This window comes from Diceros bicornis, chromosome 5, assembly GCF_020826845.1.
Source record: "Diceros bicornis minor isolate mBicDic1 chromosome 5, mDicBic1.mat.cur, whole genome shotgun sequence".
NCBI lineage: Eukaryota > Metazoa > Chordata > Mammalia > Perissodactyla > Rhinocerotidae > Diceros > Diceros bicornis.
The window spans coordinates 70,965,310-71,106,132 of NC_080744.1; the positions used below are offsets into that span (position 1 = coordinate 70,965,310).

General features: G+C 49.6%; 2 protein-coding genes across 5 annotated transcripts in view; one reads left to right on the top strand and one right to left on the bottom strand.

Annotated features, from left to right (window-relative positions):
* Positions 1-4,985: 4,985 nt before the first annotated feature.
* TBC1D2B (TBC1 domain family member 2B) lies at positions 4,986-96,039 on the top strand. Of its 3 annotated transcripts, XM_058542197.1 has the most exons (14): positions 5,295-5,342; positions 5,675-5,741; positions 25,937-26,090; positions 35,522-35,687; positions 56,339-56,502; positions 59,981-60,213; positions 60,927-61,322; positions 66,094-66,204; positions 67,228-67,421; positions 70,333-70,827; positions 79,252-79,369; positions 86,551-86,736; positions 88,408-88,529; positions 92,604-96,039. In XM_058542197.1, the coding sequence occupies exons 3-14, from the start codon at positions 25,955-25,957 to the stop codon at positions 92,797-92,799; spliced, it is 2,517 nt and encodes an 838-aa protein (XP_058398180.1). In that variant the 5' UTR covers positions 5,295-5,342; positions 5,675-5,741; positions 25,937-25,954; the 3' UTR covers positions 92,800-96,039. The 3 variants fall into 3 exon arrangements, with proteins under 3 accessions (XP_058398178.1, XP_058398179.1, XP_058398180.1); XM_058542195.1 differs by lacking the exon at positions 5,675-5,741 and having other exon boundaries at positions 4,986-5,342; XM_058542196.1 differs by lacking the exons at positions 5,675-5,741; positions 92,604-96,039 and adding an exon at positions 89,421-90,731 and having other exon boundaries at positions 4,986-5,342.
* Positions 96,040-98,617: 2,578 nt separating this feature from the next.
* ADAMTS7 (ADAM metallopeptidase with thrombospondin type 1 motif 7) overlaps positions 98,618-140,823 on the bottom strand; it is a 46,533-nt gene continuing 4,327 nt past the window's right edge. Inside the window, exons 2-24 of one of the 2 annotated variants that reach the window (XM_058542192.1) lie at positions 136,550-136,905; positions 134,345-134,510; positions 133,057-133,253; positions 127,481-127,564; positions 127,005-127,129; positions 126,018-126,167; positions 124,536-124,679; positions 115,893-116,037; positions 115,254-115,346; positions 114,710-114,855; positions 113,140-113,309; positions 112,701-112,834; positions 111,609-111,729; positions 110,128-110,372; positions 109,719-109,860; positions 107,136-107,262; positions 106,446-106,659; positions 104,715-106,118; positions 103,645-103,797; positions 103,011-103,184; positions 102,773-102,919; positions 101,566-101,728; positions 98,618-99,078 (exon numbers count right to left, since the gene is read on the bottom strand). In XM_058542192.1, the coding sequence (XP_058398175.1) occupies positions 98,921-99,078; positions 101,566-101,728; positions 102,773-102,919; positions 103,011-103,184; positions 103,645-103,797; positions 104,715-106,118; positions 106,446-106,659; positions 107,136-107,262; positions 109,719-109,860; positions 110,128-110,372; positions 111,609-111,729; positions 112,701-112,834; positions 113,140-113,309; positions 114,710-114,855; positions 115,254-115,346; positions 115,893-116,037; positions 124,536-124,679; positions 126,018-126,167; positions 127,005-127,129; positions 127,481-127,564; positions 133,057-133,253; positions 134,345-134,510; positions 136,550-136,905 (4,958 nt within the window). In that variant the 3' untranslated portion in view covers positions 98,618-98,920. The remainder of the gene's footprint in view (positions 99,079-101,565; positions 101,729-102,772; positions 102,920-103,010; positions 103,185-103,644; positions 103,798-104,714; positions 106,119-106,445; positions 106,660-107,135; positions 107,263-109,718; positions 109,861-110,127; positions 110,373-111,608; positions 111,730-112,700; positions 112,835-113,139; positions 113,310-114,709; positions 114,856-115,253; positions 115,347-115,892; positions 116,038-124,535; positions 124,680-126,017; positions 126,168-127,004; positions 127,130-127,480; positions 127,565-133,056; positions 133,254-134,344; positions 134,511-136,549; positions 136,906-140,823) is intronic. The other variant, XM_058542193.1, reaches the window with a different exon arrangement.

The following is a 140,823-nucleotide window of genomic DNA, read 5'->3' on the forward strand; positions in this document are numbered from 1 at the left end:
GGGCCAGGCCCAGGCCTTTTCTGAGTTTTAGCATCATCTAACACCAGGCTGAGGCAAAGAGCAGGGGCTGGGGGTGTTTGTTGAATGAATTTTGGTGAATGCTGTTTGTTGAATGGCAGTCCTCAGCTACCATACCAAGGTCTTACTGTGTGTCAGGGACTTTGCCAAGCGCTCTGCATTTATTATCTCATTTAAGCCTCACAACAGCACTAGGAGGTAAATGCTATTATTATGCCCCATTCTACAGATGAGGAAACTGAGGCATGGGGAGGCTGGGTGATCCACCCAACGTCTTACAGCCCCCCTCTTATTTTGGAACCCTCCCCTTGCCCCCAGCAGCCCAGTCCATTCCTCCCACTGATGCCCTATCAGGGCAGGAGGCGTGGTGCAGGGCTGTGTAGAAGCTCAGCTCGTGCACAGCCCTCTCCCTGGTGGTGGTGGAGGTCTCCCCATGGGAGCTGTTCACTTGGGTCAATGCAGCCTCTGCTCTGAAGACGGTCTTGCTCTCCCTGCTCCCTCTCCAGCCCTCCAGTGCTCAGCGCATTCACAGCACCAGCACTCCAACCTCACCCCATGACCTCCAGTCCCCTCCCCATCCAGGCCAACTTCCTCCAGATGTGCTCTGGGTTTAGCAAGGCCCTGCCAGGATTGCACTGTGTCTCCTACCCCCAAATAACGGCACCATCTCTGCCTGTACTCGGTCTCGGGGACAGAAGGCCTCCATTTGTGCCATTTATGTGTGGGTGGTGGTGGTTAGGGCAGTTTCTCCAGCAGGGCCCAGGGAAGATGCAAATATGTGACCCCAAAGTGGTAGTGCTCGCACTAACCACAGTGGGCGGCCAAGCCTGTAGGATGGAAGAGATCCCTGAGGGAAGGGATAGGTCAGTTTGGATGGCCGGAAAAATCGAGAGGCCTTTGAGCACGGAGGCTCAAAAGAGCAGAGCCTCCAGTGGTCTGGGGAGCTGTAGGAAGAGTGACCACAGGCCCTCACAGCTGTGCCTCATGCCACTGATACATTTCAGAGCAGGCAGGGGCAGGGCCCTTGGAGATTGCCCAGCCATCCATTCCCTTATTGGACAGGTGGGAAACTGCAGTCCAGAGAGGGCACAGACACCCCTAAGGACACACAGCGTATCAGGTGAGAAGGTCTATTTTCCTCTCTGGGCTCCCTGCGGGACTGCGAGCTCCTCCTGTGGCAGGTCAGTTTCTTGGCCAGCTCTGTCTCCTTGGGGTCTGAGAGACTCAGAGGGCAGTGTGTGGCTGGGTGCTTCTTAAGAGGCCTCTCATCAAGTCCCTTTCTGGGGAAACTGGCCTAGGATGAGTCACTGGCTCTGCGTTCCCCCTGGGGTTTGCCCAGAGACTGACCATGTGGGAGCAAGTTCACTGCCCAAATTTCCCCTTTTCCGTAAACAGCAGCCACTTCCTCCTGGACTGGCCACTTCCTTCTGGTCACTGAGGGGGCAGGGGCTCACATGGGCATGCAGGGCAGACCCTCTGGCACCAAGCACACCCATTTTAGACACAGGGGAGGTACATACTCTGTGTAAAGCTGGCCCCCTGACCACAGGACTGTGACATTTAATCTAAGAGACCTTAGGAACTGCAAAATGTCAACAAGTCATTTAAGAAGTGTTCCAAGGAATTAGGAGCCACCAGAGGCAGCCCCAGAATTTCCATGTAGCAGGGCCTTGAGGGGAATGATCTGGTTAGAGAAGGGGGGAAACTGAAGCTGCATTTGTTTACCATTTTACATCAACTATAAAAATTATCCAAATTGAAGATGGGAGAGGTGCTAAGAGAGACGAGCTGAAGTCCCGTCCTCTAGCCCCCTTCAGCTCATGGGGATGAGAGGCGATTCGACGCAAGGTTTGCTCATGAAATAACCAGCATCCCAGAGTGGCCCTGAGAGACGTGGCAGGGCAGGGGGACCTGGGAGAGGTCTGGAGGGCCGAGAGGGTTTCGGGATTGGTCCTGGAGGCCCGACAGAGCCCTGGAAGGCTTGGGCCACTTCTACTGGGCTCAGCCTGCCGGCCAGGTGGGCAGAGACTCAAGGCCTCCAGGGCCCCTGCTGAGGTGCTGCTGCCGGCTTTGAGGCCTCTGTGCTCTGCCCCTCTAGCTGGGGTCTCAGGGTTTGTGGCTGAGCAGCCTCCTCAGAGGGCCACATTCTGGTCCAGGCCAGAGCCAGGCAAGGGCCAGGCCAGTTTATCCCTTAGATCCTAGGCCCAGTGCTTGGGCCCACCAGCTTTCAAAGGGCCTATGAAATGTTTGTAGCCTAAGAAAAATATATTGACTCCAAAACCTGAGAAAAAGAGTAAAATCAAAATTAATAAACATTTAATTGAATGTCTGGAAAGTGTAACATTATGTCAACTTCGCAGTAATCATAAAAATGTCATTCCCTTTAAAAACAATTTGTAGTTCGGGTTTTTCTTACTCAGCCAGGATTCCTGCATAGACACGATGATTGCCAGGAGGTTGTAGCCAATTGTAAATTAAAATGAATTCCTCATAGTCAGATAATATCAAGAGCATAATTATAGAAATTCCTTCAAACACTTTTAGAAAATTACATATATGTTTACTATGGGATGTGGGCAATTTTAATGTTTGATGTGATGTGGAGTGTGGCCTGCAAAAGGAAGAGGGCAAAGGCGTGCAAGCATGTTAAAATGGCCCCACTCCTCTGCCGTGGGTGACCGGGGAGGCAGTGGAGGCTCAAGGACAGGAGGGTCAGGCTTGAGGCCCAGCTTGCCCGCTGAGAAGCACAGACATCGGCTGCAGGAGGGACTGTAGATGTTTCCTGTCCAGTACCACCTGCCATGCCCCGGTCAGCCAGCCCAGACTCTTGCCCCAGGGAGGAGGCTCACTCCCTCTGCCTGTGAAGGATGACTTCCTCACGTCTAGCAGATATCTGCCTCCACACAGTACCCTACGAGGCTTAGTTCACTTCTCCAGGACTACAGGGCACGGCCACCCACACTTTCTCACAACTCACTGATAGAGCAGAGGACAGAGATGGGCTGTTCCCTGCCCCTACCCTGCAGCGTCCCAGTACTATAGCTGTACAGACCCAGTTCTCCCAGCTCTTCCCCTTTCCATAGGATTCGCAGTCACACCCCACCCAGGCTGCTGCCCCACAAGCCAATTAGTCACAGCCCCTCTTACCCGTAGGGTGAGGCTCAAATTGAATTCCATTCCCTCACTGCGCACAGCGGCCCACCCCACTCCTACAGTGCATTCTCTGGCCTCCCACATGTGGGGCCTGGTCTGACTGCTAGATCTCCCTTTTTGGAAGCTTCTGAGGAGGGCATCAGTGTTAACTGTACAAGAATAACAATAATAATAATAGCTGATGCGTATTGAGTGCTTACCATATGCTAGGCACTGTGCTAAGCACTTTCACATGCATTTCTCATGTAACCCTTACAAGAACAATGGTATGAGGTAGCCACTTGTATTATCCCCATTTTATAGATGAAGAGACTGAGGCTCAGAGAGGTTAAATATCTTGCCCAAGGTCATACCTCTGGTTAGTGGCAGAGCTGGGAGACAAATCTCATGAGTCTGGCTCCAGAGGCCAGCTCTTAATACTGCGCAGTATCATGCTCAAAGAGAACTGAAGGGCATTAAGGTGGAGGCACACTTGATGGGCCCCTTGACGAACACCTTGGTTCACCCTTGATGAACACCTGGAAGCTAACACGGCTGGCTGGTGGGGTGAGGCCCCGGGACCTCACCCTTCCTACCTGTCTGGTTCCAGGCAGACAGTCTAATTTGGTGTCCCTGTCCATCTCAGAAAGCCTGATTTCTACCTGTGTCTATTAGTGTGTCTTGTAAAAACATGCAAAACGAAGAAGGTGAGATATTTGTCTTGATCTAGCCCTTTCACAAAGGTAGGTATAACCACCATTTTGCCTTTGCGAGCTTTTGTACTTGCTGTCACCTCTGCCTGGAATGTTTCCCCCCTCGGATCTTTGCAGGCTTGTTCCCTCACATCATCCAGGTCTCTGCTCCAGGCAACCTCCTCAGAGGGGCTTCCTGTACTTGTGGAACAGCTTGCCACTCCTGCCCTCTATCACCCCGTCCTCTTACTTTATTGTGAAACAATAGTAATTGACTCTTGAAGTAATTGTGAGAGTTCAAATGAATTAATTTATAAAGCACTGGCAAGTAATAAGTGCTATTTAAGTGGTAATCCTTATTTAAATCTCATCACAGCATTCATATAACAGTATATATTTATCTGCTTGTGTGTGTGTGTGTGTGGGTGGGTGGGTGGGTGGGTGGGTGGGTGTTATCTCTCTCTCACTAGAATATCATCTCCATGAGGAAGGGAAATGATTGGCTCGTTCACTGCTGTATCCTTCAGGGTCTGGAACTGTACCTGACACACAGAAGGCGCTCAATAAACATTTGTTGAATTCAGTGAAGGAACTGAAGAGATGGGAAATACTTACACTTTCATTCATGCATTCTGCAAATATTTACTGAGCACCCACTCCGCGCAGGGCAATAGGCTCTCTCATTTTCGTATTAGCCCGTGATTTTCGCAGGGCAGAGATTTAAAAATAAAGTTTTGTATTGAGGTATAATTTACATACAATGAAATGCAGTTTTAAGGGGACACTCTGATGGATTTTGAGAAATGCACACTCCCGTGTAACCCACACTCCTGTAAAGAAATAGAACAATGTTTCACCCTGGCAGCGCAGGGTTCTGAGCCTCATGTTACACGAAGGCAATGAGGCGCAGGGGCAACCCGCCCAGACCTCACCTCTGAGACGCTTGGGAACCGGGAGCTGGGGCTGGAGATGGGGCTAGGGCGGGGGCTCCCGGGGGCGGGCGGGGGCGGGACTACACGTCCCAGGCTGCTTTGCGCGCCCGCAGGCCGTGCGGAGCGGCGGGGCTGTGGGAGGGGGCGCAGCGCCGGCGGCGGCGAGGAGGCGCGAGGGCCCGGGCAGTGGCGGTTGGCGCGCTGGCTAGCGATGCCGGGGCCCGGGGCCCGGGCGGAGGAGGGCAGCGGCGGTGAGGGCGCGGCCCCGGGGGCCGCGGCGGAGCCTGGGGCGGGGCCCGGGCGGGAGCCAGCGCGGCTGTGCGGCTACCTGCAGAAGCTGTCCGGCAAGGGCCCGCTGCGCGGCTACCGCAGCCGCTGGTTCGTGTTCGACGCGCGACGCTGCTACCTCTACTACTTCAAGAGCCCGCAGGACGCGATACCCCTCGGCCACCTGGACATCGCGGACGCCTGCTTCAGCTACCAGGGCCCCGACGAAGCGGCGGAGCCCGGCGCCGAGCCGCCAGCTCACTTCCAGGTGCACAGCGCGGGAGCCGTCACGGTGCTCAAGGTGGGAACGCGCGCGCCCCGAAGCCCGGCACCCGGACCCGCAGAACCCGCTCATACGCCCTTTAGCCCGCTCCTTTTCTTAGCCTCCGGAGCCGCCCCCGACCCCAGCCAGCCTAGCTATGCCCATCGGACTTTCTCCCTGCAGCCTCCTTTCCGTAGTCTGCCTTCCTTTCCCCGCTTCTTCCCCAGACACTGTCCCTGTGCCCCCAACTCATGCCCTAAGGACCTAGGCTTAGGCCAGAGGGCTGCTCAGTCCCGTCTCCCTTCCTCAGACACTTTGACCCATTATCTCCCTCAGCCTACCCTCAGGCCCCACTCTTGTGTCGCCCCCAGCCCCCATCCTGTCGATGTCCTGTGCATCCCTCCGAGGCATCCGTGACTGTAGGCTTCGTGACTTTGAGTAAGTTATTTAACCTCTCTGTTTCAGCTGCCGCCTCTGTAAAATGGGGATACCAGTAGTATCTATCTTGTAAGAGTGTTGGGATTAAATGAACTATACTCTAAACTGCTCGGTAAATGTTATTGCATTCAGTGCTATGGACAGAGAGTCAGAGATGGCAGAGCCCTTAGAGATAATCCACTGCAGTCTCCTCCAGAGTAGGCAGGGTCTCTCCAGCTAAGGTCACACAGCCAGTAAGTGGCAGAGCCTGTTTTCTTGCTCCTTATTTTGGCTGGGAGAGGTGGGAAAGGATTGCCTCAGCCATTTCTGCCTTGCTCATTCGAGGTTCCTTAATCTTTTCGCAGAGAGACACAGTGTGGGAGATAAAGTATAGAGGCAGGGGGCTAGAGTCAGAAGTCCTGGTCCTGGTGCTGAGAGGCCTCCCCTGTCTTTGGGAGTTCCTAGAGGGTTAGGCCCCTTCACCTCCTGGTGACTCTCCTGCTTTGAGCACCTGGAGATCTGGGCCCTGTCCCCGAGCTGGTCACATCTCTCCCAGCCTTGCTCCCTGCCTGGTTCCTGTGAGCCTCCACCCTCGCTCGTCTTTCTTGCTTCCCTTCCGTATTGCAAGCTGGGCTTTCTCCAGAGCAGCAGGGCTGGGCTGGGATGTGTGAATGCTCTCTGCAAAGCTGGCCAAGTGGAGAGCAAAGTGGGCTGTGCCTAGCGCTCTGGCCTTGTGAGCACAGGACTATTCCCTGGGACCTCCGGAGCTGGCAGCAGCTGGAGCTGCTCCCTGGGGTCGTTCTTAGAGCTTTGTCAACTCAGCTGTTTCCATTTCCCGCAGATTCTGATTCCCATGTTCTTTCAGGCTCCTCCATCCCGTCTCTAAGTGGGCACAGAAAGCCTGTTACTCCAGAGGAAGCCAAGCAGGGTTGCAGTTCAACTCGAGCTTACTTAGAAAGCGTTTATATAAACTCAGGAATGCCTCCAGCGAGTACACAGGGACTTTTGCCAGAGGCAGAGGCTTGTCCTCACTCTATACATGGACTGTTCCTGTGTCAGATGAATTTCCTGTGAAATTGTTTGTTAAAAAAGAAAATAGAGCATCCTGTTTCAGATTTTCTCAGGTGACTTTGGAGCCCTGTATATTTAATTAAAAAACATTAAATAATGGAGGTATCTGCGTAAGTGGGGCTACAAGGTGCAGTGTCAGGAGTGTAGCTTTAGAGTTGGGTGGACTTGAACTTACAGCCTGAGTCTGCCACTCACATGTGTTGAGCAAGTTACACCACCTCTCTGTCCCAGTTTCCTCTTTGGTCTAGTGGGAATCTTACCTTCCTCATTAGGTGGTTGTGAGAATTCTGGAAAACGTTATGGAAAATGGCTGGCACTGAGTCGGCATTAAATAGCAGCCATATGAAACCACAAGCAGTGTCTTTGGCCAAATATGTGGTATATTCCTATAAGGGAGTATTATGCAGCAGTAAACACGAAGGGATGAGAGCTGTAGGTGTCAATGTGGATGACTTTCATGAACATAAAATTGAGCAAGAAAAATAAAGTTACAGAATGAGTACATACAGAATGATACCATTTAGGTAAAGATTAAGAAGATCACGTAAATGTACATGCTGTGTGGTGAGTGGGAGAGCTGCGTGGGGTGATGAGCCCTTGATTCAGGATGGTGGTTCCTGCCGATGGGAATAGAGGAGAATGTGAATGGGGATGGGTGCCCAGGGGCTTCCACTGTCCTTGCAGTGTTTTAGTTCTAGGACCAGGTGATAGGTACACCAGTGTTGTTATATTATTCTATCCATCTTTTTATATGTTCAGAGTATTTCTTTAAAGAAAAAAGGAAATCCATTTTCATATGGGTTACTGATTCTGCAGGAATATTTGAATTAGTCACAGAATAAGACAGAATGCCTGAGGCCAAGGGTCTGCTTTATAGAAACAATGGAAATAGAACCACAGGCAAGGCTTTCCAAAAGAAAGGAGCAGTCAGGATGTAGGGTTTCATAGTAGGGGTACGTTTTAAGAAGGATGCATTTTAGTGTACGGTGATTCCTTTTGAGCTTTGAGAGTAAAAATTTTATGGTGGTAAGCGTGGAAATTAGTGATTTATTTTCCTTTTCACCTTTCAGATCCAAGAACTGATTCCCATAAGCTTTATTGCTTCACTTAAGGGCTGCTCAGCCATAGGGGACACCCTGATTTCCGAGGGGGATTCTAGGCTAGTGAGGATTAAGCCCTGCTCAAACTTCAGCTAGTTGTATGTAATTTTACAGATACTATTTCTTTTGACAGATGAGTTAAAGAGAAAAGAAAAGAAAAATCAGCAATTTACTTATTGTATTATCATATGTTTCTTGTTTTAAAGTGTCTCTCTGCCTTCTTGGGAGAAGCTGTGGTTTTATTGGGCTTTTCCAAAGCGTTTTACTGCTTGAGTCTTAATGAAAGCTGATACTGGAATTTCTTGGTAAACTTCTCTATTCCTAAAGTCGGATCTGGCCCAGTGCCTTATTTTACAGTTGAGGGAATGGAGGCCAGAGAGGGGATGTGATTTGCCTGAGATCATGATGCTCGACTCAGATCCTCTTTGATAGTAGAGACTCCGGGAACAGTGAGTGTCCAAAACACTGTGTGTCTAATTGTGTTATATGTGCTAACAAGTCTACCTTTTTTGACTTTGGATAGCAACGGTTTTGGTTTAGATAAGATGTAGCAGTTTTTCCTTTACTGCATTTGATTTCTGTCCTTTTCACAGAAAAGTGGGTAACAAAGCACTAGGAACATTTTACTGATCAATTCTTTTTTTTTTTTTTTGTGAGGAAGATCAGCCCTGAGCTAACATCCATGCCAATCCTCCTCTTTTTGCCGAGCAAGGCTGGCCCTGGGCTAATATCCGTGCCCATCTTCCTCCACTTTATATTGGACGCCACCACAGCATGGCCTGACAAGCAGTGCATCGGTGCGCGCCCAGGTTAGGATCCTTCAGCGGAGCTCTCACTCTTAACCCCTACGCCACGGGACCAGCCCCCTTTACTGACCAATTCTTTACCAGGCTGTACAGTACCTGTTACTACAGATTTGCAAACTGCTCCAACGGGCAGGCAGAAGCTGATGCTTGGTGTGTGTGTGTGGGGGGGGGTATGGGTGTGGGTGTGGATGTGGGTGTGGGTGCTGGAGGCTTTTACTGAGCTTCGCTGGGATCTGAGAAACGGGAGACAGTTCTGGAGTGAGCTGGCACTTTGGGAAGGAGAGCATGTGACTGACTAGGGATAGAGCTTGAACAACCCTGCTCTGCCAGATCTCTGCAGTCTCTGGAGCAAGGAGCATCATCAGACTATGAGCAGATGAACCCCGCTCCCTCTGTTGCCTTTCTTGGAGGGATTTGGTGCTCAAGTGGACAAGCATGTTGGTTTCCGAGTCACACGTAACTGAACAGTCATGCATCCCTATTCTTAACCCACTTTTGTGGGAAGGATGCACATTCTCTGGTGTTGAAACTGCTCTCAGCTTAATGACAAACATTTGTTAGCTTGGGTAATCATAGTGTGTTCAGTACAAAATAGATGTGGTGAACCAGTCTTCTTGGCTAAATGGTTCTGCTAAGCCGTCCTGCCCCGGGGCATCTGCTTAGGTATCTTAAGTATTGTTTAAATCTTTTATTGAGACTTAACTTTTCAAGGGTTTGTCATAGCTTTCCAATCAGTAAGTTCTTTAAAGGCTGGTACAGTATCATATCAGTAGTTTTCCATCTTCCACTGCCTGTCACATAATCCTCATTATAGCATAGTTTCACTCTATTTCCTGCTCAGGAGGCCCCCTGAGGACTACTGTTTGTATTCTCACCTCCCAGAACAGTGCCTGCGCAAAGTAGGCGCCTGGGTAGACATTTGTTGAATGGATGAGTAGAAGGTGGTCACCCAGTAAGCGTTGGTTTTGGTGTAAGCTCGGACCCTTTAGAAGTGATCAGCCAGAATTCTCAAATGTATTAAATGACATTTTCACCTCATGTCATGGAGGCTGCTGCCATTTAGTGAATGCCCACTCAATAAAACAGGCATCAGGAATCCAAAGGAGGGACGACCCGCCCAGGTAACAGTCACTCCTGTATTTTCAGGTCTCTTGTGTTTCATGCCCACAGTCTGGACTCTGTTATAGCAGTGGGTAAACGTTTGTGTAAAGGGCCATATAGTAAATATTTTAGGTCTTGTGACCATACCATTGCTGTAACTACGCTGCTGTTGTAGTACAGAAACAACCATAGAACGAGTGTAGCTGTGTCCCCATAGTTTTTATTTATGGACTCTGAAATTTGAATTTCATGTAATTTTCACTTTGAAAAATTGTTCTTTTGACTTTTTTCCAACCATTTAAAACTGTAAAAACCATTCTTGGCTTGTAGGTGTATAAAAATAGACAATGGGCTGGATATGGCCCCTGGGCTGTAGTTCACTGCCTCTCGTGTGTTAGGAAGGCCTGGGGTGCTTCTCATTCATTCGTTCACCCACTCATTCTGTGTGCCTAGGCACTGGGGATATAGACTGAACAAGATGAACACAGTGTCTGTCCTTGTGGACCTTTCTGTATAGCAGGGAGACAGACATCAATACAAATAAAACAAACAGCACCCAGTGCTGTGAAGTTTGAAAGGAAAGAGGTGTGATGCAAATATAATAGGGAGTCCTAATCTAGTTTGGAACAGGGGAGGGCTAGGAAAGACCTCAGGAAGTGACGTTTGAGCTGAGATATAAAAGGTGAGTTGGTGTTGACTAGAGGAATGGAGAAGGGAATAGTGTTCTAGGGAGAAGAGATGGCAGGAGCAGAGGCCCTTGGGTGGGAGGATTGGTTGTGTGTGGGACTCAAGGAGCGCCAGCTGGCAGCTGGTGTAAAGGAGGCATAGCCTGTGGAAGGGGAGGCCCTTGGGACCAGAGCTGTAGGAATCAGTGAAGATTTTTAAGCAAGGGTTGTCAAATAGTTTTTTTTTTTCTTTCTTTCTTTTAAACTGATGGTTGGGTCATGTCCAGTATTTTCAACTAACTATGTTGGAGGATTATCTTGTCTCTGTATTAAGGGATGAAGTATTTATGTTACGCACTGGCAAACAGGTTTGTTTGAAAGTAGATAAATGCAAAGTTGAAGATACCGCAGTCCATTGCTTCTTAAGCACCGTTGTTCCTGAGTGGGGGATGCTGTGGGCTTCTGTGGCTTGTGTGGCTGTGGCCTGCCTCGCCTGAGTGGGCTGCCTTTCCTGAATCATTCCTAATGGCCACCTTCATTGAACTCTCTTGTGTTCCGCTTGCTTTGCTCTTAAGGACATTGCCAGTTTCCTTCCCCTTTGGAGATGACTGTTTCTTGAGAAATGGAAGGAGGGATCAAATGCATTCGTGGGAGAGCTGTGAACACCAGGTCCCACCTCACTGAGGCTTCTGAGGGGTGGACAGGTCTCCTTGTCCAGGTCCCTGTACCCATCAGCCACTGGGTTACAGCCTTCCCGTCTCTGGTTAGAACAAAATACAGACAATAACCTTCCTCTAAAGAAAGAAAAGAACCCGTTATTGTAGAAATGACTCTCAGAGTGAGGGAGGGGAAGGGGTTTTGATTAGGAATTTTCAGTTTCAGAAAATTTAAATTTAAAAAAATTTTTTAAAAGTTTAAAATTTCAGATTTATGTAATAGTGCCTATTTTTGTAATAGAGTGGATGTTTGCCTGCATCCTGTCAGATAGCCCAGTCCTCAGCCGGATTTTGTTTGCTTTCACATAGTGAATGCAGTGTGAAATGGTGAATTAGGAAGTAGTGATGCTTCTAACTAGCCTTCTGCTAAATACTCTACCTGGAAAATCAGTGAAGTAAACATGCTGTGCATTTGTACGTGGAAGCGCCTCTCAGGGACAAGAGGTTAAGATGGTCCCTGGGGAGGCTGCAGGTTTCGTGATTGCCCAGTAAACGGTAGCTCACCAGGCAGCACAGGAAACCCCGAATTGACAGAGATTGAGCCATGCTGAAATGGGTCTAGTCCTGTTCTGGTTTGGGAGCATGTGATGCTGTCCTACTAGAGCAGAAGCCCCCCTGAGGGCAGAGATTTGTCTGTGGTTCACCCTTGCGTCCTTCACGCTTAGAGGAGTGTCAGGCACATATTAGATGCTCAGTGTATACTGATTGACCAAATGAATGCTTTGGGCCGTCATGTCCTCTTGGGAGGTGTGTGTGATGCACTCTTGTTGCATGGTCAGAGGGAGATTTGCAGTGTCCGTTTATTCATTCAGCAAACATTTTTGAGCATCTGCCATGTTGTAAGCTTTATGCTTTTTCTGCAGATACAGCAGTGAAATTTTTCCATTCAGTTAGGAACCTACAGTGTTAAGACTTTAAAAACAGATTAGCACCTGATAGCTTTGAAAAAAACTTTGGAGAGAAACCATATTTGTCTGTAGTGTTCAGCATTGGGAGTAGATATCAAATGTCTGCGAGTTTTTTGATTCTGAGGGAGGTCTGGCATCTTTCCATAGTAAATGAAGAGGAGGGGGAGTTCTGTATGTAAGGTACTGATTTGGATATGGCCCAGAGCCAGAAATCTGTGGTTTGTATAACAGTTTCTTTGGGCGTTGCAGAGTTGGAGAGATCTGCATGACTGATGCTCGGGAAGCACTCGCTCCTTGGAGAAGATGGGCTGGGGAGTTGGTAACGTTTTGGTATAATTGTGTAGCTGCTCAAAGATTTAGTTCCTCTTGAGTCTGCAAGATGTGTTCCCAATCAGATGGGAATCAGCATCTTTTAATGAGTTTGCATGCTTGGCTATTTGCTTAACTTTTTCAGATCGATTGTGTAGGAGAACTGGGATCTGGTGGAGAAGGGGGAGAGTCAGGAGCTGAGATCCTTTAGGCTTCTCTTCTGCCCCTTTCCAGGGCTAGCCCTGTTGAAAAGAGCAGACTTTCCTTGAGCAGTCTGCCCCTCGGGCGAGAGCTTGTCTGAGTGTTGGTTGGCAGGCCTGGTGGTAGACTGGAGGTGGGCAGGCCAGTGTTATCAGAGATGTTGATCTTGGATTATAGGAATTATTTCTAGGCAGAAGCCCAGTTTTCATTTCCCTTTCCAGCTCTCTGGTGTCCAGGGGAGGCTGTGCTCGCAGGGAAGGTGGCCCAACTTTCGAAATGTGATTTAGCTGGCCAGCCGTTCACCTAATAGACTTTGTTTAGCAAGGGCCTGATGAGCATCTAGCTGGAGTCAAGCATTGCTCTGGCCTCAGGGAGCTGGTCCTGTCCTGTTCTGGGGTGTGATCAGGGCATTGTCATTAAGTGGCTCTGTGAGCTAGAGGCACTCATTTGGTGTTTTTGCTCCAAGGGTCATTATCCCTGAGTCAGAACTGAAGAGGCCCTCAGAAATCAGCCTGCTCTGCCCCCTGTATGACACAGTGAAGAAACTGAGTCCCACAGCTAGGTAGTGGCAGCTCTGGCACTAAAACCTTCCCCAGGGGCCGGCCCGGTGGCGCAAGTGGTTAAGTGCGCGCGCTCCGCTGCGGCGGCCCGGGGTTCGTCGGTTCGGATCCCAGGCACGCACCAACGCACTGCTTGGCAAGCCATGCTGTGGTGGCGTCCCATATAAAGTAGAGTAGGATGGGCACAGATGTTAGCCCAGGGCCAGTCTTCCTCAGCAAAAAAAGAGGAAGATTGGCAGATGTTAGCGCAGGGCTGATCTCCTCACACACACACACACAAAAAACCTTCCCCAGACACATGATGATATTTTACTGTTTTAAACCCAACAGTTTAAATATTTGGATATTTGCTTCATATTTGCATCCTAATCCATCAGCAGGACATTAGGCTTATTCTGTTTTTAGTTGTTATTTACAGATACTGAAATTGTACATTTCCCTATTTTGTGCTGTGGCATAGATTTAAGACGTTTAGTCATGAAGATTGGAAATTAACAGTATAGATGATAAACTTCCAGTGGGGTTGACTTGATAATAGACATTAGTGGTGTTTCCCTGGCAGGAACTAGGCCTGCACATCCCTGCTCAGGAGCCTTCTCTTGGAGGTGTGCACCAGGGGGAAACAGACCTTGGTAGCTGGGTGTGTTTTCTCTTGCTGCTCTCTAAGCCGTGCCCTGTAGCCTCAGAAGTGAACCAGGTTTTTAGGCTTTACAGTTTATGCAGCTCCCTCATATATGCTATCCCAGAGGTAACATGCTGATAAGGCTTTCTTTCATTTCTGTTGTTTAAAGGGATGCATCTCCTTCAGAATTGTGATTCTCAAACTTAGTGCCACGAGAAGCCTCCTGGGATCCCATTAAAATGCAGATTGTGGGGTTCCACCCCTGGAGAGTCTGATTCGATTGGTAAGCCAGGGTAGACCTCAGAGATCTGCATTTTTATGCGTCATCCCAACCCTTCTGCTGCAGACCTCTGTGGCCCTCTCTTTGAGAAGCGCTATTCTCCTCCAGGTCATGAGTGACTGTTCTCTTTGGCTCTGAAGTACAGACTGGCCCTATTGATGGTTTTCTAAGTGGACTAGAAATAACTAAACCACGTGGGTGGAGACCAGTGAAGTGTTGAGCCTTTTATCCTTGGGTTTTTATGTGCATATCTTTTTTTTTTTTTTGTGAGGAAGACAGCCCTGAACTAACATCCATGCTAATCCTCCTCTTTTTGCTGAGGAAGACCGGCTCTGAGCTAACATCTATTGCCAGTCTTCCTCCTTTTGTTTTTTTCCCTCAAAGCCCCAGTAGACAGTTGTATGTCATAGTTGCACATCCTTCTAGTTGCTGTATGTGGGACTCGGCCTCAGCATGGCCGGAGAAGTGGTGCGTTGGTGTGCGCCCAGGATCCGAACCCGGGCTGCCAGTAGCGGAGCGCGTGCACTTAACTGCCAAGCCACCGGGCCGGCCCTGTGCATATCTTTTTTGCATTCTGAGTTTCTGTGCTCCAGAGCAATGATTTGGGGGCCTGTTACCCCCACCCCCAATTCCCCCATGGCCCTCAGGTTCCTGTCTCTCGTGTGGATTGCTTATTCACTGGCACACCCCACGTGCAGGGACCCTCCAGGGGCGTTCAGAAGGAGGGTCCGGAGGGCAGTCGTGTTTGCTTGGCGTCCTTAGGGTGTTTCTGGGAGAGTGAGTTTTAGTGATTGCCACCACCAAATAACTGGTAAGCACTTTTAGGGCCCCCAACTTTTCACCTGGAGAGGAGTGAATAACAGAATGGTGTAGAAGAACCATCTGACACTTTCCTGAGATGTCAGCTCTACCATAAAATACGATTAGAAATCAGCATGCTTCCCAACACTCCTGTGAATTCACTGAAAGGCTAGGCAGATTTCTGGTCCCAGCCTCCCCTGCCCTCCACATGTCTGATGGGTGGAGCCTGGGAGTCTGCCCCTCCCAAACCCCACTTCCTAAAACGTCATATTAAGTCATTCATTCCTGTGTCCTACTTTTAAGTTAAAAACATCAAGCCAGAACAACGCAGTTTTGCATGGATGGAAACAATCACAGGCAGAGGTGGCACGGGGCTGTCCAACAGGCTTCTGGCTGTGGCTACGGAGTTTTTATTTATCCTGAGCTCATAAAACCCTGGCTCTCTCTTATTGTGCAATGGCAGAGCTGATAGGCAGCCTTAGGAATGTAGGCCTGTGGTCACTTGGAGGCCACGTGCTCCCTTTCTCTCTGAAACAGAAATCCTTTTGACATTCCACATTTCCTGCAGGGAAGAGCAGGCCAGAGAGTGGCCTTGTCCTTGTCTTGGTGGAATCTCTGATGCAGCCCAGCCCATGAAATCCCTCGCGCCACTTGTTTTGCGAACATGTGCTTGCTTGTCTTTGTTCTGTCTGTAGGCTCTCTTCTTTAAGTCCATTGCCCTCGTTGTTAATCTCTGTTAAATCATTAGAGCTGAAAAAGGTATCAGCTGAAGATGGGTTTAAGAAATGGCTTTTCTCTCAAGGTATTTGGTTTTTAAAAGAGGATGCTTGAGTATTGGAGAAGGCAAAACTCCTCAGACTCCCACATCCCAGAGTGGATGAGAAGTGGGGCACCTTCCCAGGGAGAGGCTGCCCACCTCCCACTCAGACTGTCCAGGGAAGATGGTTGTGGGGTCTAGGTTCTTGCTCAGCCTTTGAAAAGGATTTAGATTGGAATTCATGTAATTATTTTAATAAGATATGTGAAAATGCTGATTTTAAGATAGCGGTATAAAAAGATAAAAAAATAAGGGTGTATTGTGTTCGCTAGAGGAATGGCGGTTCGTGCAGAAGCATTTCATTTTCCAAGGAGCCAGGAGATTGGTATCATTTCCGTTCTCAGCGTCTGCCACTGGGCTGAAACAGAAGATTTCAAAGCCTTTCCAGGGAAAAATCACATTTTTTTTTCATTGGTACTGGGCCGGACCCCTTGAGATTGTCTCCAGGCTCATGATTTTCAAAAGGAAATTTGGTTCTTAAAGTTATTTATCAGGTTTGGGGCTGTGGTCCGTTTTTCATCTGAGTTTTGTTTTGTGTTATCAGGCTGCTTACAGTATTCTTGATCTTTTTATTGCTTATGAAGAATTACCTTAGACACATCTGGGAAATCCAAATATCCTACTTCAGATTTAAGAAACAAACATTCCTTCATTGTGAGCAGCCATTGCATCCTTTTAAGACATATGAGTGAGTCAAACTATCCATCCAGTTTAAACTGCTTTCTATGGGGTGTGCAAACTTAACCCATCTGTATGTGTATTCTCCTTTCTGTGGCTCCGTCGTGACCGTGGTTATGCTATTCTTCTGGCTTAGAAGCGAGGTAGGCCCTGACTGTTTGGGAGAGGCCCAGAGTTTGCACCCTAGGTGGGTGACTGAAGTGCTGTGTCATCACATTACATAGCACAGCACATCACATAGCATGATTGGTTCTGTAAGGGACGTCAGATGGCCTCATAGATGGGATGTTTGAGCTGGGTCTCAAGGAGTGAGTAGGGTTTTGCAGGTGGGTGTTAGTGCAGTAGGAGCAGGGGTTGTGGAAGCTGAACTGGCTTCTGTGTGCCTCTTCTGTGGAAGAAAGGCTATAGTCCTGTGGAGTGTGGGGCACTGTGTGCCAGATGACCATCCAAGTTGCTTGGCACTTGGAAGCCATCAGGGAGTTTTTAGCATGGGCTATATACGGCTTCATTAACTAGGTATAAGTAGAGGGTTTGGAGAGGAGAGACTGAGGACAGCAAGAGCAGTTAAGATGCTGTTGCGGAGACTCAAGGTAGATAAACCAGGAGAGTGTCAGGGAACATGAATCTGAGGTTCTTTGGACCTGGAGACCTGGTGATTCTTTTATGCTGGAGAACAGTTTCTCTCTTCTCCATATTTGTTTATACATGGTGTTGTTATTGTTCACTGCAGTCTATTTTTAAGAAAGATCCTTAGAGTAGAATTGTGGCTAAGAGCGTCCAGTGGAAGCACTTTATAGACTGATGGTCATGCTCTCTCTGACACCCAGTGAAGCTGTGCCCACCACCCCTGTTTGATGTCCAGAGGACCTTCTGCACTGACGGGCTGGGGCAGGCGGGTGGAGGATCAGCTTCTTCTTTTTTTTTTTTTTGTGAGGAAGATCATCTCTGAGCTAACATCCATGCTAATCCTCCTCTTTTTGCTGAGGCAGACCAGCTCTGAGCTAACATCTATTGCTAATCCTCCTCCTTTTCTTTCCCCAAAGCCCCAGTAGATAGTTGTACGTCATAGCTGCACATCCTTCTAGTTGCTGTATGTGGGACGAGGCCTCAGCATGGCTGGAGAAGCGGTGCGTCGGTGCGTGCCCGGGATCCGAACCCAGGCCGCCAGTAGCGGAGCGCGCGCACTTAACCGCTAAGCCACGGGGCGGGCCCGGAGGATCAGCTTCTGGTGTGGGAGTTGTCTTTGCCCAGGAAGCCAACACATTTACAGGGTTTTAAATTGAACTTTGTGGTTGGTTGGAGTCATCAACATTTCAGTATTCGAGACAAACCGTAGAGGAACTTCTGATTCCTGCTGAAATGCTGAGAGGATGGATTTTGTCTTGGACACACACTTCTCGTTCTTCTCCTTGATAGCAAAGAACACAGACCCAGGTTTGAATTTTGACTGTGCCAATTGGCTGTGAGATCTTAGACGATGTCGATAATATGGATGGTTGATACCTAATGAGTAGTTACTGTGTGCCAAGCACTGTTCTGAGCTTAACGTGCATTAACTTATTTAATCCTCGTAACAACACTATGAAGTAGGTTCCTGTTATTCTTCACAGTTTACCAGTGAAGAATCTGAGGCTGGGCAAGTTAAGGAACTTGCCTACCAGAGCTAGCAAATGGCAGAGCTGGGATTTGAACCTAGACAGTTAGGCTCCAGAGTCCATGGGCAAGTAGGTAATGTTATCTTGTGAGATTGTTGGGAGCTTTAAATGATAGTGTGTATGAAGCGTTTACTGCAATGTCTGGCACATAATAATTGTTTACTTAATGGCATCTAATATTACTAATATGCAGATATACATTATGGAAGAGTCTATATCATTCCAGTTTTGTAAAGAAAATTGGTATGTGTATTTATGGATAGAGGAGTATTTGAGAGGATGTACAACGAAGAGTTGATTGAGGTTATTACTGGCAATGTGTTTATATTCATTTTATTTTCTTCTTTGTTTTTCTGTGTTCTCAATTTTCCACAGCAAATGTGAGTTGTTGTTATTATTTGAGATAAAAGTCCAAAATATGTTTTTATTTTTTTTAAATAAAGATGAATAGGAGCTCCCCCGGCAAACAGGAGTTGCCTGAGTGCTGGCAGAGCGAGGTGCCTCTGCACAGCTGTGGTGGCCTGAAGCTCCACACCGTGCTCAGTGACTTGGAAGTTGTTGGGTATTTTTTCTCAGTTTGTTGTTTGTCTTTTAATTTTGTTTGTGGTGTTTTTGAACACACAGACATTTTCTCTACTGTCTTTCTTTTGGGCTTAGAAAGGCCTTTCCAGTCCAAGAGAATAGAAATGTTAACAGCAGTGGTTTCTTCTGTGTTGCTGGGGAGAAGAATCAACCCTGTTAAAATCTATGCCTCTCTGCCACTACTCAGGCTGGAGCTGGCTCCCTAGAGTTGCCCCTGTGAGAAGCAGCTCTGTGGCTTACAGTTTGAAGGTCTGCCCTTCTAGCTTTCAATTTGGGGCTCAGTTTTGAAAGAGCAATTGGTTTTCCTTGTCCACAGCATCATGGTGCACATGGCGTTCATCGTGGCTGCTGATTGTGCTTCAGTGTTAGCTGTGCCAGAGATCTCTGCTGAAACCTTCCATGTGAATTTCTGCTGTGCCCCATGGCTGCCTTTTAAGTGAGACCATCCATTGCATACCTTTAAAATTCGGTAGAAATCTAATGCAACTGTTGTTACAAGATGCAGAAAGAGATGGAAATTTAATTTTAATTGCATAGGCATTCTTCTAGTAATTTAAATGGTTTTTATTTTACATTCAAATCTTGAATCAAATTTGAATTTATTTTCTTTTGTATTATGACCTAGGATTTTAAGAAACAAACATTCCTTCATTATGAGCAGCCATTGCATCCTTTTAAGACATATGAGTGAGTCAAACTATCCATCCAGTTTAAATTGCTTTCTATGAGGTGTGCAAACTTAACCCATCTGTATGTGTATTCTCCTTTCTGTGGCTCCATTGTGACCATTGGTTATGCTATTCTTCTGGCTTATAAACATGGGAGGCCCATGGGAGGCCCATTATGACCTAGGTTTTATACCTAGGTCTTAATTCATAATGCAATCTTTAGCCAGTTTTCCTAATGACATTGTTTAATAATGAATACTTTTCCCACTGATTTTATTTGAAATGCTACATTTGATATCTACTTAGCTCCGTATTTTGATTCTCTGGCAGTACAGTGCTGGTTTAATTATTGTGGCTTTATAATATGCTTACCTATTTGGTAGGTCAAAGCCCCACGCCTTATTTATTTTCTCGCAATTCTCCAAGGTTAAACTTTAGATGAATATTATAATCTCTTTGCTGTGCTTTGAAGAATTCATTTTAGAATTTTGACTGGATTTTTAAATAGTTTCTATAATGCAAAAGGATTTCTTAAGTGTGTACCTAGGCATTTTATTTTTTGGTTGTAATTGTAAATGTGTTTCTGACTGTCTGTTGCTGGCGTAAAGGAAATCACTTGCTCCCTGGGAGTGTCTCAGAGGCAAGAATTGACCAGGTCTCATCCAGTTCTGTACCCCTAGTGTTGACTGCTGCACTTGGCCTAAGTTAGGCTCTTAATAAATATTTGCTTAGTGAATGAACAAACTTTTTTTTTTTTTTTGGCGAGGAAGATTAGCCCTGAGCTAACATCCGTTGCCAATCCTCCTCTCTTTGCTGAGGAAGATTGGCCCTGAGCTAGCATCTGTGCCCATCTTCCTCTGTTTTATGTCGGACGCTGCCACAGCATGGCTTGATGAGCGGTGCATAGGTCTGTGCCCGGGATCCGAACCTGCAAACCCTGGGCTGCCAAAGCGGAGTGCACAAACTCAACCACTGTGCCACCGGACTGGTCCCATGAACAAACGTTTTTATGTAGGTGATATTTTTCTCTTTTCCTTCTTTTTGAATTACATTAGATAGATTCCCAGAATGGAGTTGTGGGTCAAATGAGATGAGCATTATTACAGCTTCTAAAATGTGCTGAGTTTTGATAAATTGAGATTCTTGACCAAAGGGCTGGAGACCCAGGGAATAAAAGAGCTCGGATCAGTTGGTTATGTAGTGAGAATGTAGTTAGGGGATGAGTCCTGACCCACTCTGTATGCTGCTGGATTGCTACTCCAGCCCCTCTCCCCCAAAAATGCACTCCCCTGCCGAGAGTGGGCCCTAATAAATGTGTTGAAGTGAATTAACTTGTGATTTATTGTGGGACTTTTCTGAGCACCCAGGAGAGAGCTGGGCTTGGAGGGGGAAAGTCTCTGGAGTCTAAGAGAAGGGACAGGTGGCTGGGGTCTGTCTCCCCGAGAGTGGGCTTCTGGGGTTTGAGTTACTGGAGAGGACAGAGGGAGCCGAGGCATGGGGACAGAAGCTTGTGGGGGCAGCTGGGGCATCACAAGGTTCTTCTCGGCCAGCTGTCAAGGACTGAATTCCGCCTCAGGCCGGGTGAGGGATGGCCTGGTTTCCATTCTCTGAACTGGCACCTCATGTCGTGGCACCTAAGTGCAGCAGATGTCTATCATTCAGGACTGTGCCCCCCAGTCCTCGTCTGTCCCTGACCCCCCAGGACCTTCATGCAGCTGCGTAGGGGACAAACAAAATGGCTTTTCAAAATGTTTGGCTTGGTGCCATATTTGAACTGGGGTTTTAGCAGTTTTGAGGCAGTAGCAGTAGCTGAACATAAGGAGAGAATGAGTCAGACATTCGAGTGCTTAATTGTGTTCAAGGCCCTGTGCTAGGCAGCTTGGACCATATTGCGGCCAGAGGGTCTGGCCTGTGTCTTCAAGGACCTTAGACTAGTGAGGAACACAGAGGGTGTACCCCCACCCCCATGGGATGTTGGCCTGGGCTACATGGTGCTGTGAGTGGAGAGAATATGCAGGCTCAGGTCAGGGAAACTTCCTCTGGAGGTACCATTTGCATTGGGCTTTGAAGGATGAGTAGGAGTTGGAGAGATGGGTGTTATGGGAGACTCGGAATATGGCCCCAGTGAGCCTTCAGGCAGCAGATGCTGACACCTGGCCTCCTGCTGGATGCTTGCCTGGCATCAGCTCTCACTCTGCTGAGCTGTGGAGCTTTGTCTCGTCTCTGCTCCTTCCAGCATGATTGGAATGTCTGTCTGGCTCTCCAGAATTTGGGATTAAAGCATTTAAATGGTCGTTTGAGGGTAGGGTGGGGCAGATACTGATTCTCTCCCAGTCATGCTCCTCAGCCATCTGGCCCGTGAGTGCTGGGCAATATGGTGTGGTGGCGATAAGCTTCAGCACTGATGACTCTTTGTCACCAGCTGAGCTGTAGCTGCATGGACAGAACTCCTGGTCATAGACTTGTGAGGTGCTATCTGAAGCCGGATCATTTGAGGGTCCTGCTTGCCCCACACTGGGAGGGGGTAATAAAGAGACTGAAACTGTGAGCCATCAGCAAGACCAGCCAGACCCATTCTTTTGGGCCAGAAGAATGTGGGCATCTCTGGGGGCATTAACAGAGCATGGGTGGTCGGAGATATGGAGGTGCCTAGTTAAAGAAGAAAGTTATTTTGAGTCATGAAGTCCTGTGGAAGGGGAATAATGTTGGCTGCCCCACACCCCTAAGAACCCCATGCCCTTGGCCTGCGTTTTAATCTCCCAACCATTTCCTACCCCGATGGGTTCCCCACTAACCTTGGCTCTCAAAATGGAATTTATTTGCCATTGTGATCTAGACCAGCACTGTTCAATACAAATATGATATAAGCCGTAATTTCTACTTTAAATTTTTCAAATACCCACATTAAACAGGTGAAATTAATTTTAATAAGACTATTTTATTTAACCCAATGTATCCAAAATATTTCATCATGTGGCACTAGCCACACTTCACGTGCTCAATAGCCACGTGTGTCTAGTGGCTACTGTGTTGTTGGACAGGGCAGATCCAGACTAACTTTACGTGTCGAACTGACTGGGGTGAAGAGACTAGTTTGTGATTCTACGTCTAGTTGGGACTGAGCGAGGCCAAATCTCAGTTCAGACTCTGTTAAAAAGATACCACTTGGAAAACTCAGGCTTTCTGGATTCCAGCTGACTTTACTGTGTTTTACTTTGAGTCCTGCCTTGTCTTATAACCTGTGTGCGTTTCTGCCATTGGGTTCAGCCCCCTGGGAGAAGGGACTTTTGGGGCTTTTCGGCCTCCCCGATGATGGCACATGCCCCAGAGCCATGTGCAGACAGCCCACAGCAGCCTTTGTCAAGCCACTTGAGGACTGAAGTCAGATTCTTTTAGTGATTTCTAGATTTTTTACAAAGAAACGAGCCCCAGTTAATCATTGTCTCAAGGTAGTTTTGCCTTATTGACCAGATTTCTGTAACATGAATAATATGTTGAATGTTGAAAGCATGTGATCTAAAAGGTTTTTTTGCCCCAGGAATTTAGTGAGAGATGATTAAGAGGTTACTAATTGTTCCTCAGTTAGATTTAATACCCAGAGATTTAAAGGGGAAAAGATTTTTTCTGTAACCCAAACACACTTCCCTCTAAGCTGGGGGTCGCGAGACTGCGGGCGCACTGTGAACTGTGTGAAAGGAGGGAGGGGGTCTCGGTGGGCTTTAGGCTGGGATTTTGGCTGTGGTTGTGTCTTCCAGTCCCTTCCTTTCCCGGCCACTTCCCTCTTCCTTCCTCCTGGAATGCTGGCTTCTCTTTGCCCTGCCCCAGGGCCCAGCCCAGCCCCCACCATCCACCCTGCCACCTACCTACTGCTTAGACTCCAGGCTGTGCTCCATGAGTCTCTCAAGGGCTCACCCCTTCTGGGCCTGAGCTAATCTCCTCCCCTACCTGAACTCTGCTTCCCCTTTTCAACGCAGTGACATTGTCTAATCATGTCATTGCCCTGCTAAGAATCCAGGAAGGCTCATGAGTCTCTTCGGGCCTGGTCCCTGCCTATCTGAGGCTCACCTCCCTCCGATCCCCCCAGCCTCCCCTCGCCCCTGCTCTCTTGCCTCTGGACCTTCACACATACTCTTCTCTCTGCCTGGAACTTCTTTTGGCCTTGTTTTTGTAGCTAATGCCTGCTTGCCCTTTAAGACCAAGCTCCTGTGTCACCTCCTGATTATTTGTTCATTTGTTTCTTCGCTTATTTATTCAACAAAAACCTGTGTGTCTGGCACTGAGCTAGGTGCTAGAAAACGGAGACATCTTGGAGTCTATTTTTATTGGAGAAGACAGACATTAAGCCAGTCCTGTGTACCTTTTGAATCTGCAGGTGGCAGGTTTCCTAAACTTTGGGTATCTTGGCCCTTGCCCATCTCCCCTGCTGGGCTAGATGTCTTTCATCAGGGCTCTCCAGTCACGCCAGCCCCACCTCACCCTCTCTGACCTCTGTCATAGCACTTAACACACTCGAAACTTCTGGTTTGTTTTCCTATGTTTCTGACTAGGCCAAGCCCCAATTCCAGGTCCCTGATAGATAAATGTCAATAGTAACTGCTGGTTGGGGCCCGGCCCGGTGGCGCAAGCGGTTAAGTGCGCGCGCTCCGCTGCGGTGGCCCGGGGTTCGCCGGTTCAGATCCCGGGCGTGCACCGACGCACTGCTTGGCAAGCCATGCTGTGGCGGCGTCCCATATAAAGTGGAGGAAGATGGGCATGGATGTTAGCCCAGGGCCAGTCTTCCTCAGCAAAAAAAAAAAAGGATTGGCAGATGTTAGCACAGGGCTGCTCTCCTCACAAAAAAAAAAATCAGTAAGTACTGGTTGAATGAATGGATGAAATGATAGCTCGGCTGATAGTTGAAAGAATTTTCTGTAAAATACCCAGCGATCCTGTAGTGGATGGTTTTCCTTACCTGGGGCTATGTGGGCAAGTGTCACTAAAAAGTCTCCAGGTTGTAACCAGAGCACCCAAAGGTTGTCCTTTGCTTATGGACAGTAGCAGTTTGGTCTCTAGGCCTGTCACTTGCTGTCAGGCTTGCAGAGCAGTTTTCCAGACTGCCTCTGACCCTGGGAACCGCTGTGTCCAATGTCTGCACAGACATGTGTACACACAGCTGCAGGATGCCAGTGTTGATGAGGTTCCCATAATCGTGCCATGGCATCCTTCTCCTTGGGACTCCTTTGTTGGGGCAGCTGGACACCTATGACCCACACCTACCATCTGGTTTGTTTATAGCTAGGTTCATTGTTTTGGGTTCCCTCTGCGTCTTGGTTGATTTTTTTTTTCTTTTTTTATGTACATATAGTGAAATTCACTTTCTGTGGCATGCAGTTCTATGAGTTTGGACAAATGCATAGAATCAAGTGTCTGCCACCACAGTCACGATGCAGAACAGTTTCATCACCCAGAAGTTCTCCTGTGCTGTCCCTTTGTAGTCAGCTGCTCCCCTCACCCCCAAGCCCTGGCAACCACAGATTTGTTTTCTGTCCTTGTAATTTTGCCTTTTCAGAATGTCACATAAATGGAATCATACAGTATGTAGCCTTTTGGGTCTGGCTTATTTCACATGTTCTTTCTTTATAGTATGCATTTAATATTCATCCATTTTGTGCAAATCAGTGGTTGCTCCCTTTTTTATTGCTGAATAGTATTGCATTGTGTGGATGTGCCACAGTTTATTTATGTGTTCACCAGATGAAGGACATTTAGCTTGTTTTCAGTTTTTGGTGATTATGAATAAAGCCTTTGAACATTTGCATACAGGTTTTTGTGTGAATATATGATTTTATTCCTCTTGGGCACATCAAATACCTAGCAGTAGGGTTGCCAGGTCACTTTGTCAGTGTGTGTTTACCTTTATAAGGAACTGTCAAACTCTTTTCCACAGAGACTGCACCATTGTACATTCTCACCAGTGATGTATGAAGGTTCCAGTTGCTCTGTACCCTCTCTAGCACTTGGTATTGTCAATTTAAAAAATTTTAGCCATACAGTAGATGTGCCATGTATAATCATATGCTGTATAACAACATTTCTGACAACGATGGACCACATATATGACAGTGGTCCCATAAGATTGGTACCATAGAGCCTAGGTGTGTAGTAGGTTATACCATCTAGGTTTCTGTAAGTACTCTGTGATGTTTGCACAATGACGACACCACCTAATGATGCATTTCTCACCATGTAGACCCATCATTAAGCGACGCGTGACTCTAGTTTTTAATCTGCTGTTTTCTTTGTACGTTCTCCCAGATGCTGACAGAGTTTAAATACCATTATTTGATGTGATTTGGCAAGGACATCATCCATACCTATGTGAGATTTGATTTCATAAAATGGGATTTCTAGGTGCTCAGAGTGAAAGGGCAGCAGGAATATCAAGCCTTCCTAAAACCTTTGAGGAAAATGTTATATTGTATCATTCTGTAATTTTAGAATTTAAGAAGAATTGCTCTTTGCTAGACCAACTTGTTGTGAGCAGAAGCTACTAATCTTGAGGCTGAAATTTCTTTGACCTGTTCTCCTTAACTCTCTCTTTCATCTGGCGAGGTGTAGTCTGTCCACACAAAACATAATTTTTTAAGTTCTTCATCTTGCTAGTGGCCATAACACTTTCCCCCCTTCCTCTTTCTAGGCTCCTAATCGTCAACTCATGACTTACTGGTTACAGGAGCTTCAGCAGAAGAGATGGGAGTATTGCAACAGTCTTGACATGGTAAAATGGGACAGCAGGACCTCCCCAACTCCTGGGGATTTTTCTAAGGGTCTCGTAGCCAGAGATAACACAGGTAAGTCAGAAGTGGACGGGACCCGTGTCAATTCTTTGTGTAAGGCCATTTGACACAGCAAGTCAACTTAGCAGGGAAATTCAGAATGAACATAATGATGATGATCCTTTATGAATGGGCAGCATTCCACAGGTACTGAGTGCTTCCATGTACATGAATCATGTTCAAGCCACTGACAACCTTGGGAGTCAGGCAAGGCCAGTGCCAAGCACCCTGAAGAGATGATACAGCTGAGGTCAGCAGGTGGTGAGTTGTGGTGGTGTAACTCCCATCCTGACTCCAGGGCCAGCCTGCTCTACCCTGCCTAGAAGTGAAATGCGCATGCCTACACATTGATGCTGGGCTGGGTTGCTGGAGTTTACAGATGTGTGTCTATACGGGGAAGGCATTCTCAAAGCACTCCACTTGTGATTCTGTGTTTCTTAGGAAAACTTTAACTGTCAAACACTGATTCCATTTTATTCTGGATTTGTGGCATTTGTGGATTTCCTTGCCAGTTGCAGTGTAGAGATAATGTGGTTTTATATTTGAATATCAAAAATTAAAACCCCATGATCTTCTCATGACTGGTTGTGTTAAGCAAAGAACAGGGCAACAGTCATTTGCTGACCATCCTTCCCCTGACAAAGATTATGGCGATGGGGCTGTTTTTGTGGCCTCTTGTCTTCATACAGAGAAAAGAGCAGGCCCCCAAAAAAGCAGGCCCTTGAGCCCTGCAGTAAGGCATGAAAAGGCCAGGCCATTACACTAGCATTTTTTAGGGATCAAAGGAGTGCACATTGAAATTTAAGCCAGTAAGGACTAACACTTGAAAGAGATGTGGTCTGCACTTCAGAAGGCCTATGGGCCGCCCCGCGCTCAGTAGACCACAGGCTACATTCAAGTTCCCTATAAACCAAGAGTGGTGTTGGCACATGAAACCGACTTGTTTCAGAAACAGATGCCTTCTTGGACTTTTAATCGCCTCTTTTCCTGCCAACCTTGTTTTTACCAATCCCAGTCTTTTTCAGCAGGTTAGCCCTCTGGTCAGTGAGAAATTACTATATGCACTTCATACCTGTGGATATGTTGTCCTGTGAGAGTTCTCAAGTCATTGCCGTGGATGTCTTAACTCTCTATACCAAGACCTGAGGTGATGCCTTCATTTTCAAGAAGCCTCTATGTTTAGTTCACAATTCTACTCATTGTTGACTGAGTTTGTTTTTAAAGCCACTCTTACGGGGTTTTTGATCAAAAGAAGCTCTCTAACTCAGTATTGAAGTCATTTGGAACATTTGGAAACCCTGTAGGGGAACTGACAGTATTCATGATGGTAGCTAATGCCTTTGGCACAGAAGACACTCAATTTGCCTCAGTTCCTTTACTCTGAGAACACAAAGTGCATCTCTCTGACAGAGACTCAGGTGTTAAACTGAAAGGAGGGGCAAAGAAGTAGCCCCCAGCCCTGTTATCTATAAAATATATCTTTCCTTCTTTTAAGCCCAAATGCTGTGGCTAAGGAGCCAGAAACAACACCTCATGCCCTTATGTGGTTCTCTTCATTTGGTTTTGGGACTCTAAGTGTGGGAATTTAGAGTCTGACATTTACTCCCCTCTCAGAGTTTCTAGTCAACCAGAGCGTGAAGAAAAAATGAGGTAAGTGTGAGAAGGAAGGTACAGGGTACCAAGGGCCCATGAATGGGTCCAGCACAGCTTTGGGTGATTGGGGGCCCTCTCCAAGGAAGTGGTATCTAAGCTGAGACCTAAGGGATAACGAGGAGTTAGCCTGAGAGGAGTTTCAGGTGAGAGAGCTGGAGCGTGATGCCTTCAAGGAGCTGACAGAAGGCCAGTGTGGCGGTCGGTAGAAATCAGTGTCCGGGAGTGAGCCGAGCGTGGAGGCACAGTCAGGGCCGGAATGGAGAGAGCCTTGACATGTGGGTTTGGGATTCTGGACTTTATCCTAAGAGCAGTGGAGTGCCTTTGAAGATTTTATGTGTAGAAATGACTGTAATTTTAGACTTCTGACGATTTTTAGATAGCTTTTAAGAACAAATAATGAAACTTAGGACCACTGGACGATTTGCAAGACTAATTATTCAGGAAGTCAAAAAGTCTAAAGGAGGAAGTCAAGAAGAATAGGCTATATTTTAGCCCCTTGTGTTTTATCATCAGAGGTACAAGTTGATTAAAAGATAAAATGTGTTATGGTATGTGACGGTGCTCTGTGATGGTTCTGAAGCCATGTTTGTAGTTATCTACTCAGCTTAGCCTAACTATGCTAACTCTAGCTAGAATTGAAGACTGATGTTTTTATCACTCTGATTTGCATTAAAAAATAAAACTCTTCCTACTATTCTCTCCTCGTTACCCAATTGTTTGGAACATCTTTATTTGTTGTCTAATGGGTGTCACCCATCAGTACCCTCCTAGCACCTAAAGTCAATATGGGGAAAGATACGGGAATTAACATTTTCCATTGATAGGCAGTATATATCTCAGAAGGCAGCTCAGTCTGGTGGAAGAAGCGCTGAGGGGCTGGGTTCGAGTCTTGGCTCTGATATTTACTATTTGTCAGACTCTGAGTAAGTCATCTTCCCTGTAGTACAAGGGTAGCAAACTATGGCGTGTGGAAAAGAAGTTTTACTGGAATAAAGCATCACCCATTCATTTGTGTATTGTCTGTGGCTGCTTTTGCACAATAGTGGTAGAGTTAAATAGTTGTAACAGAGACCATATGGTCCACAAACCTAAAATATCTGCTACTATCTGGCCCTTTAAGAAAAAGTTTGCTAACCCCTGCTCTGGTGTCTTGGGCATCTGTCTTTTTTTTTTTTTTTTTTAAACGATGTCATCTTTTTTTTAATTATTTATTTATTTATTTATTCCTCCAAAGCCCCAGTAGATAGTTGTACATCATAGTTTCACATCCTTCTAGTTGCTGTACGTGGGACACGGCCTCAGCATGGCTGGAGAAGCGGTGCGACGGTGCGCGCCTGTGGTCCGAACCCAGGCTGCCAGCAGTGGAGCGCACGCACTTAACCGTCAAGCCACGGGGCCGGCCCGGCATCTGTCTTTTTGAGCTTCAGTTTCCTCATCTATAAAATGGAGATTGCTCATTCAGTCTTTCACTCCAGGCATTCTTGTAGTCTAGGCATTGTGCCAGGTGCCTGGAATATAAAGACAAATAAGTCACAGTTCATGTTCCTGAGGAGTGTGTGGTGTAGTGAGGGACCCAGACAGGTAAAGAGACCTCTACAGTGCAGTCTGATAAGCACAGGGCCAGAGGTGAGCACAGGAAACTTACCTGCACTTGGGGTGTTGGAGCACAGGGTTTTGGTGGTGTTTGAGAAGGCTTCTTGGACTTGGAAACAGCTGAGCTGAGTCCTGAGGGTCAACTAAGAGCTGGCAGGGCAAGGAAAGCCTGGAGGCGCTAGAGACCCAGTGCCTGGCTCCAAGGTAGAACGGGTGGGCAGGAGTGACAAAGTGAAAGCTGGATAGATGATCAGGGACCAGACCTGGAAGGGCTTTATAAGATAAGCGAAGGCAAGGTGAGTGATAGGGTCAGATGTGCATTTTGAGACAATTAACCATGACCAAATGGTAGAGAACGCATTTGTTGGCAGAACAAGATGGAGGAAGACCTGTTAGAAGGCTGTTGTGGTGGTCCAGGCTGGAAGTCATGGTAGCCTTGACTAGGATTGTAGCAGAGAGGATGAGAAGAAATGGGCAAGTTGGGAGATTTATGGTGAAGAACTGAGGCTTCAGAGATGGCATTAGATTTGAGGGAAAGAGAAGGCAGAGAGTACTGTCCAGGCCCCAGGCCCAGGCAGTTGTCTGGATGGGATTGGAGTACTCACAACGACCTTGTCCACCCCCCTCATAGTTCTGTTATGAGGATGAGATGGCATACTGCATTGTTAAGTGTAGATATATATATGATATAATTTTGAATTGGTTAGGATTATGTTCAGCTGCAATTAACAGGAAATCTGACTAATAGGGACTTACAAACAGGTATTTATTTGTCTCATGATAGGCAGTTCATGGCTGGCAAAACTACTCACCAGTGCCACTGAGGGACCCATTCTGTTCTCCATACTTAGTGTGTTAGCTTTCCTACTCATGCTAGCTGCCCCTGGGGGTGGCACCTATATCAAAAAGGAGAACGCTTTCCCAGAATACCTCGGCTTATGCTTCACTAGCTAAAACTGTGTCACTTGGCCATCCCTAGCTGGAAAGGAGTTTGGGGAGGCAAGTGTTTAGTTGAGCATATGGCCACCATCAAAATCAGAGTCTGTAAGGAAGGAAGATCTGGAATGAGTATTGGATAGATAGCTGGCACAGTCACGTAGTTGCTGACATTGAATTTGTCTTCTAGAGTTCATGTCTTCAGAGTAAGAGTCTATTACCTGTGTGCTTGGAATTTGCAGCTTTATATTAATTAATCAAGTATTAGAAAGTGGGATGACTTTGTCGTCTGTTTATCTGCTCTGTCTGCCGTCCATTCTGCAGCCTGGCTTCTGAAAGTATGCCATGCCTCAGACACCACTCTGCATCATCTTCTGTGTTAGGATAGATCAAGACTTGCTTTCTACTCAAAGGAATAGTTTGCAAAGATAAGATGAAGTGTCCACAGACCTTCACAGCTGTTGAGAATGAGGTAGCCAGAGCCTAAGGAGGCGTCCATAAATAGCTCATAGCCTCGTTTCAGGATATATGTCCAGCACATTCTGTTTACTTCATTTCCCTCATAAACTAATAAGCAACCAAGCCAGGGATAACAAGACTTTGTGTTTTTTTAAGACTTCTTGAAAGTTCAGGAGTACAGAAGCAGTCATGATCACAGGAGGCCAGCGTGCCTAAGTACCTGTTTGAGTACAGATGGTATTTCTTACAGAAAATGGTCTTGTGAGGTCGGTTTGAGGGCTGACCACACATTTCCGCCTCTGAAGCAGCTGCATCACACGGTGTAACTGCTCTGTAGGAGCAGGGGGAGGGGAAGGGAAGTGGCGGCTCACTTGGGTCCCCCCGCAGTTTGTGCTCTCTGTGCAGTGCTGGAACTGGCAGAAGGAAAACCATAGGGTGGAAGGCAGACTCGGCCTTGGCAAAGCCACAGGAGTTCCACGTAATCATTTATTGTTACGATCCTGGAAAGTGATCAAAGAAGCTGTGCTTTTATGTGATCCCATTTGTAAAATACTGCAGAATGCCATGTGTTGTTTTAAAGTACAAGTCACGGTAATTGCCAGCATTGTATCTGAGAGGCAGCATGATCTAGTAGAGAAAGCTTAGGAGACCTTGGGCACACTATTTCCCCATCTGTGAACAAGATGCTGTATGAGGGTCCTTCTGGCTTGAAGGTTCTGTGATTCCTAAAGTCGGTGTGACAAGGAGCGTGAGTATGAGAGGGAGGGCGGAAGGAGATGATGAGCAGGGTTAGATTCCAGCGATATCTGGGAGGAACCTCCTGGAGAAGATCTGAGAGGAGACTGTCCAGAACAGGCTGGGGTTTGGTGCCAGTGCAGACATGCTGAGCCTGGCTCTGGGTGGGATCTGGTGCAGGTGAACGCAAGGGGTTGATGTTGCTGTGGAGGAGGTGGGGGGAACTGAGCCTGATCTTGGGAGAGCAGAGAGGTGTGATGGGAAGAGAGGGAAGCCATGGAGTTGGGTGCGTACCTCCTACCCCTAATTCAGGGGGTCTCTCAGAGTTGGCAGGAGAGAGGGAAGTCAGGAGGGACGATGATTAAAATACTGCAGGGGCCTCTCCTGCCTCCTGCTCGATTTCCTCCACTTGCGGACGGCCCTTCCTGCTGTACTGTGTTAGTGGATTTCCATTTTTTATTTATTCATTTATCCACTTATTGAATCCTTCATATTAAGTCCCTCCTCTATGCTTGGTGTTGGGTATGCAGCTGTTAGGAAATCAGACTGGGGTCCGTTTCTCACAAGATGTATGTCCTTGGTGGGGGATGGGAGAGAGCAGATGGACAAGTAACTAACTAGACACATGTGCTGGCCTGCCCTGGGGCCTCTCAGAACCGGGTGGCTTGCCACCTCTCCTTTTTGGTGCTTAGATGCACACTATGCCCTCACTTGGAAGATATCTCTACTGCTCCTGACCGCTGCTCACGATCTGGATTAAAATTCGCTTTGATAAAGAAAAGAAAGCTTTTTCAGATTAACCACACTCTGTCTTCCTCCAGCTCCCTCCCACTGGTGACTTCCAGGCTCGCTTTCACAGTGGTCTTGGACATGCGTGGGAACAGCCTTCTCCCAGTGCCCTTTTGTCCTTCCTCGCACGACACTGGTCCTGGGTTTGGTTTCCTGGGAATTCTCTGCAGCACTCAGCTCTGCTCTCTGCAGAGGGCCTGGGCCTGACTGAGGCAGCACGAGAGGAGGGGGAAGATGCACCAAGGCTGGCAGATGTGAGACGAGCCTCCCGTGTGGGTCCTGTCTGTTAGAACGCCGTCCAGGGGGAAGAGCCCGTGGAGCTCTGGGAAGCTGAGACTGGCCCCAGGCCACGCTGGAACTGAGAGGCTGCACTGGAATCATGACCTAGGAAATATAAAACTTCTAGTCTAAGACTCACTCAGAGTTGTTGTTTAGGCTGAAAATGTTTAAAAAAAACAGAGAAGGTCTAAACACCAGAATCCTTCCCGACTTTCTCTCCCCACTGAAGCTGCAAGATAAAGTACATGTTTGTGATCCAGTCCATCCTCTTGAAGACCTCAAGGAAATATTGCCGTGTCCTAGTTTGCATCCTTCTTGAGGCAGTTCCCTGAATGCTAATGTTAGGACATGTATTGAGGAGAAGCCAGCAGCTCCGCTTTTAATTAAGTAAATCTCACGTGGTCTCTTAAAAACCAAAAACCAGACAAAAATAACAATAATATCCAAAACTGGGAAATAGCTTCTTTTTCGCGTCACAGGATTACTTTTAGAAATGGTCTGTTTCGCCACCATCCTCCCTGGCCTCCAGTCCCTTTTCTCTACCCCACCCCCAGGGCCTCAAGTTCCTCAGGAAGCGTTTCCCGTGTGGGCCGAGGGTGCTGCAAGGTCTGGGGTTTTGTTGGTTGTAGGCACTGCCTTTGCCACACAAGAGCACTTGACAGTCTGCGCCCGCAGAGGGGCTGCTCCTCACCTTCCCGCCAGCCGCGCAGGAAGGAGAGGCCGGCCTCAGCTCCTTACAGTGCCTGTATTCGTTTCCTGGCTTGGCTTAGGATTGTAGCGCTTTGCCTCTGAGGGTCTGCGAAAGCCCAGCCGTTGGGAAGCTGTGTGTCAGTTTTCTCTTTCTCTGAATAAAGGAGGTCAAGCCTCCTCCTCGCCCATTGACTGAGGCACGCACTCCAAATGTGGGGTGCCACCTCTGACAGGTACAGTCACTGCACCTGCTTGTGATGTTTGTCTACCACAGGAGCAGGTGACTGCGTTTAGCCCTGGCTCTGGGCTTTCGTGTGCTGACAAATAACCTAGGTAGAGGACCTATTAGTGATATTTGAACTTTTTTTTTGTTTATTGGAGCTCCTTTTACAAATGAAATCTTAAGGGGAACTCCAGTATATAAAAGAGGAACTGCTGTGGTTGAATCTGAGGGTGAGACCCCTTCTTCCTCTCCCTCTAATAGTCCCCAGGCATCTCCTGGAACCCTAAGGCTCAGAGGAAGGGTGTGGATACCAGGGACTCGATGCGTCCTGCGATGTTCTAAGGTCACAAGGCTCCCAGCTGCAGAGCTGGGGCTTCTTGCCCCAAGGGGCCAGCCCCCTTTCCGGGACCCCAGGGCTGCCTCACTAGCTTGTACCTTGACGTTTTACTATTTTGTCTCTCTTAGATGTGATCTAAGAGCAACAGCTCTGTCTCATCGTTGTTGTACCCTTAGCACCTAGTGCTTAGTACATGAGAGTTGTTTGAACCAAGAATTGAGAATCTGTGGTGGTTCGCAACTTTTGGCCTTCTTGGCTCAAGCTTGTAATCCATTACCAAGCCCATAATTATTCTGTCTCCCGAACACCCTCTTGCTTTTCCTACTAAGAACCCTACTGTAAGCCAGGTGTTGACTCTCCTGGCCAGAGCCAGATTCTCGTGGTAGATACACAGCAGTCACTTCTTCATGTCGCACTCAGGATGCTTTTCTGGTGTGTTCTCAGAGCCCTTCTCACACTGACCATGGTCAGGCAGTTAGTGACCTGCCTGCCAAGTGCAAGCCCATCGTAAGGTGTTCTCCTTTGAGACATTGATTCCCAAGGGCCCCTGTGGCCCAGGATGCCCTGTGCTGTGCTTCTTCCACCAGCTCTCAGTGACCTTCCCACAGACCTGTCCTAGGTGACTCAGGTCGTGTGCTTGTCTGATTAGCAAGTAATTTTTTCTTGGATATCGGTATTCAGCAGTTCCATTCTGATTTTATTTTCACAGAAAGAGTGATGCTTGATATTGCCAATGTAGAGGTGCTTTAATAAAGGGAAGTGTAGATCAAATTGATTATTGTGAAGCAATGTTAAATTCTGTTTGCAAACATGCCCTATTCTCAGAGGGATTTATATCATTTGGAAGAATACAGAGTATTTGTAGTTGGATACATTTTTGTCAAAACTTTAAAAAAGTAAGTTTTTTATGGGAAATTTTAAACATATGCAAAGAGAGAAGAACATAATATCACCCCCATGTTTATTAGGTAGTTTCAACAATTATTTCATGACCCATCTTGTTTCAGTGATACCCCTCCCTACTTTATTTTATTTTGAAGCAAATGACATGTTATTTGAAGCAAATATTATTTATTTGTTAAATAACAAAATATTTCTATTTGAAGCAAATCCTGGGCATCATATCATTTCAACCTTAAATATTTCAAAAACTTACATTTTAAAGATATTATAGTCTGAAATTTGGTTATGCTTTAGCATTGGTACATTTGCCTGTGAATTTACTGAACTACTATTCTGTGATATGCAAACTTATTTTTTCAGTGTCACTATTTGCACTAATTAGCAAATATGTATATATTTGTATGCCCCCCACTTTCTTAGAGAAAAGGAGGTGTAGTGTAATCTGATCTGCAGTTTGCTTTTTTTTTTACCTAACAGTTTATCCTGGAAATTGTTCCATATCAGTACCGGTGAGTGGACCTTGATCACAGCTTTATGCCAGGTCTCTCGATCTACGGGACAGTGGAGGAGAGCCCTAGCCTCTCCTTTCCCTGGACCGCCGCTGTTAACACTTGGTGGTTTGAAGCATATCACAACCTTCTTTTGAGAAACATGGATCTGCTTTAGATGAAAGTGGTTGCAGAACACTGAAGCCACCTACAGATTATATTCTTTTGTAGTACACATTAAAAATATGCTGTAATATATATAGTATAGATTTTTATATAGTATGTCAAGTCTGTTTTATGTGAGACATCAAGTTCTGTGTGGAAGCTTTGAGTAACTGACGTTTGTTTGCCTTTCTTTCAGATTTAATTTACCCACAACCAAATGCTTCTGCAGAAAAAGCCAGAAATGTCCTAGCAGTGGAAACTGTCCCTGGAGAGCTGGTGGGAGAACAAGCTGCAAGTCAGCCAGCCCCAGGGCATCCAAATTCCATTAATTTCTCTTTGAAACAGTGGGGCACTGAGCTCAAGTGAGTCTTTGGAAAGCAGAAACTGAAAATGGATTATTTCTGATAATATATGTTATAGTTTTATATATGAAATTATAAAACTGCCTTACAGTGGTTAAGGTCTTTTGTTGCTTGCAGGGTGCTTTCACATACTTCAGTGGTTTTTTTTAGCTTGTATAGAGTACCTGTTATGTGCCTGATACTTTGCCAGACACTTGCACGCTCATGGTTTAATTTAATTGCTCCACTCTGTGAGGTAGGTCATATGGTTGACATTTTACAGAAACAGAAGCTGGCTCAGGAAGAGTCCTTGTCTAAGGTCACAAGGCTCCAAGGCTGCAGAGCTGAGGCTTCTTGCCCCAAGGGGCCAGCCCCCTTTCCAGGACCCCAGGGCTGCCTCAGGTGCTTTGCTCTGCATTTCTGTCCTCTGGTTGTGCATGGGCTCATGAGAGGTGGGTTTGTTTTTGTTTTTGTTTTTAAGAAATGCTTTATTGAGATGTAATTCACATACCATACAGTTCACCCGTTTAAAATGTACAGTTCAGTGGTTGTTAGTATATACACCGAGTTGGACAACCATCACCACAATCAATTTTAGAAGAAACCCCAGTACCTGTTAGCAATTGCTTCCCATTTCCCCTGAACTCCCACCTCTCCAGCCCTCTGCAACCGCTAATCTACTTTCTGTCTCTATGGATTTGCCTGTTCTGGACATTTCATATAAATGGCGTCATACAATATGAGACCTTTTTGTGTCTGGCTTCTTTGACTTAGCATAATGTTTTCAAGGTTCTTCCGTGTTGCAGCATGTATCAATGCTTCATTTCTTTTTATTGCTGAATAACACTCCATGGTATGGGTATACCACATTTTGTTTATCCATTCTTCCGTGGATGGACATTTAGGCTGTTTCTACTTTTTGGCTATTATGAATAATGCTGCTATGAACACTCATGTACAAGTTTTTTGTGTGAACATATGTTTTCATTTCTTTTGGGTATGTACCTAGGAGTGGAATTGCTGGCTCATATAGTAACTCTGTGTTTAACCTTTTGAGGAGCTACTTAACTGTTTTTCAGAAGGCTGCACCATTTTACATTCTCACCAGCAGTGTATGAAGGTTACATTTCCTCCACATCCTTTCCAACGCTTATTATCTGACTTTTTGATCCTTGCCATCCTAGTGGGTGTGAAATGGTATCTTGTGGTTTTGATTTGCATTTCCCTAATGACTAATGATGTTGAGCAACTTTTCTTGTGCTTATTGGCCATTTGTATATTTTCTTTGGAGAGACATCTATTTAGATCCTTTGTCTATTTTTTAATTGCATTGTCTTTTTTTTTAAAGACTATTTTTTTAGAGCCATTTTCAGTTTACAATAAAATTGAGATGAGGGTACAGAGATTTCCCGTATACCCCCTGCCCCACACATGCATATCATCCCCCCCCATTATCAACATCATTCTTCAGAATGGTACATTTTTTTTTACCAAGGATGAATCTACACTGACACATCATTATCACCCAAAGTGCATGGTTTACCTTAGGGTTCACTCTTGGTGTTGTACATTCTGTGGGTTTGGACAAACATATAATGACATATATCTATCATTATTATATCATACAGAGTATTTTCATTGCCCTAAAAATCCTCTGTGCTCTGCCTGTTTATCTCATTCCCATCCCTACCTCTGGCAACCACTGATCGTTTTAGTTATTGTTGAGGAAGACTAGCTCTGAGCTAACATCCATTGCCAATCTTCCTCTTTTTGCTGAGGAAGATTGGCCCTGGGCTAATATCCGTGTCCATCTTTCTCAGCTTTATATGTGGGATGCGTGCCACAGCATGGCTTGACAAGCGGTGTGCAGGTCCTCACCTGGGATCTGAACTCCCGAACCCTGGGCCACCAAAGCAGAGCACGTGAACTTAACCACTAGGCTACTGGGCCGGCCCCTCAAGGGGCCACTGATCTTTTATTGCCTCCATAGTTCTGCCTTTTCCAAAATTCCATATAGTTGGAATCATACAGTATATAACCTTCTCAGATTGGTTTCTTTCACTTAGTAATATGCATTTAAGTTTCCTCCATCTTTTTTTTTCTCCATATCTTTTCATGGCTTAATAGCTAATTTTTTTTAGTGTTGAATAATTTTTTATGCCTGAATGTACCACAGTTTATTTATCCATGCACCTATTGAAGGATATCTTGATTGCTTCCAAGTTTTGGCAATTATGAATAAAACTGCTATAAACATCTGTGTGCAGGTTTTATGTGGACATAAGTTTTCACCTCCTTTGGGTAAATACTAAGGAGCATGATTGCTGGATCATATGGTAAGAGTATGTTTAGTTTTGTAAGAAATCACCAAACTGTCTTCGCACCAGCAGTGAATGAGAATTCCTGCTGCTCTACATCCTCACCAGCATTTCATGTTGTCAGTCTTCCAGATTTTGGCCATTCTAATAGGTGTGGAGTGGTATCTCATTGTGGTTTTAATTTGCATTTCCCTGATGACATACAATGTGAAGCTTTTTTTTTTTTTTTTTGTGAGGAAGATCAGCCCTGAGCTAATATCCGTGCCAATCCTCCTCTTTTTGCTGAGGAAGACTGGCCCTGAGCTAACATCCGCACCGATCTTCCTCCACTTTATGTGGGATGCCGCCACAGCATGGCCTGATGAGTGACATGGTGCGTCAGTGCGCGCCCAGGATCCGAACCTGGGCCGCCAGGAGCAGAATGTGTGCACTTAACCGCTATGCCACGGCCCGTGAAGCATTTTTCATATTATTATTTGCCATTTCTATATCTTCTTTGGTGAGGTGTCTGTTACGGTTTTTGGCCATGTTTTAATTGTGTTGTTTGTTTTCTTATTACTGAGTTTTAAGAGTTTTTTGTATATTTTGTATAACAGTCCTTTATTACGTGTGTCTTTTGCAGATATTTTTTCCCAGTCTATGGCTTGTTGTCTAGTCTCTTGATTTGTCTTTTGCAGAGCAAAAATTTTTAATTTTAAGGAAGTCCAGCTTACCAGTTACTTTTTCATAGAGCATGTCTTTGGTATTGTATTTAAAAAGGCATCACGATACCCAAGTCATGTAGGTTTTCTCCTATTTTATCTTCTAGGATATTTATAGTTTTGCATTTTACGTTTAGGTCTATGATCCATTTTTTGTGAAGGGTGTAAGGTCTGTGTCTAGATTCATTTTTCTGCACGTGGATGTCCAGTTGTTCCAGCACCATTTGTTGAAACAACTCTCTTTGCTCCATTGTATTGCCTTTGCTCCTTTGTCAGAAATCAGTTGAGTATATTTATGTGGGTCTATTTCTGAGCTCTCTATTCTGTTTCATTTATATATTTGTCTCTTCTTTTCACCAATACCACACTGTCTTGATTACTGTAGCTGTATAGAAAGTCTTGAAGTTGGGTAATGTCAGTCCTGCAACTTTGTTCTCCTTGAGTATTATGTTGGCTATTTGGGGTCTTTTGCCTCTGCATATAAACTTAACATCATTGTGTTGATATTCACAAAATAACTTGCTGGGATTTTGATTGAGATTGCATTGAATCTGTAGATCAAGTTGGGAAGAACTAACATCCTGACAATATTGAGTCTTCCTATCCATGAATGTGGACTATCTCGCCATTTTTTTTTTTTTTTTTTTTTTGTGAGGGAGATCAGCCCTGAGCTAACATCCGTGCTAATCCTCCTCTTTTTGCTGAGGAAGACCGGCTCTGAGCTAACATCTATTGCTAGTCCTCCTCCTTTTTTTCCTTCCCCAAAGCCCCAGTAGATAGTTGTATGTCATAGTTGCATATCCTTCTAGTTGCTGTTTGTGGGATGCAGCCTCAGCATGGCCGGAGAAGCAGTGCGTCAGTGCACGCCTGGGATCCGAACCCGGCCGCCAGTAGCGGAGCGCGCACTTAACCGCTAAGCCACCGGGCCGGCCCACTATCTCTCCATTTATTTCATTCTTTTTTGATTTTTTTCATTGGAGTTTTGTAGTTTTCCTCATATAGATCTTATGTTTTTTGTTAGATTTATACTTAAGTATTTCATTTTCTTGGGTGCTAATGTAAACGATATTGTTTTTAGTTTCAAATTCCACTTGTTTATTGTTAGTATATAGGAAAACAATTGACTTTTGTATATTAACCTTGTATCCTGCAATCTTGCTATAATTGCTTATTAGTTCCAGGAGTTTTTTGGTCAATTCTTTCAGATTTTCTACGTAGATGATCATGTCATCTGCAAACAAAGAAGTTTTACATCTTTCTTCCTAATCTGTATACCTTTAATTTCCTTTTCTTGTCTTACTGCAATCATCAATGACTTCCAGTATGTTGTTGAAAAGGAGTGATGAGGAGCCGGCCTGGTGGCGTAGCGGTTAGGTGCACGCGCTCTGCTTCGGTGGCTCGGGGTTTGCAGGTTCAGATCCTGGGCGCGCACTGACACACCGCTTGTCAAGCCATGCTGTGGCTGCATCCCATATAAATTAGAGGAAGATGGGCATGGATATTCCTCAGCAAAAAGAGGAGGATTGGCATCGGATGTTAGCTCAGGGCTAATCTTCCTCACAAAAAAAAAAAAAAAGAAAAGGAGTGGTAAGAGGGGGCATCCTTGCCTTGTACCTAATCTTAGTGGGAAAGCTTTGAGTTTCTTATCATTAAGTTTGATGTTAGCTGTAGGTTTTTGTAGACAGTCTTTATCAAGTTGAGAAAGTTCCCTCTAGTGCTAGTTTATTGAGCCTTTTTATCATGAATGGATGTTGGATTTTGTGAGATGCTTTTTGTGCATCTACTGATATGATTATGTGAGTTTTCTTTTTTAGTCTGTTTATGTGATGGATTACATTAATTGATTTTTGAATGTTGAATGAGTCTTGCATATCTGAGATAAATCCCACTTGATTGTGGAGTGTAATTCTTTTTATACATTGTTGGATTTGATTTTCTAATATTTTTTGAGGATTTTTGCATCTATGTTCATGAGACATTGGTCTGTAGTTTTCTTGTAATGTCTTTGTCTGGTTTGGCATTAGGGGAATGCTGGCCTCATAGGAAGGAAGTGTGCCCTCTGCTTCTCTCTGCTGAAAGATATTATAGAGAATTAGTATAATTTCTTCCTTAAATGTTTGATGGACTTCACCAGTGAACCCATCTGGGTCTGGTGCTTTCTGTTTTGGAAGGTTATTCAGTTTCTTTAATAGACATAGATTTGTTCAGATCATCTATTTCTTTTTGTGTGAGTTTTGGCAGATTGTGTCCTTCAAGGAATTGGTCCATTTCATCAAGGTTATCAAATTTGTGAGCATAAAGTTGTTGTAGTATTCTTTAATTATCCTTTTAATTTCCATGGACTCTGTAATGATATCCCCTCTTTCATTTCTTATATTAGTAATTTGTGTCCTCTCCTTTTTGTTTCCCTTAGCCTGGCTAGAGGCTTGTGAAACTGATTGATCTTTTCAAAGAACCAGCTTTTGGTTTTATTGATTTTCTCTGTTGATTTCTTGTTTTCAATTTCATTGAGTTCTGCTCTAATTCTCATTTCTTCTCTTCTGCTTACTTTGGGTTTAATTTGCTCCACTTTTTTTAGTTTCCTGAGGTGGAAACTTAGATTATTGATTTTAGGTCTTTCTTATTTTCTAATATATATATTCAGTGCTATAAATTTTCCTCTAAGCACTGCTTTTGCTGCATCCTACAAATTTTGATATTTTCATTTAGTTCAAAATATTTTTTAATTTCTCTTGGGATTTCTTCTGTGACCCATGTGTTATTTAGAACTGTGTTGTTTAATCTCCACATATTTTGGGATTATCAATTTATCTTTCTGTTACTGATTTGTTATTGTGGTCTGAAAGCAGAGATTGTATGATTTCTATTCTTTTAAATTTGTTGAGGTATGTCTTATGGCCCAGTATGTGGTCTATCTTGGTGAATGTTCCATGTGAGCTTGAGAAAAATGTGTATTCTGCTGTTGTTGGATGAGGTAATTTATAGATGCCGATTATATCAAGATGATTGATGGTGTTGTTGAGTTCAACTACATCCTTACTGATTTTCTGCCTGCTGGATTTGTCCATTTCTGAAAGAAGGGTGTTGAAGTCCCCAACTATGATATGGAGTCATGTCTTTCTCCTTGCACTTCTATCAGTTTTTGCCTCACATAGTTTGATGCTCTGTAGTTAGGTGCATACATGAAGAATTATTATGTCTTCTTGGAGAATTGACACATTTATCATTATGTAATGCCCTACTTTATCCCTGATAACATCTTTTACTTTGAAATCTGCTCTGTGTAAAATTAATATAACTCGCCTGCTTTCATCTGATTAGTGTTGGCATGGTATATGTTTCTCCATTTACTTTTTTTTTTTTTTTTTTTTTTTAGTGAGGAAGATTAGCCCTGAGCTAACATCTGTTGCCAATCCTCCTCTTTTTGCTGAGGAAGATTGGCCCTGGGCTAACATCGGTGCCCATCTTCCTCTACTTGATGTGTGGGGCACCTGCCACAGCATGGCTTGATAAGCGGTGTGTAGGTCTGTGCCTAGGATCTGAACCTGTGAACCCCAGGCTGCCGAAGCGGAGTGCATGAACTTAACCACTACGCCACTGGGCTGACCCCAGTATTTCTCCATTTACTTTTAATCTATATGTGTCTTTATATTTAAAGTGGGTTTCTTGTAGACAACATATAGTTGGGTCATTTTTTTATCTACTCTGACAATCTCTGTCTTTTAATTGCTGCGTTTAGACCATTGACATTCAAAGTGATTATTTATATAGTTGGATTAATATCTGCCATATTCATTACTGTTTTCTATGTGTTGCCCATATTATTTGTTCCTATTTTTGTCTTCCACTCTTTTTCTGCCTTTTGTGATTTTAATTGAGCATTTATATGATTCCATTTTCTCTCCTTTCTTAGCATATCAATTATACTTTGCTTTTTGTAGTGGTTGCCCTAGAGTTTGCAGTATACATTTACAACTAATCCACGTCCACTTTCAAATAACACTATACCACTTCACAGGTAATGCGAGTACCTTATAACAGCAAAATAATCCTGATTCCTTCCTCCCCTTCCTTGTATCATTGCTGTCATTCATTTTACTTATACATAAGGCATACATAAGCATATATATACATAATATGTATACATAGCATACGTAGTTAAATACATTGTTGGTATTATTATTTTGAACAGACTGTTAATTTTGTTTTGAACAAACTGTTAACAAACAAAAATAAAGGTTTTTATTTTACTTTCACTTATTCCGTCTGATGCTTCTCCTTCCTTTATGTCAGATCTGAGTTTCTGACCTGTATTATTTTCCTTCTCTCTGAAGAACTTAACATTTCTTGGAAGGCAGGTCTACTAGCAACCAATTCCCTCAATTTTTGTTTGCCTGAGAAAAGTCTTTATTTCTCCTTTATTTCTCCTTAATTAGCCTTTGAAGGCTAATTTTGAAGGGTACAGAATTCTAGGTTGGTAGGTTTTTCTCTCACACTTTAAATATTTCACTCCACTCTCTTGCTTGCATGGTTTCTGAGAAGTCGTATGTAATTCTGATCTTTGTTCCTCTATAGATAAGGTGTATTTTTTTCCTCTGATTACTTTCAGGAGTTTTGTCTTTATCTTTGATTTTCTGTAACTTGAAAATGGTATGCTGAGGTATAGTTTTGGGGCATTTATCTTGTTTGGTGTTCTCAGCTTCCTGAAATTGTGTTTGGTATCTGACATTAATTTGGGGAAAGGATTTCTGTCATTGTTTCAAGTATTTCTTCTGTTCCTTTCTCTCTTCTCCTTCTGGTATTTCCATTACACATATCTTATACCTTTTGCAGTTGTACCACAGTCCTTGGTTATTCTGTTCTGTTTTTTTTTTTTTCCCCCAGTCTTGCTTCTCTTTGCGTTTTGGTTTCTGAGGATTCTATTGATCTGTCCTCTAGCTCAGAGATTCTTTCCTCAGCTGTATCCATTCTACTAAAAAGCCCATCAAAGGCGTTCTTCATTTCTGTTGCAGTTTTTTTTTTGTTTCCAGCACTTCTTTTTGGTTCTTTCTTATGATTTCCATCTCTGCTTACATGGTCCATCTGTGTTGTATGCTGTCTACCTTATCAATTAGAGCCCTTAGAATATTAATCATAGTTGTTTTAAATTCCTGGTCTGATAATTCCAGCATCCCTGCCATGTCTGGTTCTGATGCTTGCTTTGTCTCTTCAAACTGTGCTTTTTGCCTTTTGGTGTGCCTTGTAATTTTTTTTTTATTGAGGTCACATTAGTTCATAACATTATATAAATTTCAGGTGTACATCATTATATTTTGATTTCTGTATAGACTGCATTGTGTTCACCGATAATCTAGTTGCCATTCGTGTAATTTTTTCTTGATAGCTGGACATGATGTACTAGGTAAGAGGGACTGCTGTAAATAGGCCTTTAGTGATGTGGTGGTGAGGTGTGGGGGAGGGGAAGTGGTCTATAGTCCTGTGATTGCCTCTCAGTCTTTCAGTGAGCCTGTCCCTCTGGACTCTGAACTTCACAAGTGTTTCTCACAGGATGGCTAGAGGGGGCTGGAGTTGGGTATTTCCCCTCCCCCAGGTCATTAGGCTCTGATAATGCCCCAGCAGGTTAGGCTCTGGTTAACTAGTTTCCCCTGAAGGCAGGTCTTTTTAAGAACAGCATGCTCTGGAGTATTTAAACATGGTTCCTTTTCCCCTCTCCCTGCCAGAAGCGTGGGGAGATTTTTCTCTGATATGTACTATGGGACCGGTGGAGCTCCTGGGGGTAAATCTCACTATGTTGTGGGAGCCCCTCATGCCTGGGTCCCCTGGAGTTTTTAGCTCAGTTGTCTGCACTCAGCCTCCAGCAGCTTGTCAATTACAGTAGTTTTTCTTGCCCAGCCCTGGTTCCACTAGTGTGTCTCTGCTCCAGGAAGGTGCGTCTCCCCATGTTTGCCTGTCTCTCTCCAATCTTGGGGCAGCGATTTGCCCTGTGTCTTCCCTTCTCTTATGGATCCAAGGAGAGTTGTTTACTTTTCAGTCTGTTCAGCTTTTTACTTGTAGTTAGTACAGAGGGGCTCCTTAGATGCAGAACTGGAAATGGTGCATGTTGTCTTGTTATTATTGAGTTGTAGGAGTTCTTTGAGTGTGGAGGTGTTTTTACTATTCTTTGAAGCAATCCACTTGGTGGCCGCAGAACCTTAGTTAGGAGCCTCAGCTTAGATTAGATGATGAGCATTAGTAGGAAGGCTGTAGTGGCCATGCATTGTGGGACTTGGAAACCTCTTTGCTCTCCTGTATGGCCCAGTGCAGTGGTCAGTATGCAGTTGGCCAGCTGAGCTCCAGAGGTGGTCCCCTGGGTTTTCAGGGTGGGAGTAGGGTGGCCATAGAAACTACCACACATACAGGGACACGCTGTTTCAGAAAGTGGCCTCTTTCTCTTTTGTACTTTTATGGTTGAATTCAGATTAACAAAGAAATCAATTCTCTGTGTTGTCAGTTCTTAAGATGAGGCCTAGGTTTATACTGAAACTGAATAGGATGTGGCAGTGCTACCCAGACCTCAGGGTAGCCCTCGTGAGGGAGATTCCTCATGAGGAATCCTACAGCACTGGGTTGGGCCCTGGCTGCCCCCCTCCCGGCTTGTTGCAGCAATCCCACTCTCCTGGTCCTGCTCACTCCCATCCATCCATGTTCTGCTCTTCTCTCATCTCCAGACAGTTCTGCTGCTGTCGTCACCCCACATCAGAAGCGTCACTGATACTCCTCAGCCTGCGGGGTCAGCTCCAAGCTCCTTGGTCTGACATCTGAGGTTCTCTACAGTCTGACTTGAGTCTCTTCCTTGAGCAGCTGTTTCCCCATAGTCTCGCTCCCTGAGCCAGTGTGTTCCCACCATTCTGCACCTTGCTTTTCACCCAGGACCTTCACCCCCAGTGTGCCCTGCCTTGTCTGATTCAGTTCCACTCGTCTGCCAGCACCCAGAGGACGATGCCAGGGAGGAGGCGAGGTGGGGCTGCCTCCCCAGGGTCCTGCAACTCGAGCAGCATTGCTTTCATCGGCTTCATCCCGTCAGGCTTCTCCTTAACGAAGGGGTGCTGTGCTCCTAAAATCTTAGAAAGCCACCGAGAAGCTGTCCCTTCATTTGACAGGCTAGAAAGTTGAGGCTTAGAGAGGTAAGGTGACTTGCTCAAGGGACACAGCGAGTGTGTGGAGAGCTGAAAGGCACCCAGGTCCCTTGATTGGAGCCCATTGTTCCTTCTACCTTTCATCAAAAGAACATATTTGGGAAACTATTGATTTGCCATATTTTCATACCTAACTAGTCTCGTCTGCCCTTAATGTTAAATAACGAGACGAGAGGGAAATAGGCCTGTAACATTGGGTGCTTTCGTTGTCCTTGAGCTTGGGGTGATCAGGGTGCATCCTCCCTAGGAAAGTGAGCACATGGCATTTTTGTTTGTAACTACTGACAGAGTACATTCAGGGTTAAATGTCGCTAGGATTATCTTCTATCAACTGTGCCTTCACCGTGTGGTGTAGTGATTAAGAGCCAGACAGCCTGAGTTCAGTGCCCAGCTCTGCAACTTAGTAGCTGGGTAACTTGGGTAAGTTACTTAACATTGTGTGCCTCCGTTTCCCGTTTGTAAAATGGGGATTATAAGAGAAGATTAACATGGCGATGATGAGTTAATGTGGATAAACTGCTTTGAGCAGCACCTGACACTCAGTAAGTACTACTTCAGGGCGCCCTGTGCCCCTGCTCCCACCAGCCAGCCACAAACTCACCAAGAGTCAGCTGGGTTTGTTCCTGACTAGTTAATGCTTGTTGTACTTGTTATTGTAGTTATGTAATTCAGTGAAATAGTAAATCTGTAACTTATAAAAAGGAATTGTTTTTCCCATGAAAAAGAACTTGAACTCTTGGGGAAATTTTGGTAAGGTGAGTCACTAAAAAGTTGCTGTCAGGATGTGGGTGACACAGTTGTGAAAGATCGGAGAAAAAAAGTGTTAAAACCTGTAAAGATTCTATACTTAGATTGTTCTGCAACTGTAAGTTGCTGTTCTACTTTTTAAAAAGAAGCAAAACAAATTTGGAAAGTTAGACGATGTCTCATGGATGTGATTTATCCAAGAAACATAACAGGGAAGTGGGGTCAGTAGCCCCAGACACGAGGAAGAGGCCTCGGCTGGCCTATGTCAGGAGACTGGCAAGTCAGCACCCAGTCATGTATGCCTCTCTAGGTGCATGTATTTGTTTTAAGTTGCTTTTAAATGGTTTCCTGCTCTAACCAATTTTTTCATTAACCTGCCAACAGTCCAGATCACTTCAGATGAAAGAATTAGATCTCCTGTGAAATTCTGGCCAGTCCATGTGTGTAAGTGTGCATGCTCAGGGGCGGGAATGTGAGTGTGTGAGCAAGAGTGGGAAAGCACATGCCTGAGAACCTGGTGAGTGTGTGCCCTGGAGCCCGTGCAGCGTTTGAGCAAGACGGTGTGCATGGGAGGTGTGCTTAGGCTGCAGCCATACTGCAGGTTATGTGACCGCAGTGAGCAGGGCTCTGTGGCTCTGTGGGCCTGGACTGTGAGTCCATCGCTGGTGCTGAGCTGTGTCTGATGTGTGACCAGCAGCTCCCAGGTCTAGCCCTCCCTGTGTTCAGGAATGGGGTCACCCTGTGGCTACTGCTCTTTGCAGTCAGCCTAGGTTTTGGAATCGCAGCTCTGCTACTCATTAGCTCTCTGTTGTTGAACCACTTACTTAACTTCTCTGAGCTTTATATTCTCCACTGGTATACTGGTGTGTGTTGGTGGCGGGGGTGTGGGGTGAGCGTGAGGTTATAAATAAGAGCTGCCCGGCTTAGTGTCTGGCTCGTTGTAAGCGCTCAGTAAATGGTAGTTACACGATCCAGTCCTGCTGCTGCTCCTGCCTCCACTGAGCCAGTAAGTGGAGTGGATCGTCACTTCTTTATCCGTCAGGTGCCTTTCTCCAAAGCAGGTGTGAAGACCGAACTGGCTGGGCTGGTGTGCTTATCCTGCCAGGCTTGCGTCTGAGAGCTGTTCTGCTGGCTCTGTAGCTGGCCCTGCTCTGACCCTTGTTTTTTCTTCCCTCTTGACCCCTTAGCTCTGGTAGGAATAGTTATTTGTGTACATGCCTGGTGTTCCCAGGAGACTGTTAGGACCATGCCTGGTGGCTCATCTCTTCAGCCCCAGTTTGTAGCAGAGAGCCTGGCCCAGTCTGAAGCAGGTACCCAGATGTTTGGTGAATTTGGAGAAGTCGTTCATGCCCAGTAGCTGTAACGTGGTATTTGTGGTTTTCCTTGTTATAAGGCATAGCTCTGTCTATGCCAAGAAAGACGAGGAATTTACTCAACGTGCTGCTGCCCCACACTGATGTTTTAGAAGCCAAGCCTCCTGGAGAGGGAAGCATGAAGGAAGGTGACCTGCTTCTGGGCCTGTGGAGTTTTGGTGATGCCGAAAGTTGGCCAGGCTGTCTGTGCCTTGCTGGCATTAGCGCCCACTCTTCTCTGACAGCTCCTTGGGGAGCGTGAGATTGTGTTCAGCAGTTCTGTCCCAGCAGTCCCCTTGATCTCGACTCTGTCAGCATACTTCCAGGGGCCACTGTTGCATGACACTGCTTCATGCAAATCACTGCAGTCATGAGAAGCGACAACTTGGCTTATAGACTCGGATGCCTTTAACCCTGGCAAGAATGCGTAGTCATCTGACTCAACACGAGAAACTGAGGCTCAGAAGAACTTAGGTCCCTTGTCCAGGGCCCCCAAGGGAGCGATTGGCCTACGTCTCCTGTTGTATTTAGAGTTGGGGCCTGGGAAGGGAGACCTGTCTGCATCCTCTGCCAGTCCTGGGCCCAGCTGTTGCAGGGACCCTCCTCTCAGGGACCTGAATCAATTCATTTCACTACCTCCACCCTTTCAGAGGCTTCTCATTGCCTTAGGCTGAAGGCTGTGCTGCTAAACATGGTCTTCGAGGTCCAATAGGCTCATCTCATTTGTTGCAGGCCTGCTTGGCTTCTTTCCGTTCTTTACGTGCACTGTCTTCCCTACAGGCCCCTGCCTCAGGCTGTCCCTTTGCTAGGAGGCTCTGTCTTCTCCTGGTTACTCCTGGTCACCTTTCAGGGAGCCTTGTTCCACCCACCCCTCACCCCTGTGCTTCTCCTTCACAGCCCTTATTGCACTTGTAATTATTGTACTTCTTTGAGTACTTTGTGGGCCACCTCCCTTGCAAGATTGGGAGCTCCACGAGGGCAGGGACCTTGTCTGTCTTGGCCGAGTGTCTCCCCAGCACCTCTCACGGGGCCTGGCGTGTGGTGGGTGTCCAAAACCCAGGTGAGGAGCGAATGATGAATCAAGGACTCAGTACCCTCCCAGGGGCAGAAACACTCTCTGCCTCTGCTGCTTGGCGCCTGTCTGTCCTCTGCCTATACACAGTGTGGGTGGTACTGTCCGCACCCATCTGCATGTGTCATGCTCTCTTCCCTGCCGGGGGCCATAGTTCCTCTCGGTACCGTCTGGCCTCCTGGGAAGGGGGTTACCTTCTAACACAGTGTTGTTCACCTTTTGACTGGGAACCCAGAGCAAATAATACACATTCGTATATAAATGTGTACTGTTTATAAGCACATAAAACTGAAACAGAAATTTCTTAAAATATTCACTGTTACATCTAGTAAAGCTAGGTACTACTTTCTCTTCCATTGTATTAAATTCTCATCATGACCCTCAAAATTGATTTCATGACTCCTTAATTTGATTTCATGGCCCGCTAATGGGTCGCCACCCACAGTTTGAGAAGCACTGCCCTGGCTGTGTAAGCTGGTGCTCCCTCCTCGTCACCTTTGCATCCTCCTCTCCTCCCTCCACTGTCTCCACTGTGGGTCGGGTGCTAGGAGTGTTCCCTTGGATAAGAGGTGGTTCCTCCCTGCCTTCGAGGTGCTTACAGTCCTCAGGGAAGACAGGCAGGTAAGGAGTCCATCTGTCACAAGGCACCACGTGGTGCACTTGAGGGCTAAACCCAGCATGGCACTGCCTCCCTGGGCGCAGCAAGAGGTGGGAGCGGGGGAGGAGGTTGGTGAGGGAAGGCTCTGCGGTGAAGGCAGTTTTGACTTAGGACTTGAAGGATGTTGAGGCACCTGCCAAAGGGTGCATGTGCAAAGACTCGCCTGTGCAAAGGTATGGAAGCCAGAACGGGGTTTCCTGAGTTCACAAGTTCATGTGCCAGGAGCTTAGAGCAGTGAGTGGAGGTGATGATAGAAGAGGAGCTGAAGAGCCAGGGAAGCCCAGCGTGAAGGGGTAGCGTAGTCTCCTTTGGGCAGTGGGGAACCTGTAGAGCTGATCTGCCTGAAAGTTCTGTGGTAAGAGTATTTTTACTTTGATGCTTGTTTTTTTTTGAGGCAGTGCACATTCTATTAGGTGTTTCCTCTAATGTCTTCAGAATTGGAAGGATAGTGTATTCATCTGTCCATCCTAAACATATAGGATATTTTGGAGAGGGCCTCTGACAGCACTACTGTCCCAGGTCATTATATCAGCAGTAAATATATTTTAACTTTAGACGTGATGTTCCAAACTCTAATGCCTGCTGAAGTTTGGCCTCTAACAAAAAGAGTCTCTCAAAGTCCGTGGTTTGAAGGGCAGTAGCTTATTGGAGAGTGATTGTATTCATTTGCTCTGGCTGCTATAACAAATGAGCATCAACTTGGTGGCTTAAAATAACACAAATTCATTCTCTTACCGTGTTAGAGGCCAGAAACCCAAAATCAGTCTCACTGGGCTAAAGGCAAGGTGTCGGCAGGGCTGATTCCTTCTGGAAGCTCCAGGGAGATCCGTTCCTGGTCGCTGCCAGCACTCCTCGGCCTGGAGCACCATCACTCTAATCCCTGCTTCCCTGGTCACATTGCCTGCTCCTCTTCTCTGGTGAAATCTGTCTCTGCCTCCCTCTTAGAAGGACACTTGTGATGACGTCTAGGGCCCACTCAGATAAACCAGGATGATCTCCCCATCTCAAGATCCTTGATTTAATCACACCTACAAGTCCCTTTTGGTTATTTCTACTTTTCTGACATTTCAAATAACATTTTCCTGATAGCTTTGTACATACATTTCTGTGTCCTTGTGAGAATATACCCAAAAGAATTGATTTGTAGAAGAGGAAACACCACATCGTGTTTATGGGATAGCTATTGCCCATCAGAGGGGCCCCCCACTTTTTTGTTTCCCTTATGGGGCTTGTAGTTGGGAGAGAGGGAGCTGATGGTGGCCTGCTTTCCTCCTGCCCCTGTCTTCCCACCACTGACAGGGTGGTGGCAGAACCCCAAAACTGGGCTGTGCAGGTAGTTTGTGGAGCTGTGAGCTCTGGAGGGATTTGATGGGGCATTTCCCAGCAGTTCTGTCAACTTCTAAAATTCTAGCTGATTATCAGAATTCAAATGACTGTTGAATAAATTATCACAGTTTTAGTGAGAAATCGATCTGAAATATGTAAACTTGGAAACAGAGGTTTTCTTGTTAATTATATAGATTGCTGGTGTTCATTTAAAAAAGTTAAGGCTGAGCACTGCAGCCGTCAAGGTGCCTTTGGCTGCCTGGTGGCCCCTGACTTTCCATTTCAGATCAGAGTAGCTGAGTGTTTATTGAACAAAACAGCAGGCACCTAGCTCGGTGCCTGGGAGGACACAAAAGGCCCTCGAGAATGTTTGTCAAACAAGAGGAGGGGGAGCACTGTCCAAGAATGGCCAGGAATGTCAGCCTGGAGAAGAACCCCCATTTAAACTGGCCATGAACTCCAAGAAGAGTGCACAGGCAGGATGCTTGGTCAGTGCAGAGGCCCTGCTGGGCGGAGTGGATAGGATGAGTGCTTTTGAAGTATGTACTCTAATGACCCCCTTGCACAATCACAGAATTGGGTTTCACCACGTAAGATCTGAAACAGGGATTGGCCCTATAGTGTTTCGGCTTAAAGAGGCTTTCGATTTGAGCCTGATCCCCGTTTCTTCATTATCCCAGGCTTCGCAGGTGGTACGTCCCCCGACCAAGGCACAGTCTCTCAGCCACAGGTGAGAGCATGGCTTTTGTACCGGTGGGCGTTGAGACAGGGTGGAAAGGGTGTAACCGTGTTTCAGGGAAGGGAGGTGTGTGAAAGTTCTGCGTCATTTAAACAGCTGTTCTTTCTCCCCAGGTCATGTTTGGGTCTTCCTGCTCCCTTATTTCTTCTCCTTCCTCCGTCCACCCTTTAAGAACAGAGCAGAGTGGCACTGTTTGAAGGCTAGGGCAAATGGCCAGGAGAATTTAACTCCTCACATCAATGGTGATGGTAGTAACATGCCACATGTGAGTGAAGGCTACTCTGAGACCCTGCCGTAAGTGTATAGTGTAGTGGGCCCAGTGGTGCCAGTGCTCAGCGAAGTAACGAACAGTTGTGTCAAAGAAATGAGCAAAAGCGTGTCAAGCATTTGTGAGAGTTTTGTTTTTCTTCCTGAGCAACTATTTTGAAATAGCTTTCCCCACAATTCTATAATTTTTATAAAATCAGACTTTGCCACAACACTATCTTGCTCATTGGATTATGGTGGGGAATTGATAAGAGTCCCTCTGTGCAGTTGTCTGTGAAGATGGGAGCACAGTTGCCAGGCTCTAGAAGAGACTTGGGAAATAAATAGCACATGTAAGATGCTTTACATTGTTTATTTGCTACTCCCTCTTGGTCCCAAGTAAATAAGCTGTAAGAAAACATATATCAGGTATAAACATATAAGCAGGTGTAATTGCCAGGTTCCTGGCGACTGCTTGTTAAAACAATTAGCAAAAAGTCACTCATGCGTGTATCATGGTAGAGTGATGGAAACATAAATATTTTAAGTAATTTCGCTGCATTCTTCTAAATTTTTAAAGCACTTTAATGAAATTCAAATGAGGCCAAAAACAATCATGCTTTAAAAAACAAACATTAGGAAATGACTATTTTACATGAGGATGCCATCTGTCTGACTCATACTAGATATAAAGCCACCTTTTCCCCTACCTTTCGTTGACCTCAGGAAACAGCAGATGATGCACATTTCTTCCTCTTTTTTATTTGTTAATAACCTTATTGAGGTATAATTTACCTACAATAAATTCACCTGTGTTAGGTGTACAGGCAGGTGAATTTTAGAAATTATCCATAGTCATGTCAACACCTCCATAATCAAGTTCCATCACCTTAGAAAATTCGTTCATGCTCCTTTGCAGTTGATCCCCTCCCCTAACCCCTGGCCCCGACACCCTCTGATCTGCTTTCTGTCACTATAGCTTTGCCTTTTTAAGAATTTCATATAAATGGAATCATACTGTGTGTAGTCTTTTGTATTTATCTTCTTTCACTTAGCATAATCTTTTTGAGACTCATCTGTGTTGTTGAGTGTTTTCATATTTCATTCCTTTTTATTGCTGAATAGTATACAGTAAGTATGGATATATCACAATTTGGTTATCCATTCACCGGTTGATGGATTTTTGGGTTTTATCCTGTCTGTGGCTATTATGAATAATGCTGCTGTGAATAGTCACATACAAATCCTATGTGTAGACTTATGTTTTCATTGCTTTTGGGTAAATACCTGGGATTGGGATTGCTGTTTCGTTTAGTTAAGTGCGTATTCAACTTGATGAGATGCTGCCATGCTGTTTTCCAAGGTGGCTGCTCCATTCTGCATTCCCATTAGCAGTACGTGACAGTTCCAGTTGCTCCACGTCCTTCCCAGCACTTGGCATTGCCAGCATTTTTAACTTTAGCCATTGTGGTGAATGTCGTTCATTTTGGTTTTAGGTTGCATTTCCCTGGTGACTAGTGGTGTTGAGTATCTTTTCATGTGCTTATTGGCCATTTGCATATATTCTTTTGTGAAGAATAGTTCTCATTTTTTACTCAATTTTTAATCGTGTTGTTTGTCCTCTTATTATGGAGTTGTAAGAGTTCTTTATATGTTCTGAATACAAGCCTTTTGTCAGATTTATGTTTTGCAGATATTTTTCAAAGACGATAAACTTTTTAATCTTGATAAAGTTCATTTTATCATTTTCATCTTTTATAGATTGTGTTTTTTGTGTGCTGTATAGGAAATCTTTGCCTAACCAGTGTTAAAAATATTTTCTCCCATGTTTTCTTCTAGAAGTTTAACGGTTTTAGCTCTTACATTTAGGTCATTTATGTATTTTGAGTAATTTTTATGTATAGTGTGAGGTAAGGGTTGAAAAGTTCATTTTTTTTCATATAGATAACCTTGTTCTAGTACCACATTTTGAAAAGGCTATCTTTTCCGCATTGAATTTCCCCATTGTTGACCATCATTGACATTATTACATGCTTAATGTTGTCCCATGGCTCATTGATCCTTCCTTCCTTCCTTCGTTTCTTTTGTCTTTTTTCTCTCTTGTTTCTATTCGGATAGTTTCTATTAGTGTCATCAAGTTCACTGATCTTTCCTTCTGCAATGTCTAATCTGCTGTTAACCCCATCCAGGGTATTTTCATCATAAATGTTGTGTTTTATTTCTAGAAGTTTTGATTTGGATTTTTAAAAACATCTTCCATGTCTCTATTTAACATGTTCAGCCTTTCTTCCAGCTTCTTAAACATGGGGAAACAGATATAACTTTTTATTTTTTTTGTGAGAAAGATCGGCTCTGAGCTAACATCTGCCAGTCCTCCTCTTTTTGCTGAGGAAGACTGGCCCTGGGCTAACATCCGTGCCCATCTTTCTCCGCTTTATATGGGACGCCGGCCACAGCATGGCCTAACAAGTGGTGTGTCGGTGCGTGCCTGGGATCCGAACCGGTGAACCCTGGGCTGCCACAGTGGAGCACGCGCACTTAACCGCTTATGCCACCAGGCCCGCCCCAGTTATAACTTTTAAAGTCCTTGTCTACTAACTTTATCGTTTATCATTTCTGAGTCTGTTTCTATTTATTAATTTTTCTCCTCTTACGGAGTTGTATTTTCCCTCTCCTTTGCATGCCTGGTAATTTTTTATTGGATGGCCGATAGTGTGAGTTTTAGCTTTCTGAGTGCTAAATTTTTTTTGTATTCCTATAACTGTTCTTTTGCTTTATTCTGGAATGTAGTTTAATTACTCAGAAACAGTTTGGTACTTTTGAATGTCTCTTTTAAACTTTTTTAGGTGGAGTGAGAACAGCCTTTCATCTAGGGATGATGTTAGTAACCTTTTTCCGAGTACTCTATCGGATGCTCCGTGACATATGAGGTTTTCCACTCTGGCTGGTGGGACTAGACACTATTCCCGGCCCTGCTGAGCCTCAGGGATTGTGCCTTCTGCTCCTCTCAGGTGGTTCTTTCCCTGTTCTTGGATAGCTTTCTTATGCACAAGCCTGATAGTTCTCAGCTGGAGACTTGGGGAACACTGTGAGATCTCTGCAGCTCTCTGTACAGCTCTCTTCTCTCGTACTATGCCCTGTGAACTCCACCTGCCTTGGGATTCCCGACTCTTATCAACTCATGGCAGAGCTCCACCTGGGTTCCCCCCGCCTGCACCGTGGCCTGGAAACTGTCTCTAGGCAGTGTGCTTGGCCAGTGGTGGGGCTCATCTTAAGTGTTCTCCTTCTCTGATGTCTAATATCTGAAAATCATTGTTTCCTATATTTTGTTCAGTTTTTTAGTTATTTCAGGTGATTATAAATCCAGTCCTTGTTATTCTGTCTTCATTGGAAGCAGAAATCTCAAGCTAGTTTTTAAAAGTTTTAATGAAATATTTTTAGCACTCAGGCAAGTATAGAATATAGTGAATTGATTACCTGGGCGGCCACTACCCAGCTGTATAATTTTGTCATATTTCTGCTGCATTAAAAAAAAAAATTACAGATACAGTTCAAACCCTCTCTTCTTCATGATCTCATTATTTTCTTGCCCTTTACAGAGGTAACCAGTATTTGATAATTATCATTCATGTATGGATTTTTTAATAGTTTCACTACATATGTATATATCTATAGATAATATCTATTAATAGTATTATCTTAAAGATTTAAAATAATGTCATGTTGTACATGTCATTCTTCCATTTTCTTTCTTTTTTCATTCAGCATTTAAAAAAATATTTATCCCCATGATACATGTAGCTTTAGCTAGAATGTACATTCCACAAGATCAAGAATCTTTGTTTTGTTCACTGACTTATCCTGAACACCTAGAATAGTGCCTGGCACATAGTAGGCACTCAATAAATATTTGTTGAATGAGTGAATTCATTTTAAGTGATGTATAGAATTTGAATGTATGAATATGCTGCAGTTTATTTATTCTCCTCTTGATGGAAGTTTCAGTTGTTGCTTTTCTTTTCCTTTGCTAATATGAATAGTGCTGCAGTGGATGTTCTTGTTTATGTCTCCTTGTGCACTGCCCAAGAATTTGTTTAGGAAACGCTGGGTCTTAGGGTAGGCATCTCTTCAGCTTAACTGTATATTGCTGAATTATTCTCCATGATAATAGTACCAATTTATACTCCCACCAGCAGTGTGGAAGAGTTCCCGTTTCTCTGTATCCTCACCAATATTTGATATTATCACATCTTTTAATTTTTGCCAACCCTATATGTGTGAAATTACATTTTCTTTTACAGTTTTTTTAAAATAACACATTTCCTTTTTGCCCAATAGAAATTCAATGTCTTCTTTACGTCCTGGGAGAGGGCATAATGATAGTCGGAAGAGTGTGTTTTATACCAATGAAGAGTGGGAGCTTTTAGACCCAAGCCCTAAGGACCTGGAGGAGTCTGTGGTACAGGAAGAAAGGAAGAAGCCAGTCCCTGAAGGAAACAAAGGTATAGACATGTTCCTGTTGTCTGTTGTTCTCTCCACCAGTCTGGGTTCTCTCTTACCCACCAGTGACCTGGGAGACCTTTTGGTAGCAGGTCTTTCTAGAAGCATAAGGCCCAATGGGAGTTGCATTCTCTTTGTGGGAGATAAAACATGTAAGCTTGAAAAATTAGATGTTACAGGAAATAAGTAACTGTCTAGTCGTGTGGTTCTTAAACTTTTTCAGGAGATAGACCATCTGGAAGTCATGGTACTGTTTATGGAAATATTAATTTAAAAAAACCCAACTTTTTATTTATAGAAATTTGGAATGAACACAAAAGTAGAATGTATAGTGTCATGAATTCTGGTGTTCCCGTCAACCAGCTTCCACAAATCTATTCTTACGGCTTCTCTTATTTCCTCTTTATCTCCTCTTTATCTGAGCTCCTGCCCCTCCCTACAATCACCATCAGCTGGATTATTTTAAAATAAATTCTAGACATCAATCCACTGCATCTGTAAATATTTTAGTATGTGTCTCTAAGAGATAATGACTCTTTTTAAAAAACTATGACCATAGCTTTATTATTATACCTAAAAACAGTTACAGTAAATCTTTATTGTCTAATTCCCCAATTGTTCCATAAATGCCTGCCAACATTCGGCCTGTTCACATGAGGTGCTAATAAGGCCTGCAGGTGTATTTAGTTGCTGTGTCTCCTTAGGTCTCTTTCAGTCTGAACAGCTCCCTGGTCTTTTTTTTGTCTTCCTTTTCCCTTGCCATGCTCGTTGAAGAAACAGGGTCTTTGTGCCGAGGAATTTCCCACATTCTGGATTTTGCTAATTATGCTTCTGTGGGGTTACTTAACATCCTCCTTCATCTCTGTATTTCCTGTATACTGGTCGCTAGAGCAGAGGCCTGCCCAGATTCAGGGTTAACTTTTAATTATGAGAAGACTACTGTTTTAGAGGGGTAGAGGTGCTGTGTATTTCCTGGTGCATCACGTCTGGAACCACATCGTGTCTGGTTTTCTCTCTTTTTGTGATATTAAGATCGATCAGGATTTAGGGTTGCCAGCCCAATCCATTCATACAGTTCTCCGTTGGCCTTTTGCCTAATCTGTTTAGCAGCCATTCATGATCCTACATCCATTGATCCATTGAGGGAATATTGATGTTTTAAATGTAAAATAACAATAAACAATTTTGAAATTCTGCCTTATGCTTAATTCTAGCGTGGGCTGGCAGGGATAGGAGGCAGGATTTTAGGAAATCTTTACTGGGAGAGCGAGTATTTACTAAAGGAAATATTTCTTCTGTCCCCTGGGAAAGGACTGCCATGACTGGCTTTGAGGGGGAGCTTACCTGTGTTCCACAGGATCGTAGTGTGGAACCCTACCGTCCCAGTGTAACCTGGTGTAAAATGGGGCCAAGCTGAGTATGCTTCATTACCTAATGCATGGCAGAACCAGTGGGAGGACCCAGGAGAGGGGCTCCTTGTGAACTGGGAATGCCTCCTGGAGGAAGGGGATTTGGGCTGGAGATTTGAATTATTGAAGATAAGCGGTGTTGGCTCTTACTTCCATAGAGATTCTAGGAATAAAATGGAAGGGATAAATGCGAGCAAGATTGGGAAGGAGGAATCAGGAAGACTCAGGGACTTGGGAAGGGCAAGAAACTCCCAGCACCCTGGAGAGTAGTTTCTCGACGGAGCAGCCTTCTCAGCCTCTGCCCAGTCCCTCATCCCTTTGAGAGGGAGGCTGTGTGAAAGACATGGAGGGACAAAGATGTCTCTGGACTTTGATCTTGCTTGTTCATAGGTATTTCCTGTAATGGCCCCAAGAATCCGCCCACCAGCTTGTTGTCTATGTTATTTATGGGAAATGAACTACCCTTCCTTGTATTTTTTACCCTCTATTTTTAAGTAAACTTTTAAATTGAAGTTGAACATACAGAAAAGTCCCCCAATCAGAAATGTATGAGTTTTCACAAAGTGAACACACCCATGTAACCAGCACTTAGTTGAAGAAACAGAGGGCCGGCCCTGTGGCTCAGCAGTTAAGTGCGTGCGCTCCGCTACTGTCGGCCTGGGTTCGGATCCCGGGCGCGCACCGATGCACCGCTTCTCCGGCCATGCCGAGGACACGTCCCACATACAGCAACTAGAAGGATGTGCAACTATGACATAAAACTATCTACTGGGGCTTTGGGGAAAAAAGAGGAGGAGGATTAGCAATGGATGTTAGCTCAGGGCTGATCTTCCTCACCAAAAAAAAAGAAACAGACAATCTCAGCACTCCAGGAGCCACCCCCATTCCTGAGCCCCCTTCTAGTCACTACACCCTCACCCCAGGGCTAACCACTGTCCTGCCTCCTAACAGCATGGATTCGTTTTGCCTGTTTTCTAACTATATAAATGGAATTTATATATGTGTACTCTTTTGTGTATCCTCTTTATATTTTGAATATATATTTGAATTAATCTACGCTAAAATTTATTTGGATCCCTCGATATTTTTAAATACCTATTTTTAAAGAAGAGAATACAGTCATGCTTTAAAACATGTGTTTACAATTTAAAACGTACATTTGGACTTTCTTTTTGTTTTTTTACTAAGGATAGATTAGCAAAAAAATAAGGATCCCTAGTATGTCTCTAAGTCCTGCCCTTGGAACCTACTGTCTAACTTCGTAGGTGGGGGCCCATCCTCACTAAGAGGCCCTGGGGAAGGGATGTCGTTTTTCAGGATGCTGTGGGAGCTTGGAGCACCCATGTTCTTCCCTGGCCTGTGTCTCTGTTCTCTTTGGTCCTGCAAGTACCTGAAATGGGAAAATGGTGATGTGAACATATAGGTTCAACACCGAGCTTTTGAGAATAGATTTTGGAAAATAAACTAGCATTAGTACAATTTTGTCATAAATTCCTTATTAGTGCCAATGTACCTGTCTACCTTTTTTCATTTACTTTAGAGCAAAGATTGAGCAATCAAATAGAAGGTTTTCTTTTAGAGTGACCACATGATGGAGTCTTATAAGGAAGGATCCAGTGGGGGAATCGTCTCTGATTTTAGGCCTGGTTATTATCAAGAATGAGGTAGGGGCAGAGAGGCATCTCCCTGCCGGTGTTTTCAAGTTGATGAATGCAGAACTCCTTGGAGGCTGATAGGTGAGATGCTTCTGTGTGTTATTGTAGTTTCCAAAGGGAAGAGTTAGCCTGCACTTAAAAAACAAGTTTTGGGGAGCTGTCCCAGTGGTGTAGCGGTTAAGTTCATGTGCTCTGCTTCGGCGCCCCGGGGTTCGCAGGTTCAGATCCCGGGTGCGGACCGATGCACCGCTTCTCAGGCCATGCTGTGGCGGCATCCCATATAAAGTAGAGGAAGATGGGCACGGATGTTAGCCCAGGGCCAATCTTCCTCAGCAAAAAGAGGAGGATTTGCATCGGATGTTAGCTCAGGGCTGATCTTCCTCACAAAAAAAAAAACAAGTTTTGTTTTTATGTAGGAGTGACTGGCTCAGGATTTCCCTTTGATTTTGGACGCATTCCCTACAAAGGAAAGCGCCCTTTGAAAGACATGATTGGATCGTACAAAAATCGTCACAGTAGTGGTGACCCATCAGCCGAGGGGACATCGGGTAGTGGTGGCACCAGCAAGCCTTTCTCCGAAATGCAGCTGCAGCTCCAGAGCCAGCAGGAAGAGCTGGACCGGTTAAAGAAAGACCTGTCGAGTCAGAAGGTAACTTTTCTTCTTTATGTTTCTATCCTATCTCGCATCAGCGGCCCAGGGACCAGAGGAGCAAAGCCTGGTTTTCATGTTTCTCTGAATCTTTTATTTCCCAAAAGCTGCTTTTCCCCTGAAAGTTTTATGTTGCCATGGCCACTGTCCCAGGCCCTGCTGCTCTGCTTGATTGTTTGTTCATTGACATTTGAGTTTCCAAGGCGAGTGAAGACGCCTCAGAGTGGGTCAGGGGAGGGTGTTATCTGCACCATGCCCACCCCTGCCCTGACATCAAATCTCTCTGAACATAGCTTCAGCCCCGAGTCCATTAACGGTTGTTTGAAGAGTTTCCACATCCTGTTCTACAACACAGTTTCCTTCTGAGCTAATCAGACCTAATTACACTTAATTGCTCAGGAGGTCATTGAATTTTAGAGCTCAGGTTTTTTAATATGGATGAACATATACAGGGAACCATTGCTGATTACAGTATGTGCATTCGTTATTTCCTGTTTCCTATTATTCTCTACAGACAGTCTTTATGGAGTAAATTTTTTTCCTGTCTATTTTTGAGATCCTTCAAGAGGAAGTTCAGTATTAAACTGTTTCCAGTAAAGTTTCTTCATTTCCTCAAATTCCAGTGATTGTTCCAGGTAGAGTTGTCACGATTTCTGCTTTTGCTCCTCTCCCTGGCTCTCTTCACCCTCGCTCCATCCTCCTCTGGCTCCCAGGAGCTCGTGCGGCTGCTGCAGCAGACAGTGCGCTCATCGCAGTACGACAAGTACTTCACGAGCAGCCGACTCTGTGAGGGGATCCCAAAGGACACACTTGAGCTTCTACACCAAAAGGATGACCAGATTCTGGGCCTCACCAGCCAGCTTGAGAGGTTCAGCCTGGAAAAAGAGAGTCTTCAGCAGGAAGTGAGAACTCTGAAGAGCAAAGTGGGTGAGCTCAATGAGCAGCTGGGGATGCTGATGGAGACCATCCAAGCCAAGGACGAGGTCATCATAAAGCTCTCACGGCAGCTCAGCGAGTGCGAGGGCAGTGTGGCTTCTCCCAGCTCGGCGCCCGGCTCCCCCTCTGCCGCCCCTACCGGCAGGGACCAGCTGGAACTGGACAGGCTGAAAGTAAGAGCAGGGTGTGGGCTCTGATTATTGGGACAAGAAATCCAAAAACCCGTTAACAGTCTGTCTGGTGATGTCACTCCAGAGCTGCTGGTCTCAGGGAGCTAATTTGGCGTGACAGCAGAGCAGCTGTGCCTTTTTTTAAAAAACAAGTATAACAGGACTTGTAGTCAAATAATTATTAGTTTTCTAAGAAGCTTCCTTGGAAAGTGAAAGTCTAAGTCCAGCCATGTTGCCCTTGCTCAGAACAGTTTCAGATCTTTCCCCTCCTTGCTTTCAGGCAGCAGAGACTTCTCTACTTATGTGTCCTTAGAACTTCCCTGTTCCATGTAACCTTCAGAAGCTATTCCCTCTGTGCATGAATGTGTGCACCAACATCATTTCCACGGCCTGCCTCAGGACCTAATGGGGGCCAGGTGAGGGAGCACTGTTCCCAACAGCTAGAGTGCGGTCGGTCAGCTGGGCAAGTAGACCTCGGCTCCCAGGCAGGCCTGGGAAGAGGCCCTGCTCAGAGTCGGTGCCCCCTGTGCCCAAGGTGGGAGGGTCCTGACACAGTGAGAAGGGAGGGCAGAGCTCTCCTCCTAGTGTCCCTCTCTGGGCTGACCAGGGGTTGGGGGGGAGGCTGGTTCCTGAACAGAGGTGACTCTCCTAGTCATACCTGGGGTGGTGACCAGCCGATGAGGTAGGAGGAGCACACAGCATTTGTGGGAGGCAGGGGCAGTTGGACTCTTTGTGCCTGTGGAAAAGCCTGCCAGTCCTGAGGGGAGAGCTGAATGGCCTTGGGCCACTGTCAGTCAGGCCACAGAGAGGGTCATCGAAGTCCTCCTGCCACCAGTTCTTGAGTTGGAGAAGTGTCCCCTACGACATGAGACATTGGGTATAGCCCAGTTGACCCCAGCTGACCCCAAACAGGTCTGTAGCTATAGGTCCCACCTAGCCCCACAAACCTTCTCACCTGGCTACCCTCTTTTTGCAAACAGTTTGGCACAAGGTTGTTTGGCCCCCCCAGTGCACCTTATCCTTTAAGGGCAAAGACTGGCGCCTGTTGAGGTCATTCCTGAGCACTTCACGCCCAGCAGCACCTGTCTTGCAGTGTCAGTGAACTGGATGACTGAATGGTGGACGTGCTAGGGGCCTTAAAGGTAATTCCAAAATGGCAGTTAGAAACACTGGAATTACGGCGGCCTCGTTGTAATGTGGATGCAGTCTCCACAGGGACCACTTCTCAGTGATGACACCCAGTCAATATGTGAGGCCAGAAAGATTTGTTAATGAGAAAAGCCAAAAACAACAACAAAAACCCCAATGTCATTACGTTATAATCATATCTAGTCCAAAAATAGCCGTGTTTAAAAAAAAAAAACGAGTTCTTGGTTAGTATTGCTGGTAAAAGTCAGTTTTGTTTATATACACAAGGAATGTACCTGACTCTTAAGTATACATCCCATCGGTAATACACCACGTTACGACTACTTGTTTAATGTCAGCTGAAATTGATATATTGCAAGCATGTGTATTTTTGTAGTGTTTAGAGACTAACGCTGGGCATTCGGTTCCCAGGTTGCAGTGAGTGATGCTGGGCAGTGGGGGAAGCATGTGCGGCAAGTTTTCACGGGGAGCCAAGCCAGGGTGTGTGAGGAGAGTGTGTCACTTTGTTGTTGTGGCTCTACACAGCTCCTTTTGGAGACAGCTAACAGAGTTGATCAGAATTAGACTTTTCGCCCCTTTGTTTTTGCAGCGTAATGGGTGGGGTGGTTTTGAATCAGTCATGACATTTTTTTCTCCAGCATTTCTCAACTTAACAGTTTTTAAGCCTGTAGCTCCAGAATCCCACGACAGTCAGGTTAAGTGGCTACAGAGCATATGAAGAGGCAGAATGGTTGTTAAGGGCCCTACTTGTGGCCCATGGATTCTGAGTGGGACAGGTGAGTCCTGCTTGGGTCTCAACCTCATGTTTTCTGACGTTGCTCTGCCTGGAGCCTGTTATTACCGGTGCCGGCGCATCCCCTCGCCTTGCGGAAGACATTCACACTTAATCCACGCCTTCTCTGCAGTGGCGCTGGGAGAACTGAAGAAAGGCTTGAGGGAGACCTTTGGACAGAAGTGGGTGTTTTCTCACTGTCCTTCACTTCTAGATAGTGCGTGGTTTCCATATTGATTTCTTCCTTCGACCCCAAATTTAAAATGTCTAGGTGTGTGTTGGTTGGACGGAGCTATCTTTTTTTATTGTTACTGTTACTGTCCAGTTTCTTGCTTTATAATCAGTGTATGTGGCGTGTAAGGATTTCTGCTTTCTGGAATTTGCTGACATTTCTTTTTTGGTCTAATACATGGTCATTTTTTGTTTCTGTAGTATTTTGAGGCAGGAATAAATATTGTTCCTAGGATTTTAGCACCCTGACGATTTGAGTATTTTTTCCATATTTCCTTCCAGGCCTTTTCTATGTTTACATAATTCTTCCGTTTTTGGAGTAGACAGACTTTTGTTTCATTCAGCATTATAGCCCAAGCACATTCTCTGTTGCTATCATTAGTGATTTCAGAATTGTCCATCCTTTGACTCTGTCATCATTTACTTAATCAACCTTTGTCTTCAGTCCTGTGTTGCTATTTCATGAATATCTTCATGCACACAGCTTTTCCTTCTTTGAACCCTTTCATTCAGCCATGTGCCAGGCTTTGTGCTCTGCACGAAGTACACAGTTTCTATCCTCCTGGAGCTTGTAGTTTGGTTTAGAAAGCACAAAAATAAGAGCAGAATCACAGCTGTAGGAAGCACCAGGAAGGAAGGGGATAGACCAGTATGAGGTGGTGGTGTAGACTGAGCAGGGGCTCTGGAGCCAGACCTGGCAGGGTTCAAACCCAGCTTTACCACTTGGCAGTTTAGTTCACCTCTCTGCCACAGCGTGTTCATCTGTGAAGTAGCACTCAACTCCCAGGGTCTTGTAAGCATTAAAGGAGGTATTTCACAGAAAGCCTCAAGCAGCGCCTGGCACCTCGTAGGGTCTTAACTTGCTGTGATCATCATCAGCATTCTAGAGAAGGCATCCTTAAGATGAATTATCAGGACTTACTTAGGCTGTAGCACAAATTTTGACTTAGACGTAGATACGGCTGATCATGATTTCCTGCTGTCACTGACCCACCTTGTATCCCTCAGTCTCTGTCTGTCATGGTCGAGGGTATTCCTCAGTTGCCCTCTAGCTCACCTTCCTTCAGTCTGCTTGCCTTTTAGTAATGTGTTTGTTCATTGTTTCCAAATATGAGAGCTTTAAGATGCCAGAACAGAGAACATCATGATTCAGATCAGAAAAGGAAGTCTGTGGGTCTCCTTTGGGGTTTGACACTGGATATCTTGTTGTGATGTGCGGTCTTGCTAAGACTGAGCAGGTGTGATGCATATCAGAGCTCAGGTGGGAGTCGGGGGGCCAAGCACTCGGAGCCCAGAGCCCAGCAGGCCTGGCTCTGAGAGGTCTGGTTCCCAGCCCCAACGCTTAGTAGTTGTGCAGTCTCCCTAGGGCTCAGTTCTTCACTTAGGAATGGAGATGATGAGAATAGCTGCCTGAGTTGTGAGGTTTAAATGAGATCAAGAATCTCATGTGCCTAGCACAGGGCACCTGTAACCCATAGCAAGTGCTCCATAAATGTTAGCAATCAAAGGGACCATTGAAACATTTTCAGTTCGTCTGTATTTTTTAGGGGAAATTGTATACCCCCATGATGGTTTCTAGTTTGGAGATTGGGGCCTGTCTCTTGACACATTTTGGGGGAATGACCACGGTCTCTATCCTGTGACAGCACAAGAATCAGGGCCTTTCTTGATCATTCCTGGCCTGTCCTTGGAGCTATCATGAACAGAGTTTCTCCTGTGATTGAGGGATCAGAAATTCCTCAGGACCTTCAAACAGAGTATGTGTATGTTGAGGGGGGATGACACATTTGTAAAAGACTGAATTGGTAGAGAGCATTTAGGAATCACTGCCCTAAGTGTCTCAAAGGTTTCCTTTCACTCTCCCTGCTCAGAGTTTCAAGGGCTGAAGCTAACATATGACACCCACCTCTACCAGACCTGAACTTTTAGTCGAACTTGGCAGAACTTGTCACCAGCTTGTGATGTTCTCTTAAAAACATAAAGCAAATGTGGCAAAAGTTTTACAATTAGCGAATTTAGGTGAAGGGTATATTGTGTTCATTGTACTTTTCTTTCAACTTTTCCATACGTTTGAAACTTTTCAATGTAAAGAAGTTGAGGAGCATGTTCTCCTAAGTTACTTATGCACTGTAGGTTGTAGGTGCTCATTGGAAGTGTGATTCATTAGTTAAGGGCTTTGTATATGTGTGTAGCATAAACTGGATACGTAAAAATGAGTGCCAACAGAAAGTGTGTTCAGTTCCACTAGTTAAAAAAGAAATGAATGAAAGGTATTGCTTCTTGTACCACCTCAGTGAACGTGGATAGATAACATATTTGCATAGATTTAGGAAATACGTCCTACTTATTTCTCCTGTGGTCAGTTGAAAAAATCACCACTGTTAAATAAATTCGTTTTCCCCGTCTCCTTTATTACAGCAGTAGTCCCTGCCTTCCTCCTACTGCCGGGAGTGGCCACAAAGATTAATCAGAAAGTGCCTGGTAGTCAGGTTTCAGTTCCTTAGAACTTGTTCTAACTCAGCAGGGCTATTTGATTGGTGAGGCAGCAAAATGTTAATTATATAGAATAATTAGGCAATATTCAGCCAATGTGAATTGATGGTTTGTTTTTTTTCCCAACAGGATAATCTACAGGGATACAAAACCCAAAATAAACTTCTAAATAGGGAAATTTTTGAACTCTCAGCTCTACGGAGAAATGCAGAAAGGAGAGAGAGGGATCTGATGGCAAAGGTGGGTGAGAATGGATATATTCTATTATCTGGTGGGAGATATGATTCAGAAACCATTTACAAATGGACATGCTTTTAAAATCAGTTCACCTCCCATGCTTGGAGTGCTGTGGTTACTGATGCCAAAATATATTTGAAATATATGTGGTGCACAGAGCTATGTATTTGGTCTCACTTTGTCTGTGATGAAGACAAATAGAACTGCCCTGAGATGTGGTTTCCATCCACACATATAATGGAGTTTATAGGAAAAAAAATTAAGTACAATTCTAAGGTCTCCTAAATTAAGGTTATTTGGATTTTGATCTATGCTATTGAGTTGTGTGAATCCGTTTCTTATCTATAAATGGGGATGGTGAGGATAATGCCTCCTCTGTGAACCTAATAGGGCTGATGTGAGAGTTGGATGTGATTGTGGCTGGAAAGGACTTTGCATTGTGTAAAGACATCACAAACATTACAGTTATAATCCAGTGAAATTCAGTGACACTTGTGTCAACAGCTGTTATTTACCTAGTATACCTTTTGAACAGTCCTCAAAGCATCTTCCCAAACCTTGTTCCTGCATGTTTTCTAGGGGTGTGTTTGATTTGTCTGATAAGGTGGCAAATGGGAGCTAGTCCTGGGTCACAGCATCCTAAGAAATTGTTGATGTAGCGTGGGGTGGCTTCTCATGGCCCTTGTGCCAAGTGGCACTCAGCTTGACCTCAGTAATTGCCATGTGGCCTGGTTTTTGCTGCTCACCTCAACCGTCTCCAGAACTGATGCATGTGTTGGCATCCAGAGGTCTTATTACCAGCACCTCTTCTTTGCCAGATCCCCTAGAAGGAAATGGGGGGCCCACAGCAGATCATTTTAAATATGACAAGTGGCCTATGGCATAAATTAATCTCTTGTCTTTGATAGTCTCTCTCTGGCTCACTTCCTGGTAGTTTTGGGCTTGTCATTCATTGATGCTTGAGGTATGTAAAGATTGCTTTTGCTTTGTCTGTCTGGACGGAGGTAACCACCACATTCTCTGCAGTATTCTAGCCTGGAAGCCAAGCTCTGCCAGATAGAAAGCAAATACTTGATATTGCTCCAAGAAATGAAGACACCAGTTTGCTCAGAAGACCAGGGGCCTGCTCGGGATGTCATAGCCCAGTTGCTGGAGGATGCTCTGCAGGTTGAGAGCCCGGAGCAGCCAGAGCAAGCATTTGTTAAACCTCATCTTGTCAGGTAAAGGTGCTAGCAACTGTTGGGGGTAGTGCAACCCATTTCTCAAGTCCCGTTTTTCATCAGCAATAGCCGTTCACAGAGAACTTGACAAGTCTCACTTGATGCTCATGACAAGTACTGTCCAGTCATTAGAACAGGCAGTCTCATCATTCTTGCTGTAATAAGTGATAGAGCTGGGATTCAGCCCAGGTCTTTTGATTCCAAGACCTTTCTCCTGTGTACCATGCCAAGGTGGATGATAGCTTTAGTTTCTGTGCTGTTGCAGGAGGAGCCATTCTTCCAAGGAGTGGGAACCCTCTCCTGAGATGCAGCCATACCCACAGGTGGTTCGAAAGCAAAGGGGGCCCCTAAGTGGGGATCTGGGCCTTCTTTATAAGGGAAAAACACTTGGGTAGCCTGATGCAGTGGTCCAGAACTCAGTTAGGGTCTGATACGTGCCGTGGACACACTCCCCCCCAAAATGCACTTGGACACACACACAGTATTACATATATTTTTCAGAAAATCAATCTGGAAGCCTTTGATTGTTCTTGTATTAAGAACCTTCATATCCTAGTTTCTGAAAAGTGAAATCATGGAATATTGGAGTGAGGAGAAATCTGCCAATTGACTCAGTCCAGTCTCCCTCTGTTTCCACCCCCTTGATACCAGGGACCTGCTGCCCGGGTGTAGGCCCTGCTTGCTGCAGCCACCTCACTTCTCCTGCCCACCCCTGCCCAGGTGGAGCCTTGCTTCAGCTTGACACAATCTTTCCCTTCTCTGAGCATGCAGCACTGGTCTGCACTGTCTGGGCTACTCATGACAGTTGAAAATATGCTGTCAGAACGTGACCAACCCATTGTTACAAAACTCTCCCTGAGGTCTGTGTGCCAGGAGCTGTGCCAGTGGTTTTACATGCAGGCTCATATTTAATGCTCAGTGGGGTGGGCATTTTTATCCTCTCTGCACATGAGGAAGCTAGGGTTAGGGAGGTGATGTGACTTGCCGAGGGTCACACAGCCTGTGAGTGGCAAGGAATGTACCTCAGCCTGGACAGCCAGATTCCCAGGCTCAAGAGTGCTGTCTCCACGCTGCATACTTCTCTGTTCGCAGTGGTGGTGGTGGTGAACTGTGAGGGTATTCCAGCAAGCTGTTCTGAAGGCCCCATGTTGTCTTCCCTTGTACATTTTGGACTCTTACCATTTATGTTGTATGTTTTCAAACTTTAGGTATAAGTAGAACAATAACTGCATATTGATTTATTTTTAACTTTATTATGGAAAATTTCCAACATACAAAGAGTAGACAGAATCATATAACAACCCCCCACGTGCAGCCGTTACCCAGCTTCAGCAATTATTAATGTTTGGCCAATCTTGTTTTGTCTTATTTTCCCCCACCAAAGTCTTTTTTTTTCTGGAATATTTTAAAGCAAATGCCAGACATCATGTCATTTCACCTTTAAAAGACTTCAATGTGTATCTCTAACTGATGACACTTTTTAATATACTAATCCCACCATATTCATATCTTTTTGCAACTTATTTCTTTCAACATTATTTCTGAAATTATCCAGGTTGATACACGTAGCTCCTGAGCGTTTTTTTACCTGCCTCCTACAACTTCATCGTATGCCACAGCATCTTTATTCCTTCCTCTCACGGTGGACACTTAGGATCGTTTCAGTTTTTCTCACAGACCTTGCTGCAGTGAACATCATGTCCATGTGTCCATGTGAGAGAGTTTCTCTCGGGTATAGACTAGAAGTGGAATGCCTGACCTACAGGGAATGCATATCTTCAACTCTGCTAGATCTGGTTTCCAAGATGCTTGTACAAGTTTACACACTCAGCAGCAGTATGTCAAAGGCCTTTGTATTAGTTATCTATGGCTGCCATAACAAATTATCACAAACTTTGTGGCTTAAAACAAAGCATGTTTATTATCTTACAGTTCTGTAGGTCAGCAGTCCAACATGGGTCTCACTGGATGAAAAAGAAGGTACCAGGATCTAGGGGACAGTTTGTGTCCTTGCTCATTCAAGTTGTTGGCAGAATACAGTTCCTTGCGGTTGTAGGACTAGGTTTCTGTTTCCTTGCTGGCTCTCCGGTGTGCCCATTCCCAGCTTCTAGAAGCCACCTGCATTCCTTGGCTTGTAGCCCCTTTCTTCCATCTTCAAAGCCAGGAAGAGCAGATCCATTCCCTTTCTTGCTTCACATCTCTTCTACCTCCTTTTCCATTGTTGCAGCTCTCTGGCCAGCTCTTCTGCCTTCCTCTTCCACTTTTAAAGGCTCCTATGATTGCATTGGGCCCACCTAGATAGCCCAGGGTAATCTTCCGGTCTTAATTTCTGTAACTATAATTCCATCAGCAATGTTCCTTTTGCCATGTAAGGTAGCATATTCACGGGTTCCAGGGATTAGGGCAGGGACATCTTTGGGGGCCGTTATTCTGCCTACCGCAGCCTTAATTCCTCTGTATCCTTAATATCTTACAAATATTTTCTCACTTGTCTTTTCACCTTTTTGAATGATAATTTTGAAGCATAAAAGTTTTACATTTGTATACATATGATATATAAACACACATACACACATATATTAACGGAGCCAGATTTTTGAGCCTTATTTTTGCAGTATCGCTTGTATTTTCTTCAGTGCTTTTCACATTTAGGGCTTTAAACCATCTAGAATTGATTTTTTTTTCTGTCTATCGTCAAGAAGAAATCTAATTTAATTTTTTTTCCATATAGATAGCCAGTTTCTGCTCCCTGTTTATCAAGAAGTTTATTATTTCCTCACTGAGTTGAATGCCTGGTCATATATCAAAGTGCCACTTATACATGGGTTGATTTCTAGGTTCTCTTTTCTGTTTCATTGGTCTTTTTGCTGAGATCACATCATTTAAGTTTTCCTTTTGTTTTTCTCAACAGTGAATATGATATTTATGGGTTTAAGACTGTCCCAGAGGATGACGAGGAAGAGAAGTTAGTTGCCAAAGTCCGAGCATTGGACCTGAAGACTCTCTACCTCACAGAAAACCAGGAGGTTTCCACTGGGGTCAAGTGGGAAAACTATTTTGCTAGCACAATGAACAGGGAGATGATGTGCTCTCCAGAATTAAAGAACCTGATCCGTGCAGGCATTCCACACGAGCACCGTTCCAAGGTGTGGAAGTGGTGTGTGGACCTTCACACCAGGAAGTTCAAGGACACCACTGAGCCTGGTTACTTCCAGACCTTGCTTCAGAAGGCGCTGGAGAAGCAGAACCCGGCCTCCAAGCAGATCGAGCTAGACCTGCTGCGGACTCTCCCCAACAACAAACATTACTCATGCCCCACCTCAGAAGGCATACAGAAGTTACGCAACGTCCTGCTTGCCTTCTCCTGGCGGAATCCAGATATCGGCTACTGCCAAGGTCTGAACAGGTGTGTGCTCAGCCCACAGAATGCTCCTGTTGGCCATTAAGATAACTTGTAGGCACCAGGCACTGCCTAACAGCTCTTTCACCTTCTGGTCAAGAAAAGCCAGTATTTTAAGGGAAAGAAGTAGTTGCAGTAAGCTAGTTTTAATTATGCAATATCTCCAATTCTAGAATAACTGAGAGAAACAAATGTGCTTTCAGAAAGTATTAAGAACACCAAAGTCAAAAACAACTAGGTTTCTCATTTTCAATTCCTTGCTCTCATCACACTCAGGTTTTGATCAGAAGTTTAATTTCATTACATGAAGTCAAAACTGGTGGCCACTCCTTGTTTATACAGGATGTTTGTGAATCAAGAACTTGCCCCAAACAGTTCTTCAGCTGGTTGAAACTTAGGTCTTGAAGAGCCCAAACTTGTTTTCTTTTGGACTAGAGTCTTTCTGCAGGTCTTGCATATGTCCCTGCTTCCATAGGCAGAGGACACTGAAAAGCTTCTCACCTTTTCTTAGTGATCCAGGCTCCTCATTCTGAGCTGAGCTGGGACAGGATGAGACCGTGGGACGGACTGAGGTCTGCTCTCCATGAAGCTGCTCCCCATCGCTGGACTTTAAGTGCTGATGGCTGCTTTTTACCTCATGTTTGTGTTTCACTGGCTGACCCACTGTCTGCTGCTTCTGCTCACTGCTGTCATTGCACTTGTCCGTTTATATTCCTCTCTGTGTCGTGAAAGTCAGTAACCAAGCTTGTTAGAAAGATGGATAAAGTAGGAATGGAGCAGCTCTGTGTGCATTCTTTAGGAATTCTTCTGTAAATCACGTGCACGAGTTGAGTTTTGAATGCTGACATTTATTCTGGCTGCTCATAGGCTCCTTTTTTTTTTTTATTGAGGTCCTAATAGTTTGTAACGTTGTGAAACTTCAGTTGTACATTATTATTTGTCAGTCACCATATAAATGTGCCCCTTCACCCCTTGTGCCCAGCCCCCAACCCCCTTCCCCTCTGGTAATCACTAAACTGTTCTCTCTGTCCATGTGTTGGTTTATCTTCCACATATGAGTGAGATCATACAGTGTTTGTCTTTCTCTATCAGGCTTATTTCGCTTAACATAATACCTTCAAGGTCTATCCATGTTGTTGCAAATGGGACGATTTTGTCTTTTTTTTTTATGGCTGAGTAGTATTCCATTGTATATGTACACCACATCTTCTTTATCCAGTCATCAGTCGATGGGCACTTGGGTTGCTTCCACGTCTTGGCTATAGTGAATAATGCTGCAATGAACATAGGGGTGCCTAAGTCTCTTTGAATTGTTGACTTCAAATTCTTTAGATAAATACCCAGTAGTGGGATAGCTAGGTCATATGGTATTTCTATTTTTATTTTTTTGAGAAATCTCCATACTGGTTTCCATAGTGGCTGCACCAGTTTGCATTCCTACCAGCAGTGTATGAGGGTTCCCTTTTCTCCACATCCTCTCCAACATTTGTTATTTTTTGTCTTGGTGATTATAGTCATTCTCACGGGTGTAAGGTCATATCTTAGTGTAGTTTTGATTTGTGTTTCCCTGATGATTAGTGATGTAGAACATCTTTTCATGTGCCTGTTGGCCATCTGTATATCTTCTTTGGAAAATTGTCTGTTTCTATCCTCTGCCCATTTTTTGATTGGGTTGTTTGTTTTTTTGTTGTTCAGTTGCGTGAGTTCTTTATACATTTTGGAGATTAACCCCATGTCAGATAGATGATTTGCAAATATTTTCTCCCAGTTGGTGGGTTGTCTTTTCGTTTCGTTCCTGGTTTCCTTCGCCTTGCAGAAGCTCCTTAGTCTGATGAAGTCCCACTTGTTTATTTTTTCTTTTGTTTCCCTTGTCCGAGTAGATATGGTATTTGAAAAGATCCTTCTAAGACCGATGTCACAGTGTACTGCCTACATTGTCTTCTAGGGGTTTTATGGTTTCAGGTCTTACCTTCTTTGATCCATTTTGAGTTAATTTTTGCATGTAGCGAAAGATAATGGTCTACTTTCATTCTTTTGCATGTGGCTGTCCAGTTTTCCCAGCACCACTTATTGAAGAGACTTTCCTTTCTCCATTGTATGCTCTTAGCTCCTTTGTCAAAGATTAGCTGTCTGTAGCTGTGTGGTTTTATTTCTGAGCTTTCAATTCTGTTCCATTGATCTGTATGTCTGTTTTTATACCAGTACCATGCTGTTTTGATTACTATAGCTTTGTAGTATATTTTCAAGTCAGGGATTGTGATGTCTCCAGCTTTGTTCTTTTTTCTCAGGATTGCTTTAGCTGTTTGGGGTCTTTTGTCGTCCCATATGAATTTTAGGATTCTTTGTTCTATTTCCATGAAGAATGTCATTGGGATTCTGATTGCTTTAAGTAGTATGGACATTTTAACTATATTTATTCTTCCAATCCATGTGCATGGAATATCTTTCCATTTCTTTGTGTCATCATCGATTTCTTTCAATAATGTCTTACAGTTTTCATTGTATATGTCTTTCATCTCCTTGTTAAATTTATTCCTAGATATTTTATTCTTTTTGCTGCAATTGTAAATGGGATTGTATTTTTGAGTTCTCTTTCTGTTAGTTCATTATTAGAGTATAGAAATGCCACTGGTTTTTGTAAGTTGATTTTGTACCCTGCAACTTTGCTGTAGTTGTTGATTATTTTTAATAGTTTTCCGATGGATTCTTTAGGGTTTTCTATATATGAAATCATGTCGTCTGCAAACAGCGAGAGTTTCACTTCTTCATTGCTCATTTGGACTCCTTTTATTTCTTTTTCTTGCCTAATTGCTCTGGCCAAAACTTCCAGTACTATGTTGAATACGAGTGGTGAGAGTGGGCACTCTTGTCTTGTTCCTGTTCTCAAATGGATGGCTTTCAGTTTTTCCCTGTTGAGGATGATGTTGGCTGTGGGTTTGTCATATATAGCCTTTATTATGTTGAGGTACTTTCCTTCTATACCCACTTTTATTGAGAGTTTTTAGCATAAATGGATGTTGGATCTTATCAGATGCTTTCTCGGCGCCTATTGAGATGATCATGTAGTTTTTATTCCTCATTTTGTTAGTGTGGTGTATCACATTGATTGATTTGCGGATGTTGAACCATCCCTGTGCCCCTGGTATAAATCCCACTTGATCATGGTGTATGATGTTTTTAATGTATTGCTGTATTTGGTTTGCCAATATTTTGTTGAGGATTTTTGCATCTATGTTCATCAGTGATATTGGCCTGTAATTTTCCTTCTTTGTGTTGTCCTTGTCTGGCTTTGGTATCAGGGTGATGTTGGCCTTGTAGAATGTGTTAGGAAGTGTTCTGTCTTCCTCAATTTTTTGGAATAGTTTGAGAAGGATAAGTATTAAATCTTCTTTGAATGTTTGGTAGAATTCTCCAGAGAAGCCATCTGGTCCTGGACTTTTATTTTCTAGGAGGTTTTTGATTATTGTTTCAATTTATTTACTTGTGATTGTTCTATTCAGATTCTCTATTTCTTCTTGGTTCAGTTTTGGGAGGTTGTATGAGTCGAAGAATTTATCCATTTCTTCTAGATTGTCCAATTCGTTGGCATCTAGTTTTTCTTATAATCCTTTGTATTTCTGTGGTGTCTGTTGTAATTTCTCTTCTTTCATTCCTAATTTTATTTATTTGAGCCTTCTCTCTTTTTTTATTAGTGAGTCTGGCTAAGGGTTTGTCAATTTTGTTTATCTTCTCAAAGAACCAGCTCTCTGTTCCATTGATCCTTTCTACTGTTTTTTTTCTTTCAATTTCATTTATTTCTGCTCTGATTTTTATTATTTCCCTCCTTCTGCTGACTTTGGGCTTTGTTCTTCTTTTTGTAATTCTTTTAGGTATAGTTTAAGATTGCTTATTTGTGATTTTTCTTGTTTGTTGAGGTGGGCCTGTATTGCTATAAATTTCCCTCTTAGGACCACTTCTGCTGCATCCCATATGAGTTGGTATGGGGTTTTTTCACTCTCATTTGTCTCCAGATATTTTTTGATTTCTCCTTTAATTTCTTCAATGATCCATTGGTTGTTCGGTAGCATGTTGTTTAGTCTCTACATATTTGTCACTTTCCCAGCTTTTTTCTTGTAGTTGATTTCTAGTTTCCTAGCATTATGATCCGAAAAGGTGCTTGATATGATTTAAGTCTTCTTAAATTTATTGAGGCTTGCCTTGTTTCCCAACATGTGGTCTGTCCTTGAGATTGTTCCATGTGCACTTGAGAAGAATGTGTATTCTGCTGATTTTGGATGAAGTGTTCTGTATATCTGTTAAGTCCATGTGGTCTAGTTTTTTGTTTAAATCCACTATTTCCTTGTTGACTTTCTGTCTGGATGATCTATCCATTGATGTAAATGGGGTGGTAAGGTCCCCTACTGTTATTGTGGTGTTGTTAATATCTCCTTTTAGGTTTGTTAATAGTTGTTTCATGTACTTTGGTGCTCCTGTGTTGGAAGCATATATATTTATAAGTGTTATGTCTTCTTGGTGCAGTGTCCCTTTTATCATTATATACTACCTCTCTTTGTTTCTCATTACCTGTTTTATCTTGAAGTCTACTTTGTCTCATATAAGTATGGCAACACCTGCTTTCTTTTGTTTGCCATTAGCTTGGAGTATCATCTTCCGTCCGGTCACTCTGAGCCTGTGTTTGTCTTTAGAGCTGAGATGTGTTTCCTGGAGGCAGCATATTGGTGGGTCTTGTTTTTTAATCCATCCCACCACTCTGTATCTTTTGATTGGAGAATTCAATCCATTTACATTTAGAGTGATTATTGATATATGAGGGCTTAATGCTGCCATTTTATTCTCGTTTTCCAGTTCTGCATTTCCCTTGTTTCTCATCCCATGTCTTTCGGACTACCAATTCAGTTTGGTGGCTCTCTATGATGGTTTTCTTAGTTTTCTATTTATTTATCGTTTGTGTCTCTGTTCTGATTTTTTGTTTAGTGGTTACCATGAGGTTTGTGCAAAAAGTCTCATAGATGAGATAGTCCATTTTCTGATAGCCTCTTATTTCCTTAGACTAAGTTAATTCCATCTCTCTCCTCTTCCCCTTCTGGGTTATTATTGTCACAACTTATTCCATCTTGTGTTGTTAGTTTGTGGTTAAAATGACGAGATTATATTTATTTTTGATGTTTTCCTTCCCTTTATCTTTAATGTTATAATTAAGTGTTTGCTAATCTGTTCTGATAGAGAGCTGCAATTTTCTGATTTTGTCTACCTATTTATCTCCTTGCTCAAGGCTTCGTAAACTCTTTCTTTTTTTTTCAGGTATGAGGGCCTTCTTGAGTGTTTCTTGTAGCAGAAGGTCTTGCACTGATGAACTCCCTTAGGTTTTGTTTATCTGGGAAAGTTTTTATTTATTCATCATATCCAAAGGATATTTTCACTGGATAGAGTATTCTTCGCTGAAAGTTTTTGTCTTTCAAAATTTTGAATATATCATTCCACTCTCTTCTAGCCTGTAAGTTTTCTGCTGAGAAATCCCTTAAAGCCTGATGGGGGTTTCTTTGTAAGTTATTTTCTTCTGCCTTGCTGCCCTTAATGTTTTTTCTTTGTCATTGACTTTTGCCAGCTTTGCTACTATATACTTTGGAAAGGGCCTTTTTACATTGATATAATTAGGAGTTATAATAGCCTCTTTCATTTGTATTTCCAGCTCCTTCCCCAGGCTTGGGAAGTTCTCAGCTATTATTTCATTGAGCAACCTTTCTGCTTCATTCTCCTTCTCTTCTCCCTCTAGAATACCTATAATCCTTATGTTGCATTTCCTAATTGAGTCGGCTATTTCCCAGAGAATTTCTTCATTTCTTTTTTAGTCTTAGTTCTCTCTCCTCCTCCATCTGAAGCATTTCTATATGTCTGTCCTCCAGACTGCTGATTCTCTCCTCCATAATATCAGCTCTGTTATTCAGGGAATCCAGATTTTTCTTTATCTCATCCACTGTTTTTCATCTCCAACATTTCTGATGGATTTTTCTTTATCATTTCAATCTCTTTTGTGAGGAGTTCCCTCTGTTCATTAATTTTGTTTCTGATTTCATTGAACCGTCTATCTGTATTTTCTTGTAATTCGTTGAGTTTTTTTATGATACCTATTTTGAATTCTCTGTCATTTAGATTATAAATTTCTGTGCCTTCAGGATTAATTTCTGGGTGTTTGTCATTTTCTTTCTGGTCTGGAGTATTAATATATTTTTTCGTACTGTTTGATGGCATGGATTTGTGCCTCCGCATAGTGATAGTATTTAGTCACAGAGTCCACCTGCCACCACTCCTTCTACTTCCTCCGGGGGGTCCAGCACCTCCACCTTCATACATATGGCTGCGTGGGTCTCTCAGTCTTCTTTTGTGTTATGTGAATGTCCTCTGTTGGTATATGAATGTCCTTTTCATTGTATCTTATGGGGAGAGAGTCTAAGGGAAGAGCTCACTCGGCCAATGATGCTGAGGCATGGCGCCTGTACCGGCACGGTGCCTGTGCTGGCCCGGCTGAGGAGTCATGGCAGCCCAGAGAGCTCCAGTCCTCACACAGTTAAACCTCTTCCAAGGAGATGCTGAGTCGGCCTGGCACAGAAGCTGAGGAGAGCCCGGGGCCCCAGGGTGCACAGGCCTCTGGCGAGGTCGTTTGCTGCCCTCTGGCTTCAGCAAGAACAGTCTCCTCCTCCTCCGACCTCCTCACTTGCTCATAGGCTTTTTAATCCTCATTGTGCCAGATACTGACCTCAAGATAAGTGTATCAATTTGCATCTGAAATGAGAGTATTGCAGGAAGAAAGGTTTTTAAACTGGAATGTTACTTGGTTAAGACCTGAAACCAAATGGTTTCCAGGAAGTCATTGCCTCTATGGTGATGAGGACTGGGTGGCCTCTCTGTGCCCTGAAAGTAAAAGGGACTTCAGCTGCTCCTCGGTGGTCCCTGTTAAGAAAAAAAAAAGCCTGTAAATAGGATACTGCCTAATAAAGCAGTCTTGTTTTGCCTAAGTCCACAATTCACACTGTATACTCAGTTTAAAAATTCCCAGAAGCTGAAAACCTCTGAAACTCAAGGGATCCTGGCGAGGACTTGAGCATGCCTGTTTGGGGCTACAGTAGCACCCCATTTATCTGGCATTGTCATGGAATCAATTCTTTCACACATAAGTAAAATTTCAAGAAAATTGAAGCTTTCTCTCTACATCTCCACCCCCATCACCATTAGCGCCTCTAAACTTTAATCATTTTATTGGATTTTTTTCTTCAGAATATTTTGTACATGCCTTCTGAGAACCTGGAACTTTAGCAGAAGGACTTCAGCCTTTTCTAAGTGATTTGGGCTTGTCATCTTGAACATTAGTTAATTTAGAGTCCTGTCCTCAAAGGCTCTGCTGATTTCAGACTCTTTGCCCCTTTTGCTGGCATCCTTAGGTGCTGTGGATTTGGTTTCTGTGCTTGCATGTCCTGGTTTTCTCTCCTTACCCATCTCTGCCCATTGTCACCTTTCTTCTCTCCATCCCATTCGTGCCTACCTGAGGCATCCCCTTCCCACCCACCCCAAGTTTTTTTTTTTTTTTTTTTTTTTACCTTTTAATTTGAGATGAGTTCATTATAATTTTATCTAAGGAAGAAAAAAAACAAATTCTGAGAGTAGCTTTGGGATTTTCCCATAAGTGATGCAGAGAAGCTTCATGTCACAAACAGAGGTTCTTGGATTTCAGATACATAGAGAGGGGCTTTTCTTTGTCCTCTTTCTTTCCATCCTTCTGCCCTGAGTGCCCGCTCAGAACCAAACCTGGAATGACTGAGTAAGTAACCCCTTGATGAGTGACGATGTAAAATCTCAACCCAAGTTTCCTTATGAGTAACATGCAGTTATATATATGGTCTCCTTTCCCCACTGTGTGCATGCTGTGGACACAGGTCTTTTAGAAAGCCCTGCAGAGTGGTTCTTTTGTCTGAAGCCCCATTTCAAGCAGAATGGTACCAGGAAAGCTGTTTTTAAACCATCATGTGTTCTTTGTCTCTTTCACTCACTCACCTCTGGATTTTTTGTGCTTAAAATGCTTAGTTGGAACTTCTTGAACTCAAAAGCCAATGAACTCAAAGAATTAGCTGTATTAGCAAAAATCTTATAATGAAAACATTTTTTTTTAAATGAGGCTGGTTGATCATTGGGAAACAATTTCATCATCTGTAAACAAAAACCAAATGAAGAGGGGGATGTAGCTTTGCTTCTCAAACTTTAGGAAATGCCTTGCTTGCCAAGGAACACTTACTTATTGTCCTTTATTGGAGAACTAGACATAGTTGTGGGCATGAGATAGAAAACGGCATACTGCAGATGTCTCTGTGAAGACTGGCCGCACTGCCTCTGTCTGGGCGCGGGGCGCTGGTGCTCACCTTGTTCTCCATTTGCTTGTAGATTGGTGGCGGTGGCCCTCCTGTACCTGGAACAAGAAGATGCTTTCTGGTGTCTAGTTACCATAGTGGAAGTTTTCATGCCTCGAGACTATTACACAAAGACTCTTTTAGGATCTCAGGTACTTCTAAAAATATTGTGCTTCTGTCAACAACTTGTAGAATTAGACCGGAAATGTGACCTGAATTAAGCCTTGGTGGGGGGAGGCTCCACGTGCGTGGCTTCAGCAACTGACCCCTGAAGAAGGTGCCCAGCAAGGCAGGGCATACCTCGGAGACTGGGCTGGGCTGTTTGTGAGCCAGTGAGTGCCAGGTTGGGCTCCCTTAGTGCACTGGAAGCCAGCAGGTTGATTGTTACATCCCAGTGAGAAATAGGCTGCCCTGCAGACCTCCTATTGGTGGTGCCTGCTCAGCACCCTCTCCCCTGGTCACAGCCTGCCTGGCCAGCTAAGCCACAATTCAGGGGTGCTTGGGGAGCCTGGTGTGTTAGCTCAGGTTCTCCAAGAAGCAGACGCCAAGGAAGGAGTAGATGTGCAAGAGATTTCTGAGGGTAAACACCTGTGAAGGACCAAAGGGAGGGACCAGGGAAGGCCAGGAGAACCCCCAGACCAGAGGAAGGAAGGAGGCTTGGGTGGGAAGGGTCTCAGACTACTGTGTGGTTCTGAGAAAGTTTTGGCAAGGCCAGTGGGGAGTCCTCAAGCCAAGGTCACCTGTTAAAAGGCGCACACGTCTCATGAGAATGGGCTACGTTAGTGCCCCTGCCGTGCTCCCTCAGTGGCTGGGAGCAGCCAGTGGGCAGAAAGCTTATGCAAACGAATGCAGTGATGGATCCAGAGGGGCAGTGCTGGGGCTGTCAGTCACCTCTTGCAGCAGGAAACCTGAGCAGTGTAGGTCATGCCCACCACACCTAGAGCCTGACGCCAGGGGACAGGGTCGGATGACGTGGAGTGGGAGAGCCCAGAGTTTCTGTCTCCACTTGGGACAGTCCCGGCTCTGGACGAGACCCTTGGTCCTTGCGGCCCAGGGCATCTCTTCCCTAGGCTGGGCTGGGGCTGCTGCCATCGCTGGCTTCCATGATGGGCTTTCCCCACTTTCCTGCTGGCAACCCTTTTCATGTCTGACTTTCGGTCAAGTCCTGCCCCAGGAGCCTTTCTCTCTTTTGACCACAGCTGTGCCTGTCTGTGCTCCGTTGTATCCTCTTCTCTAAGCTCGTGCCATTGAGTGGCCTGCCTGCTCACAGAGCTGCTCCCACCTCCCGCTGCCCTACCCCAAGTCACGAGAGCTCAGCCTACAAGCTGTCTCCCAGCTCCTGCATCGGCCAACGGAGGTACTGGCAGAAGACGAGAGGATGGCAGGAGGAGAGTTGAAGGTAGTTCTCTCCCTCTCTGTCAGGGGCACTGCCTCTCGGTGGCTTTATCTCCTCCATGGCGCCAGCTCCTGTCTGGCGGGTCCTCCCTGCTCCAGCCTGGGGTGGCTTCCTGCCCTTGCCTCAGGCTGGGCATCGGCTGTTTGGCTTCTCAGCTTTTCTGTCACCAGTGTGACAATCTCCCTGGGTGGCTTCTTTTGCCTGGTTGGGCCCTGACTGAGTTTCACGTTATATTTGCATTTCTGTGTTTGGTGACTCTCATTATTGCCTTCTGTCACCACCTGTACTGCCCACCCCTCTAGGTCCCCAGGCCAGAAACTTGCGTCAGCCTGGACAACTCCTTGTTCCTCTCCCTCTGTGTCCCCGTAGTTGCATTTATCACTGCCACCTGCTGGCGGCTCTCATGTCTGTTCTCCCTTCATCCCCCTCACCACTGTGAGGGTGCCATCCCCTCTCCTACGCCGTTGCAGTTGCCTCCTCCCCTTTCTTCCTGCCCTCATCACCCCCCTCTCCAGTTCCCCATCCGTCTCACTCACAGATTCAGCCGTGTCCCTGGCTGCTGAGCTCCCAGGGCTTCTTAAGGCCTTCAGGGTAAAGCCCAGGGCCCTCCGTCCACGCCCTGACACTCCCCGCCCACTGGGCAGCCGGAAGCACAGTGTGATAGAACACTTGTTCTCTGGTCCTGCCCTGCCCTCTGTGTACTTTTGATACGTAACACTGCCTCTACCTAGAACACTGTCGCCCTCCTAGAAAGCTGCTGCCCAGCCTGCGCTCATAGGCCACTTCCTCTGTGACGCTTTCCCGGCCTCCCAAGGCCGACGTCACGGCCCCACTTCTGTTCCTGCTGCTCTGGGAGACACAGGCCTCGGTGGTAGCCGTTATCTCACTGGATTATCCTTGTGTGCCTGCTCGTTTTCAGCTAGTCCTCAGCGCCTTGAGGGCTGCGGCCCTGTCTTGCATTTTAGTAGCCTTCAGTACAGCAAGTGTCTGAACTTACATGAGCTCTTTGACTAGGGGAAGGGAGCTGGCATTTAAGGAGCCCGAGCCCCATGCCAGCAGCTGTGCAGCTGCACAAAGCCGTACGAGTGGAGGCATCATTGTCCCCATTTCACTTGGGAGAAAACTGGGGATCATAGACACTGAGCAACTTGCCTGAGGTGCCACCACTGAGGGCCCGAGCTGGGGTGTGGTCTCAGACCTCTGCGGCTCTGGGCCCAAGGGCCCCCTCTGCCCACTGTCTCCTAGAACACCACAGAAGGATGGCGGGAGGGGGCTGAACTCTGGCCTTCCTGGGGAGTGGGCTTTTCTCCCCTGCCTCCCTGTCCCAGCTTCATGGATGTGGACTGATCCCAGGGAAAGCTCATCTGGTCTCCCTGTGATCACTTCACTTTGTTAATTAACCTAGAGATTATTTTTTGTCAAACTGGTGTGTAAACTAGGAAATGAAGAGCAGTGGGAAGAGGCAGCAGTCATAGTTGGGTGTGAATAGAGGTCAGTAAAGAAAGTTTTATGTATTTATGGACACCTGGAAGCTAAGAGCTTTAAAGACTCAAATTTAAAATCTCAGGTGACTCAGCATTTCCGAATAAGAAAAATGAAGCATTGATCTTTCTTAATTCCCTTGAGCTATGGTTGAGCACATTGGTCAGGAGCTTGGGCTGAGGGTCACATGGCTGGGTCAGAAGAGAGGCTCTCCCTTCTGTGAGCTTTGAAGCTTTGCTGCATCACTTAACATCTCTGTGCCTCAGTTTCCCCATGTGTAAGATGAGCACCATTCTCCCCTCATATACAGTGTTCGAGGTTGAATTCAGATGATGCGTTAAGAGTTTAGTGTAATGTTTAGAACATTGTAAAAACTCAGTAAAGTTATTATTAATAGTTATAGGCAGAAGGGGAAAATCTATTTAAGTATGGGGATTTAAGATAAAATTTGCATCGTGTTGTCGCATAAACATAAATGTATACTCTAAGGAGACTTTTTTTCTTCTGATTATAAAAGTAATAAATGCTCATGAAGGAGAAGTTAGGTAATATAGAAATATATTAAGAAAATGAAAACCATCTGTTATCCTATGAGGTGGAGAACACAGTTAGCATTTTGGTATATTTCTTTTTTTGCTTTATTCCCCCAATACATTTAGGTATCCAAGTTGAGAGCATGATGTATTCAGGCTGGTTCACATGATAGCATGAGCATTTTCCCCTGTCATTATATACTTTTTAACTGTTGTATTTGGTGGCTATAATATTCCATCAGGTGAATGCATATAAATATTTAGCCGTTCTCCTATGATTGATGTTGCATAAGGCTACTCTTAAAATGTGCAGTCGGGGTCCAGCCCAGTGGCATAGTGGTTAAGTTTGTGCGCTCCGCTTCAGTAGGCCGGGGTTTGCAGGTTAAGATCCTGGGCGCAGATCTATACACCGCTTATTAAACCATGCTGTGGCGGCATCCCATATAAAGTAGAGGAAGATGGGCACAGACATTAGCCCAGGGCCAATCTTCCTCAGCAAAAAAAAAAAAAAAAAAGGAGGATTGGTAACTGATGTTAGCTCAGGGCTAATCTTCCTCAAAAAAAGAAAAAGAGCATTTGGCCCCCAGCGCTGTGCTTTGCAAATCCCTGTCAAACCACCTCCTTCCAGAACCAAGTGCCCGAGTCCCTTGCCCACTGCTGCTGCAGTCCAGATGCCTGGCAGCTTTTCCATCCGTTCCATCAGTTGAGTGCACATTGTACGCCAGGACCTTCTTAGGTGATGAGGACACAGAGATGAATGATAGTCATTCCACGTCCTCCTGAGCTCAGAGGAGGAGGGGGCTGAACAGAGGCCCGAGCAAGCATTCCCTGCCAAGCACTGGGCAGCCTCAAGAACAAGGCACCATCTGCCACCTAACTGGGAGGAGAGGTGTGTGCATGGGTCTTCTCCCACTTTAAGGCCAGCCTACTGGTCCCTTCCTCTCAGGTGTCTTCAGCCCAGACTCTCCAGGCAGAATGAATCATGTCGTCATCACTTGGTCCTGTGGTCAGCTGTCCATCTCCCCTGCCAATTTACAGCCCCTTAAAGGCAGCACCTGGTCCCTGTCGTCTGTTATCCTCAGCTCTGGCCAGTGCCAGGCATGAAGTGTGTGCAAATACATAGTCGGCATTTGAATGTTGAGGGCGAAATAACACCAGCAGAAAATGAGTGCCGTCACTAGTGAGTGATGCTGACTTGCCGTGAGAGGAGCGGGCTTCCAGAGGGGCTGACCGAAGAGGACGTGCAGGCGTGGTTGGTCATGACAGCTACCTTGCGTGCACCCTCAGATGGCTTTGCAACTTGCCTTTGTCCACCTATCAGAATTTTATGGGGGTGGGAGTGGATGTGGATGACAAGGTGAGAGGCTGATACTTTTTACACACCATGGGAAAACGGTTTTATAACTTCTTATGCACTTTTGTTTGTTTTTTAAATCTTTTAAGAAAAATTAATTATAATTCATTTCAGCCAGTTTAGAACTTTGAAATTTTGTCTCTTGTTCTAGTCAGAAAGTAAACTGGTCAAAAACGTATGTTTCCAACCATGATTCCTGTATTTTATTGTCGTTTATGCACCCGACAGTGACTTTACAGCTTTTTAGAATTTTTTGTAGAAAACAATTTTTTTAGTTTGTTACTTTGCCTTTTAAAATTTTAAATTTCAACCAGTAATGCTTACTTAGGAACTTATATGACCTGATTTTTTAAACATTTTTGACTGTCAAGGCTTCTATATTAAACAAAACAAAACAAAACCACCTTCCAAACAGGAGAAACAATTGAGTTTTTTAAAAACAATTTTTAAAATTGTTCTAAAAAATAACATTTAAAAATGTCATTTTAACATTTATCTAGATTGTTTTTAGTTATTTTAGTATTCCAGTAATCCCAAGAATTATCACACCTTTTATCCTAACTTGACTGATGTGCATTTCAAAGTTTTACAGGTGTTTTGGGGATTCAGTCCTAGGAGTAGACTTGCTGTAGGGTGTGTGTGTCTCCATATTTTCTGGGTGTTGCCCGACTGCCCTCCCAAAGGTCGCAGTAGTTTATCCTCCCACTAGCAGTGTACGAGAGGACCTCCTGCGTGGCTCCTGGTTTTCACAGACAGTTCAGGGAAGACTAATGAGGTTGACAGACTTCACATGCAGTTGCTCTTCGTCACCATCGCCTTCTTCCCTGGACGACCTGGCCTGGCCCATTGTGCATTTGTGGCTTGCCCTCCTCAGCTGCTCTCTCTCCCTCGTGGTTTCACCACTCACCTCTGGTGACATGTCACTCCACCCAGGCCTCCCCTGGAGCCTCAGCCTCGGTCTCTGGTGCCTGCAGGTATCCTGATAGAGGTGCCCCTCAGGCACCAGCACGTCCCAGTCTCCCCCAGCCCAGCCCTTGTTCCTGGATCTGCCCTCCCCATGCCCCAGGGGGGAAGCCTGCACTTTCTGAGCACCCCCTTTTCCTTATCTCTGTCAGCAAGGGGGTTTTTAGGTCCTCCCGACTTTACCTCCACATAGTTCTGATCCAGATGCTTCTCTCCTCCCCATCACCTTTCCTTGGTTCAGATTTTCGTCACCTCCACCCTGGGCCGCAGTGGGGCCTCCATGAGACCCCTGTCTCTAGCCTTGCTTCCCCTCCAGCTCAGCCCCCTGTTGCAGGCGGAGAGACGGATCTGAGGTGCAAGTCCAGTGCATCACTCTCCTGCTGAAAGCCTCTTCATGCTTCTCATTGCCTGCTGCGCTTTTCACACATGGGTAGAGAAGTTGATTTAGTGGGTTGGCACTAGCTTGTTTTTTTCCATCAAATGAAGTTGAATAGACCAGAATTGAAAGCATCAAAGTGTGTCCTACTGTGTGAGGTTAAATATTGTTTTATGAAACCTTTGTTTCAGTTTTATGCATACACACAGAGAGGTGCTGACTAGGCGATGACTGACGTATGTTTTCTTGTGGGTCCCAGGCGAAGGCTGGGAAAGCCCCTGGCCTGTAGACGATATCTGCTCCTCAGTGTGGTGTAGTGGCTTCTGCCAGGCTGTGCTGCCTTCCTCACACCCCTCCTGCCCAGAAGCCTGTGCTCCTGCCATTGGTGCTGTTTCTCCCCCAGGCATGGCTGGGACCCATCCATGGGCTCTGTAACACTCTATGAACACATCTTTATCAGAGCCCTGACCACAGCTATTACAATAGTCCATATGTGTGACATCCCCACTCATCTTTTAGCTCCTTGAGGTCAGGGCTAAACCTGATTCAACCTTCTGCCCAGCACTGGCCCCATGCCTGACACAGAGCATGGAGGGGTAATAGCCACCTGTTTTGATAGGTAGTTTATATAAGTCTCATGTAATCCTCACAACAGCCCTGTGAGAGAGAGATCATTAACTGTTTTCCAGATGAGGCACAGAATTGTCTAGAACATAATTTGCCTAAGGCCACCCAGCTAGTAAGTTGGTAGAGCTGAGATTCAAACTCAGGTCCGTCTGACTCTGGAGCCCTGCCTACCCTCACTGCACCGCACAGCCCAGTTAATATCTGTTGAAAAGACATGGTGATGTCACACTTCCTTTTTGGCCCAGGACTTGGGTTTATGACCCTTTGTAGCAGCATCCCCTGTATTTACAAATGGGTGAGCAAGGCTGACTATTCCACTGGCTCTTTGCAGCAGCCTGTTTTCACAGGGCATTTTGAGTATAGGAGTGGGTTTCAGGCCATAGAACCCTCTTCCCTGTGCCCTGTGTAGAGAGTGAGTCAGTGGCCCTGTGATGAGCACCTGCAGCGTGTGAAGGCAGCTGCTTCTGGGGCACAGAGTAGTCTGCTCTGGGGTGAGGCCACCATGCATTTAGAGCACTGCAATGGGCCTGCACCCCCAAGCCCCACATTGCTTGTTCCGTGCTATGGCGGACCTGATACACTTCTCTTTGCTCCCTCTCCAGGTGGACCAGCGAGTGTTCAGAGACCTCATGAGTGAGAAGCTGCCACGACTGCACGCCCACTTTGAACAGTACAAAGTTGACTACACCCTCATCACGTTCAACTGGTTTCTGGTGGTGTTTGTGGATAGTGTCGTTAGTGACATCCTCTTTAAAATATGGGACTCTTTCCTTTATGAGGGACCAAAGGTGAGTCTGCTCGCTGGATGACTGTGTGGGTAGCCTCCATGGTGGCAGAGTGGCGGGCTCACCTGGGACACGTGGAGGTTACCACGGGGCCAGAGCTATCCCTGCACCGTGTGCTGCTGGAGACGGGTCTGAGGTCCAGGAAACAGGAGTTATTTGCTGGTTCATCAAAAACAGTTAGTCTGTGCCAAGCCCAGTACCAGGCACGGGGGCTCTCATGGTTTGCAGTCTGAGCCTCACCATCTGTCAAACGGATGGCAGTCTCATCCCCATGGTATGGATGAGGAGGTGAAGGCCCAGAGTAAGCGGAGGATCAGGGACAGATGCAGGAGGCCAACCTCAGAGCCTTACTGCCCACAAGCCTCCCACCCCGTCTGTCTTATGTTTCTAAAAAATCAGTTTGTGAATAAGTAACACATGATAAACTCAGATCATGTAACTAAGGCCCACGTAAAGGAGGTCCCCAGTCTCCTACTGCTCTTCTTAACTTACTATATGTCCTTCTCAGGGTATTTATGTCTGTCTAAGACATGTTTCTTTAGCTTATTATATGTTGGAGATAGTTCCATATCAGAGCATATAGATCTGGCTCTTTTTTTTTTTTTTTTTGACTCTGCATAGTATCTCCTTATACAGATGAACCAGAAATTTATATAATAGCCCCCTGATAATGGACAATTACTTTGTTTCCAGTCTCTTGCCACTTCAAACCGTGCTGCAGTGACTCTCCTTCTAGTTATGTCTTTCTACCCATGTGCAAGTGCATCTGTAGGTTTAGTCCTAGAAGTGAAAGTGCTGGGTCAGGGGTAAATCCATCTGTAGTCCTCACCAAGAATGCCAAATTACCCTGCAGAGGGGCCTTACAATTTATACTCCCGCCAGCAAAGGTTGAGTGTGTATATTACCCCACACTCTGTCCAACATGGTATGTTATCAACTTTTTAATCTAGTCTGTCATTATTAACAAGAATTCTCAACCAGGGCTTAGACAGTGTTTCCTGTTGGGCCATAGGTAGGGATGTTAAGAGAAAGATAACCTATTTAAACTCTGTGAATATTGCTTTCTAAATAAGAGAAAGTGCAGGTTGGTGCAGGCTAGCTGAGGCCCTCAGATATGGGCAAAGCAATTTGTTCCAAAGCTGCTTGAACTTGCAAGACCACCAGGAGTACATTCCCTCTAGCCTCAAACACCGTGCCCCAAAATAAATTGGTAAAAAAAAAAATTTATTCTCTTCCACCATATTCAAAAGTCAGTAATTCAGATCCTAGTTTCACTAGTTGAAATAAAAACTGCCTCTAAAGGTGGTCCTTTCTAAGAGTTTCAGAATCCAAGGCCTCTGGTTTTGATTTTATTGAAAAATTATTTCTAGTTCTGTAAACTTTATTGACTAGAAATGTTAGCTGAATATGGAATGATTTCACAAAGGTTCTACTCCATAAGGAAAGTTTTGGTGTTGGCTGAAGTGTTGTTGAAAACCACCAGACAGTTACTTTTTCTGTAAGAAAGGGGCCTTGCCCCCAACAGTGGAAATTGCACCTCAGGTCAAGTGTCTGCCCCAGGGGGGGGCCCGTGTCAGCTGATCCCCAGGGCCCCGGGGAAGCCTGCACGCCCTGGAGCTGGTGCCTGGGGCCTCAGTGCTTTTCTCCTTAAAGATTCCCCTGTCTTTTCCACAGGTTATTTTCCGTTTTGCCCTGGCACTTTTTAAATACAAGGAAGAGGAGATCCTGAAATTGCAAGATTCAATGTCTATCTTCAAGTATCTCCGTTACTTCACTCGCACTATTCTTGATGCTAGGTGAGTCCCTGGGGAACAGTTCCCAGACGTCACGGAGGGCAGGCATCCTGACCTCTGCTTCCTTGAGAACAGTCCTCGCATGTCAGACTCAGCCCTCCCAGGTGTGCAGTATGAGAGAGGGAGTTTCCTTCCAGGGAAGTGGGGGACGAGGGTGACACCAGGTTGCCTCCACACTAGGGAGGAACTAAGGTGAAAGATGGTTTTATCTAACCAACCTAAGTCCCAACAGCCAAAGCAACATTTTTATTTGTCTAACAAGCATTCACTGAATATCAATGACGTGCCAGGCCCTCTGCCAGGCATTGATGATGATAGATGAGGAAGAGCTCCTGCCCTTGAAGAACTTGTGGGGGGAAATGTTACAGCATCCTTTGATCAGTGCTGTGATGGAGGAAGCCCAGGCCAGGGGCGGGTCAAGTGCAGGAGAAAGGCTGTGTGAACTGGGCTGGGAAGGGGCAGGAGGAGAGGGCATCCTGAGCAGAGGGAACTTCAGGAGCAGCACACAGAGATGTAGGAGCAAGTGTGTTTGGGTAACTATAGAAGTGGTTCGGCCAGGGTGGGGCTGGTGTGGCAGTGATGGAGGCCGGGCTGAAGCAGAGCTGGGCTGTTGAGTTAAGGCCTTTGTAGAGTCTGCCCAGGACTTTGTGCTTCATCCTAAGAGTGCTGAGAAGTCACTGCAGGGTCAGACAAGAAAGCTGGAGCAGGACTGGCAGCTGGGAGACCAGGGGGTCGGTCCAGGTGAGAAGGGTGGTGGCCTGGAGCGAGGTGCCCCCAGAGATGGGGCAGAGGGGGCAGATTGAAGAGAGTGGAGGAGGAATTTGAACTTGGAAGACACCTGGCTTCCCCTGGGCAGCCAAGTGTTTGGGATTCATTTTACCCTTCTCTCCCCAGCCATGTGGTTATTGCCTATTCTGGGCCACCCTTGTCCATATGTCCCCTGGACCACAGCTGGCCCTGGCAGCCGAGGCCCCATTCTCCAAGGGGATTTCTGTGGACCTGCTGCTTGCTGAGCAAGTGAGGATAGCCTCTCTCTCTGAACCATCGAGGTGGTGTTAGAATCCACTGTTGCCGAGGGGCTATGAGCTGCCTCTCCCTGCAGGGGAATGGATTCCTGCATCAGACTTGGGCACCTATGTGAAAACCACACGAGTCCTTTCACTGAAAAGTATTTGGGGCTTATTAATGTTTTTCAAACTTTTTGACTGCAACCCATAATAAGAACAACATTTTATCTGCCAATCTAGGACACACATATTGGCGCATAGATAATTAAAACAAAAGAATTTGTTGAAATATTTGTGGTTCTTGCTAAATATCTGTGTTGTATGCTCTGCTGTTTTCATGAGGTTCCATATCACATATTTAACATGCTTGTCATGCCTCACTAAATTGATTCCTCGATCCACTAATGGGTCACAACCTACTTGGAAAATGCTGGTTGCTGCCTTGTTCAGCTCACTTGACAGTGAGGGAGGGCTCAGCCAGGAGGAGCTGCAGGGCATCGGTGCTGCGGGAGTCTTGGGGCTGGAGAGCATCTAGGGCCAGAGAGGTGGGGCTGAGGACCACGTGGAAAGGCCGTGCCCTGTGGTTCTATTGAGCAAGGCCTTGGGTACTGGGGAGGTGGACATTGGGAGCAGAAGGTGCTGGCTGAGGCCATACCTGGCTTCCTAGAAGTCACCACTATTTTTAGGACCTTTTACCTGGGAAGTGGATTTTTTTTTTTTTCCTGAAGAAGATTAGCCCAGGGCTAACATCCGTGCCCATCTTCCTCTATTTTGTATATGGGACACCACCACAGCATGGCTTGATGAGTGGTGTTGTAGGTCTGCACCTGGGATCCAAACCTGTGAACCCCAGGCCGCTGAAGCAGAACATGCGAACTTAACCACTGCACCACCAGGCCGGCCACAGGAAGTGGATTTTTAAGATATTTTCAGGCTTATTGATATATCAACAGTGACCCAAGTTTTGCCAAATGAAAAAGGATATCTGAGAATGAGGTTTGCCTGTGAAAGACTGATTCTGAGTGAGCCTTGAGAGTGTTCATTAATCTCCCATTGGGTCAAGGTTACATGAATGGCATTAAATGAACTTCACTCCAACTAACATGTGTTTAGAGCATTTTGGTTCCAAAGGTCCATCCTGCTTGGCCCCTGACAGTCTTAGGCGGATTGTTGGTGCTGCCAGGGTGGCACAGGTGCGAGGGGGTGCTGGCCTGGTGGGCGGCCGCCCAGCCAACCAGCCCCTCTCCTGTCACCACAGGTGCTCCTGCAGCAGCACCTTGTCAGGGACTCTGGGTGCAGTTTCCCTACCAGTCTGCTTTAGGAAGTCCAGGTCCACTGGACCAGGGGTTCCCAAGTGCATTAATGAGCCAGGCCAGCTGCAGCAGGACCACCCAAGGGTCGTTAAGACTGCAGATGCCCAGGCCCCAGTACTTTAATCAGCTCCCTAGACTAGCGGTTCCAAGGAACACCAATTCTGCAGTACATTGATTGGTTCTACAAAAAAGGGAATTCTGAGTCAGATGTGTTCTGGGGATGTTGGATTAAACAAGGTGAAACCGGCCTCTGAATCAGGACTTCTGGGAGTGCCAAGCATCGTCTTCTAAACTTAGTTGACCACAGGGCACTTTCTCATCTCTTGACTGGACCTTCCAGGCCCGAGGCAGAGGCAGTGTGTAACTTCCTGTTGTACCCCTGCCTGGGCTGAGAGGCTGCAGTCAGCGATGACTGACTGAAGGAGTCAGTGAAAATATTAATTTGAGTACTTCCTGTGTTTGCTCTCTGTGGCAAAGAAGGGGCTGGACACTCTAGGTTTCAGGTGTGTAGAAACAGCCATGGGAGAAAAAGGGCTGGTGGTGTGGCCCTGGTGCCCAGGCCCCGGCCAGCCGAGCTGAGCAGGAGGCAGAATCTGATAAACTTGCACTGAGTGATGTCCATGTTCAGGCCTCTCCTGTTCTCCTGTGTTCTGGAACACACTCTGGGGAACGCAGCATTTACAGACGGCCTTTCTGACCTTCTACCTCCGTGCAGGAATCCTCTAGCTTGGAGTGAGGCATATCTAAGGAGTAGGTGTTATAAAATATAAAAGGGAGAGACGCTAAAGGCTTGTGTGTTCTTACCTCACCTTAAAGTAGCCCAAGTGACTGACTAGTGGCAGGAGGAGGTTTGTTTTCTGACAGAGGGAGAGGAAGCCCCTGGTGACAGTTCTGTTTCCTCACAGCCTTTCCTGGGGTTTGTAAGTGTACCGAGCCTCTGGTCTCTGCCGCTGGGAAGAGAAGCATCGGGGGCCTGCGGCACTGGGGGGATAGGGGGCCCTAGTGTTGGAGGAGCCAGCTTCTGTTGTGACCCCCAGACGGCTGTGGCTGACCTGATTATGCTGGAAATCCATAGCCAGGCCTTGGGGCACTTTTTAGTTAGGTTTTTATTAAACTGCCAGCCAGTGGTTAGGGGCAAGTTACCATGATTTTTAAGTGTTTATTGTAGATCGGTGCCTTGAGCTGGGGATAGTGTGAAACCCATAAACTGCACATTTCTCCCTAGGCTGTCTCTCGACCCTTGTCACACTGCTGACTGGGTCTGACAGTTATCACTGAGTTTGCTCAGGCCTCCGTTCATTCCCCGTCAGTCAGTCCTGTGACAGAGTCTTCCTGAATGCTCCCTGTGCCAGGCCTCGTGCTGGTTCCAAGGACTCAGAGGCAGGCCGGCCCCTGTGATCACTGAGCAAGTGCCAGACACTGTCCTAATGCTCACGGGTGGCAACTCAAGTGCCCCCACGCCCTAGGAGGTGGCACTGCTATTATCCCAGAGTACTGATGAGGAATTGGAGGCTGGAAGGGGGAGTCACTTCACCCGTCACGTGTCACACAGTCAGCATGTGGGGGAGCCCTGCCCCTGTAGCCTCTGCACGAGGAGGACTGGCCCCTGAGTGACATACCTACATCAGGCCCTTAGCATGGTACCAGGATCCACCTCTCTACGCCCCCCAGGCCTCTGAGCTGGGCTGAAGTGAGGGCTGTGTGTGAGCACTCGCCTGAGCCCCCTGACGCTCTTGCTCTGTCCTCTGTCCTGCCAGGAAGCTGATCAGTATCTCCTTTGGGGACCTGAACCCATTCCCCCTGCGCCAGATCCGGAACCGGCGCACCTACCACTTGGAGAAAGTCCGGTTGGAGTTGACAGAACTGGAGGCCATCCGGGAGGACTTCCTGCGTGAACGGGACACCAGCCCTGACAAGGGTGAGCTGGTCAGCGATGAAGAGGAGGACACCTGATGGCCCCCTGCCCCACGCTGCTGCTCTTCTTGCCTTCACAACCAAAGTGTGCCAAAGGGCGAACTGCAGAGATGTCTTTGCTCATTTAAAAGCCAGAATGTAACACTCGTGGCCTCTGGAAATCTGCTGGGCAGATGTCCAGGTCACACTGCACTTTCTCCTTTCCACCCGGGGGGAGTCTGTTTACAGCCATCGGCAGGCCATGGCATTTGGTCACACATATCCCCGTCGTGCTTTCTGACTGATGCTGCATCACCAGGCTTGCGGTTCACTATTTTCAGGAGCCTGTTTATAGCACGTCAGTCACGTTGGTCTTTGCCTTTAGCAACCCTTACGTGGGCCGTCTCCCCGAGTTGTTTCCTGTATAGTAGGCAGTTGTGGGCATCTTTTGATTGGTGGCACTGTGGAGGATGCCCACTGCACTCAGACATTCCTAGGCCAGAGTGTGGCTGCTTCAGGTGGCAGGAGGTTGGTGTGAAAAGAGAGACTTCCTTAGGAAAGCAGGTATATCCCTTTTCGGGAAAGGCCTAAAGAAAGCCTACAAACCTTCTGCTGGTGGCTCCAAGCTGCCAGCCATGCCGTTTCTGGAATAGCTTTTGCCCTTTCACACAACCTTTCAAACAGTGGCTCCCAACCTGCTTGGGGAGGGCCTGGCTCTCCAGACACCCCACACTCGCTTCTCTTCATCAGCTGGTGCTGGCAGATTGTTGAGCAGTTCTGCTCCCCACCTGGCACGGCTCCGTGAGGTTCTGTGGAAAGCTCTTCTTTCCATCTGATAGTTGACTCTTAGAATCATTCTCCACATCTAGATGGGGTGGGATTCCAAGGAAACTGTGGCTCATCATCCTGCAAAGCAGGCCCACCCCTGGGCAGGCCTTGGTTGAGGGGACAGAGAAGCTTTTCTACGGGTGCTTTGCAGGGCAGCAATGCAGCTCTCAAGTGACCGCAGTGGAGCAGCCAGAAACCAGTGCTCCTGGTGTCGCCTCTGCCTGGCTGGGATGGCAGGAGGCTGGCTGCCAGTGCCGAGGCCTGGGAAGTGCCTTTGCTTGAGGCCAGAGCTTTGGTGACCCCTCCTAGATGGGTCTCCTCCGACTGCCGCCCAGAAGCATCCTTGTTCTTGGCGCTGTCCTCCCCTTCCCCAAGGCAAGCGTGGTGCTCACTTGGGGTCACCATTGCCACCAGAGGGTCCGGCTGCCTAGGTAGTTCTGGGGACTCAGAGCACTACCTTTGTGAAGCCCTGAAAGGAGGCTCTGCACAAGGAAGGTTATTTTTGCTTAATCATTCTGTGCACCATTCCTAATGTGTAGATGTGAGAGAATGTTTTCTGGCACAGTATTATTCAAATAGGAAACAAATAATTTTAAATGGAATTTTTTACACTACCTGGAAAAAATTGGAAATAATCCTTAGTTGATATCTTAGCTAAACATACTCAGACTAAGAACTGAAGCAGTGTAATTTGAAGAAGTGCTTTTTCCATAAGTATGGTTTTCCTGTTCATTACTGTCAACCTTCTAGCAGTACATAGCTAGGCTGGCATTTCAAGACTAGACCAAGCTCAGCTTTTCTGTCTTAAGTTGGGAAATTTGATCTTGCACTGTGTAGAGGGAGCCGGTCTCTATATTTAGCCAAAAGCCTTTGTCTCTTTTCAGGTATCAAAAATGTGTTCTATCATTGTTTTGTCTTTGGGAGCAGCTGTTGGTCTCACTCCTTCAGGAAGTTGCCCTGTAAGTTGGGTTGCTCTGAGATGGGTGTTGCAGCCTCACTACTAGTCACAGACCCCCACAGGACCCCTGGGGCTGCTGGAGACCCCCGCCCCGCCCCCACCTCCCACATGAGCTGTCAGCCACGGAGGTACAGTCACAATGGGGTTGGGGTCTCGTGGATCCCCTCCAGCTTCCTTCAGACTTCAGTTTCCAAGTTGATTTCCCCCTGGAACTGCCATGGCCCGAGGCTAAAATGCCACCTTTAGGAATAGGCTTGTTTTGTCCTGAAAAGACGCACCTGAAAAGCACCTAAATTGGGCCCAGTGCCCACTGTGTGTGGCTGGAGCCCGGATTTCTGCCGTTCCCAGAGCGGCAGCAGTGTGTTAATATTTCCAGGCAGTTGTTAGCGGCCGGACAGTGGGTGTGAGAGCAGAGAGAGATGTGGAGGAAATGGACTGGGAACACTTTCTTGGAGGTTGTCCTCTCTGAGATAAAGCGCTGGGTGTCCGGAGGGCAGGAGAGGGAATGCTTGGCCTGATTCCAGACTGGGGACAGGATGGAGCCGACTCGCCTCCACACTGCAGGGTCTGGTTCCACTATTCTGATCCAACACTTCCCCTCTCCTTGCGCCACTGGGGAAAGAGCTGCTCTGTACCGTCCAGTGCCCCCTGCCCCTGCCCCCTGGGGAGTGCCTCCTCACAGGTGCTCCCTCAGCACCAGCCTGGGAGCCCTGCTCAGGCGCCTCGCTTAGCGGCTGAGGCTGGAGGCCCTGGGGGCTGAGGCACCTCCGGCCTGCTTGCCAGGTACACACCCCACGGCCAGGGGGAGCCTCCCTCATCACACCAGCTGGGCATTGCCAGCTTTCCCGTTGATGGGTGTTTGTTTTTTATGGATTGAACATCTGTTAATACTTTTGTATATTTTCACTACAGTTTATATTTTTATAGGCTATTTTTATCAAGGTTTTTCTAGATTCTGTACATCTATTTTGTATAACAAATTCTCTCGTGTGCGACTCCCCTGTATTTATGTAAACGTGACCCTCCTGACTTGCTCTTCGTTTCTGTGCCGTCTCTGACCTCCAGCCTTGACCATTACTGACTTGCACTTACGCAGGGGCCCTTCCTACCCCAGGTAGCCTCTGCTGCTACTTGCAGGCATGCTGACGGCTGTCCAGCAGCAGCCTGAACTGCTGATCGCTGGGAACAATGCTGGTTTCAACTATATTATATCATTATAGGAGTATTCTAGGCAAATAGCCAGTTTGTTTTCTTTTTTTTAACTAAATGTTTGTATTATTGCACAAATCCCCACCCCTCACTTTGTGTGGTTCATCTTCCTGCGTGTGTTCTGGGCACCAGGGCCTGCCTGGGGCAATCCTGGCAGGCGCGAGGCTGGATGCCAGCCCTGGAGGACTTGAGGGGGCGCTGCCAAGTGACTTCCCTTTTATGTCACAGCAGCTTCTATGCTTATCTTCAAGTTATTTTGGAATTGTCATACTAAAAGGCAAAATAAATTACTAATTTGTATAATGTTCTGGCGTGAAATGCAGTTATAGTCACTTGTGATGGGCTGGAGGGTGGGGCAGGGCTTATGGGGGCCTCTCCAACCTGCCAGCTGGGTGTTTCTGGGTCCCTGCCGTTGGTTTGCTCTGGGGCGGGTGGGACAGGATGCCTTTGTCTGTGGTGGTAACCCTGAGAGGCCCCAAGAGCTATGGCCGAGCTGCAGGTGAGGGCTGGGGGCACTGAGGTGGGAGCTACAGGGGCCTGGAGCTAGGAGCTGGGGTCTGGAGCAGCCCCCCAGCCACAGGGTGGTAGGCACCCCTCCTTCCACCAGCTGTGACATGCCCTGCTGAGTCATGGGTTGTTTGCCTCCTGCCTGGGCTGACAGCTCAGGCCCACCTGCCACTGGGGACACCATCCCCCCACCCCCCCATCATCGGAAAAACACCCGAGAATGACTAAGACCAAATGTCGTTCCACGGTGTGGGGGAGGGGGCTCCAGCGAGGATTCCCAGTTAGAGCAGGCGAGGACCTGTGAGCCTGTCTCTCCTCCTGGGACACAGATTCAGCAAGGCTGGGGATTCCTGAGATCACACAGCACAGCAGCAGTGGCAGAGCTGGGACTGGGGACCCCAGGGCTCTGTCACTGTGCCAGCCCCTGCTCACTGTGTGAGTGAGGTGCCAGTAAGCAGAAGCCCTGCTCCCCATCCCTTGTAAGGGGTTGCCGTGTGGACAGTGCGATGCCATTACTCAGACCATGGGTCCCCAGGGCCTCCTTGGGCCAGCCGGGCTGCTGCAAACACAGACAGGAAGCAAGCCTGACGCCCCTCCACCCTTAGACAGTGCGGTGAGGCCTGGATGCACGCAAGCCCCCAGCAACCCGCTTTCCTGAGTGACCTCGGACAGACTGCCCTCTGTGCAAAGCCACCATGGGCCTGCTCAGGGCCATCTTCCTCCCTGGTCAGAGGGGTCAGCTGCTGGGGGTGGCCCAGACCTCAGAGTGGGCAATGGGGTTCAAGGCCTGCATGGCTAGGGCATATGCCCTTGGGCCAGTCACCTCCCTCTCAGAGCCTTGGGCTTCTCATGTGAAAATGGGGTACTCACTCCAGTCCCACAGAGCATGCTGATGATTAAATGGGGTGTGACGTGTGATCAGAGAATGGGAAGCTGGAGAGCAGCTGGGCACCCCAGCACCCTTGTTACCACTGGTAGCAGCCAGTTCCCCCATGCCTCCTATGTAGGGGCCAGTCCTGGGACAGACACCTGCTGATTGCTTCAGCCTCTGATACTGTTTCTTGGTCTCAATCCCCAAGGAGTGGTTTTCATTGTCCTCCTTCCCCCCAACACACTCACCAAGCCATGAGTGACCACCTGGCCCAGGGCGAGTACCCTCACGCCCCCACATGCACCATCCAGGACCACCATTCACATTACGGTCTGTGAGGGGCATATGCTGTAGAACACAATGTGAATGGTGTCCCCTGAAGGTGTGCATGGGGGGGCCCCAGACCTCTCTGAACCTTACTGTTCCCCACTTGGAGAAGGGGGATAACCCCTTCCAGGAGTAGGACTTGTGAGCAGGTAATACAAGCTTTAAGTCCAAGGCTCATGGCCAGATGTAAGGGCTGGGGCCTGCACAGGCCACTTCCTGGAGGAGGGGCTGGGCGTGGGAGGACAGTGTCTATCCCCTTCCCCAGCCTCCCCACCCCTGGCCAGGGCCCAGGACAACACTTCAAAGCACCTCACGCCCATCTGCTCCCTGGTGTATTCACCAGTCTGGCTCCATGGAACTAGGTTTGGCAGGACTGGGCTGTGGCAGGCAGGCGTTAGGTAGGGGGATCACAGGTCACTGTAGCAGGAGCCCAGTGCCCGAGGTTTGCAGTGAGAAGGAGCCATCCGGAGTCATAGCCATGACCAGCCCAGCCCCGTCCCTGAGCATGGAGATGAAGAAAAGGGACAAGTTGGGGCCAAGAAGAGTGTGGCTGGCCACTCTGCTCCTCCCTCCAGCCCCATCATCCCAGGGGGGCGGTCACCAGCCCCAGGGGTTAACAAAGCCCAGATGATGCTCCCCTCTCCACGGCCGGGGGGGGGGGGGGGGGGGGGCATATGAGTTAACAGATGAAGCAGAGAGGGCCAGGGACCTGCCCATGGGGTTCCCAGCCCCCACCACCATCACTCCAGGGGGCAGTCCCTGCTGGTGACAAGATGGGCCTCGCTGCTTGTAGGGGTGGGGGGGGTGTGGCTCAATCTCTGTGAAACACAGGTCTCTGAGGACCTCGGAGTGGACACATGGCGGGGAAGGGCTGGGGGCCTGAGCGAGGGCTTGAAGGGGTATGGAAGGAGCGTGGGCGGGACCACCCCTGGGCCTCTGCCGAGGCTGCGCGTAAAAAACTTTCTTGCTGCCAGTTACCCGACCCTCTGAGGCCCTGCAACTCCTCTGGGAAGCCATCCCTTGACTTCCATGGCCTTCATGCCTACATGGGCTCCATTCTCTGCGTGCGTTCGTTTGCTGCTCTCTCCCGTCCTCCCAGAGGAGCGGATGAAAAGATGTTGTATGGTGGCGTTCCAGGCAGAGGATGCAGGTTGGGGAAGGAGTTTCTGACTTGACATTCCCCCAATCCAAGAGGAAGCCAGGCTGCGCTTTGAAACGGTAGATGCTCATTTATGTATAATAATAACAATAATAATTAATAATAATAATAAATGTTACGCAAACTGTTAAAAAAATACCTTTTCGAGGGAGTGGGGTCCCCAGCCTGCAGCTGGCAGGGGGGCGGGGCTAGCACCAGGAGGGCGCGAGGGGCGGGGCTCCGCCGCAGCCCGTGGTGAGGCGCTGAGGTCCGTGCTGAGGTCCGTGCGTCGGTCGGTCGGTCGGTCTGTGCGTCCCTGCCCGGCCCTGGGCCGGGGCGCGGGTCAGCGGCGGGCGACCCGCTGATGGCCACGGGAGGAGGCACCGCGGCCGGGCGGGGGACAGGAGCGGCAGCACTGCGTGCGCACGGTGGGCAGCTGGCAGCGGCCCAGCAGGCGCAGCGTCTCGCAGAAACCGAAGGACAGGCGATCCCGCTCGCAGCCTGGGGGCGGAGCGGGGCGGGTCAGGGCCGGGATCGGGGCGCCCAGAACCGGCCCACCTGCCCTTGCGCCAGGGCACTGCTGGGCTCAGGTTCCCAGAGGAAAGGCCCTGCCACCCCACTCCTGACCACCCCAGCCTGCCACCCCTCTCCATCCCTGCTGACCCTTCGTGTCCCAACAGGTCCTGGCACACTACTGAAGTCCCAGGTGCCTCCTGCCAGCCTGCAGTGGCCTCTGCCCCCCACCCCTGCTACCTCCCTTTGCCCAAATGCACTTGTCCTGCCAGACCTCCACGACCCCCTGCAGCCACACGGGCTGTACTCAGACTCAGCTTCTGGGTCACAGACCAAAACAGTCGCATCAGACAGGCCAGGCACAGAGGCCCCGAGAGACGGGGCCATACGGCCCCCAGCAGAACCCAGGCCTCCTGGGGAGGGCCGGAGAGAGGCTGCAGGCCGTGCTGGTCTGGGCTGAGGCTTGGCCGGCACCCCTGCCCTGTCCTTATCAGAGCTATTTTGGGAAGCGGCTTGCTTCCAGCCTCCTGGCCTTGCTCCCTCTGCTGCTGACAGCCCCCAGCTGCCGCCCGGGCCCTGCTCAGCCCAACAGACATCCAGGGGAAGGAGGAGCAGGAAGGCAACAGATGTCCCTGGGCTTGGGACATCCCCGGGCCGGCAGAGGCATGAGGCAGCAGGCAGGCCCCTCCACCTCTGCTTCAGGCAGCACTCTGAGCTACACATCTGCAGACCTGTGTCCTGTTCCTGCTGTGTGACCTCGGGCAAGCTTCTTAACCTCTCAGGGGGCCCCAGTTCCCTCCTGTGTCAATAACCCCCACCTCCACAGGCAAACGGATATGGCCATGCTATGTTAGCTGCCTCACCACAGTGACCACAAACCCTGGAGTTTCCAGGCTTTCCACATATCCTGCCATACAGCCCCACAAACCATCAAAACATCCTGGGGACTCCAGAGTCTCAGCGTCCAAGTCACCTCCCTGGCTGGCCTCCATCCTTGAACTCCTCACTTGGGATGGCTCATGGTTGGGTCACCTAACCACCCCCCACAATTCCCATTCCTGGCCCCCTACAACCTCACCTCCCAGGAGACCTGGCAGGCCCAGAACCTCCTGGGCCAGGCCTGTCCTGGGGTCTCAGCCCCAAAGGCCTCAGTTCCCATCCTCTCCCACCATCTGGCCCTCGCCATCTGGGACCATAGCTGCCCACCTCCCCATTGGCCCTGAGCCCAGCGTGAGAGGAGCCGTGGCCCACCTCTGCCCCAAAGGCAAGCACTGTGACACCAGCAGCCAGCTCGGGGCCATGTGCAGGAGGTGCCCTGAGATGCTGGCTGGGTGAATGCAGAGGGCAGGGCAAGGGCAGCTGCAGGGTGGGTGGCACTTCTGCTCCACCTTGAGGTAATGGGATTGGAGGCAGGAAGGCCATTCCTGCCAGTGGTGTGGGCAGCAAGGCCTGGCAGGGGCTACTCTGGGCCTGGACAAGGGCTGCCAAGGAGCCAGCCACTGGTAGAAAAGGCAGATTGGGGCAGATCCCTGGAGGCCCTGAATGCCACCCTGAGGGCCGCCGACTCTGTCCTTGGGGCAGGGGGCAGACAGCAGATAGGCACAGGCGCTGCTGGGTTCTCTCGAGTGGCGGAGGCAGCCCCAGGCTCTCCTCCTGACCTCACAATGGAGGATGCCAGTGGCTACGAGGGAGAGGAAGAAGCCAGCCTTCCCTGAGCATCTCCTGGGCTCTTCACCAAACACCTCATTTATGCTTTCCCCATCCCACCCCCATAGACAAGGCTGGTCAGCCCCTTTATGCACGAGGAAGTGGAGGCCCAGAGAGGGAAGTGGAGCCCAAGGCCACACAGCTGGTGATGGGAGCCCAGGTGTGACTCCAGAGCCAGTTTCCACAGTGCTCAGCACTGCTGGGGGAGCCTGGGGCTGTAGGAAGGAAGTGTGTGTGTGTCTAGAGCGACCTCTGGCTCAGCCCCTTCCTCCAGGAGGACCCAGCTGGCCAGGAAGCAGCCAGCTGCTGGGAGCTAACAGGACTCTGGGAGGGAGGCCCTTCCTGGGGTTACACAGCTCACTCTGGGCAGTCCGCCTCTGGCCAGGAAAAGGACAGGCCAGAGCTGGGGACGGGGGCTCACCCAGGCCTGGTCTCCACACAGTCTCAGGGACATCCTGTCCTTACTCTGGGAGGTAATTGAGACCCGGAGGGGAAAAGAGCTTGCCCAAGGTCACATAGCAACTTGGGGGCCGAGGCTGCTGCCTCCATTCTTCCGCTGAGCTAGAGAAAGCTGCGTGTGGGCTACCCGCGGGGTTGGACTCCCCTGGGCTCGGACCCCGGCACAGCCCCCGCTTCTGCGTGGCACCCTGTGGCCTCACAATTATTGGTCAGCCAGTGCTGTGGGAGCAATGGTTTGAGGATTCCCATTTCCCCACTGTCCTCCCCATTCCCCCAGCCCCAGCAGAGAGCCAGGGTGGGGACACTCACGTGGGGGCTCCTCGGGCTCACAGTCCTGGGCGCCGCACGGCCGAGAGCTCTCAGGCCACGCCTCGTGGCCACACTGGTCGCTGTCTTCCTCGGGCAGCCCCGTCTGGGTGTTGACACACTTGACCAGGCGCCGCTGGACGCCACCACCGCAGGGTGCTGAGCACTGCAGGGAGTTGGGGGAGGGGTAAGCATCCCCCTTGGCCAGCCCTCGCAGTGGGGATCAGGCAGCCCCGCAGCAGCCCCCTCCTCTGCTAGGAAGCCATCCCTGCCTGACTGGCATCTCGCTGCTCCCATCCCCCGCCCCCATGCCTCCTCGGAGGGTCTGGCATCCCCGGAGCCCACCAAGTGCTCACTTGCAGGAGCTGCACCTGCAGCGAGGCAGAGGGGGCCCACGAGAGGCGGGGAAAGCTGCCAGTCCCACGCAGGATGGGACATGCCCAAGGCTTGGGCAGGGGCTCTGGGGCTGGAGGACCTGCTGCAGCCCGTAGGCAGCAGAAGGGAGGAGGCAGAAAGCTTCTCCACCAGGGCCCACCACCCCGGGTCAGGCTTCGTTCTTATCCGTTGGGGTCTGATGTTTTTAAAAAGCCCTAAAAATAAGTTTAATCCGTGCCCATGTTGTGCCAGGCCCTGTGCTCAGTGCCTCATTGTGTGACTTCACTTAACCCTCACACCTCATTTACAGATGAGAAAACAGAGGCCCGGCCAAGCAAAGCAGTCCGGCCAGAGTCACTCAGCAGCCAGTGGGACAAGGACTGAGATTCTCGAACCTCTGAGCTCCAAACAGGCCTGGCGGGAACACGTCCTGCCCAGCCTGAGGCCTCGCTGGCCCGTCTCCCACCCCCTCTGCCACTTTGGCCTCTGCTCGGTTCCCGGAGCACCCCGCGTCCAGCGTTCCTACTCCACACCTTGCCCTTGCTATTCCCATTCAGCCTCTCCCTCACATCACTGACTCCTCCAGTCCCAGCTCTAAACTCCCCTCCTCAGAGGGCCTTCCCTGACACCACAGCACATGTCCACTTGTTGTCTTTAGTCCGTTTCCCCTTGGCAGGCTGTGAGCTCCAGCAGTGGGGGACCTCGTCTGGTCACCACTGTATCTACAGTGACCACAGAGAGCCTGGCGCAGAGTACACTCAACAGTTCCTTCCTAAATGCACAAAGGACTGATCAGTGCCTGCTGAGCACTTGTCCCCACTCCCCGCCTGCTCACCTGGCCCCAGGGCCCCACCACCCACTGTGTACAGGGGTGGGTGTTGCAGGGCCGCGTGGTGTTGGGTCTCAGGGCCTCCTCGCAGAGGCCCGGCTCCGGGCAGGTCACCAGACGCTGCTGTTCGCCGCCGCCACAGGCCTCGGAGCACTGGGAGGGCAGGATGGGCAGGGAAAGGGGTCAGGGCATGGCCAGGGTCTGAGGATGCCCCCTACTCCCATCCCAGACCCCCAGGCCTCACCTCCCTCCAGGAAGAGGTGTACCAGCTGAGGCAGGGCTGGGCCCCGCAGAGCCGGCGGGCAGGGGGCTTGGCAGGCCCCGGCTGGCAGTGGAAGGGCCGCAGTGGCCGGAGGTCCCGTGTGTCCACGCACTGCACGTCCCGCACAGAGGAACCTCCGCCGCAGCTGCGGGAGCACTGGAGAGACACGTGTGTGGACATACAGCCACATGCATGCACACGCATGACCCCATGAGGGGTATGGCAATGCAGGCATCAGACCACCCCCACGGCCTGGGGCAAGTCCCTGAAGAGTCCCAGGGCAGCCTTGGACAGCAGGCAGCGAGGCCAGGGGCTGCCACAGGACGGGAGAGATGGAGAGAGAGAGGAACAAAGGAGACTGAGTGACAGTGAAATCCCTAGGGGGACGGAAAGTAAGGAGAAAAGGATACAGCCAACAAGGGAAGGAGCTCGGGGCAGGTCAAACCAAAGAAAGATGAAAAGATTCGAAAGTGTCTAGGAATTAAATACGAGACAGTACAAGAGCAGCACAGAGCGGCCCCCTCTGGTGGCTGCAGCTGATCCCGGAGCACAGGCCGAGGGCCCCTGGGCTCCACCCTGCCCCCTGAGGCTGCCTGCCTTCTCTGTCCTCACGCACCTTACTCCAGTTGCCTGAGTGCCAGGCGGCACAGGGCCGCAGGTGGCAGCGGCGGGCGGGCTGGGGCCGGCCAGCGGGGGCGCAGTCCTCCTCCCGGCCGGAGCTGCAGCGCACGGGCCTCCAGACGGCGCCCAGGCCGCAGGTGGTGGAGCACTGGGGGGTGCGCAGAGGCCATGAGGGCAAAGCAGATCCCCACCCCCTAGCCTTCATGACTGCCCATCAAGGAGAGTGGGACCTCGGCAGAGCCAGGGCCTCTCCTCTGGGCCTTAATTTCCTCATCTGCAAAATGGGTGCCTCCACCTGCCTCCCAAGGAGACTGAGAGGACGAAAGGTCAAATCCCCCCAGCCACCAACTGTCCCTGCTCACAGGGGACAGAGGTGAGGTGACCCAGCTGTCCTGACAAGGCTCACTGCTTCCCAGAAGCATTTGGGAAGGAAGTCGGGGTTCCTCCCGGGGCCTCAGCCTGTCCCTCTCCGCCCCCAAATTAGGGATCTAAACAGAAAGCTCTTCTCCTGCAGTGACAATCTGGGGGTGCTGGTGTTTGGGGGGCACAACCCAGCTTCCTTCACGTAGTTCAGACCCTTGTGGGCCCTGATGAAGCAGGGTGGAGCCACTGAGGGGAAGCCAGGTGGCAAGGGCCTGAGCCACGCCTGGAGGAGCCAGGCTGAGCCCAGGGTAACCCTGCTGGGTCCTGCTGGACGGCGCCGGACCTGGGAGCCATGGAGGCTTCCCCACCAACACAGCTGCCGGGGGCGAGCTCCCTGTCCCTGGGAGCATGCAAGCCCGAGGGCAGATGGGCTCCCTCACCCCATCTCTACTGCTCAGATGGGAAACAGGTCTGACAGGGCACCCTGGCCCCAGGGGTACATGGACGGCAGTATGACTGAGCCAGGGCAAAGCTCCTCCCACCCACGACTGGCTCAGTTCCCTAATCCTAGGATGCCCAGCACCCCGGGAGGTAGGGCAGCCAGCCAGCCAGACTCCTGTCCTGCTCATTTCCGGATGAGGAGGCTGAGCCAGCGAGGTCCTGCTGAAACCCCCAGCCCACCCGGGCCCCTGCACTACTTGCCTGGCTCCAGTTCCCCACTTCCCAGCTGGCATTCCTGGCAGGCGGCAGGTCCATGGGGGGCTCCTCCTCGGCCAGCCTGGGGTCCAGGGGCTGGGCCTCAGGGACTCTGATGCTGTTGGCCGGGGTGTCCTGAGCTGGTGTGGACAGAAGCACAGAGCTTGGGGGCACCTCAGGCCTGGGGGACTCAGGCTGGCCCAAGGGTCCTGGGCTCATGGCAGTTACCCAGGGTGTGTGCCCCGGGCCAGTTGGGGCTGTCAGAAGGAAGGTCCCTGGCACGGCTACGGTCTGCAGGTCCCGTGGGGCCAGTCCTGGTGTTGAAAGGGTAGGAGTCCCCGGCTCCAAGGGTCTGTCCCTGCCCTGGGTCTCTGGCAGAGCAGCTGTGGGAGGAGGAGGGAGAGAAGCTCCCCCCACAGTGGGCCACAGCTCACTGTCCACAGGCCCCAGGCCACTCTCCAGAGCTGGTTCCCAGGCCACGGGCCCACTTGTCCACAGCTCTACCGTGTCAGAACTCGGAGAGGAGTGGGTGGTGCTGACGGAAGACCAAGGGAGCCACGTGGGGCTGGGTCTCTGGGGCAGGTGGGGCACTCTGCGGCCTAAGGCTTCCTCATCATCCTCAGAAACCTCATTGGTCCTCTCCCACCGTGGAGGGGGTGGCTGGCTCTGGCTCTCCTCCCGTCCCAGGAACTTGTTTTGGCTCCTAGGGGCAGCAGGTATCTCCGTGCTGACTGAAGTGGGGGGCCAGGGCAAGCTGGGGAGCCCAAGGTCTGGGGCCCCCATGGGGGCATCTTCCTCGGACAAGAAATTGACCAAGGGGTTCCCAGGGGTCTGCTCCGGGTGTGGGGGTGGGGAGTAGTCAGCCTGGCTGGGCCAAGGGGTAGGGGACCAATCTCCCAGTGCCTCCTCCTCCTCAGCCCCAGGAGGCTCTATGGCAGGCACGGGGGTACCCGTAGGGGGCTCAGAGGGACTGCTTGGGGGTGGGGGCGTCCAATCCCCTGTGCCAACCACATCTGGGTCAGGCTCCTCCAAGGGCTCATAGGACAAGTCCTCGTGGAAGTTAATGAAATTGTAGTCATAGTAGAAGTCGTCTACAAACACTGGCCCCGGCAGGCCAAGCTCAGAGTCCTCTTCGATGGCATTGCCCATGCTGGCAGGCTCGGGTGACGAGGGAGGTGGAGGGCGTGGGGTCAGGCGGTGGGGGATGAAGTCGACCTCATTGAAGAGCTCTTGGCTGGAGGAGCCGCTGCCTGAGCCTTCAGGGCCCAGCGTATCCAAGGCCCGCAGGCAAGGCGGCAGAGGGCAGGTGGTCTCACTTGCTGGCCGCTGGGCCTCATCACAGGGGACACCGGTGTCATTGGTGCAGAGGACACTTCGGTGCTGAGTGCCTTCCCCACATGTCACCGAGCACTACAGGGGAGGCAGGGTAAGGGGCTCAGGCCGGGAGAAGCTGGGGCATGGCAGGGTACCCTGCTCACTGCTGGATGTCAGAGTGGCAGAGGCCTCAGCCAGCCCTCTCTGGTCCTCCCCAGCTCGACACCATGGCTTGTGGCCATGCCTTGCCAGGGCATCCTAGTCCCTGAGGCTTTGGGGACAGGGGCTGGACCCAGAATGCCCCAGCCTCCCTCCCACCATGGCGCCCAGCAGTAAGGGCTCCCTGAAGGCTGTCTGTGCCTCGCTGTAGCCAAAGACCGATGGGGGAGCTGGAGGCAGGCCCTCCCCCATCCTGATGCTTACCTGAGACCAGTTGCCCACGCCCCAGGTAGCAGGACAGGGCACATCCCGGTTGCAAGGGGTTTCAGCAGGGGGCTGGGGAAGGTGTTCACAGGCGAGTGGCTCCAGGGCACTCTGCTCATCCAGCCCCACGCTGCGGATGCAGAGCACGGCCCGGCGGGAGAGGCCCCGGGGCCCACAGGAGCTGGAGCACCGCTGCCACTCACCTGCCCACCACCTGCAGGGGCACACAGGTGGCATCAGCATGGGGCTGTCTGGACTCCCAGGCACTCAGGGTTCAGCGAGGTCAGGTCTAAGCCCAGGGGACGATTCCCCAGAGCGCCAAGCCTGGGTCAGCACTCTGGCCCCTCAAGCCCAGTGACAGGACTCAGCTCCCTTTGCTCCTGCCACCCTCACCCCAGGGGGACCTGGGCCCAAGGTCCCCTTGGGCAAGGCCCAAGGCCTGTGTCCACATCCACAGATCCAAACACGAGTGAGCAGGGATGTCCCAGGCTCGTGCTGGCTGCCTAGGGGGAACCCAGGCCCAGGCTGGAGTGGGAGGGCACCAGGGCCTGGGGCTTCAGCCTTGGGAAGAGAGGCTAAGAGGTCAGCTCCCTCTGCTCCTCCCAGGGGCCCCCTGACGTGGGGCCTGGAGCAGGAGCAGGACCCCCAGGCGTCAGGAGCCTGGGGGGCCAGCGGTCAGGGCAGGCTCACCGGGCGGGGCATGGCTCCTCGCTGCACTTCCTGTGGCGGTCATCGGGCCGGCCCAGGGGGTCACAGTGTCTCTCGTCCACCGGCCCTGCCTGCTTCTCTGTGCAGTACACGCTCTGCCTCTGCATGCCTGGGGGTCCACGGGGGCTCAGCCTGGGCCTGGCACCAGGGTGCCCCTGCCCCAGCTGCCTTGCACCCAAAGACACAGCCACACCCACTCTGCTCAGAATCCCCCCAGAACAGGGCCTCACTGCCTTTGTCAGGATGCAGGCAGGCTCCCACCACCCCCTCCTCACGGGCCTTCTGGCCTTTACCCTGACCACTGGGGAGGCAGCAGAGTGTGGAGGTTCAGTGAGTGGCGGCGCAGCCCCGCGGGTTCCTGGCTGGGAGGACTTGGGCTCCCTTGGCCTCTCTGAACCTCAGTGTCCTCATCTATAAATGGGAGTAACAATAATACTGGCCCTGGGGCCGGCCCAGTGGCGTAGTGGTTAAGTTCGCGAGCTCCGCTTCGGCGGCCCGGGGGTTTGGATCTCCGGCGCGGACTGACGCACCGCTTGTCAGGGCATGCTGTGGCGGCGTCCCATGTAAAGTAGAGGAAGATGGGCACGGATGTTAGCCCAGGGCCAGTCTTCCTCAGCAAAAAGGGGAGGATAGGCAACAGATGTTAGCTCAGGGCTAATCTTCCTCACACACACAAAAATAATAATAATACCAGCCTTAAAGCCCAGGTGTGAGGATAACACGTGGTCAAGTGTGTGCAGGCTCAGCCTGTGCCTGGCACATGGTCAGAGCTCAACAAGGGCCGGCTGCTGCTAGTGTGCAACTCCAACCCCAGCCTAAGCGCCACCCCACCATCCACACCCCGCCCAGCAGGGTCAGTGCTCAGAAAAAGTCTGAGGAGGAAATCCTCAGACCACCCAGCCAGGCGTTCCTCTCCTGCCCTGCAGCCCCCACTCCCGGCCCCCACACTAGCTGTGTCACTGTTCCTGCCCTTCATACCCTCTGCCATTGCCTGCCTCCGGGTCTTTGCACAGCTGTGCTCTTCACATTCGACGTACACCCCCACGCTGCCTGTGGAGGCCAGCGCAGGACCAATTCTAGCAGTCTCTGCCTTCACCCTGCTTCCCGCTCAGCCTAGAAGATCAAACTGTCCCTGCCCTGAGCCTCCAGTCCCGCGTCCACCCCCTCCTTCCTTACTAAGAGAATTCTGATCGTGTTCAACGTAACAATGAGACCTGCTGAAAACACTCCCCACCGCAGTTCCCTTGCAGCCAGCAGGGTCTGGGACACAGGCCTGCCAGGGAGAAAAAGGCCCGAGTCCCTCGCCGGGAGCCAGCCCGCTGCCCCTTCTGCTTCATGCCTGGAACACGGCAAGAGGCCGGGAAAGAGGATGCCCTCCGTGACACGCGCGCGTGCGGGGAAAGCGGGGCTGAGCGGGAGGTAGGGCCCGGGCCCCCAAAGGCACTGCAGGCCGTCCCCCCAGGCTGGACTGTGCACCCAGGGACCTCTACCCACCGGAGACAAATAAACCCTTATCTGCGCCAGCCACCACCGGTCAGGATCCTGCTACATGCTGCTCAACCATTCCTAACCCGTCCACCTAGGAAGCAACCATTGCCGAAAGACAACTCCCCAGTGTCTAGTTCGTCAAATGTATTTGTCTTCACATTTGTAAATCTAAAGACACTTACATGGGACAGGATGCTTTTAATAGCTTTTGAAGATTTCTGCCAAGTTTTAGTGGGCCAGTTTTCATTTTGTCATCATAAAAGCTTTTTAAGGAATGTTCAAATGTCTCGTCCCAGATACCCGACCCTGACATCCCTGGACACCACGGGGCAGAGGGGTGGGGGGAGCCTGAAGGAGCCGGGGCGGTGGGGAGAGTGAGAGGTAGTCAAATTATTATATGTCTTTAAAGCATTAAAAGAAGTGAATGTGGTGAATGGGCCATTGGGCTCACAGGCTTCAGAGCGGGGGTGGGGAGACCCTTGTCACGTCCCAGCTCCCTCCTCCCGTCCCTGCTGCCTTGCCCTTGTTCCTCCTCCTCCTCCTCTCTGGGGAAGCCTCTCCTGCGGCAGCATCCCAGGGAGCATCAGGCTCTGGGCCTCCCAGGAGAAGCCGGAGGGCTCCAGGGAGGAGGGGGCCCCTGGGCAGCCCGTCTGTGGCAGGGGAGGGGGAGGAGCCCACCCTGATGGGGGGCTTCAGTTAAGGCTCTGGGAGTGTGAAGGGGTCAGGTCTCCAGAATGGAGCAGAAACACAGGAACAAGACCTGCCAGAGCTGAGCAATAAGAAAGGGAGCAGTAGCCAAGGACTCTGCGGGGAGAATGCCCACAGCCGAGATATATTGAGCGCTCACCATATGCTAGGTGCCATGCCTGCCTCATCTCATTTACTCTCCCAACGGACCTCAGAGACAGGGCTATTGCTAGCCCCATTTTATAGATGGGGAAATTGAGGCCCAGAGAAGCAACATTCAAGCTCATGGTGCCCCAGCAAATAAGCAATGAGCTGGAGGCTGAAGCCAGGGGTCCCTGCCCAGAGACGAAGGCCCTGCTGGGCAGCAGCTGTGCCCGCCCCTCTCCTCACCTGTGCCACAGGTGACCGTGCACTTGGTCCAGGGCCCATAGTGCCAGGAGAACTCAGGCAGCTGGACCGGGCCGTGGCCATCCGCCTCCCTGTGGATGGTATACTCGTAGCGCACCCCGGGGTTGCTCTCCTGGAACAGCAGCTGGGGCAGGCAGGTGGGGCCCTGTGAGCATGAGGCGCCCTCTCCCTCTACCCAGGACCTGCCACCCAGAGGAACCATTCTAAAGGAACTGACTCCCGCCACCTCTGGGACCTGGGGCTACCCCACGGGGCTGTTGTAGAGATGGGGAACCCAAGGCAGAGGCTCCAGCAGTAGAGCCAGGCCCTGTGACTGTCCCTGGGCTTACTCCTGCCAGAGGGCCCGGGTCCCACGGACTCCACCCCCACCTGGGCCTCAGGAGGCAGGCACCTGGATCCACACGGGCTCTTCGGTGGGACCCGGGGACGTGAGGTTCTCCCAGTTGCCCGTGCGTGCATATGTGAAGGTGGTGCCCGCCACCTGGTAGTCCCCGTTCCACTGGATGGTCCAGCCACCGTTGAGGAAGTACTTCTCCGGGTCCTCGCTCCGCAGGGCCAGGAAGTTGGCGGCCTCGGCCACCTCCTCAATGCGGATCTCGCGAGCGCCGGCGGGGATCAGCCCCACGTCCACATACCCTGTGGGCCGGGCGTGGTGCAGAGGTTGTGCACAGAGGTAAGAGGGCTGGCTGCCCCCTTCCTCTCACCTCTTCCCTCTCGCCCCTGCCTGCTGACGCCAGACTCCACCGTTAGCTGCCCATGCAGAGCTCTCCCAAAAGGCAGACCTTAGACCTGTCCTAGGTCACCAAACCCTTGAAGGGCTCCTCAAATCCCAGCCCATGCCCTCTCCTGAAGACCTTCGCTGGTCTCCATGTCACAAGGCTGGGCCCATCCCCTACACTTGGGGCCAGCACGACCTTTCTGAGAAACCAGTCTTCCTGGGCCCCTCCCCTGGGACATCCTCCTCATTCCTGCACAGCCTGTTTATCCTCTCACTTCAGGAGCACCCATCACAGGCCGGGCATTACTCTAGGCACTTTGCTGTATGACATAGTACAACTGCTATCCCCATCTTACAGATGAGGAAACTGAGGCCCAGAGAGGTTAAGTAACTTGCCTGAGGGTTTTGCTCAGATCTCAAACAGGCTCCAGGGTCTGGGCTTTAACCACCACGCTGGAGTACATCTCCGGGGTGAGAGCTAAGCTTCTCGCCTAGCATTCAAGGCCCCACCTCCCTTACAAGTCCCCCAACAGAGCATGTGCCTTCTTGCCTCCAAGCTTTGTTGGGCACAAGCTCTCTCCTCCATGTGGAACGTTTCTCCCCATCTCATCTGAGTCTTTTATGATTCAGCTCAACTTCTACCTCCTACAGGAAGTCTTCCCTGACTTCCCAGGTCAGGACTTCTTCCTCAGTGCTCTCACAGCCCTCTGGGCCTCCCTCCACCGCGTCTGTCATGCTAAAAGTTTCTGTCACCCTGTCAGACTGAGAGCTCTTCACCTCCACGTCCCCCTGACCTAACACACAGTCAGCACTTAAGCAATATATGCAAAACAGGTCCCGAGGTGAAGGAGTGGAGCTGGAGGGTCTCTGAAGCTTTATAAGAAGACAGCAAGCCTCTGAAAGGGCTGAGGGCCACCTGTAAGCCTGATGGGCCCAGCCTGGGGTCCCCGGGACAGGAAGACTCCCCATGAGGACAGGTTTTGGCACCTGGGCCAAGATGCCCGTACTCCTGCAAGGATCCTGGACCAAGCAGGGTGGCTTCCCAGATCTAGCCTGGGTGGGGACAATGGGAGCCGAGGGCAAGGGCTCCGGGAGATGGGAAGGACCACCAGGTTAAGAGCACCCTGCCCCCCGCCAGCGGTCCCACCCCGTACCCAGGCCCTCAGCCTCCTCGAAGGTCCCGCTCACGGTGTGGCAGGTAGAGCCGTTGCCGTGGCACACGCCACAGCGGTCCTCGACGGCACCAGAGTCAATCTCGAAGTCGCAGCCCACGTTCTGCAACACATGGGGGAGGGAGGCCCTGGTGCTGCGCCACTGGCCACCAGCCCTCTGGGGCCCCAGCCTCAGGGGCCCACCTGGGTGGGAGGAGAGAGCTCAGGGCAGGGAGCCCCCTGCAGTTGTGCCCTCTGACCCCAGGTGACCCCCTCTGCCTCTCTGAGCCTCAGCTTCCTCAGATGTGAAAGGGGGAGATCAATCTGTGCCATGAAGGCGTGTTGGCAGGTCACAGGAGAAAGAGATGGGAAGAGTTTTATCAAAGGCTACAGCAGGCAGGGGAGCTGGCACACCACCGGCTCCTGACCAGTGTGGACAGGAATTTCCCAGAAACAGGAATCAATGCCCCAGGCACCGGGGTGAGCCCCTCCCTGCTGGTCCTCCTCTGAGCCCAGGCCTTGATGCTCCTGGCCTCATTTCCCGGAAGCAGGGGCAAGAAAGTGGCTGGGCTGCTTTGTTGAGCGGGCAGGAGAAGCCACTGCTGTTGCCAGAAATAAGAAGAATTGCTAGCAAATTCTAGAATTGTGACGCACACTCTGCTAGGCTCTGAGCCTTGCACATAGGTGACGACCTGTTAAGTGACCTCATTTAACCCTGTGACATGGACAAGGATGGTCCCCTTTCAATGGGAGAGGAAACCACTGCCTGGGGTTATCCAACCAGCAGGAGGTCGAGCCACCGCCTGGGCTCTGGTTTCCTGGCTGGGGCTGTGCCGGCGGCGCAGGCGCGTGAGTGCAGAAGCCGGCAGGGATGAGGTGGGAAGGCCGTGGTGCAGAGGCAGGAGCTGGGGGTGTGAGGACGGACTGTGAGGGCTCCAGTGTCAGGAGGAGTGGCGGGGGCTGTGCTGAGAGGTGACAGGAGACTATCGAAAGGCTCCACTAGCCAAGCTGGGAAGTCCAATGGTCCAGCCTGGGGAGGGAGGCCAGAGGAGGCCAGGAGGACCCAGAGGAGGACCGCCAGGGGGTGAGGCGCACCTTGCAGATGCCGTTGATGCAGAGGTCACGGCTGGCCTGGCCCTGGTAGCAGGGGGTGCCATCCACCACTGCGTCCCGCAGCTTCTCGGCAAAGTACTCGTTGGAGGGCCGGCAGTGCAGCTCACAGGGGTTCACTGGGGGCCCAAGAGGAGGAGCCATGAGGGACAGCCAGGGCCGGACTCCCAGAAGCCCCGGGGAAGACTGCCTCCACGACGCACGTCAGTGGCAGGCTGGAGGTTCCCAAGCAACACCAACATGCTGGCGGCTCCGGCTGGGCTGGCGCTGTCTGCAAGGCTGCAGACTGGGAGCTGGGAGGACAGTGCGGAGCAGCCCAGGGCTGGGGTGGGGACCGGGCCTCCTGCCCATACCACTGGGTAACCTGGGCCCTCAGATCGCCACCCTGCTGGGCCTCAGTGTCCCTGTGGGCGGCAGGACTCACCATCATTGACCACAGGCAACCATGTGTGCAGCTGACCCTTGTAGAGCATGGCGTCAAAGTGGCTGCACTGGACGTGGCGGAAGGAGGGGCGGCCGGCGGGGCAGGCGTGCAGGTTGCAGAGGCGGAAGCGCTTCCGTTCGCCCACGCAGTATTTGCCCTTGTATTTGGGCCTGTGTGGAGAGCCAGGGTGGGGGGGAGCGAGTGCACAGTGAGCTCCTACTGTGTACCTGGATCCAGGAGAGGGCCCTCGGCATGAGCAGCTCCTCCTGCACCCCTAACACCCAGAGATTCCCGCTGCCCACCTTCTGGCCCAGACACTCTCTGCCTGTTTGTAAGAATCTAAGGGAAGGTGGCAGCAGGAAGCCTGGGCTCTGCTGCCAACCTGCTGTGTGACCTTGGGCAAGTCTTCAGCCCTCTCTGGGCCTGTTTCCTCATTTACGCCTCAGTCTTCTCTCTATAACATGGGGTTGGGGCTACCTCTGCAGAGAGCTGTTGAGAGGCTGGGACAAGCTGCCGACGTGACCAGCACTGGCTAGAGTGGCTGCTCTGAGTCTCCAGCCCATGAGACCCAGTGTCCTGATGAGCCCATGTGTTGGCAGACTTGCTCCTGGTGGCAGCACCCCAGGCCAGGTCAAAAGGAAGCCCCCTGGGGCCTAACCTGGCCAACAGGTCTGCCCCTGAGCACAACACCTGAACCCCACCCCCACCTGGGTCAGGGTAGGTACTACCCCCAACCCAGCTCAGACCTGGAGGCCAGGAGGCGGGGAGGGTACAGGCCCTTTGCCAAGCACAGGGCCCTAGATGGGGCTGGCTCTGAATCCTGTGGCTGCCCTGGGGCAGCGTAGTGCAGAGGGCTCATCCGAAGGAGCCAGCAGCCCCTCAGTCTATGGTACTGCTGGCCCCTACATCTCCCTGAACCTTTACATCATCGCTCTTAGATGGGGAAACTGAGGCCCAGAGAGATGAAGTCACTCACCCCAGGTCACCCAGCCACCACTTCCATGCTGACCAATTCTCCTAGCTGTCTCCAACCTCATCTCTGACCCATGTGTACCTCTGCTGCCACTAAGTGGCTCCTATTTACTGAGCGCTTACTACCCACGAGTCGCAGGGTCACATGCTTTACCTGTGTTAACCCTGACAACAATTCTACCAGGTGGGCACTGTTGTTACCCTGTCAGTTTCTCAGGAAACTGAGGGTAGAGAAGGCCCTGGCATGAGAATTGGAGAGAGGACTTGATCCCCGATCCACCTTGAGTCAAGGGTCTAAGCTCTTAGCCGCTGCCTCCTCCTGCCCCCTCCAGCCAGCTGTTGCTCTGCTGTGTGGCCTCCGATGAGTCCCTCCAGTCTCTGGGCCTCAGTGGTCCCCCCAGCAGCAGGGACCCTGGCAGCCTCCAGGATACTCCCTAGAGTCACCCGAGGTGACTCTGGACACTCCAGGCTTGGTCTCTATGGGGATACTCCTGAGAAGAGCAGGCTGGGACAGAGCCAGGCTCCCCGCAATCAGCTGACTCTGCTCAAGGCCCGCGATCCCACCTGCTCCAGGCACCCCAGGCCAGCCCACACTCACGCAGGCTGCGTGCACTGCCGCTCAGCGTTCTGCACGCCCACACCACAGCTCCTCGAGCAGACGGACCAGGCGCTCCAGCCGGACCAGCCACCATCCACAGCCTCGGGCCGGAAGCCCACAGGAACGCACTCCCCATTCAGACACCACTGCCAAGATAGATGAAGGTTAGTAAAGCAACCCTACCCCAAGCCTATCAGTCATCCTCACTCTAGTGAGAACAAGGTGGGTGGGGGGCCTGGAAAAGCACAGAGGGGAAGGATTGAAGGAGTAGGGGAGGCCCCCTTCTGGTCACTCAAGACCCAGGCCCCATAGTGGAGCTGAGCCCACGTGCTGACTCTCTGAGCTGAAGACACCTTGGAGAATCACCGAATCAAGCCTGCCCCAGTGCCTCCATTCTGCAGATGGGGACCTGGGCCAGAGAGGGCTGGGGGTCTGCTAAGAGCCTAAGCAAGTCAGTGAGCCAAGACTGACCCGAGAGCATGGACACAGCAGGATGTCTGGACTCCCGCCACCCCCTCCACAGCTGGACTGGGGAACACCCTACCTTGCTCTCCCCACACCTGGTACCATCCACGGCTGCATCCAGCTTGGAGTGACAGGTGGTCCCCACGGAGCACCAGAGTGTGTGGCAGACATTCTGCAAGGAAGAGGGCACGGACCATACTCTTACCCCCTCCCCAGTGCCACTGCCCACGCTGTCCCCTCATGACCCCCAAGAGTCCCCTGGGCACCCCTCCATGGGACTGGCACATGGTGGGGGTCTGCAGATGGGACCCCCAGAGGTCCCCTCTTGCCTTCTCTGGACCATGTGGTGTTGTGGGGGCCCTGAGGCTCGGATTTCCTGCTCAGAGCAGTCTCCAGCCCGCACACACCTCTCCCAGCCCCAGCCCACTCGTCTGGAAAGGCCCCTGTTGGAAGCCGCAGGGTCTCCATAACATGCCTGTGGCCATTACTTCGGATGATCATCCCTAGGACCCTACCGCATAGACTTTATTTTACCTCTTATAATCCAGCTCCAGGAGGTGAGGGGCTTGCCCAAAGCCCCACAGTTGTAAATGGTCCACCCAGAATTCAGACCTGGGTCTGTGGCCGCCCAACCCGAGTCCTCTCCCACAGGCCCGGCGGGATGTGCAGGCTGGTGAAGGCAGCCCCTGGCCCCCTGCCCACACACGCCCAGACTCACATCCATGTCGTCGCAGAAGGCAGAGTAGGCCCCGTACTGGAGGCGGCACTGGTGGCTCACGTCATAGAGGACGCCGGGCGGCACTGAGGGGAAGTCGATGACATCCTTGGCAGGAGCGTCATCCAGACACAGGCCCCACCCACGGCTGCAGAGATGGGACAGGAGGATGGGATGAAGGGCCACCTGTCCCCTGGGGCAAGGGGAGAGCCCGAGAGACCCATCAGGGAGGCCTTGGCGGGGCCGGGAGGGCAGGGGAAATGGGAAGGGGCATAAAGCCCTAAGCTTGTAGGAAAACTCCAGCCTCTCTGCTCACCTCGGCCTATCCTCTGACCCAGCCTAGCATTCGAGGCCCTCCTGGCCTCTCCCTTTCTCTCCTGGGCACTCCAGCCAGCTAAATGACTCATCCCCACTCCCCGATGCCAGGCCTTTGCACAAGCTCCTCTCCTCCACTCACAATGCTCTCCCCACTCCTCTACTGGTGAAGTCTCTGTCCTCAAGATCCAGCCCAAAGGCCCTTCCTGCTGAAGCCTCCTGGACTGCCAAGTCTCCACATGGCCCTGCTCTGACGTCCATCGGCCTCCAGCCCTCCGGCCAGGCCCTGGGCCATCTCAGACAGGATCTGGAGAGCATCACATCACAGCTGGTACTACACCAGGCCTCTGATGGCCCTGCCCCGGGCTGAGCCCTAGGGTCATGTGTGGGAGGACCAAGGCCTGAAAGCTGCCCCCTGCTGGGCTGCCAAACTGGGAGAGAGCCCCGGGGGGCAGCCCTGCCCACCTCGGTCATTGCCTTGTTTACGCCTGCCTTCCCTGGCAGCAGAAAGGGAACCAGCACAAACTCCTGCTGCTGGTGTCCAGCGTGAAGATAAGGCTGCCCAGACCCTATACCACCAGGCAGGGAGCTAGGAGGGAGAAGGGCCCTGCTGAGGGTGTCCCAGGCCCAGCTCAGGCCCGCCTCTGCCACGCGTCATTCTGTGGGCCCCTTGCCCACAGCTATTGCCTCTGGGGGTCAGTGACCATTCTGCTGCCCTTGCCAGCCCTGGGCCAGCACCCATGCAGCAACCCTTAGAAGCACCAGCGCCCTAGCAGGCTGACCAGCCCGCCCCAGGGCTCACTGCTGTCCTGGAGGAATCGGAGGAGGGTCCGGGGCCTCCCTGGGGGCAGCAGTGGCTGGGGAGCACTGAGCCGTGCAGAGAACCAGGATTGGGGGCAATGGGTAGGGTCAGCCCAGGCAGCAAGGACTTAGGCAGAGGCAGCAGAGGAAGGCAGGATCTGTGGGACGTGGGGCCCTGACCGGGCAGGGTAGAGGGAGGCAGAAACTCTCCAGTTTTCCAGTCTGGGAGGTTTAAGGGCAGCTGGTGCCAGGCTGGGCCAGGATGAGCAGAGGGGCCTGGTTAGGATCACAGGAGGCACAGCAAAGCAGGGTGGAGGTGATGGCTGCCGGGGTCTGGCGGGGAGGGGAGGAGGAGACACACCACGGGCCGTGGACAGGCCAGGAGAAGATGCAGGGGTCAAGAGGCAGGCCAATGGGTAGGCCAGTGTGGGGAGAGGCTGGAGGGGTCAGCGGCCGGGATCCTGGGGTCCAGATTTCAGAGGCAGAGGTCTGGGAGCTGTGAGACCCAGGGTGGGGTGGGTGGTCTGTGAGGTCGCCTAAGTCCCCTGGTTGATGGCAGGCCCCAGGTTCCACCCCAGGCTGCCAAGAACAAAGCCTCAGTGACCAGACCCCTGCTGACGACCCTGGGGATCCCCCCAGAATCACCTGGACCAGCTGTGCTAGCTGGAAATGGACCCTGTAAAAACGGTGTCAGCAAGTGAGCCGCCACTGGACCCAGCCCTCTGCCCTGGACGACCACGGGCCAGGCTGGCCCCGGGTGCTTGGCGGGCACCTTCTCGTTTGCCCCTCACAACACCTTGGACAGAAGACTCTACCACCACCCTCTCCTTACACAAACAGGGCCCAGGGCAGGGTGTCACTGGCCCCGGGTCACACGGGAGGGCAGTGATGGGCAGGATCTGATACCAGGCCCAGGCTGCCAAGTGCCCACACGTGTCCACTTGCTGGGCTGTCCCCAGCGCGGGCTCCACCCGTCCGACTGTGAGCCTGGCCTCAAACACTTCACCCCAAATATAAGTTTAAAACCACGGCAGCTGAGGCCTGCCAGGGAGAAAGGAGTTTTCTGATTGCTGGCCTCAGCCTGGGGCCTCCCTGGCCCTGCACCCGCGCAGAGCGTCAGCTGGAGGACGGGGCAGAGGGTGGGGGTCAGCCTGGCCCTGGGGCTCCTTCTTCGCTTCTGGCAGGCCGCAACTCAAGATGTGGCCTGGGGGCTTGTCCACCCCCTGACTCAGATCCCGCGCCTCTGACGCAGGGTCTGACGTGCCTCAGCCCCACACAGACAGGTCCCGGGCCACAACCAGCCCTTCAGTTTCCTGGCTGGGACCCAGTGCTGACTTGCCAAGTGTCAGCTCCTGTGGGCCTGCTGCTGGGCAGCCAGAGCAACAGCGACCTACTGAGTCCACCTATATGTGCGTGAGAGGCTGTGGCGTGGGGGCTCTCACAGGACCCACTGCCAGAATCAGGGCCACACTCAGGCCCAGGTGCTGACTGGGGAGTCAGAAACCCAAGTTCTACTCTCTGCCCAGCTACAGGTGCTGTGTGGCCTTGGGCCATCCCTCACCCTCTCTGGGCCTTCATGTTCTCATCTACCAGAGGCTGAGGTGGCCTGTGTGATCCCAAGCTACAGAGGTATAAATAGCAGCATCTACTTGGGAAAAGTCACACGGGTGGCCAGCAGCCGGCCCTTCCTTCCTCTGGTCGGCTCACCGCCAGGCTCCTCATGCTGCCGAAACACACCCAATCCCCAAGTCTGTCAGCCCTTCCCCTCGGGGGCCCTCCTCACGCTAGTTACAGCAGGGCTGGGTGGCCCTACGTGGGGTCAGAGCCGACAGCGGCGGGTGGCTGCTGTCAGAAGCCTCGCTCCCAACTCAAGGACAGCAAAGAGCTGCCACCACCTGTGGAGAGACCTGAGTGCCCTCTCCCCCGCCACCCCTGGGTCCTGGTCATGGAGTCACTGTGAAGTGAAGGGAAGGACCCAGCACACGATCAGGCCTGCCTCTCTCCCTGCAGAAGCCCTGGCTTCCAGGGCATGAGCAGCAGGGCCTCCCCCTCCCCACCTCTCGCGCCAAGTAGTGGCTTATGAAATGCTGTTTCCTGACGGACCTCTCCACAGAGTCCCCGAAAGCAGCTCTCAGCTCAGAGAGGCTCTTAGAGTTCGTCAGGTCAACCCTCGTGGACTCAATGCCCATGGGCTCCAGAAACTTTCCTCCAGCCCCACCACCACCTCCTGAAGATTCTCCAGTCCACCCCCCGCTCCCCACCTCAGCATCTGACCACACCCGGCCCTCCATCTGGAGCATCTTTCTTCCTCAGGATGCCCCTAATTAGTCTCAGCTCCGAGATTCCTCCTCAGAGACGACATCCCTGACCCCAGGACGGGTTGGCGCCCCCTCCAGATTCCTATAAACCCAAGTGCTGTCTGTCACAGTGCTAATCACCCCACAGTGTCACATGTCTATCCCCCCACATGGTGGGGGCCTTGAGGACAGGCACCTCATCTGTCTCCTTTACCACTGAACCCCAAGCACAGGGCACGTTAGTGTTTGTTGCCACAGCAAGAGTGTGAGTCTGAGACCCAATGGGGTTCACTCACGACTGGGTCCATGTGGCCCATTAAACGTCTATTTGCAGGGGGCCGAAGAGCGCTGGGTCCAGTGGGGATAGTGGGTGGTCTGTGAGTGCTTCTGAGCCTGCCCCAAGCTCCAGGAACACTGTCTGACCCCACATTTGCACCTTCTATGACCTTGTTCATTCTGTCCCCACCCATTTGGGTGGGGCGGGTCTCCTGTCTCCCAGCCCACTCCCAGCAAGGAGATGGAGGGCGGAGGGACTGGAGGACAGGCTGGTACCATGCTCCTCGAATGAGCACCCCTCTCCGTCCACCTGTCCTGGGCCTTGTGATCCCCTCCTGCCTGGCCCTCCAGGATGGAGAGGTGAGAGGGGATGCTGACCTTGGGGATATGAAGTTCTCTTCCCTCCCAAGCACCCCTGCATTGGCGAGGCACGGATCTCCCTATCTTTCTGCCTCCGTCCAGCTTTTCTCAGTGCCAAGGCTCTGGGAGGCCCTGACTAGCTCCAGCTCTCACCCTTTCCTCCTACTCTCGCCCCAGGCCCTGAGCCAAGTCCCTCACGCATTCCAGCAGCTGAATGAAGACAGAGACTCATCTGTCTGTCTGTCTGTCCTGGGGCCAGGGTGCTGGGCAGCACCCTGGGTGGGGGCAGCTGGGAACAAGCCCTGAGGGTGTTGCAGGGGCGGCTACTGTTCTGATTTTCCAGTCACTCTCTCATTCTCTGCCCCCATCTGGGGAGGGACACACCCTTGAGACTGTTTTCAGCCCTGATCTCCACGGCCAGGCCACCTCCCTGATTCAGGTCCTCATCATTTAGCACTCAGCAGCAGTGATAACCGTTACCACGAACTGAATGCTACCCACACGGTCGGCGCTGCACTCCACACGTCACATGCTCGTCCTTTAATCCTCACAGCAACCACGAGGCAGTCCCATCATCGTCCCCAGTTTCTGAGGCTGCGGGGCTAATGTAACTTGTCTGCCAACACGGGTAGAAGCCTGGGCCAGAGCCCAGGTTCTTAACCATCAAACTCAACTCTTCCCTGCTTCTAATCTTTCCCCCACCGTGGTAATCCCTCTTCCATTGAGGCCAGAGTCCTTGCTCTCACGTCCATAAGAAACCTGGTTACGTCCCTATGTAAAAAAACCCCAGTGAGGGGGTTTCTAGTAAGGGGACTTCTAGAAAAAAATGGCACATTGAGCAGACAGATTTATCTCCACTCTCTTCCAGAACCCCACTCTGATGAGCATAAGGGAATAAACAAGGCATAAATCCACCAGGACAAAGGGCAAGGGAGAGGTGATGACGGCAGATGAAAGATGTCAGCAAAATTCTGGAAGCTGGAAAGCAGATGGTCAAGTAGCAGCTGACGTGGTGCAGCGGCGGAAGCTGAGAGCGGAGTCCAGCAGGGAGAAACCACCCAGAGGCAGACCCTGGGAGAGCTCAGGAATTAAAGTCCCAGAGACCCCTGGAGGCCAGGGCGCCAACAGGACTGAGGGCAAGAGCCTGGCTGAAAGTCTGTAAGAAGCCATCAGGCCTAGATCCCCTCCCCAACCCTGCATGGCCAGGCGATGGGCACCTCCCCACCTGGGTCGGGGCCGGGGTCACTCTCTGCAGAGGATGAACCAGGGGATCTTGCCCAGCTGAAGGCCTGAGGCAGAGGGACCTACAGAGAAAGGGGACAAGTGAAAGTCTACACAAGAAAGGCTGAGCACCCGCCAAGCCCCTTCCCCATTTGATGCCAGAATGCTGTAGCCAGACTTACATCCTCCCAGGAAAAGACCAGAGCATTCCTCTCTGGGAAACTGAACCACTCAGAAAAGTGACCCCAGAAACTGCCGTGTGAAGATCTCCCAAAGAAACAGCCCTGTCCTGACCAGTCCCTCAGCAGTGACTAAGAAAAGTCTGGCCAGGCCACACACCTCCCAGTCGGGATCCCAGTGCCCCCTTCCATGTAGCAAATACAGCCAAGCCATTTTAGGAAAACCTTTAATATGAAAGGAAGATGTAAAAAAATAACTCAAAGGCAAGAAAGACATTGCAGGGAGCAAAAGAAAAAAATAAAATCCATATAGGCAATAATCTCAGAAAGGTAAGAGAAGATACTGTACTCGTCAAACAAGAACAGGATAATAAAAAGGAGTATTTAGTGAATAAGAAAGTTCAGGAAATTAAAAGTACAATAGAAAAAAATTAAAAATTTAATAGAAGATAAAGGTATTTCCTCCAGAAAATAGAAAGAGATTTAAAAAAAGTAAAAGATTAAAAAATAAGGAAGCATCAGAACAGCTGAATATTAAGGGTTCCAGAAGGAGAAAATAGAAGAGAGATGATTATCAAATAAATAATACAAGAACATTTCCAAGAACTGAAAGATATGAGTTTTTAGATTAAAAGGGTCCACCAAGTACCCCTCAAAATGAAAATAGACCAAGGCACATAATTGTGCAAGTTCAAATCACCAAAAAAAGAAAGAGAGAGAGAGAGAAAGAGCGAGTGAGTGAGAGAGAATATCCTAAGAGACAGACAGAAAATTCTAAAAGCCTCCAGACTTTTTAAAAGGTCAGACACAAAGGCTTGGGAATCAGACTGATATGAGACTTCTGAACAGCAAAGGTAGAAGCTAGAAGACAACGGAAAAATGCCTTCGAAATTCTGGGAGAGAATGACTTTTAACCTAGAAGTTGATATCAAATCAAACTGTCAATCAGGTGTGAGGGAAGAATAAAGACACTTTCAGGCAAGCACACCTTCTACCTCCATGTACCCATTCTCAGAAAGCCACTTGAGGATGTGCCCCACCAGAAGAAGTAAACCCCTCTAAAAAAGGTAGCCTGGGATCCAGGAAAGAGGAAGACCCTGCACGACAATTTCAGGGCAGACCTAGAAAGCATGCAGTCTAGACCGGAGCAGGAGGACAGAAGGAAGTTGGCAGGAAGGTCCAGGAAAGAAGGGAACTGTCAGATGAGGATATGACAGGGATTACCTTCCAGAAAACTAGATTAAGAGACATTTTACAGAACTGTTGGAGGACATGGAAGACTCAGAGAAGCAAAGGAAAACAAGCAAATAAAACAGTTGTTCTTAAAAAGAGAATGTCATCTTGTTCCAACACTTGGTTCAGCAGTATTTACACAAACATAATAATGAAAATACTGAATATGGACTTAAAATGTGTTAACACGATATTGGAATCAGGGGAAATATGTGTAGGAAGTGACACGAAGGGGCTAAATCCCAACCTTCCATTGTACAAATCAACAGATAATATGTGAACTGAAAACTCAAGAAATAGCAGTCTAGGAAAGATTTTCAGAAATGTGCAAGTAAATAATGTAAGACAAAGCTGAAAAGAGTTAAAGTTGAAAGTGGTTGCCCAGAGAAAAGGAATGGAGGGTGGAGAGGAGTGGGGCAGGTGACTTAAAGCTCAGCTTTGCCATCTTGAATGCTTAGTACCTTTGAACTCGTGTTTTTGTTCGTCTTTTTTTTTTTTTTTGGTGAAGAAGATCAGCCCTGAGCTAACATCCATGCTAATCCTCCTCTTTTTGCTGAGGAAGACCGGCTCTGAGCTAACATCTGTTGCCAATCCTCCTCCTTTTTTTGTCCCTCTAAAGCCCCAGTAGATAGTTGTATGTCATAGTTGCACATCCTTCTAGTTGCTGTATGCGGGACGCAGCCTCAGCATGGCCAGAGAAGCAGTGCGTCAGTGCGTGCCCAGGATCCGAACCCGAGCCACCAGTAGCAGAGCGCGCGCACTTAACCACTAAGCCACGGGGCCGGCCCCTGAACTCGTGTTTTGTAAGCAAATCTGAGGGAACAAAGCAGCATGTGCGTGAGCAGGGGAGGTACACAATGTCTGTGTCCACCGATCCTTGCCACCTCACGAGCACAGAATCCCAGTGGACCCACAATGTGTGGGAGCTCAGTGAGATTCTAGGCAAGTAGAGGATAAGCGTGTTATGTCTACACTGAGTAGACATAACTGACGGCCCCAGAGGCCACACTTTCCATTTGACCCAGAACTTGCTTCAAACGCGGAAAGAAGGCCATGACGTTTTAGGAAACACGAACGACCAAGGAGCCCTATCATCCTTTGTTATTTGTGTGCCCTCCCTGTATCAGCCAACCACTGCGTTGAAAATAGGGGACAGAAGGAAAGGGAAAGTGGGGCAGCCATACGTCCTTTCCCTTTCAGTCTTTGCTCACTCATCAGTGAGCAGAAGGTGGAGAGTGCATGTCGCATGTGCACCTATTAAGAAGTAAAATAAAACCAGTCGAGTTAGTTTTGTACAGCCTTTCCACTGTTGCAGTAAATATGAGCTATGAGAAATGAACTGGGTCATTCTGGTGATTCTACATAGGAGGTCAAGGCTCCTACATTTGCATTTAAAACTGCCATGGCACAAAATAAAGATGAAGGGTAAAATTTATGCTAATAATTTAAGTTTTTAAATTTTTCTTTACTTAGAACATTAAACAGCAAATAGAAAACACCATAACAAATGAAGAGAACGGGAAAGAAAGGAAAAGCTTTCTATTTCGGTACCGTTAACGGCGCTTCTTTCCCCACCTTTCACTGGACCCGCCAGCGGTGTGGCCAGCTCTGCACCTCCTCCGGCCTCATTTCCTATCTTTGGCTCCCGGAGCCTCACTCAATATCCTGTCTTCCCTGAAACCGGATTCCACTCCTTCATGCCGCGGGGCCTTTGCTAACACTTCCTCTACCAGAACACCACTGCTCTCTCTACTGTACATCTGTGAACTCCTGCTCCTCCTCCAAGATGTAGCTCAGGTGGCCCTTGCAGGAAGACATTGAGGACCCCGCCCCCCTCTTTATCTGGGGCCCCTCTGTGCTTCCCTCCACCCTGGCACCGCAGTGCATCTCCCCATTAAACCCTGAGCTCTGGGTCACGGACAAGGCCTGGGTGCTGGGGGAGGCACGGGGGGGGGGGGGCTTACTCGAGGAACCTGGTGATGTACTCGCGGCTGCAGCGGGACCAGGTGAGGGGGGCGGCGTCGTACAGGAGCTGTGGAGACATGATGAAAGGCCGTTTCCCAACAGGCTCACAGTCATTGCCGCTTCCGTCATGCTGAATGCCAAAACTGTGTGAGAGCACAGGCCCCAGGGGCGGGTGAGCCAGCAGGAAGCCGCTGGCCAGCCCCTCCCCCGGAGGTCTGCAAGGTGCCAAATCCTGGCTCCCAGGGCTGGCTCTGCCACCAAACTGCTATGTGGCCTTGGGAAAATCACATAGCCTCTCTGAGCCTGTCTCCTTAATCTAAAACGTGGATGTGATAGCTAGTATCCCACGAGGTCCTCCTCCAGATGCACCAGCCTGAGCCCGAAATGAGCGCCAGGGACCCAGAGCAGGCCTGTCCTGCGCTGAGTTGGCCAACAATGGCAAGCCAGGTGGCATAGATGGGGGCCCACTGTGGCCTCTGCAACCTCACTGACACCAAGAACAGTCTGACAGAGGGCCTCCCACCCCCCAGGTCCTTGTCCCAAGCCTGTGCACTGCAGTTAAGGGAGTCTGCACTGCTGTATCTCAGAAAAGGTCTGGAGAGACCATCCTTGGGAAGGATACGAGAAAAACTATATTTGTTGAGCACTTACTCTGTGCCAGGCACCATGCAAAGCACTTTCAGAAACACTATCTCCCGCAGCCCTTGAACTGCCCAGTGAGGCATTATTACTCCAGGAGAGGCTCAGAGAGGCTAAGGAACTCACCGAGGTAACACAGTCAGGAAATGGCAGATTTGGGGCAGAGTGCTCTTTCTACCTCCACGGCTAGCTTCAATGCCCTGCATGCATGGCCGTCACTCAGGGAACCCAGAACAATGACCCCAACACCTCTGACCAACAGAACTCTGTGAGCTTGCCCTTACTGGCTTCCGGACAGTCTGAGATGCTGCCATATTCACCAGCTAAACAGCCTGGCACAGATGGCTGGGGGCATGGGCCACGCTTGGTGTGGAAAGCCTCACGCAGAGGTGTCAGATGGAGGGAGCCTTGGACACCACTGAATCCAACCCCCTCCATCAATAGAGAGCACACAGAGGCCCAGAGAGGGCAGGGTACTTGCCTAGGGTCACAGAGCAATTAAGAATAGGGGTGTGGTGGGGACCAAGAGTGAAAAATACAAGCACTGAGGGCAACGGGGAGGGACAGCCAAAGACCTATGGTGACTTTCCAGCTCATCCCAACCCCACTTCAAATAAGACGCACTCTGGGCCAGACCCAGAGGTACCCCAGTGGGCCTCTCTCCTGTTTAACAAGGAAGCACCCTGGTTGTGGGGTGGGGACAGTGCAGGGAGAGCATGTGGCCAGGTCAAGTCAGCGCTCCCTCCCTTGGGATTTTGTGGGCCAGGGCTTGGCTGACTGGTACCCCCAGGTTGGGAGGTGAAGCTAGGTTCTTAGTGAGGCAGTGGGGGCAGGCGGGGTACCTGTGCCCGAGCTCATGGGCCACGGTGAAGGCCAGGGGCAGGCCTGTGTCCTCGCTGATGCTGCAGCTGCGGTGCGGCTGGCACATGCCTGCCACGTGGGACAGGCCCAGGGTCTCGCAGGGCTGGTTCATGGCTGCACACAGGTCCTTCCTGCACACACATAGAGAAGGGGCCATCAGGCTGACCTAGCCTGGTGCCAGGCCCACCTGAGCTGAGGGGACCAGGGAAGGACCCCTAATGGCCCTGAGGGAGTGGGGAGTGGGGATGCCCCTCCCACTGCTCCAAGACCAGCCCAGCAGCCACGTGGGAAGTAGATGCCCTCACTCACACAGGACACCTATTTAGGCCTGGGGAGCAGATCCACGCATAGACCATTTTGGTTACTGTCCCAGCAAGGGTGCTGACAGAAGCTGCCAGAGCCCAGCAGAGGGAAAATGACTCCAGCTGGAGTTCAACAATACCGTCTCCGAACAGATCAGTAGTTGTCAGAGGTCGGGCTACAGAAGAGTAGCACGAGAGAGCCTTCTAATGTCCCGTCTCTAGACTGTAGCAGTGGATACAGGAACTTACACATGTGATAGAACTGCAGGGAACTGAATACACACACACGCGCGCACGCATGTAAAACTGGTAAAATCTGAGTGACATCTGGGGACCGTGGCAGTGTCCATGTCCTGGCTGTGATCGCACTATAGTTAGGCCAGATGTCACCACTGGGAGAAACTAGATGACGGGTATGACATGTCTCTACATTATTTCTGACAACCGCATGAGAATCCCCGATTATTTCAATATAAAAAGATCTCCCCAGTGCCGACGGAATCCAGCCTTGGGCCAAAGGTGTGTAAACTTCCTCAAAATGAGGCTGCCTGAGACAGGGCTGTCTGCCCCGTTCCTGGGGCTTCTCCCTGAGGGTCAGGTAGCACCTCCCTCTGAAGCAGGCTCTCCTGGCCACAGCCTACCCCATCCCCCCGCAGCTGGTGGCACCTGGTGAGCAGGATGGCGGTGTCGTGGTGCAGCGGGTGGGCGTCCCCCTTCATGTTGATGCTTTTCTGCCACTTGCAGAAGCTCCTCAGGGTGTTGTCTGCGTGGTGTGTGATCTTTAGGTCCTCCTGGGGGCAGAGAGCAGCCACTCATGCCTCCCTCTGGGTTCCGAAGGGTTAGGCCCAATTCTCCTCCCCACAAAGGCGGGAGACAGAGGCAAAGGGGAGGAAGAGGGAGGGCAAGCTGCCAGCCTTGTGGCCCCAGTCCAGCCTCCAGGCTGACCACCCCTCCTGCAGGCACCTCTCGGGGAACCTGAGAAAGGGTTAGCCAGGGCCTGAGAGCGTGACAGATGACACTGCCTGGGCCAAGGAGACCCTCGCTGCACCCTCCCACACAGCAGAGCTCAGGTAACGGGGCAGAAGGGCTCTGGCAGCTGACGCCCATCCCAGGGGGCAGTGTGGGGCCACATGACCTCTCACCTCCTCATCTTCCAGCAGGACCAGGCGCACGATGGTGATGTGGATGGGGTTCCCGATGCTGGGGTCATGAAAAAGGCCAGCCACCTGCCCGAGAGACGGGGTTCAGGCTGTCACCCTGGATATAGGTTAGGGGCGGCCACTGTCCGCCTCTAACCCACCCTGAGGGAGGCACATCCACGTTTATACACAGGGGAGCTCACCCAGTACACGCAGGCTACACACATGGACAGTGCGTGCACATGCGTCCATACATGAAAGTGCCCACACCTCACACACACTTCCCCAACTCCGCCACGGCAGAACCTGGGGAGGACAACACGGCCTCCCAGGCTCCTCCCTGGCCCGGGCCGATCCTTAGCACCAGTTTGGGATCTACTTCCAAGTACCAACCCCAGCTCACACCTCCAAATGCTGGCTTCTTGGCCCATCTCAGGGCCCTAGTTTGCCTACTCTGCCCTCAGCTGGGACAGCCCTGCAGCCCCCTCCTGCCCAGGGAACACCTGGACCAGCATCCGAGGAGTGAGTCCTCCCGTGAGGTGTGAGACCCGCGTAGAGCCTGGGGGAGGGGTGGGGGTGGGCACAGGCCCATGGAGTCTCCCCACCGCCCTGCTGTCCCATCTTACCTGGAGCTGACAGCTACAGGGCCAAGGGGGCCCGTCTATCAGAGGCCCCCAAGGCTACACGAGGGGTTCTCCACTCAGCCCCTCAGAGTAGGCCACTCCCAAAGATGGAAGGTGCACGACAATGCCAGGAGATGGGCAGGGAAAGTTATCTGCTCTTTTAAAGCTCCCTCAGAACAAGAAAGAGGCCAGCCCACGACTGGGGACAGGTGTCAGGTTCCCGGTGGGTAGAGATGGCAGGACAGGCCAGTTGTGAGTTGGTTTCTAGCAATTCCACCAAGAAAAATAATACTCGAATAGGAAGGGACAAAACGTACACTGTTACGAGGGCACAAAAGCCTCTGATAATGAGGATGAACTACACTTTCAGAACCCAAGTCAGGAATGGTGAAGACAATGCCTCCGTCCACCCCTCACCCCCACCACCACCCCCTCCGCACAGGCCTCCACACACCGCCTTCCTCCTCACATCCAACCAATTGTGCCTCCGAAATGTTGCCTGAATCCATTTCTTCTCTCCATCTCCAACACCACGGCCCAGTTCAAGGCACCAGCACCTCATCTGGACAGCTGTCAAGGTCTCCTAATGGCTGTCCCCACACACTCTGGCCCTCCAGCCCACCTGCAGCCTAGCAGCTCAGTCATCTGTCGTTGAAATGCAAACCCAGGGCCGGCCCCGTGGCTTAGCGGTTAAGTGCGCGCGCTCCGCTGCTGGCGGCCCGGGTTCGGATCCTGGGCGCGCAGCGACGCACCGCTTCTCTGACCATGCTGAGGCCACGTCCCACATACAGCAACTAGAAGGATGTGCAACTATGACATACAATTATCTACTGGGGCTTTGGGGGAAAAAATAAATAAATAAATAAAATTATAAAAAGAAAAAAAAACAAAACAAAAAGAAATGCAAACCCAATCACCATGCCCTTGCTTAAGGCAGTAAGTAGCCCTTCACTGTCCACAAGGTAAGGACAAAAGTCCTGGCCTGGCCAACAGGCCTGTGTGGTCTGGCCCCTGCCCGCCTTTCTGGCCTCACTCCTTCCCACGTCCTCTCACTCCCTGGCTCCAACCACTCTGGTTTTCTCTTGGAATCCCATGATTCTTCCTACCCCAGGGCCTTTGCAGATACTATGCCCTCAGCCTGGAACACCTTCCCTCTCATCTTTCTCAAGTTATCTCCTACCCTCTCTCGAGCTCTCACCTTGGGAGCGTTTATTCTACTTGACACTCCCAAAGCATGATGAACTTATCCTTCCTAGTGTCTCCCCCTCCACTGCACCTTCACATTCATCAGTCTTCCCACATTATGTCTATCTTCCCCATAAGATCCACAGGCCCTGGGGCTGTGTCTGCGTGGGCTCCCCCTTACAGCCACAGTGATCTGTCTGGTACCTGGCACATTATGGGCACTCAAGAAATATTTGTTGAATGAATGAATGAATCTTGGATACTTGCTAAGTTATTTCTAATGCATTATCTCATTTTAAAGAAACAGTGGAAAATGAGAAAAGTAAGACAAAGTCAGATTGAAAGAATAAGTCTTTCCTAGACTACAGACAGGTGAACATGGCAGCAGCCCCCAGCACAGAAGCCCTGGAGGATGAGAAGCCCCTGCGGGTCTGCTAAGACCTGCCTCAACAACTGGCCCACCCCATATCCTGAGTTAGGGCTGGGGGCAGCTTCGTTCCCTCTGCATATGTAACACCTCTCACTGTCTCCCAAGAAGCACAGAGGCAAAAGAGGCGCTGGGAGACACTGGAGGAAGGCAGAGTCGTAACCGGTTGACCAACTCAACCAAGGAGTGCCTGTTAATGGCCTGAGGTCACTGTGGGGTGTTTCCACTGGATAAATGATGCCCAGGGAAGTCGAGCCCTGTCCTGGTGCAGGCCCAGAGACCAAGCCAGGGTGTGCAGTGTTTGTGAAAGATCTGGGGGTCACAGGTAACCACAAGCTCCCAATGAGTCAACAGTATGACTTGAGTCACTCAAAAAGGGCCTGTGACCGCAGAGAGCATGAACAGAATTGGGGGTGCAAAATGGAGTAGGCGGGGGGACCTGTCTCGCTATGCTTGCAGTAGGCCCACCTGAGCTCCCAGACTCAGATATGGGTCTGGCACCGAGGCAACACTGACAGTTTAGGGTCTGCAGAAGGCCCTAGTAGAGAGGAGCGAGGCTGTCCCAAAGGTGGCTGTGGGGTTGAAGGGCAGATGCTACAGCAGCCACGACAGCAGCAGCCAACACTGACTGAGCCTAACACACACCTCCTCATGCTGGGAGCTTTGCGTGCATTATCTCATTTCGTCTTGCTGCTTCCAGGGTAGGCGTAACTCCCCCCATTTCACAGATGAAGCAACTGAGGCTCCAAGAGAGTGTGAAGCGGGGATCAGAACCCAGGCCCGACTGCTTCAAAGCCCCTGCTCTTACTTCCTAAGTCTGGAGAACGCTGCCTGCCTACTCTCTTAGGGATTCTCAGCGCAAATCAGCTCCGAAGGCTGTGAAAAGTCTTGCAGCAAACAAGACGGTGTTACTTTTTTCAACTCTGTGTTGCCAAACTTCTTCAACAGTGACATATTTTTACACAGAACACTTATTAGCATCCCCTGGAACAAGTACTCCCTGGAATATTCTTTGGGAAATGCCACAGTGAGGCAGTATCCCGAGCGCAGGATCCTGTTCTTACACATCCGTCACCTTCCCCTTGGCACAGAGCTGGCACCCAGAGAGTCGGTGTTAGAGGAACAAACTTCTGCTCCAGAGGGAAGCGGGGGTTAAGTTCTCCCTGTCCCCACCACTCTGTTCCCCCATCCTTCTAGCCCACTCTGGCCATCATAGCTACCCAGCTGTCCCTCTCTGGGACAGGCTAAGGGGCACAGAGGACAGAGTGGGGCTTTGGAGGCAGACAGACCTAAGCTCCAGTCTCAGCTCTCACACTTACTAGCTCTGTGACCCTGAGCAAGTCCCTTGGCCTCTCAGAACCTTTGTTCCCTCAACTATAAAATGGGGGTGAGGCTTAGATGAGGCAGTGGGTGTGGAACACTGGACAACTAGGAGGTGTGCACAAGGCTCCAGCCCTTCTCAGAGGCTGGCTACACGCCATCCCTTGCCCCTGCCGAGTCCCGCAGCCTCCCCATGGTGTCTAGCATTGTCAGGCTCATAGGTGCCCCCACTCTGTCCTGGCCAATGCTGGACTTGCCAGCTCCGGAAAGCCTGATGTCATCCAGGGCAGGTGAATGCGACAGCCAGACCCCCTTCCTCCAAGAAGAGACTCACCAAGTGAATGTGCGGATCCTGCAAGCCTGGACAGGGAGGCAAGAAGGGGCCAGGCCCTGGGCCATATGCCTGACCCCTATCACCTATGGGATGTCACAGGGGAGCCTGTGGGGCTCAGTACCTGGCCCACTGGCAACACTCAGAAAAGGTGAGGGGAAATGAACCCAGTTAACTGTCGGTGGCTCCAGCCAAGCTCCTGGGCCTCTTTCAGGCTGAGCCCTGAAGGGTGAGAATAGGAAGGAGAGGACTCACAGCCTGGGAACCTGGCCCTGCCCATGCCCCAGCCCGAGGCCAGGCCCTGTTGCCCAGCAACAGTCCCCCTCGAACCCTGGCCTTTAGTGGTTCCCCTCGCTGGGCAGACAAAGCTAAACAGAGGTTTAGCTGGGCCTTAGAGGGCTCAAATGCCAGGCAGAGGCTGTGGCTTTTATTCCATAAGAAGCAAGGAGCCAACGAGGGTGGCCAAGCCAGGCGAGAACTGGCCCAGAGCCAAGCTTGCTGACGAGGACTGGAGCAGCGGGGCCTGACGGCCACGGACGGAGCGCCTGCCTTTCTCGGAGCCCAGGCTTCAAAGCTATCAAATGGGTGGCCAGACACTCGAAGATCTCAGAGGGCACTTCCTTCAGGGTTGCAGGAGGGGAGGGGCTGGCATGGGGGAAGCAGTGTATGGCCACTGGCCCTGATGCAACCCTCAGACATCATCCAGCTATAGAGCACACGCCCCACACCCTGCCCTAACCCTCCAGCCCAGGAGAGAAGCAGTGTTGTATGGTGGCCTGTCCACCTGGTGGCCTGCTAAGAATGCCCAGGGCAGAGATTTCCTCTCCTATGAAGTGGCAGGAAGCAGCTGGGCAGCCTGAGGCCTCCCACCCGCACACCCGGACGGTGGCAGGGAGGGTGTGGCTGGCACTGCAGTCAGCTCTGGGAGTCCCAGATCTAATCAGCCACAGTGCCCTAGGTGGGACCTAGGAGACCTGAGCTCCCGTCCAGCTCTGCCCTGCCTCTCTCTGTGGCCTGGGCAAGTCACTCACCCTCTCAGGGCCTAGTTATCTCAACTGCCACATGGGGTCAGGAGCAGTATGCCAACCCCATGAGGTCCTATTGTCGTCCCCAGTTCACAGGTGAGCAAGCTGAGGCTCGGAGAGGTAAAGTGGCTTGCCCAAGGTCACCAGCTAGTATCTGCAGAACTGAACAGATCCTTCTAACGCTGTGCTGCTGTCTCAGGCTGGGTCTGGTCTGATTGTGCATTTCTGTCCTCAGCACCCAGTACAGGTCCTGGCACAAAGGAGGGAGGGGTTTGTTCCGAGCGGTGTGAATGAACCAATCAGTCTATGAGCTCCCCCAGGCAGGCACAGGGTCCTGGCTGCCTCGGCCTCCTCCTTCCCCAGCTCTGGTCCTGGTAGCAGGCAGAGGCAGCCTCCCAAATGCCAGCTGAGCCAGTGAGATGGCATGACACCCAATGTGTCCTCACAGCAGCCCCAAAGGCCCCACCTCTGCCCTGACTCTCTCCTAGTGACTCCCTACAGGGCCCTCACCCCCTCCTGGACTCAAGAGCTTGAAGGCTGTTTCTTCTGCTTTGGGTGGTGAATGTGAGAGCCAGAGTATGCCCTACAAACACCCTTTGTACCCTGCCAACACCAACCCCTGAAGGCCCTCACCACCCACCGCTGCCCGCAGCCCGCAGCAGCCTCACCATGTTCATGATGGTCAGCACGTAGCTCTCGACATGCGGCTGCCCATGGTACTCCACCATTTTGGCATCAGCTACCACCAGGGTCTCCACCCACTTCTCTTTGCTGACTGAGCGCTGGTGTAGACGCCTTGGCCGCTGCCGCCGCCACTGCTGCCGCTGCTCCCAACGCTCCCGTCGGGGCTCCAGCTCCGGGGACGCTGTGGGCCCCAGATGGGGTGGGGGTTAGCTGCCAGTAGAATGGCCCAGGGCACACGCCTCAAGGGCCTCTCCTCAGCGAGCTCAGAGGCAAGAGGCCTGGACTCCCATTGTGGCTCTGCCCCAGACCTGTGCCATGGGGACCCTGACTGGTCACTTCCCTTCTCTTGCCCTGGGATCCCCGACTGTAAAGAGCCTCAGAGGGTGACCTCGGGGGGCCAATGAAATGGTGGATATGAACACAGTAAAGCACTGTGCCCATGTGAGGGTGACTCCCAGGCCCCTGTCTCCCAACTGCGGGGTTAGTGCATCCCAGCACCTGCAGACCCCACAGCCTAAGCCCCAGCCTGGGGAGCCTGGCCAGGACCCAGCCTGGCTGACCCCACTAGAGACCTGTTCCACTGCCCCAGGCTACCCCCAGATCAGAAGAGGAAGCACATCTATGAAGCTGCGGGAACCGAGGCCAAGAAGTACACCTCTGTGAATATCTGCTCCAGCAAAGACAGTCCCTGATCTGTGGGCAGCTTATGAGGTTGGAGTGTTGGCCGAGCAGTCCCCACACCCCAGCAGCCCTTAGTGGGCAGCTCCTTACCTGCACTGGCCAGCACTATAGCCACTCTGCAGAAGAGGTGCTGGTGCCACACTCTAGGTCCCCAATAATAGAGGTCAGTTATTGTGGGGTGGACTAGAGTGGGGAGGGGAGGGAGGCTCCTGGCTAGCTGCCCTGCAGGGGGTGGGCATGGCCCGGCCTTGCCTGGACAATCAAGGAAGAATGGTTGGCAGAGCTGGAGGTGCCAGAGACCATGAGTGGGTAGGGGGCAGGGAGAGGCCAATCTTTGAGTAGGGGAGGTAGGTGAGGCGGCAGCAAGAGGGGTTGGTGCAGGGGATCAGCTGGGGCAGGCCTGACAGGCAGAGACCTCAGGCCCACGGCACATTTGGGGGGCACAGGTTATGATGATGTGTCTGTCAGTCTATCTGTGTCCCTTTGGTCCAAGGGAAGCTGGGCATGGGGATGTTGAGTGAGGCTTCTAGAAAGGACCTCCATGTTCCCGGGCCCATCTCCTACCCCAGAGATGGCAGCAGAAGAACATACCTTGCACCCCACAGGTGCCTGTAGCCCTGGAGTCACCCGGCTCTGTTTGCCTCTCAGGGGCTTGGCGCTTGTATATCACGTGGGGCTGGGCGCGGCCGGGCTGGGCTGGGACGCCGTCCAGTGGCTCAATGAAGTAGTCCTCGTTGGAGAGCTGGAACACACCTTTCTGGGGAAGAGGCACCAGGGTCCCACAGGAAGGGCTGGCACTCGGCTGCTCTTCCCAGCCCACTCTGCTCCCACCACCCGTGACTGACCCCGGACGCACTGCACTTTCTCCCTCTGAGCCTGTGTTCACTCTGTACCCTCTGCCTGGAATGTCCTTCCCTGCCATTTCACACAGCCAAAAGCTTCCAGGCTGAGCTCAGAAGCCACCACTCCCAGGAAGCTGCTCCGCACACCCACTCTACCCCTCACCCCATTAGGAGCAAGAAATGGGTCTACGTCCAAATCTAACAAGATGGCGTCTTCCCCATAGTCCCAGACAGCTGTCCTGAGCCGGGCAGCCTGTGCCCAGGCCTCCAGGCCATATTGCATCTTCTTTGCATGCCAGCCATCTCCAGCCATTGTGTCCTCTCTCAGCTGGCCGTAGCATCTGACCTGCCCTCAGTCTCCCTGAGGTGATGAATCTCTCCAAAAGCAGCTCCATCCACATCCAAGCCACAGAGATGCCCACAGCCATCAGGACGTTCTTTTTTTTATACATAATTTTATTTATTTATCTTTTTTCCCCCAAAGCCCCAGTAGATAGTTGTATGTCATAGCTGCACATCCTTCTAGTTGCTGTATGGGGGACACGGCCTCAGCATGGCCGGAGAAGCGGTGTGTTGGTGCGCGCCTGGGATCCGAACCCGGGCCGCCAGCAGCGGAGCATGCACACTCAACCGCTAAGCCATGGGGCCGGCCCCATCAGGACATTCTTTACCCTGGTCCCAGGGCCTGCCAGACAAGGGAAGCCGGCAGGGATGCCTTGGGCATGTCTGCTGGCATTCAGAGAGGCCAGGGGAGGGAGTGGCCTTGGGAAGTATCTTTGAGCAGCCCACCACCCCCTGAGGAAGCTCAGGTCTCCAACCCAGAAGAAGGTTTTACCTCCCTGGACACCCCCATTGGCACCAAGTCTGCGCCTTGGGCCATGCAGGGCCAGAGAGCCTGGAGCTAGAAAGTATATCATCAGCTCTAGGGGCTGGAAAGCTGGGTTTGAAGACAGATTCCAGCACTGGATAACTGGGTGACCTTGGGCAACTTCCTCTGAGCCTGTTTCCTTATCTGTAAAATGGAATGACGCCCATATGCACAGCTGCTGCACAGGCTCAACGAGATCAACTGTACAGAGAGGGACACGTGCAGGCCATGTAAATGAGAGCCTCTGCTGGGCAGAAAGGCTCTCAGAGGCCCGGACGTCCTGCAGCCTGTGATGCGGGCTGTCGTGTTATTAGGCCCTGTCCTGCCACAGCCCTTGGCTTTTCCTGAGCAATCTGAGCTGAGGGCCCTCCTGGGAACAGCGGACGGCTGAGAGTGTGCACACATCCTCCCACTCCTCTCATACTCCACCCTCCAGAGCCGGGAAGGCAGGGCTGGTCACGTACAGAGAGCAGAAAGGGGCCCTATCCTGCCTGGACTGGGAGCTGCTCCAGCCCTGCACTCAAGCAATTGGCTGCAAGCAGTAGCCAGCATCCCTTCAACCCAGACAAAGCCGGGAGGCTGAGGCCTGCTCTCCAGGGAGGAAGGTAAAGGCAGGGCTGCCTGTCCTGGAGAAGAGCAGCCTAAAAGGCTGGCGGGGGGCGGGGGGGGGGGGGGGGGGGCGGTGGGCACGACGACACAAACACACGACAAAATTATAACTGACACTCCAAAGGGAGAGGCTCGGCTGCTTCCTGAGTTACTCGGTCTAGTGGTTCTCAAAGTGGGTCTCCAGACCTGCAGCTTCACCATTATCTGGGAAATTGTCAGACAGGCAAGTTTTGGGGCCCCACCCCGACCTACCCTATCAGACCTGTTTTAACAAAGGCCTGTGGGTGATTCTGGCTCACATTAACGTTTGAGAACCGCTCTCCTAGAGAACAACGAGGCCTGAGTTGTCACTCCCATTTCGCAGGCGTGAATACTGAGGCTTGGAGAGGAAAAGCGACTTGGCCAAAGCCGCCAGGCAAGTCCATGGGCAGGCTGGGCGCACCCGCACCCCAGCGGGCCACCCCGGCGCACACTCACCAGGCCGTCGCAGGCGCTGACGGCCGCCAGGCCGCCCTCCAGCTCGGGGTCCTGCACCTCGCCCAGCAGGTGGCAGGCGGGGGCGCGGGCCCGGATGTGCGCGCGGCCCAGGCCGCCGCGCCGCCGCGTCTCGCTCACGAAGCCAGGCGCCAGCAGGTGCGGGTTGGCGGTCAGGTTGAAGCGCAGCTCACGCCCGCGGTACTGCAGCTCGTAGAAGGCGGGCGCCGCGCGGCGCGCCGACACGTCCCGCTTGCGCAGCGCGCGCGGCCACAGCTCGTAGGACAGGAACGAGCCCCCCGCGTCCACGCGCACCGGGTGCACGATGTCCAGCGCCGCCCGGCCGTCGGCGGCGAGCCCTGCGGGGAGGAAAGCACGCGGGGCCGTGGGTCCGGGCGGGCTCCGGGTTCCGGCTGCTCGCCAGGGACCAGAGTGTGGAGCAGCCAACGGAGGGCAGAGGGCGGCTGAAGTCAGAGCGCGAGGATTCAAATCTTCACTGTGCCACCCACTACCTCTGCCATTTCACCTCTCCGTGCCTCGGTTTCCCCCTCTAGATTATTGCAATAACCTCTTAACAGGTCTTCCTGTTTCTACTCTTGCCCACCTCGGGTCCTCCTCCTCTAGTCTGCTTTCAACATGGCGGTCAAACCCATGGGATCATGGCCCTCCTCTGCTCAAAACCCTGCAGGGGCTCCCATCTCACCAGAGCAGAAGACCAAGTTCTGCCAATGGCCTGTGAGGCCCTGGGCAAGATGCCTGTCCAATCTCATCTCCGCTATACTTCCCGCCACTCGGCCCACTGGCCCCCTCAAGTCAGATATGCTCCTGCTTCAGGATTTTGCATTGCTCTTACCTCTATCTGGAGAACACTTCCCTCAGTTAGGCAAACGACGACACCTCTCACCTCCTTCAAGTCCTTGATCCTTTGTCTCCTCAGTGAGACCTTCCCTGACCACTTTATTTTAAAATTGCAACTCCTTGCCTCTCCTTATCCCCCTTCCCTTCTTTTTTTCCCCCCATAGCACTTCTGAACATTTTCATTCTTTTTTCTGTTTGTCTGTGTTCTCCCTCTGCTCCCAATGTAAACTCTAGGAGGGCAAGAATCTATCTAGTTTTTGTTTGTTGAAGGATTTTAAGTGCCAGAAAAGACGGTTTGTAACTTTGTAGTTTCTCAGTAACTGTTGAGTGAATCTGTAGAATGGGGATAACAACAGCTTACACTCTTGGCGCCTGGTGGGATCAAATGAACTGAGCTACTCCACGTATCACAGTGCCTGGCCCGCTGATCTGAACGTGATGGCAACTAGGATTATTATGACTATTATTAGCCTGATGGATTTTAAAAATGAGCTCTCAGGGGCCTGAGGGCTCTGCACATGTCTCCAGGCCTCCTGAGATGGGGAGATGGAGGACCACCCAGGTGGGGCTCCCTGGCCCCTTACCACTACCACTTCAGCGGAGCAGCTCTGCTTTCTTTCTTTTATATGCAAGAGTTCATCTGAAGAAAAGGTTCCAGGGCTGGAAAAAATTTGCAGACCTCTGCTCCACTTCTTGCAGTCTGCAGAATCCTCTCTTGTCACTCTGTCCTCTTGGATTTCCCAGTGAGTCCAGATTCCTAACCTTTTTTGCCATGGACCCCTTCTCAGAATAATGTTTTTAAATGCATAAGATAAAACAATAGGAGTACCAAGGAAACTGATTATATTGAAATACAGTTATCAAAATAATTATAAAAGCGGGATGTGGAATTATGTGCTCCTGTATTAATGCATTAAACGAGATCTAATGGCAAATTTAACAACTACAATAATTTTGAAGTAGTGATGTACATAAATCTTATTTCAAGATACCTGCATCTATGAGATAGAAAAATATTTTTTTTTCTATTGGTAACAAAATCATAGATGCTGCTAACACTATTGTGATTTGTTGCTAATATTCATAATTAAGGGAAATGCTAAATTTCACTTAGAAAAATTAAAGATGTAATATTTTCCCATCCACATTCACGGATCCTTGGGCTACAGACTCCAGGTTAGGACATCTGCAGTAAGGTCTCCAGGCTGCCTCCTAGGTGAGAAAGCAAAGGGAAGTTCAGAGAAGTGGAGACTGGCCTAAAGCCACACAGCAAAAAGACAGAGCTGAGACTGGGGCCCAAGCCTCCTCAAATGGCTTCAGTCCCTTCAGTAACATTGTTCTACATTGTCAGCAGTCCGTCCCTTGCTGGGCCTGTTTCCCCATGGCTAACATAGAGTTGGACTAGGTCAAGTTTTTCAAACTTCTTTGGCCACCAGACCTAGTTTTCAAAAGAAACTTCATGTGGACACATACACACATCAGAGCAGCACTGCGGAGGCGGGGGGGGGGGTGGTGGTGGGCAGGACTGATGCTTGGGACTTGTGCCCCCTTTTCTCTCTCTGCAGCTCCCAGGCTCTGAGCAGCAGTTAGGAAACCGGCTGATCTGGTTTCCCCCAGACCCAGGTCCTCCCCAGACTGACTAGGTTTATGCCCAGCTCCTGGGATCCTGGCTGCTCATGACAATGACCCCTCAGAACCACTAGAATGCCTGGGTGCCCTGCAGGCGTCCCACCATGGCTCTCTGGGGCTGCCTGCTGGGGCTGGAAGGGAAGCCCCAGCCCAAACTCCATCCTGGCTGGGCTGCAGAAACCCAACTCACCCTCCAGTCTGTCTCCTGCCAAACCGCATGGAGAGTGCCCTGCACACGCCAGTGGTGTGTTCCCCTGCTGGGGACATCCCCCACTGCCCACAACTGCCCGAGGCCAGCAGTCAGGGTGCAGTCAGTCCTCCAACAGCATGCTCCCAGCGTCAGGAAGCAGGGTCAGATAGGGTGACTTGCTGTGTGGCTCTGGCAAATCTTCCCTGGCTCTGAGTTTCAGGAGGGCACCACTGCAAAGATTTTCCAGACTTCTCAGATAAGAATTTGTTAAAAACAAATTCCCAGGCCCCATGTCAGACCCACTGAATCAGCATCTCCAGGACACGGGACTGGAAGCTGTGTTTTTATCAAGAGGCTCAGGGGACTGTGATCATCAGGGAAGTTAGGAAATTCCCCACTGGGAGCGAACCTGGCCCAACAGCAGCAGTACCTGGAGAGCTCTGAAAAACTGCAGCCTCCCAGGACCCAGCCCAGAGGTTCTGATTCCATAGAGCCAGGGCTCTGAGGCCCCACAATCTGTATTTTCTGTATTTTTCTAACCCTTCCAGGGATTCTGATGGAACCATTTCAGGGGCTGGCATTTGGAAGCCACCAGGCTGGATAATTTAAGGAGACTTATTGCTCTGACATCCTAATAAGGGCATTTGGGATTGTAACTCCACAACCACAGCCTGCAGACTGCTTTTTTGTTTGTCAGTTTATTGATTTTTTTTTTTTTTTTTTGGTTTGTTTTGGCTGGCACAAATATTGGAAAATATTTAATCAGTTGCCGATGTTTAAAAATCACATGATCTTGTACAAAAATCTCAATTTTCAGCTTTCCTTGAAAAGTCTTATCATCCATCCACGTCAGGCCTAAATTCCCACTTGTCAGAAGTGGCCCTTTAGAGAGTGCCTGTGCTCCCCCATCTACCTCAGTCTCCACCACTCCCTAGCGTGTTCCCAATGCCGTAGCTAAATGTAGGTAGCCCTCTGGCTTCATGCTTGTGTTGTCTTTCATTCAGTAAAGAACTGAATCTCTAACAAAAATGAGAAAACAAGAGATGGACCAAGAAGCCCCATGTTTCAAGAAAAATGTCTCCCCACCAGCCCTGTTTGTTCACTTATGTTACCTTCCTGGTCCGTGGCTTTGGGGTTCTAAGGGAGTGTTAGGTGCCCCAAAGTTGAGAACAATGTATAAGACACCATTCTTGCCTTCAAAATAGAGAAATGGGTACAGGGCACTCCTAATCCTCACCCCTGGCACAGTGCTGAGAAGGTCCATCCCACAGACGGACTGGGATGAAGAGAAGCTTCGTCAAAGGGGGCACATGAGAGATGTCCCTTGACAGATGGGTACCTACTTAACCATGAAGACGGGGAGGGCATCTTGGTGGTAGACACCGTGTGGCAGACCCCAGAGAAGTAGAAAAAAGCCAGGAGTAAGGGGAACAAGCAGCAAGAAGTTAATCTTGGCTTAGGCATGTGTTCTGTGAAATGATACAACGGAGTGACAAAATAACACCGTCAAACGTATGGGCTTTGAATATGGAAAGACCTGGGTTCAGGTCATGACTCAGCCACTTAATAGTTGCATGGCCTGGAGAGTCATTTCATCTTG

Coding starts and splice junctions, on each gene's coding strand:
- TBC1D2B (XM_058542195.1), top strand. CDS start 4,986: ATGCCGGGGCCCGGGGCCCGGGCGGAGGAGGGCAGCGGCGGTGAGGGC. Junction 26,091..35,521: donor CGTAGCCAGAGATAACACAG/GTAAGTCAGAAG, acceptor CCTTTCTTTCAG/ATTTAATTTACCCACAACCA. Junction 66,205..67,227: donor AGAGGGATCTGATGGCAAAG/GTGGGTGAGAAT, acceptor CATTCTCTGCAG/TATTCTAGCCTGGAAGCCAA.